This window comes from Choloepus didactylus, chromosome 4, assembly GCF_015220235.1.
Source record: "Choloepus didactylus isolate mChoDid1 chromosome 4, mChoDid1.pri, whole genome shotgun sequence".
NCBI lineage: Eukaryota > Metazoa > Chordata > Mammalia > Pilosa > Megalonychidae > Choloepus > Choloepus didactylus.
Genome location: NC_051310.1, coordinates 169,942,895 through 170,070,046, shown reverse-complemented (window position 1 = coordinate 170,070,046; position 127,152 = coordinate 169,942,895). Strand labels below are relative to the sequence as shown.

The following is a 127,152-nucleotide window of genomic DNA, read 5'->3' as shown; positions in this document are numbered from 1 at the left end:
TGACTTTAAATATAAATGGATTAAACTCTCCAGTCAAAAGGCAAAGATTATCAGAAAGGATAAAAAACATGACCCAACTCATATATTGTTTACAAGAGACTCACCTTAAATTCAAAGTCACAATTAGGTTGAAAGTGAAAGGTTGGAAAAAACATACCATGGAAATAGTAACGAAAAGAGAGCTGGGGTAGCTATTCTCATAGATAAAATAGACTAACTCAACAACTGTTACAAGGGACAAAGAAGGTCACTATATACTGATAAATGGATCAATTCAACAAAACTTAATAATAAACATATGCACCTAGTGGCAGAGCCCCAAAATATATGAAGCAATTATTGATGGATTTGAAGGGAAAAATACATGATTCTACATTAATTGTAGGAACTTCAATATATTACTTTCAATAACAGAACATCTAGACAGAAATATGTAAGGAATAAAAGACTTAAATGATGCTGTAAATTAACTAGACCCAACAGCCATATGTAGAACACTTCACCTAACATCAGCAGAATACACATTCTTCTCTAGTGCATATGGGTCATGCTCCAGGATGGGCTATATTTTAGGTCAGGAAAAAAGTCTCAATAAATTTTTAAAAGACACAAATCATAAAATGTTATCTTCTCAGTCCACAGTGGAACGAAGCAAGAAAGGCAGAGGGAGAACTGAAAAATTCACAAATATATAGGAATTAACACACTCTTAAAACACCCAATGGATTAAAGAAGAAACCACAATGCAAATTAAGAAATACTAGAGGCAAATGAAAAAGAAAAACACAGCATAACAAAATGTACAGGATGCAGCAGTGGCAGTGCTGAGAGAGAATGCTTTCATATCAGAGATCTCAAATCTAATTCCATGAATGGGGAACTGGAAAAAAAAATGCAAACTAAACCCAAAGGGAGCAGAAGGAAGTATATAGCAAAGATTACAGATAAATGAAGTAGAGAAAAAAAAATGATAGAATCAATGAAGCTAAAAGTTGGCTCTTTGAAAAAATCAACTAAATTGACAAAACTTTTAGCAAGACAGATAAAGAAAAAAAAAGGCACAAATAACTAAAATCAGGAAGGAAAGGCAGGACATATTATTATTGACACCATAGAAATAAAAAGAACTGTAGGAGGATACTATGAACAACTATACCCCAACAAAGTAGAAAACCTAGATGAAATAGACAAATTCCTAGAAACACATAAACTACCTACACTGACTCAAAAAGAAATAAAAGATTTCAACAGATCAATAACAAGTAAAGAAATTGAATCAGTAATCAAGAACCTCCCCAAAAAGAAAAGCCCAGGACCAGATGGTTTCATGGGGAATTTTACGAAACATTCCAAGAAGACAACTCCAATTCTGCTCAAACTCTTCCAAAAAGACTGAAGAGAAAGGAACACTCCCTAACTTAGTCTCTGAGGCCCACATCACCCTCAAGAAAAGAAAACTACAGACTAATATCTCTTAAGAATACAGATGCAAAAATCCTCAACAAAGTACTAGCAAACCAAATCCAACAGCGTATTAAAAGAATTATGCACCATGATGAAGTAGGATTTATCCCTGGAATGTAAGGTTGGTTCAACACAAGACAATCAATTAATGTAATACACCACAATAAAACAATAAAGGGGAAAAACACATGATCATCTCAATTGATGTAGAAAAGGCATTTGACAAAATACACATTTTTTTGATAAAAACACTTAGAATGCTAGGAAAAGAAGGAAACTTCCTCAACAAGATAAAAGGCATATATGAAAAGCCCACAACTAACAGTCTCCATAATTTTGAAAGACTGATTCCATAATCCTACTTCTCAGTATAATAAACCCAAAGGAATTGAAAGCAAGAACTCGAACAGATATTGGCACACTGATGTTCATAGCAGCATTATTCACAACTGCCAAAAGAAGTAAACAACCAAGTTGTTTACCCAGATGAATGGATAAAAAAATTTGCTATACACATATAATGGACAATTATTCACTTGTAAAAAGGAATGAAGTGCTGATACATGTGGCAACATGGTTGAACCCTGAAGACATAATGTTGAGTGAAATAAGACAGACACAAAGGACAAATATTGTATGATCTCACTGATATAAAATATCAGAATAAAAAAATTCACAAAGTCAGAAACTGGAATACAGCTTACCGGGGGCTGGGGTGGGGATGGGGAACTGAGAGTTAATGCTTAATTGGTACAAAGTTTCTGTTTGGGATGATAGAAGAGTTTTGGTAATGGATGGTGATGATAGCACAACATTGTGAATGTAATTAACACCAGTGAGTTATGTATTAGAAAGTGGCTACAAGGGGAAATTTGTATATATGTTACTAAAATAAAAATTTAAAAACGAACATAGGACTGTACAAGACTGAATCCTAATGTCAACTATAGACTATAGTTAATAGTATAATTATAATGATATAGTTTCATCACTTGTAACAAAAGCACCACACTGATGCAATGATGATTTCAAATGGAGAGAGAAAAGTAATGAGAGAATTACAAAGAGAATATGCATGCCAAACTCAAAAGAACTTGTGTGGCAGTCAGCACCACATTTTATCAAAGTAAATTTATCATAAACACCAGCTTTCAAGAAGTATTTCACTTTTAAAAAGTATCCCCAAATCACCTGTACTCAATGTGCCCATATTACAGATGAAAGAAAGATTGATACAAGTTGGGTAGTGCATAGGGTCTTTGGGTAAGCAACTACTAAACTCGTAGCACAAATAGTTACCTAACCTCTAGTGACAAAGAGTGGGGAGAATTATAGCAAAATTTCACATCCTATCAATAACTACTTCACACAAGTAACAATCTACAAGCTACACAACTGATCTAGAGGCAAAGTTTAAATTAATCCCCTAACATTTTTGTAGTGTAAATTCATTGTTTATGGCTCAAAAGCAAAGAAGACATTAGTCTCATGCTTAATGCAGTAGTTTAATATTCAGAACATGGTATTTGGAATTTGAAGCAGAATTTTGAAGATGACAACTGTTTCTAATTCAGGGACTATTTTCTGATGAAGAGAATCATCTAGATTCAAACTGTGATGAGATTTCAGACTTTGGATATGATAATTTACCAGGATTTATTAATAATTATTGCTAGGTTTTGAGGAAATCAATACATATTTACATTTAGTTGTTATTTAACCATGTTTCTGACCAGTGATTTTTATTAGAACACATTCAAATTCTTTGGTTGCCCTACTGTATTAAAATAGTGAAATATTTTCTTTCATGGCATATAAAAGTATGAAGTTGAAATTCCTTCACACTCATTATTTTACATTAAAAGAACTGTAAAATTTTTTACTGAAACATCTCTTTATATACACTAGAGCTAACTGTAAAAAAAAATTCATCCAAATTCATACTATGATTTACTTTTTAAACCCCAAATTCACTGAAATAAGGTAATGGTATTATATTCATTTTCCCTTTATATTACTATACATAATATGGGGCATTGGTTCCAGTAAATTTACAGTTTGGTTGCCTCTTGTGCAAGAGAATACACTGATACATATTTCTTTTAGCTATGTGACACTATACTTCAAAGTTAGTATAGTATCACTGAATATCAGAACCTAGGACTTCCTCTCATACTGCAACATACCGTATTTGAAAAAAAAAATAATGGTTTATGTAAAATACTTTGAACTTACTTTTACCACATGATGTAAAGGACTTTTTTTCTAAAAATTCCTCCATAAAATCGTAAAGCATCGTGTATATATATATATCTTTATATCTTACATGTCAGCAAATGTGATACTTTCAGGAAAATATTGCCATTCATCACATCAAACTGTTTATTAGCCTTTTACTTGGTTGCATAGTATGTTAATATTTAATTTCTAAGTTTGTTTTTGCTTTCTAGTTGCATAAGCACTATAAGAGTAAGGAAGTTATAGTGAGTTTTATATTTGTACATATTTAGGTGACATTATAATAAAAATCAGGAAGAATTCAATGTTATACACTATCAGATATAGCTCATGGTCCAAATTGGGAATTTATCAGATATCAAGAAACTAAGGTATCAATTTTAATAATAGTGAAACATAAAAGGAAATTTGTTAAACTTACTAAAGGATTTAATTTTGGCACATAGTACTTATGTTATCAAACATCAAGGCCTACATAAAAACTGGGGGAACAAAAGGCTAGCTTTTATAACTAAAGATGGCATGTTGAGGAAATAATAGAACCACGATGTTAGAGAGCATCTCCAGTTCTTCGTTTTAATAAAAGAGAACTGGAACCTGAAATAGGTAACCTGAATCTTTTCATGTTGTCTTCTGCCACTGTTATTTTTGCTTCTGAAAAATACAGTTTGCTTCAGACACAAAAACGTCAAAAAGTTATGCCTAAAGCCATAAAAGTTATTATGGCCAAGGGTTTCATTTCTTTCCTGGTCAAAATTGAAAAAAGGTCCCCTGCAGACAGAAATTGCAAAAATGCATACCCAGAAAAGGTGGCATGAATCAGTTTAATTAGAAAGCAATTCAGAGAAAAATGTTTTCACTACTGTCAAATTTCTACCTGGACCTTGCCATGGCATTTCTGCAGAACACAACATTTACAGGGTATACAATGTTCAATAGTCTTTGGTTCATTTAAAAAAAAAAAAAATTAAGTGGGATATAAAATGATTGCTCCAGTAAACAAGAAAATCAGTTGCTTTCTTGTGTAATTATTTTTTAAAGATACTTTGGTTTATAAGACCTTCTTAAAACATTTGGGTCAAGAAATTAATACCATAAAAATTATCTATTTCTTTTGCTCTCTCCTACCAAAAATCAATTCTTCAGTGAAAATTAGTTCATCCTAGTTTGATGAACTGATCTTCATGATCTCAATGAGTAGGAATAAGAGTTTTTCTAGTATTTTCAATTTGTTCATGATTTATTTAAAATCCACAGTTCTAAATGAACTGTACAGCAATCCAAGGTAACCAATAACCAGATCACGGTCTCATTACTTTTAATATGTAAGATGACAGCCTAATATTTGCAATTATTTCCCCACTAACAGGTCTTTATATTAGTAATTACTATCAAAGTGTACCCATTTCATCAAGTGTATATTTTTGGGATGTAAGAAACACAACAAAATTGGCTTTAAATAAATAAAAATATTGTCATGAAGGCTTTAAAAATATGAGTTAAGAATGCAAGTTATAAACAAAATACATATTGTGAACTGTAACCAAATTTTCAATTTTAATTTAAGTGGCAGAGCTAAGATTTCCTATGGCAAAATTATCTCAACTATTCTAAGTCAAGCAAAAATTCCTAACACTCATGGTTAAGTTACTCTACCATATTTCTATTTAAGTTATACCTCCAGGCGTAGTTTTAAATAACATGTATCTATTGGCTTTACAGTCTACCATTTTATGTACTACAGTTATAATTTGAAAACATAAAGTAAGTATGCAACCCATTAACTTAAAACCACTTTAAAGTTTATTTTACAGCACTTTTATTGAGACATCATGTAACTACTGACCAGGACTGTTTACAAATGTGATGCTTGGCCTTTGAGACAATTAAAAATCTTTTAAGTACTAAAATTTTACATCATGATTTGTTTAACTTAAGAAGTGTTATGATGCTGAAAACTAATAGGAGAAGGAAATCTAGAGCAAAAATATAATGATTTCCCCCCCAAAAATATATTACTCCCTTACATCAAAGGGAAGGAGGGAAGAAGTAAAGAAGAGAAGAAGAAAGAGAAAAGGGACAAGAAGAAAAAGAAAAAGGTAAGAAAGGCAAGAAAAATACTTTTTTTCCCATTTAAAAAGGAGGGAAACTCTGAGGTCTCAGCAAATAATGCAATCAACTGAGTCAGTTTATAGTAAGGCATCTTCTTTACATATTATTGAATCCCATCATGCCTTTCATATTGCCAGCAGCACCCTGTTGAAACTGCCTCATCATTGACTGTAGTCCTGCCATACCACCTAGAATGAGCAGAGCAAAAACAGAAAAGTATTAAGCAGAACTTATGTATTACTTTTGCATAATAAGCATATTAACTTCTAAAAAATACTGGGTTCTGAGTGCAATCTAGTCATTAACCTTAAAGAACATACCAATTAAAAATCTATATTATCACCAGTATCCTCATCTGTAAAAGGGAATGAATAACCTACACCATGGAGTTGGTGTGACAAATAAATAAGAATAAAAAGATCTTAAAACTATCTGTCACACAGTAGGAAAGAAAGAAATCTAAAAAAAAAATTTTCTGGGAAGGGCAAGAGTCTTGTAAATTGTATTAAATTAGGTAAAAAGTAATCAATGGGGATATTTCAGAGGACTTACAGGAAGAAAAGAATTCACCATTTATTGGAGGTCTACTATATGCCCAGGACTGTACTGCACATTTACATATACATTAGCACATTTAATAGTCACTTTCCTGATGAGATAGTATCTGTAAACTTACAGAAAAAAAAGGTGAGGTTCAGAAAGGTTCAAGAACTCTTCATAGGTTACATTATAAAAGTGGAACTGGGATTCAAAATACTTATATAATTTCAAAATCCCATCATTGAAAATATCCAGATTTCAAAAAAAAAAAGTCACTAGACACCTAAAACTCAGAGCTAGAGCTCAGTAGCTATGAATGTCAGTATTACCTCACACAGCAACTGACAAAAAAGCTGAAAGAGAGTTTAGACTTCAATTAGAGATATGAATGAAGTGGATCTGGTTAGGACTAGGCAAATCAGGCCAAAGGTTAAAGGACGATATTGACTGTGTTTTAAAACTTCAACTTCTGTGTGAGATCAAGGGAAGAGATGTTTATTTCATGCAGGATCTATATTTTCTGCAGCACACTAACTGGTATAGTCAGTTTATTCAAACATCATAATTACATGGAACTTTGAATAGGAAGGGAGATCTGGAAGGTTTGTACAGGTTAGTGTGAAATCCAAGTACATCCCAAAGTAATTTAGGCAGAGAATAAAAATATATTTGCAGGACTCCCCTAAAGAACTGGGAAAAAATGCGGAAATGTTGGACTTCCCCACCTGGGTTATTACTGACAGTCTCACAAACACTGAGGACTAACAATTTAGTAGGATGAGCCCTTAATCTCGGGGCTTGCCCCTACATGAGGCTTGTTGCTGCAAAGGAGAGGCTAAGCCTACTTATAACTGTGCCTAAGAGAGTCTCCCCCAGAGAACCTCTTTGCTGCCAAGATGTGGCCCTCTCTCTCTCTCTAAGCCCATGTGGCAGGTGAACTCACTGCCCTCCCCACTACGTGGGACATGACTCCCAGGGGTGTAAATCTCCCTGGCAACGTGGGACATGATTCCCAGGGATGAACCTGAACCCAGCATCTGGGATTGAGAAAATCTTCTTGACCAAACGGAGGAAGCGAAATGAAACAAAGTTTCAGTGGCTGAAAAATTTCAAATGGAGTCAAGAGGTCACTCTGGAGGGCCTTCTTATGCGCTATACAGATATCCCTTTTTAGTTTTTAGTGTATTGGAATAGCTAGACGGAAATACCTGAAACTGTTGAACTGCAACCCAGTAGCCTTGATTCTTGAAGATGATGGCATAACGTAGCTTATATGGTGTGACTGTGTAATTATGCAAACCTCATGGCTCCACTCCCTTTATCTAGTGTATGGACAGATGAGTAGAAAAATGGGGACAAAAACTAAATGAAAAATAGGGTGGGATGGGGGGGATGGAATGTTTTAGGTGTTCTTTTTTACCTTTATTTTTTATTTTTATTTTTTGGAGTAAGGAAAATGTTCAAATATTGATTCTGGTGATGAACGTACAACTAATGATGGTATTGTGAATAACTGATTGTATACTGTGGATGACTGTTGGGTTTGTCAACATATCTCAATAAAATTATTTTTTTAAGAAAGAGTCACTAGAATAAGTATTAATAAAGAGGATTAAATAGCTTGCTCAAAAATCAAACAGCATAAAAATGAATAAAATCTAACCTTACACAGTGCTATTACAACCATTCAACTTAAGATTCAGATGGCCATTTCCCTCGAAATACACATCTTTGGAACAGATTTTCATAATATCACAATACAGGGTTTGTGATTTAAACTCAACCCTTATAAATCAAACTGTATATTAGCAGCTGGTAACCAATCTGTATTTACCCATGTGATGGAGAACTCGTGGATCCATCATTTTGGCCATTTGTTGATTCAATTTTGCCATCTGAGACTGGCTCACATTCTTAGACATGTCACCACCTGAAAAAGAAAAAAAATGTTTGAGTAATAAAGAATGTAAAACAATCAGGTTGTCATAGACAGTTTGACAATTGAGAAAATACAAAGAAAATCACAGTGACTAATACAATTATTTCTATTTCTACATTTTCTCTTCTAGTCTTTTTCTCAATTGAATAAATATTTTTGAGGAAGAACAAGATAAATTCTATCTTAGACAATTAAGGAACATTTAAGGGACTTTCTTAGGGGCTAAGAGTTTTGTTTTTACTTTTATTTATGCTTGTGAATAATCCACTATAAGCAAAACTGTATCCAGTGGTTATTAATTTGAAGAGAGAGTGGATTGCTAAGTGAATATGAATACCCAGGAACTTGAATATTTGTATATATCTAAGAAGCTATTAAAAGATAATGAAAAACTTCAGACAACAGAAAAACAATGCAAATCATTTCTCAGTTAATATTCACACATTTAGTCAAAAATCCACAGTGAAATGGACAGCCAATGAAAGAGAAGCATTCTGGGCAGAAACAGTTAAGAGCATCCTGTGAGATTAGCTGTGCTCTTAAGAGACAAGAAGCAAAAGCAATCATCAAGCAACAGTGTATGGGTAGAGCTTTCAGCAAAACTGCTTGATTTATTTCAAAGGAGAATTAACTATGCTACTTTCTCAGAAAAACATAATTAAAACGAAAATCAAAGCTACTGCTGGTTGTCTTTTCAAAGCTGGCTCATGTGAGTAAATTATGTGAATTAAGAACTATGAATGAAAGAGAAAATATATTTTTATAAGGCATTTGATAAAAACTGTGGAAAAAAATTCACAATTAGTAAAGCTGTTGAAGATGTGAATCCATGTTCATCAGTGATTTGTCCTAAAAGTTTGTTTCTGAGGATTTAAAACTTCTAACATATAATAAGAATCTGGTGGAAAGAATGTGTACCATATTCACTTTCCATTTCAAGTTGGTTGTGGGTTAATTAACAAACTGATGCAAAGATAAGATCTGACTGATGGATTTGCAGCGGTTTTACCAAGAATAGCCAGGGTCATTTGGGAAATCGATGTAATATATTTACTAATCACTACCTGAAATAGCATGTGATGTTGGAAGTTATAACTAATTTTAAACATGTTTCTCTAACTAACTTTTCTCCCCTGTTATGAAAGAAAAATAATTTATAGCAAACAAGGAAAAAAAGATGAGTCAAAGACAAAAGATGATATTTTAAAAATCTGTAAAAACTCATCCTTTTAAAAAACCTATTCAGTGATATTGTTCATATTTGGACATTCTTAATCAACCTTTTTTGAAATAATAAATTCACTTTAATACTCGTTGACATTATGGAAAATTTTTCACAATTTTTTAAAAAGGACTGGATAGTTGGCAATTGAATAGCTCTTTGGAAAAACGAAGTTATCTTCTTACCTCACACACAGTTCACATCAAAACAAATTCCAGATGTAAAAGAAATAAAACACAAAAATAAAGTTAAAAAAAAGAGTAGAAGAAAATATAGTCACTATTGTGGTATAAGAATGGGGACGGCTTTTATGTGCATAAAAGAACCCATAAAGGCAAAGATGGATAGACTTGGCGACTTTAAAAATGAAAACTTCTGTTCATTAAAAACTATAAACAAATATAAAAGGCAAATAAAAAACAGAGAAAACATAATTGTGGAAAGAAATCCAGGATTTTAAAGTTATTACAAAGAAATAAGGAGAAAAAGTGGAACAAATGGACAAGGAACATCAAGAGGTAATTCACAAAAGAAATTAAAACCACTAAATATATGAAGAAATGTTAAACTTAATAGTAATTTAAAAAAACTATTGAAAAAATATTTGACCGTTAAATTGGATATGACGATGAATTATTACAAAATTTATTCAGTATCTACTATGTTTCTGATCTAAACAGAAAAAAAATCCCTGGCCCCATGGAATACCATACAGAAAGTGAAACTCTCACCGCATTAATAACAAGAATAATTCTGGGTAACTCATCTGAAGGATAATCTAGAAGTATGTAGGAAATCCTTAAAAATGGTCATTCCTGGTAGGAACTTATCCTAATGGAATGACAGTAGTCATAAAAACAAATGCACATGAATGTTTCTCATCATATCAATTATAGTATCTCTAAACTAGAATCAAGACTAAATGTTTGACAAAAAGGCATGAAGCTAAACAAAGATACATTCATAACTTGAATACTGTTTAGTGGTTTAAAAAAGTATATTTTGAAGACTATTTGACAATACGGAAAAATAGTCATTACACATCAGACAAAAACAGAAGTCACATCAAACGTTATTTGCAATAGGACCCATGGTATTCTTTGGGAAGTAAAGGCAATAGGTAAAACTTTATTATACCTTCCTATACTCTCAAAATTTTAGGCATATATATGTTACATGTTCATAAAAATAAAGTCAGTAAGTTGGACTTTTCCCACAATACAAATGCCTAATAGCTTGAATCTCAAAACAGGTAACTCACAGACCATGTTATAAATTCTAAAAGTACTTGAATGTAACGAAATTTAGCAATGAATTTTCCAATGTTGGCAGTACTCTCTGGCTTTAATTTTCAGTTTCTCAACTTCCTTCTTTCCTTTCAGCATGATAACTAATGATTTCTTACCTTTGAAAAGTCCTTTGATACCACCCATCTTTTTTACCATCTGTGCAAATTTGGTATATTGTGTCAAAAGTTCTTGAACATCTCTCGTTGAAACACCTGATCCTCGTGCTACTCTTTGGATTCTTCCTGGTTGCTTACTAAAAACCTTGGCACCATCTGTACTGTCAAGTTCTGCAGGCAAGGATCAATTGTTTTCACTTACATACAATTAATATTCATCATCAAAGCAGTTAAATGCACCTAGGCAATATATAACTACACAGAGTCTAGCTGATATGTTTTTGTAAAAAATAACTTTTTTCTTTTTACATTTTGAAATATTCTAAACATACAGAAAAATAAACAATTAGATAATAGTCAAACCACCACACAGATTCAACAAATGTTATAATTTGCCACATTTGCTACTGATTTCTAAAACTTAAATATGGAATATAACAGATATAATATTCATAAGCTATAAAAACAATAAAACTAGCTACAAGTAGTTGCCCTAGAGTTTAACAGAATATCCTGAGAATCTTTGAAACTTCATGCATCCCTTCCAGAGCTCATATCCAATCACCACACACCCCCATCCCCACCCCCGCCACCAGAGATATATGGTGCTTTTCAAAAAACAGCAGAACTCACCTTACTTCTACCTTAAATGACTAGCCACCTTTTAAATAATAAATTAAGGATACATAAACAAAGAAAAGTAGGTAGGTTCTATCTAACATCTAAATGTTAAATTTCCTGTAATCAAGTAATTACTATTACAATTTTTATCCTTTCTGTAGCATACAAAGAATGAACTAATTCTCTCCAGTGTTTTGATAATTCTTAGATTATGAACTACATTTTTCCTGGCTTTAGCTGCATACAATCTCAGAGATGGAATGAACTTTAGTCAATACTTCCATTTTGTCAATATTCTCTCCTTAACATACTCCAATAAGTGGTCATCTAGCCTTGCTCTTAACATCCCCAGCAGAGATAAATCATTATCTACTAAGGCAGTCTATGCCACTGTGATACAGCTGTCATTGTGGTAAATATCTTCACAGAGAAAATTGAATCTATTTGCCTAGATCTCGCTTTGCAAGGTATGCAAAATAAGGCTTTCAAACTTTTGATAGCCAACATGTCTCCCATGAATTTTCTTTGGGTGACACATAACCAACTCCTTTGACTACTTCTCTTATGCAATGGCCTAGAACCCTATTTATCACCCTAATTTCCTAAATACACTTTCTAATTTGTCTGTATCCCCCTAAGGACATTGTACAGAATGATTACCAATACAGCGCAAACTAAAATCAAATTATCTCATAATAAAGTTATAGTCAATTAAAACCTCTTAAATCTGTTTCAAAAATGCTGCTTTCCATCTCTATTATAAAATATTTAGGAAAAATGGATCACATTCCCTCTAGGGACTCAAATCAAGTGAGAAAAAACAGATTAACAACAGCACATTATGCCAAGCAATACGGTAAGAGTTAAGCAAAAAGCAGGAGAGGACTGAAGAAAAAATGGAAGTCAGAAAAAGGCTTCATGCTGGTGGTTTCCCTCTAGCTGAGAAGTCCTGAAGGACAAGTATGAGTTAATAAAGAAGAGAAAGGGGCAAGGGACACTCTAGGAAGCAGAACATGTATTCCTAGAATAAATGAAAAAGGTTTTGTGTGGAAGAAACAGACCATGGGTGGAAGCTCAGAGGTTTAAGAAGTTGCAAAGGAAGGTAAGGACAAGATTATAATAAGACTTGTATGCCATGCCTAGTGCTTGGAATTCATCATGAAGACGATAAAGAGCCATTAAGCCACAATTTTGACCCCCGAATTTGTACGTTTAGAAAGACCATTCTGACGGTACTGAGGAAGAAAGACTGAAAAAAAGAGTGACAAAAACAAAAAGGATAAATGGGCTACTGTAGCAATCCAGCTAAGAAATGATGAGAGTCTGAACTAATATAGGGAATCAGGGAATGCAGAGACAAAGAGAAGAGGACAGATGTGAGAAATAATTAGAAAGTAGAACTCAGTAAATTTAGGGTGGCACTAAGGTTTCTGCATTCTACTTGAAATGATAAAGTATTGATACTAATAGACTGTGATAAGTATGCAGGTATATTGTAATCCCTAGAGCAACCACTGAGAAACTATTCAAAGAGATATACTCCAAAATACTATAGGTAAATTAAAATGGAATACTAAATAGTGTTCAGGTAACCATAGCAAAGCAGAAAAGGGAAACAGGGAACAAACAGAAAACAAATAATAAATGGAAGAACTAAATCCTAACCTATCAATAACATACCAATCAAAAAAGGGAGACTGTCAGAGTGGATTTAAAGAAAAAAACACAACAAAACATGATCCAACTATTCGTTATCAACAAGAAATGTACTTCAAACATAATGACATACGTAGGTTAAAAATAGGAAAGAAAAAAATATACCATGCCAACACTATTTAAAGGAAAGTTGGAATGGCTCTATTAATAGTGGACAAAGTGGACCAGAGGCAAAAAGGGACATTACAAAATCAAAAAAGAGTCAATTCAAAAAGACCTAATATTCCTAAATGTGTATGCACCCAACAAAACAGCTTCAAAGTATATGAAGAAGGAGAGAACTGTGAGAAGACGGTGGAGTAGGAAACTCTAGGAATCAGTCTGTCTACCAGAACTGGCAGTAACTGTCTGAATCAACTATTTTGAAACTCTAGAGTCTAGTGAATCACTGTGCAGCATCCAAGGAAGAGCTGAAGAAGCCAGTAAATGGTGAATTTCACCACCATCTGTTCAGTGGCTACCATCCTCTATCCCCCAACTGTATGGCATGCAGCAGTGGGGACTGCCTCTGGGCTCCTGGCACACCTTGCTGGTGAACTATAAGGACCTAGTCTTCCAAAATACCAAGAAGTGTCGTCTGATGCTGATCACAGCTTTTGATCAGCTGCTACTGCAGATCAGATCACATCACTGGGCCTACCCTAAGGTGGCTATTCTTCCAACCGTCCTCAGGGAATAGCAGGGAAAGAGTCAGTCAGTATCCTTTTTTTTTTTTTTTCCTTTTTTCTTTTCATTTTCTGTTTGGGAAAAGAATCAGTTTGGAAAAGTAACAAATTGATGGCTCCGGCACTCAACAACAACAAAAATCCTAGCAATCACAGAAGAGCAATCTATAACTAGATTTCCAGAGTTAGAACAAGATATTACTCAGAATGTCCAAATTCTCAACAAAAAGTTACAAAAGACACAAAGAAACAGTAAAGCATGGTCTGTTTACAGGAGAAAAAGAATTTTCCAGAAATCATCTGTGAGGAAGCTCATACATTAGAAACTCATACATTAGTCAAAAACTGTTTCATGAGCTCCAGGCCTTCATAGTAACCTTAGTTTCCTAATCTCCAAAAGGCACTGTCCATTAAGAGATGTGAGGACTAAATGGATTAATATATGTAAAATGCTTAAGATGGTGCCTGGCACAGATTAAATACTGTAGACATGTCCACAATTATACATGCAAAAAGTCTGCAGTGGTGAAGATAAAGAAATGAGAAAGGCACAATCTTCTGGGGGTTACTATCAAGGTATGGAGCTCATAAAACATGGAGAGACTACAAAAAATAAGCAACTATCAGTCAGGTAGTAGATAAAGCACAAAAGTGGATGAATCATTCAAGGAAGATGAGGAGAATGACAAGAAAAACTGGCTGAGAATAGAATCCTGGAGCATACAGTCATTTAAGGGGTGGGCAGGAAGCAAATGAGACTGAGGAGGAGTAACAGGAAAGTTAAGGGTAAAACCAAGGAGACTGGTATAATGGAAACCGGGGAAAAAGGTGATTAACAACATCTAATGTTATAGAAGTCAAGGGAAATAAAAAGTAGCCACTAGAGTAGACCACTAGGAGTTTATGATCTATTTCAGAGTAATAGTGGCTCTTACCTCTTAAAGGTAAGTTAGCCAAAAGCGGAGGGAATCAATGCCAAAAGCCTGTCTTTTCTTTGTAAATGAGGTCCAAGAGGTCAATTTGGGCAAGTGGTAGAGGCCTAAAAAGGGTAATAAAGGTTTGGCATATGTACTGGGTAGACTAGTAAGAGTGCTTAAAAACTGGGAAAAAAATAAGAGAGTCATAGGATTAAAACACTAATGGGCTGAAAACCAGGTAGAAGACCTGGAAGTACAAGAGGTAGTGATAATACAGGATTACAGAGATAGAAAGACTGAATCTTTAGGGTTTCACAGCAAAAGAGATTTATAAATATTACTTACACTGTCCTTTGATTACAGACGTCCAGAGCAAATTAAAGCTCTGAGGAGACTCAAAATAAATAAACTTATTTTAAACAAACCCAGGCGTTCTCCCAAATTGAGTTGACCACAGAATCTCCCTTTTAAGTTATTTCCATCAAAACCACGGAGAAATGGTGTTTTTTCCATGGAACTCACTGAAAATATATTAGACATTTCTCTCAACCAATAATTATAACTCTTTGAGTAAGAGCTTTCAAGCCACAACAAATCTACCTAACAAAAATCTTTCAGCCATAATTTTTCTCCATCTTGTCCATAAGAACAGTACGAAACCCTCAGTTTCCTGATAGTCAGAACATTGTTCTCCTGAGTAATCCAACATCTTACCTTGATCATTCATACTATCCATTATCGTCATTAATTTCTTTAGCCTTGCCATCGACTCCTGTTCATTTCCTTTGCTCATAAAATCTGTTCCAAAACCAGGGATCATCCCCTAAAACAGGCATATATAAAGAAAACAAATAACAATTTAAGATTAATTGTTCAAAATATCCACATTTAACACTAGCTTTAATCTTGACATTATCTTAAAATATCAATTTTTACACAAATATCAAAAACAATTGAAGCAAGTACATCTATTCTTAGAAATTTTAATGAAAAACAAGAACAAAAAAGTAGAAATAAACAGTTTAAGGTAACTAACCAAGATCTGACTGAAGGGGCCCATTTTCATGATGTTTTGAAATTGTTCATACATGTCTCGTAACGTAAACTGACCTGTAATACAATTCAGATGATTCAGATATATTAGAGAATTTACATTTCCATTCAATAAAACTAATCTTTTCCTTATCATGGGTTCACGATGAAGCAAATTTCTAAGATATCCAATTAATACATGTTCACTGGCAGTAACTATGTGCAAGATCTTAGAACGAATGCTGTGGAGAATAATGAATACATAGACAGATCTTACCAAGGGAAGAGAAGATGGACACATACAAATATACAAGAAATCTGAAAACAAGGCAGATGAACTAGAATGACTAGAATGACTAAAATTTAAAAGTTGACAATACCAACTAAAATAGGATGTGGACCAACTAAAACGCTTATATACTGCCTGTGAGAATGTAAAATGGCAAACCTTCTTTAGAAGTAAATAAACAGATTAGAAGAGTGTGTTCTAATTTACTTTAACCTGTTTTCTTTCAAGGATCTCAATGAAGGCCTCAGTTTTAGCCTTAAGGCAATTTGATTTCAAGAAAGAAAATAAAAATACTTAATTCTATAACTGCTCAGATGTCTAAGATTTAAAATGATTTGTACATAAATCATATGAAATCATAAATATTTGAAGAACTGACTTTAACAATACATATTACCATTTCAAACAAATTAATAGTAGCTTCATCCAAAAGAAATCAAGAGAAGACACCTGAGATACATGCTTTTTTTTGCCACTCACATACCGTGTTTCAACTTCTCTATAAGGGCTTCATTGTCATCCAACTTCAACTCGTTGACTTTATCTATCAGTCCTTCAATGTCACCCATGCCTATGAGACCCACAGAAGAATTAACAACTAATAGTAAATTCTGCTTTTTGTTACAAAAAACACATTCACATACATAATAACCCTACGAGGTAGACAGGGCATGTATTCTTTACACTTTACAGAGGAGAAAAGTGAAGTTAGAGAGGTGTTGTAGCACCAAATAAGTGACAAAGCATCGACTCCAGCACAGGTCTTAATTCCAAATCCCATGCTCTCTAACTATACAATCCTAACACATTTCAAATATTTTTCTAGCATTAATACTGCTACTACTACCACCACATATTTCCGTATTATGCTCTAAAATTCTTTCCAACGAACTCTTCATTTGCTATTTCATTTTACCACTCTAACCATAGGAAGCAGACAACTATCATCCCTATTCACAGATGAGGAAGATAAATCATAGAAGGAAATGATTTTCCCAAACTAGTTGGTGAATAGGCAGGATTAAAATCCTAATCTGACATAAAGATCCATCTTGGATCTTGCCTATTTCTTGGCAGGTTTTTTTTTTTAACTATGTCTTCTAAATTTATTGAAAAATGATTTTTATGACTCAGCTTTCAAAATTTATCCAGTTGATAAGTGAGAATTGGAAACATATGCACTTCACACTTATGGGACCACTGAGATGGAGCCCTCCATTCCATCATCCTGAGCTTCTCTGGGTAATAATGTCTCTGCCATACAGGCTCCAGGGATTTAGTTTTGGCAGTTTTGCTGTATCCCCACCACTGTACATACCAAGAAGTTTGCTGATGAAAGGCTGTGTTTTGAAAGGTTCAAAGTCATCAATATGTTCCCCTGTACCAATAAAAATGATTGGACTTTTTGTGGCAGCAACTCTACACAGAAAAGAAAACATAACCTCAAAAAAGAAAATTTCCAGCAGATTTTCAGCACTAATTATACAAAGGTACATAGCTCAAGTTTCTTTTCACCAGTTAAAATAGAAGTAAATCAGAGAGACTCTCAAATTCTGTTCCTATATAAACTTCTTTCATAGATCATATTAGGTTCATTATTATCATATATTTTAAATTATCAATAAGAAAGCCATAAATACAGCGTATAACACCAAGATATAAAATGACAGCATCAATGACACTTACGCACTGAGAGCACCACCTCCTTTTGCATGGCCATCAAGTTTTGTCACTATTACTGAAGCTACGTCTACTTTATCTTTAAAAGCCTTAGCTTGGGCTTCACAAGCCTGACCAATGGAGGCATCCATCACATAAACAATGTTATCAGGTTGCTAGAAGGTTTAAATAAAAAAGATACATATTTTTACTGATCTTAAACAGATTTCATCATTTGACATTATAGAACAATATTTACTATAAATAATTATTCTTTCAATCAATAAATATTTGTTCAAGGAATCCTATGTATAAAGTACTGTATAGGTACTAGAGAAGAAGAGGTAATTAAGAAAATTCCTGCCCTCATGGAACCCAGATTCTAGTCAGAAGAGACAATAAACAGGCAAATAAACATTTCAAATGTATAGCTATTAAAATGGGATAGAGAAGATCAGATTTTTAAGTGTGGGAGGCTTCATTAGGTAGAGTAATCAGGGAAGGCATCTCTAGAGGTAATATTTAAGCTAAGGCCTGAGTAAAGAAGAAACAGCTGTTGAAAGACCTGCAGGTAGGGCACTGTTAGCAAAGGGAATAGCAAAAGCAAATCAGAGAAAGAAGGTAAAAGAGCATGCACTGAAACCAAAAGGAATAAAATGAATAAGGCTACTGCCCTTAGATCTGGTCAACCAGGTACAGCTAAAAAGAAACTGATCATTAATCAGTAACCAAAGAATAACTGCCAATACCCCAATGGCAGAACATGGCTTCCTAATATATACTACAGAAACTTATAAAATGTTTCTTCTCCCCAAGATATTTCCATCACAATTTTAAACAAGAGACACTAAATAATGATTAAAATTTTTTAGACGCTTCATTTGGAAAAACTTTCAAATTCCATCTAAAGTAAATGTTTCCAATTTCATTTAAATAATTTACACAGGGGAAACTAAAGAAACATTAAAGGTTAATCCATAATTTTTGGTTATACTAATTTTTCTTATAAATACAAATAAGATAATTAAGTCAGAAAGGAAATTTTTTTTGGTACTTACTCATGAAAATTTCATATGTAATGAAAACCAAAAATGATCAAAAGATTAAGCTCCTATCACACATATACAGGTGCCCAAAACGAAAATAAACTACTTGAAATCTGCCCTATAGGCATGGAATAATTTATATTGATCATAAACTCAACTAGGGTTTATAATTAAATTAATTAAAGTATAACCGTGTTACACTGAAAGCCACTTACTATAGCATTGGCAACTTGAAGCATTTCTTCAAACAAAGAGTCTTCTTGTTTATGGCGGCCACTTGTATCAACAATAATTATTTCAAAATTTTCATTTTTGAACTTTTCTACTCCTTCAGAGGCAATGATAACTGGATCCATTTCTGTATAGCTATTTAACATGGACAAATGAGTTAACAACAATTAAAAGAGCAAAACTTCCAAATAATATGAATTTGGAAATCTTCAGCCTACCTTTAATCTACTCTGAAAAAGCCAAATGATCACAATTTCAACTTAGAAGAATAAAATCTCCTAAACGATAAAAATAATCTACTTCTAAAGCAGCATGAATCAGTATCCAATTTTTCAATTAAAAACACTGCACAATTTTGCTGCATGTCTTTTGTAAATGAGTTTTGTTTCCATCCATTTTTTTTACATCTTTAATAAAAGAACTGATATTACTTGGTATTTTAGAATGCTTTTCTGCTTAATATCTGTGCTGCTTTGTATATATTATGTTCCTCAGAAAAAGCCATATTCTTTATTGCAATCTTGTGGGGGCAGATTGATTAATCTTTTTATTAGAGTGTGACCTCTTGTTTCAATATTTCCATGGAGATTTGACCCCACCCATTCAGGGTAGGCCTTGATTAGTTTACTGGAGTCCTTTAAAGAGAGCTCTCGCAGAGAGAGGAAAATACCCTGGGATATGCTAAGCCAAGGCCCAGATGCTACTGACACTTCCAGATGCATGGAAACATTTAGACATGCTAGCCCAGAGTTTTTTCCAGAGAAGCTAAGAGAGAAAAGCCCAGAGACATTTTGGAGAAAGTTATTCTGAACCCAGAACCCTGGAGCAAAGGATCAAGCAGACGCCGGCCACCTGACTTCCCAGCTGACACAAGTGTTCCGGACGCCAACGGCCTTTCTTCAGTGAAGGCACCCTCCTGATGCCTTTGTTTGGATACTTTTATGGCCTTAGAACTGTAAATTTGTGACCTAATAAATCCCCTTTATAAAAGCCAATCCATTTCTGGTATTTTGCATAACAGCAGCATTAGCAAACTGGAACAACACCCTTTTATAAACATTTTATAACACCCTTAGATATTCTTGTAAAACATAACTTTTAGACTAAACACTATTCCATCAAATGGCGATACTATCACTTCTTGAACAAATGCCCTCTTAGTGGACATTTAAGGGTTTTCCAATTTGGGGGGCATTAAAATATAGTCAATATAATAATATATAATCATTATATGTTTCTTTCAAATTGTGTTATGCTATACTCCTTCAAGTTGACAATGGTATGATTATTAAGGCTTTTTCCTTTTAAAAGCAAAATGTCCTCCCTAGAAGTTTAATCTCATTCCTATTTCACTGATTTTCACAATCCCTGACAAAAACCTGTCAACCCGAGAATCAAGAAAAGAGACCATATTTTAATAGGCATTGTTTTTAAGTATTAACTACTTTTTATACACAGCAGCACTGTCAAATGAAAAGACATGTTAAAAAATGTTGTTACCCCAAATTAACAACAAAAAATCAGGTAGGAATATACTTAATAAGAATATGTATGAGACTTAAATGACAAAAATTACTTAAGCATGAATTTTTTAAACAAAGAGACAAAGGTTCCAAAATGGACAGACGGAAGTATAACAAGCAGCCCTGTATCTACCATGCAAAAGGATTAAAACATATTCCAGATTCGTAAATTGAACATTAGAAATATACCTCAAATCCTTCCCCAGTCCCATTCTCTTCCTCCCTTCCAGAGGTAACCATGATCATTAATACTGTATGCCACATATACAGTATTTTTCTAAAGTTTACATGAGCAAAAGAAAGATTATTCAATAAATGGTATCGACAACACTTGTTAAAAATTAATATTCTGATATTTAACAGCAATACCTTACTAGTACCACACCAATACTAGGGGGTAAATAATTGGGGAGGATAGGGGATATGAGGTGTTTTGGGTCTTCTTTTATGTGTCACTGTGTATATCTGTTATTCTTCTGTAATGGTGAAGCTAAGCCTACTTATAAAAACACATAAGAGTCAACCCTAGAGAATCTCTTTTGTTGCCCAGATGTGGTCTCTGTCTCTAAGTCAAATTCTGCAAATAAACTCATTACCCTCCCCCCCTACACAGGACATGACTTTCAGGGATACAAGTCACCCTGGCGATGTGGGACATGGATTCTGGGAATAAGCTTGGCCCTGCCATCATGGGATTGATAATGCCTTCTGGACCAAAAAGGGAAGAAAAATGTAACAAAATAAGGTTTCAGTGGCTAAGAAATTTCAAATAGAGTCAAGAGGTCATTCTGGAGGTTACTCTTATGCAAGCTTCAGCCAGATATTACAAATTCCCATAGTATGTCAAGCCCCAACCAACAGCATTCCTGAAAACCCTAAAGAAAACCCACGGCTTTATCTGAAGACTCTATAAAACTTTTACTTATTAAGTCTATTTTCTAGAAACTTAAAACCTCCAGATTGTTCCTATGCCAGGTAAACCCTGAAAAGTAGAGGTTCTCTCGCAGAACATCAACCAGTGGCATTCCCCTACCCCATGTCGACACTGCTTCTCAACATAAAGAAGTTAGAATGTTCATTCCCCAAATATCCCTGAAGACTGAGAAAATGATCAAATGAGAGAGACGAGTTGGAACAGAGAAGTTAGGATTTAACAAATGATTATGACTACTGAATCATTATATAGATATTTCTTTTTAGTTTCCAGGGCATTAGAACAGCCAGAAGGAAATACCCAAAATTGTGGAACTGTAATCCATACTATACTTTGAAATTTGCTCTATAACTACCTATTAAACTGTATTTTGAAATTATCACTTTTCTTTATGTATACTTCCCAATAAAAAATACTTAACAACTAAAAAAAAATTAATGCTATGGCTTCGGCCAATACTGTAATATCAACTAAATTACAAATTATATCATTTGCAAATTGTGAGACCTCTAGTATCATAATATGTTTATTATCCCCTGATTTTTACAAGTTGTCCTTAACCTAAGAAAAATTTCCTTCCATTTTTCTTTAATCTATCTGCTAGAAATTATCACAAAAATTACTGAAAGGAAAAAAGAAAAGGTAAAAAATAACGAACATGTTATAAATAAAGTTCATTACCTTTTTTGCTGATTCAAAAACTAGAAGGTAACTAACAAATCATATTCATTTTACTACCTCAAAAAAATTTTTTTGGTCAATTGATTAATTTTTTTAAACTATTTTTTTAAAACGCAATTTTATTGAGATATATATTTACACAACATAGAATCGATCCAAAGTATAGAATTAACAGCTCACAATATCATCACAGAGTTGTGCATTCCTTGCCACAATCAATTTTAGAACATTTTCATTAATCCAAAATAAAGAAAAAAAATAAAAAGTAAACAGAATACCCAAAACATCCCATAACCCTTATCTCCCCCATTATTTATATATATACATATATAAATATATATATACATATAAATTTTTTTTTTTATTAGTCATCTGTCCATACACTGGATAAAGGGACTGTCAGTCACAAGGTTTTCCTACGATAAAAGCTATACAGTTACACAACTATCATCAAGAATCAAGTCTACTGGATTACAGCTCAACAGATTCAGGTATTATCTTCTAGCTATTCTAATACACTAGAAACCAAAATGGAACATCTATATTATGCATAAGAATTACCTCCAGAATGACCTCTCGACTCCACTTGAAATATCTTAGACACTGAAACTTTGTTTCATTTCCTTTTCCCCATTTGGTCAAGGAGGCATTCTCAATCCCATGCTGCCAGGTCCAGGCTCATCCCTGGGAGTCATATCCCACATTGCCAGGGAGACTTACACTCCTGGGAATGAAGTCCCATGATTTTTTTTTTTTTTTTTTTTTTTTACTATTTTTTTAACAGTAGTTACATTTGTTACAATTGATAAAAGATTTTTAAAATAGCATTATAACTACTGTCTATAGTTTACATAGGGGTATTTTTTCCCCTTTTTGACCTATTATTTTTTTTTTCATGCTTGTCTTGATTTTATTAGTCATCTACCCATACACTGGTAAAGGGGGTGTCAATCCCAAGGTTCTTAAAATCACAGAGTCATAAGATGAAAGCTATGTAGTTTTACAATAATCATGAAAGATCAAGGCTACTGGATTACAGTTCAACAACTGCAGGTATTTCCTTATAGCTATTCCAATATAGTAGCAACTAAAAAGAAATATCCATATAATGATTCAGTAGTCATAATCATTTGCTAAATCCTAATTACTCAGTTATATCTCCTCCCTCTCATTTGATCTTTCTTTCAATCTTCAGGGATATCTGGGCAATGACTATTTTAACTTCTTTGTGCTGGAAACGGGTGTCAATCTTATGGGGTAGATACTACCTCAAATTTTATCTTCTCTAAACTTTCCTCCAGAGGGCACAATAAACTATTTACATAAACAATGTTAAGAAAAATGCTATTCTTTCAAATAAATCATTCTAGATTCAATCTAGACTCAATTCTTTTGATTAACTATGACTACCTAACAGGCTAGCAATGTCCTAAATGAAGGACAGAAATGATCAGAATTTCTACCTGAGATAACACCAGATTATAAATCATTTAAGAATGAACAAACACAAACTTTTTAAATGTACTAAAGAAATATTATGTAATTCACCAGTGTGTGTTTTATCGAGGAATACTTCAGCTAGGTCTCAAAAGAAGCAACAGGAATTCTGCCAGGCAGGATGAGAAGTACAGGCAGACATATGTACCAAACAACGTCCACTATGATCTACAGGCTAGATCAGAAGGGTCACATTATATTTTATTAATTATTTCCCCACTTTGCTCCAAAAAAGATTTAAGCTTTTAAGTATTTATTAAAATGTGACCAGATAGCATGAAATTAAAAGTTGAACAGAAAAGGTAAAACATACGTGTATTAAAATTAAAAACAGAAACCTACCTTCCATAGAATGGAATTCTTGCTTTGGTAGCATTCTGTTTTAGTTGGTCAAAAGCCCCTATGAGATAAAGAGTTAATGAATCCTCAATCTTGAAAATAAAAATGACAGAAAGCAATTTTTAAATTTCAACACATTACCTGCTCTGAATGTGTCTGCACATATCAAACAGGTCTTCCAACCTTTCCTCTGATAATAATACGCTAGCTAGGAAAGGAAGATTAAAATAAAATTATATCAATAAGTATAAACGATTATAATTTATTCTATTTATCCTTTTCATTCACATAAGGAGTAAAGTAAAACTGCTCATAATTCTCCTGAAAGTAATATTTTTAAAGATTTTTGAATATAGCAAATTTCCTAAAGAATTTAAATTCTAATTATCATACAGTCACATTCAAAGGATGTAAAATGATCAAACAGCAAATGACCAAAACAAAAAACATTAACTACTGTTAATTGAGTAAAGACAAACAATAACAATCCTCTAAGAAATCATTCTGTATTTTTCATGTTTTTAACTATAACATATTTGAGGTTTGTGAAAAAAATCTGCTGACAAAATTGAAGCACTTAGGCAATGGGGTAGTTTAATGAATTTTAAATAGGCATAAAAATTTGCAAAATGATCTGTACTATGACTCTTTTAAAAGAAATAGCATAGAAGAATAAGTATAAGGGGGAGAACCTAAGATGGTGGCTAGGTGAGAAAGGGCAAAAAAACACCTCCATGAAAAATACTAGATAAAAACCAGAAAGTGACCCAGAACACCACTGCCAGCGATGCACCAGCCAGACAAGGTCTGCTAAATCCACAGGGAATGTGCATTTGGTGAAACCAGGAGCTTGCATTCTGAAATGAGTGAGTGAATCGGCTGAAAGTTCCGCAGCCACGCTGCGGTGTGGGGAAATGGTAGGCTGGCGTTTGGAGATGGAGTAGTTCTTTAAAAAAGCCCAGGAGTGGCTGCAGATACAACGGGGAGAGCCGCGCAGTGAAGCACGGTGGGAGTGGGCTGGGCTAATGCCTCAGTGTCTGGCGTGGAGGATACCCCTTTCCACACCCGCTGCTGATTGTCTCGAGACCAGAGGAGCAGAGGGAAGTCAAAAGGAGAAAAAAAACCACATTCCTTGCAGTTTTCTCCCCAGCAGGCGGGGGACGCTCCTGTCCAGGGCTAGACCCACAGCCCAGAGCCGTGCCAAGAAACCCAGCATGACGCGGAATCTTTCCCACAGCACTACACGCAAGCCACAATACCAGCCGTGGACAGTGGCCTTTAATACACCCATGGCTGATTGTCCCGGAGCTGGGAGGGAGGAGCTGTTAATGCATCCCATTCAACCATCTTTGAAGCAGGCTGGGAGTGCCCCTGCACAGCCCAGTGACCCAGGGCTTCCCTGGTGGGCCGGCGCGCACCAGTGACATGGCGCGGCCCTCCCTCAGCAGAGGTCCTGGAAGAACACAGCTGGGAAGGGGGAACAGCTGGGAAATCCCAGGGACGCTAGGCGAATACCAAGGACTTGTGGGTCAGTGGCAGAGACAATCGGTGGAAAGACTGAAATGAAGGCTTAGGCTCCTGCAACAGCCTTAAATCTCCGGGAACACTTGGGAGGCTTTGATTATTAAAGCTGCCCTGCCTCCCTAACCACCCAGACACACGCCCCACATTCAGGGTGGACAGCACCAGCAACACACCCAAACTTGGTGCACCAATTGGACCCCACAAGAATCAGACCCCCACACACCACAAACACAAAGTGGGGGAGAACTGACTTGAGGGGAATAGGTGACACACAGATGCCATCTGCTGGTTAGTTAGAGAAAGTGTATGCCACCAAGCTGCAGTTCCGTCAAATTAGGAATCAAGTAAAGCAAATGCCAAGAGGCCAAAGACAACAGAAAATCTTAAAGCACATGATAGAACCAGACAATACGGAGAACCCAAACCAAAAGATCAGAAGACACACAGTACTTGGCACAATTAATCAAAGAATTACAGACAGGCAACAAGAGCATGGCTCAGGATATAAAGGACATGAAGAAGAGCATGGCACAGGATATAAAGGACATAAAGAAGACCCTAGAAGAACATAAAGAAGAAATTGCAAGAGTAAATTAAAAAAATAGAAGATCTTATGCAAATAAAAGAAACTGTTGGCCAAATTAAAAAGACTCTGGACACTCATACTCATAATGCAAGATTAGAGGAAGTTGAACAACAACTCAGCCTCCTTGAGGACCACAGAACAGAAAATGAAAGAACAAAAGAAAAAACGGGAAAAAAACAAAAAAATCGAAATGGATCTCAGGGATATGACAGATAAAATAAAACATCCAAATTTAAGACTCATTGGTGTCCCAGAAGGGGAAGAGAAGGGTAAAGGTCTAGAAAGAGTATTCAAAGAAATTGTTGGGGAAAACTTCCCAAACCTTCTACACAATATAAATACACAAAGCATAAATGCCCAGTGAACTCCAAATAGAATAAATCCAAATAAACCCACTCAAAGACATATTCTGATCAGACTCTCAAATACTGAAAAAAAAGGAGCAAGTTCTGAAAGCAGCAAGAGAAAAGCAATTCACCAAATACAAAGGAAACAACATAAGACTAAGTAGTGACTACTCAGTGGCCACCATGGCGGCGAGAAGGCAGTGGCATGACATATTTAAAACTGTGAGAGAGAAAAATTTCCAACCAAGAATACTTTATCCAGCAAAACTCTCCTTCAAATTTGAGGGAGAGCTTAAATTTTTCACAGACAAACAAATGCTGAGAAATTTTGCTAATAAAAGACCTGCCCTACTTCAGATACTAAAGGGAGCCCTACCGACAGAAAAAAAAGGCTGAGGGACTTCACCACCAGTAGAACAGTCCTATAAGAAATACTAAAGGGAGTTGAGCAGGCTGAAAGGAAGGGACACTAAACAATTGACTGAAACTACGTGAAGAAATAAAGGGTACCACTGAAGATCACATGGTAAATACAAATACCAATACTACTGTATTGTTGATTTGTAACTCCACTATTTACTTCCTACAGGATCTAAAATACATAAACTGTAATGATAAATCAGTGGTTTTGGACTCAATGTAAAATATGTAATTTTTGACAAGAACTACATAAAGGTGGGGGAATGGAGGAGTAAAGGAACATAGTTTATGTGTCCCATTGAAGTTAAGTTGGTATCAAGGAAAAGCAAGATTGTTATAGACTTAAGAGGTTAAATTTAAGCCCCACGGTAAACACAAAGAAAGTATCAGAGAATATGACCATAGAGATTAAAAGTAGAGTATGGGTTACGAGAAGTGGGGGAAGGCGCAATGGGGAGTTAAGAAATGAGTGTAGGGTTTCTGTTTGGGGTGAAGGGAAATTTCCAGTAATGGATGGTGGGAAGGTGATAGCATTGCAACATTCTAAATGTGATTAATCCCACTAATGGAATGGTAGGGAGGAGTTGGAATGGGAAGATTTAGGCTGTACATATGTTTCCACAAGTGGAAAAAAAAAAAAAGTCTAAACAGATAATGACAATTAAATGCCAAGGATGATCCTGGATGGGATCTGAGGATGGAGGAGAGGAGGTTCAAAGGGACACAGTTGGGACATAAGAAAAAAAAAAGGAAATATAGAATGTAAGTTTTGTATCAAGGTTGAATTTCTTGAACTTCTTAGCTGCGTTTAATGGGATTGCATAAAAGAATGTTCTTGTTCATGGGAAATGTATATGTGAATTATATTGTTTTTTCAAGGATGTGTGCAGCTTGCTCTCATATGTTCAGAAGACAGAGCAACAGATAATGGATGATAGCGAGGGAGGAAAAGAAAGAAAGAAATGGTGGTGTGACAGGATGTTCAAGGTGGTGGACTGGGGGAGGGGGGAGGGGTACGCTGGAGTTCTTTGTATGGGGTTTGTATTGTTTTTGCAACTGTTCCCGTGAGTTTGAATTTATCTCAAAATAAAATATATTAAAAAAAAAAAAAGAAAAGAAATAGCATAGCTATATACTAGTCTACCATCCCTACAAAAAGGAATCACAAGAGACTTCATGAGACTCATAATAAAAAAATTTTAAAAAAGCTATCAAAAACATTGTAGATATACCAAGCAATGCAAAATTGTAAAGCATCAGCACCATAAAACCTGGCTTTGACATAAAAAATTCATACAAATATATTTTCTATGTGACTTTTTTTTAAAATTAAGCATAACTTACCTTTGAACATGTTGTTGTTTTACCACTTCCTTGCAATCCAACAAACATGATTACATTCTGTTTTCCTTTAGTGGGTGTCCATGCTTTAACTCCAGGATCTACAAGCTACATACCCAAAAATAAAATACAAAAATAAAACTAGGTTGACAATACTTACATTCAAAACCTCTTCCCCCACAACTTTTAAATCATAAAAATAATTTAAGGATATTTTTATATAAAAACCACCCCTAGTCCTACTTTTTAAATACAGTTCTACTATTCCCAGTTGTCCACACACAATGAAATTTAAGAATTTAAAACAATGCATTGTGACATCATAATCAAACCTATGCATATTTTAAGAGATAAGGATCTTAAAATATTTTTAGAACAAGTGTGAAATAAAATATGCAAAAATTTATGTGCAAGCCACACATGTAATTTAAAATTTTCTAGTAGCTACATTAGAAAAGTAAAAGCAGATGAAATTAATTTTAATATATTTTATTTAACCCAATATATCCAAAATACTATCATTTCAACAGTAAACAATATAAAAAATTTGTGAGATATTTTACATTCTTTGTCTCATACTAAATCTTCAAATCTGACATTTCATATTTACAGCACATCTCAATTTGCGCTAGCCACATATCAAGCGCCCAAACCACAAGTGGGTAGTGAATACTAATTGGACAGTCAAAAATATTTATCACATGTTCAAAGTGACAAATATTTATTCATTAGCAAAATTACAAATTATATTTAAAAGAATTTCTGGGTCAGTCAAAACTCCAAATGCTAAATTCTCGAATGCCAAAAAATTACTATTCTATAAAATTATTATATTTTAAAGGCTAATAAAAATAATCACCAATTTTATAACAGTTAGTGGAAAATTAAGATTCATAAATGGACAGTCCCCAAACAAACATGCATGAGGCATTCTTAAAGTTCATTAAAAATAAAATTCATTTATGAGTCGGTTGGTTGGAACTTGGAACACATAATTTCCATGCAATCATGAAGCCATAAAATAGTTAATGTCCCAGGCCAGGGTTGGTAAACTATGCGTAAATAAAGTTTTATTGAAACACAGCCATGCCCACTCATTTACTGCTTTCATACTACAATAGCAGAGGTGAGCAACTGGACAGAGACTACAAGGCCCACAATCCCAAAAATATTTACTAATGAATAAGTTTGCAGAGCCCATACCACACTATACCATAAAGGTCACAATCCTATTCTACCATAAAGGCCACAATCCATATTTTACCATATTGTACCTGAATTAAAGTCATTTGGTAGAAAGGGAAGAAAAAGAAGCATATTTCTCAGGTAAAGGATTTGCCTTAGGCAAATTCTGAAAGAGGCAAAATCAATCTTAAACATAAATTCACTCCCCTTCCCCCTAGATCCTTTCAAACACAAGATGCTGCCCTATATTCACCTCCATCTCTACATCTCACAGTGGAATCAGTCATTCAGCTATTTGGTATATGTTCCCACTATTTGGAACATATATATTTTACTGAATAATTATTTCATAAATCTACCGTTTCTTCCTCCTACCTCCTAGAGCAGCAGCTCTTAGGTTTTTGGTTTCATGACCCCTTCATATTCATAGTAGCTTGCACAGGTTAGTCACAATGTAGAATCTAAAATCACATAAACTTTCATACTCTGTTAAATTAAAATCCATTAGTCTATCTTGCACTTGAAGGAATCTTATACTCTTGCATGATTTTGTAACATTACATTAGTCATGTAAAAGATATTGATGCATGGAGTTACACAAATCTCCCATTGCTGACACATTTTACCAAACAACATCAAAAAATTCTATTTGTTAATATCACTCTGATCTCATCAGAAAAGTGTTTAGGTATTGGGACACTGTCAAACTCAGGGTGGAGATACAAGTTTCTAGCGTTCATTTGAAAGCTTCAATTTTACCACTGGCCACTGATATTGTCAGTTATTTTCCTTAAAGTTACAAGCTCACTTCACTGACTTTGGAGAAAATGTCTGCCAGATGTCCAAGACTGAATACCCACAGATTATCTGCCTGTTATTCTTTCAAGTAAAAATGATGTTTATGATGTTTTATGAAAAAATCAACTACCTCAGCTAGCCAATGATTGACGCTGGCCAATTTAATTCAATGATTTTACCACCATTGCTTATACATTAATGGTGCAAATATCAATAGACTGAAAAAGAGAAATAGCATCTTAATATTATTACAAAAACATTCTGACCATGCTTTATAAACCACTGCTCTAGACTATAAACTTCTATAAGGACTATTCTCTGTTTCAGCCCCATTTAGTATACTTACTGCTTGGAATAAAGTAGGTACTAGTACTAATAAAGCATTTGATGTTCCCAAAATGCCTATGGATGTTAACTCCTAAGAATAAAAACTTCCATTCATCTTGTGCTCACCTTACATTCTAGACGGAATGCAATCTGGAAATATGAGGAGTTCGGACATCAGACCTTGGAATGCCACTAACTAGCCAACTCACTTTTATCAATTACAAACAACTCAGAAGTGTGAACTGGATAAATTCTCTGAACTCTTTCAGGTCTGGATTTCTTTTTTTTTTTTATTAATTAGGCAAGTGAACTAAACTGAAATGACATAACCAACTGAGTTACTCATCTTTTTCAAAGGAAATAATCTGTTGGCACCAAGGGAATAAAAATATTCATAATATGTGGGGGGAAATTCTAAGGGACAACTAGTGGACATCTGTTACTCCAAGACATTTTTTTGTTAAGTTCCTTCCTTTTTTTCTACCTTTGGACCCATTTATATTTTTTAAACCTCTAAGATTTGCACCAGAATTTTCATGACAGCAGCAGCAATGTCAGTGCCAAGGTGAGGCAGGACAATGGGCTATATTTACTACTTGCAAAATAAGCTTTACAAATTCAAAATTGCTCATAATGTAAGCAAGAGCTAGGATATTTGATTTGTTCAAAGGGAACTTGTTACACAATGAACAATATAGAAAAGAATACTTGCCAAGTGTGTCTTTCTACATAAAAGTAGGACCCTCACTAGGCAATATTCGATAAACTCACAGAGAAGATAAACTCACAGAGGCCCTTACATCAAATAATCTGAGTTACTGAGGTTTTATTCTTTGCGACTCAACTTTGGCATTCTTTGCAGGAAAAGTACTGGCCTTCAAATCTGTATTCAGAATTCTGTATTAAAAAAATTCTATGATAAAAATAGGCCACTTTAGATAACAGTTAACAGTCTTTTTTTTTTCAACTTTAAAAAACGCATTTTATATATGAATGCACTTAAAAATTGCGTGCATACAAATAAGTGACATAGTCATTATTTTAATAATACCTATAAAGTATTATATCTTAGATTAACTAAGTCTAGGTAAATTAATTCTCAATATTAAAATGGCAAATCCTTTCATCTACTGTATAAATCTAGAAATTTCTCCTGTTCTCCCATTTATCTTTTTTTAATTCAATTTTATTAAGATATATTCACATACCATGCAGTCATACAAAGCATACATTCAATTGTTCACAGTACCATTATACAGTTGTGCGTTCATCAAAATTAATTTTTGAACATTTTCATTACCAAACACACAAAATAATAAGAATAAAAATTAAAGTGAAAAAGAACAATTAAAGTAAAAAAGAACACTTGGTGCCTTTCTTTTTTTTTTTTTTTTTTTTGCCCCCATTTTTCTACTCATCCATTCATACACTGGACAAAGGGGAGTGTGGTCCATATGGCTTTCCCATTCACACTGTCACCCCTCATAAGCTACACTGTTATACAATCGTCTTCAAGATTCAAGGGTTCTGGGTTGTAGTTTGATAGCTTCAGGTATTTACTGCTAGCTATTCCAATTCATTAGAAACTAAAAAGGGTTGGCTATATTGTACGTAAGGGTGCCCACCCGAGGGACCTCTCGGCTCCTTTTGGAATCTCTCTGCCACTGAAGCTTATTTCATTTCCTTTCACATCCCCCTTCTGGTCAAGAAGATGTTCTCCATCCCACGATGCCAGGTCTAGATTCCTCCCTGGGAGTCATATTCCATGTTGCCAGGGAGATTTACTCCCCTGGGAGTCAGATCCCACATGGGGGGAGGGCAGTGATTTCACTTGCCATGTTGGCTTAGCTAGAGAGAGAGGGCCACATCTGAGCAACAAAGAGGCATTCGGGAGGAGGCTCTTAGGCACAATTATAGGGAGGCCTAGCCTCTCCTTTGCACCCACAGTCTTCCCAAGGGCAAGTCCCGTGGTAGAGGGCTCAGCACATCAAACCACCAGTCCCCTATGTCTACAGTTAACAGTCTTTTAATTAATATTTCAATATAGATGTACTCCATACAAACATATAAAGAAGATTCTGAAATAGTTTTCCTGTTTATAGTGTTAGTATATGTCACTCACTGAGTCTATAGGGAATCACAGAACAAGCTTAATATGCCATTACCTTCACAAGTTCTTTAAATACAGCATGCTGAATCATTTTTCTTTTATTAAGACCAGATGCCATCTCTTCAAGATCAATAGCAGACCTTCATGATGGTAGCAGTTGGGGATGGGGGAAGAAAAGTCATTTAAGGCAGTCTTAAAAAAATAAGCTTTACGGCACTAAACAGCAGAACATTCAGTCATTTGTATCAATAATCTTTCAATATGCATACAAGTACTACAAGTTCAGTAACTACACCATAAAGAATTTTAATATGAAATAACAGATACAAGATTTTAATTAGTTTTTCATGGCTTTTATTTGAAAGTCCAAATATGAAATCATCCTTCTATCACTGTAAACTACTAATTTTATTTATTTCTCTTGAAATCTTCTCCAGTGCTATAAAGTAAAAATGTTTCATGATACAGCAAACTTTTCTAGTTAGCTCCTCACTCTCAATACACTACACTTAGTTTTCCCTGTTTATACATGATTAATTTAACTTACTTAACATTCTCTCTTAATTGCTTCACCAGTTTAATATTAACATCAGCTTCCAATAATGCGGTGCATACTTCTTTTAGCATAGCATTTAATACCTGTAAATAAATAAAAATAAAAACACCCAGTTTTACATTCACGCACATAAAAGTAACAGTTGATGAATCATCATGTACTATCATGGTTTAATAAAGTTAAAGCAATTCTACACTGTTGGATAAACAAATACAGACTTTCAGTTACCTTTAGGGAGATAATTTTTATTGTGTCCAGTCATTTTGGCAAATAAGTCATCCGTTTAGTTTTATTCAGCCATGTATTAATTACCATAACTGTATTCGCATAATAAAAAAATAATAATAAAGACACTTTCAGAGCCAGAGTGTTACTTCACAATAGGCATTACCGCTGAAAGTTTTCATGTCATTGAACAGCTCCTGTTGCTGATACTTAGGAGTATATACTCACAAAACCTGCTTTTAATTGTATCACTATGCAGCAAAATGTGACAGAAGAAAGTGCCACAGCCTCACCTATTTACATTATCTATTTACACAGCCTTACCATTTATACCTAGAGCAGGGAAACAAAGTTGAGAAGAAAATCAACCTCCACTAATAACTCATTTATTGAATTGCAAGGCATGTTTAAAAGGTATAAACCATAAAGTCTTAAGAAAAGATGAGGTTTTAGCTAATAAATTTAATTGTTAAATTAAATTTAACAACTAAATAAACAATTAAATAAATCCCCATTGTTTAAGCCAACCCTTTGTGTGGTATTTGTTTTAACAGTGGGGTCCTCAAATAATTCTTGAATAAATTCTCTTCCTCAATGTACTTAATACACCCTACAGAGGCTTACTTATCTGGTTTCCTTACCCCTCATTACAGGAGTCTGATAGAAATGTAACTGACCTCTCCTTAGAGGGATTTCTCCTGATTAATTCCCTGTCAGCACAGTACCAAGAACAGAGAAGCAGCCAATCTAAGCAACAGCTATTATTCTAATTCCCACCAAGCTCTTCTGTCTGGTTTCTTTTTTCTCTACTATAATCACAAAAAGTATAAGGGATACACAATAAAGAAAAAGTATTTGGAAATCTGTTTTATTTTCCTGAATTCAAAGACTAATCAATGATTTAGTTTGTGGTTTATTATTTAATGATAAGAATTATTAGAAAAAAGCCCTGGACAAGAAATTAGAAAAAAGAAATTCTATTACAGTTCTTCTAATAAATAAAAATGTGAAACTGACTTTCTGTTCCTGTTAAATGAGACGCTAGACTAGGTGATCTCTAAAATGGTACCAAAATAATTTAATTCCGTTACCTTATTTTAAAAAGTGTTAATATCAAATTCTATATCAGAATTTTTTCAAAGCTTCAAATGAGAGAACACTTTTAACCTATACTGTATTTCATTTGATCCTTAAAACAGTCTTGTAAGGTAAATGCAATTTTCCCATTTTATATATTAAGGAATCAGTTTGACTTGCCAGCATTTATATCACACAGCTAGTAAATGGCTAAAGTGGAACTCTAACCAAGGTCTTCCAACACCAGATTCAGTGCTTTTCTCATTAGTACCACAAACATAAAGTATACTTATGGCCTATAATCAGCATTTTTAAATTAACAAAACATTAAGGTACAATCGGTGGGGGAAGGGGAAGAGTTGTGGGGAAAAAATATCCTAAGCTTAAAACAATCAAGCCAGGAAGAAGAATATTTCAGATACCATATAAGAAGTCAGCTTACAAAATCTCCAAAAGATGAATGGGGATTTCAGAGAAAGTGAATCAGAGCAGCCAAGATGAAAATGCTAGCCTTTGCAAGAAGAATGCTAAATAAAAGTCAAGAATGGGTCAGATAAATAGGGAAGCAAATGCCTAAACAAGAAGAAGGGAACAAAATACTGAAGTTTTACGTCTATGTCAAGAGAAAAAGTAGAGATTTCCAATTACCGCTCTGATACATAAAAAGCATGGCAATCTTCATTCCTGCCTAACAACAAGAAAAATAGCTGAACAAGCAAAAAACAACTCTTCTTCAATCAGTGAATTGAGGTCAGAGGGCAAGCCGCTGACATGAAAAAAAGGAAGGTGGATACAGGGAATCACAACTTATCTAAACCAGAAGCCTGCCTGCTGCAGCCAATTCAGTAAAAGACTTGCACTGCAATTGACAAATCACTGGAGGCTCCAGTGTGAACTAGCTTGAGAGTTAAAAGCTATGGGGACACTCTGTCTTAGGGGAATCCCCATGGTTTTTAAGTTTTGCCTATAGGAGCTCCACCAAATTCCAAATGGGGAGACTGGAAAAAAAATCTCATACTTCCAACAGCAGCAGGGGAAAAGTAACCATTTGAAATATGCCCAGAGCAAGCAAGAGGTTCTATTTTCCTTAATAAAGGACTGCCCGCAAAAGAAAAAGAAACTATTTTACCAGAGCCTAACCAACAGGAAAGAAGGGAAATACCCAATTCCAGCCCAGTCAAGCCTTCCTGTGTCACTAACCAGGAGAAAAAATGCTGAGAAGCAGTTGTGAAGGTCACAGGCCAGGGAACAGGCTATTAAAAGGCTGAGATCAAATCATAGGATTATAGAATGTTTCACCTCCTCCCCACACCACACCACATAATCAGTAGGGCTCCTGTATAATAACAGGGGTCATAAATGGAAAGAACTGCAAGGCTCAGACTTTATCTAAGATGAAGTCTCTAGGGAAACCCAAAAACAACAGGGAAGACAAAAACAAGGACCAACTAGAATACAGGTTACCAGAGGCTATTAAAGGAGGTAGGGAATAGGGGGTTGAGCTTAATTTGGGGTGATGGGAAGTTTTGGTAATGGACAGTGGTGATAGTAGCACAACACTGTGAATGTAGTTAGCACCACTGAATTATATACATATGAATGTGGTTAAAGAGGGAAATTTTAGGCTGTATGTATGTTACTAAAATAAAAATTTAAAAAAAAGGAGCAAAGGAAATTTTAGCCTCTGATACCTACAACTACTGCAAACAGTAAACACAGTTTAACTCCTTAAGAGAAACAGACAAATACAAAACCTCACATTAAAGGCTTTTTAAGCTTAGCTCCTTTTAACCAAAAACACCATGTCCAGCTTTCAACAAAAAATTATAAGGCATACTAAAAGGAAACAAACAAACAAACAAACAAACAAACAAACAAAAAACAGTCTGAAGAGAGAGCAAGCACCAGAAACAGACTCAGATACACTGGAGATGTTGGACTTCTCAGATTGAAAATTTAAAATAACTATGCATCATATGCTAAGGGCTCTAATGGAAAAAGTGAACAGAATACAGGAACAGATGAGTAATGTAAACAGAGAGACAGAAATTCTAAAAAAGAATCAAAAGCAAATGTGAGAAATCAAAAACATTGTAGATATGAAGAATGTCTTTAATGGGCTCATCAGTAAACCAAGACATAGCCAAGGAAAGAATCCATGATCTTGACAATAGGTCAAAAGAAACTTCCCAAACTGAAATGCAAAGAGAAAAATCAACAAAAAAGACAGAACAGAATATCCAAGAACTGTGAGACAATTATAAAAGGTTTAACATACACATAATAGAACTACCAGAAAGAGAAGAAAGAAAGGAATAGAATAAATATTTGAGGTAATAATGGTTGAGAATTTTAAAAATTAATGACAATCAGCAAACCACAGATCCAGGAAGCTCAGAGGACAACAAGTAGGATAAATACCCAAAAATCTATACCAAAGCATATCACATTCAAACTGCAGAAAATCCAAGAAGACAAAGAGAGAATCTTAAAAGAAACCAGATGGGGAAATTACCTTAGCTATAGAGGAATAAGGATAAGAAGTACATTGGTTTTCTCTTCAGAAACCATGCAAGCAAGAAGAGAGTGGAGTGAAATACTTAAAGAGTTGATAGAAAAAAAAAAAAAAAAAACACCAACATAGAATTCAGTATACAATGAAATTACCCTTTAAAAGTATAGTGGTGTGACCATGTGATTGTGAAAACCTTGTGGCTCACACTCCCTTTATCCAGTGTATGGACAGATGAGTAGAAAAATGGGGACAAAAAGTAAATGAATAATAGGGAAGATTAGAGTAATGGGATGTTTTGGGTGTTCTTTTTTACTTTATTTTTTATTCTTATTTTTATTTGAGGGGGAAAAGTAATGAAAATGTTCAAAAATTGACTGTGGTGATGAAGCACAACTATACGATGGTACTGTGAACAAATGACTGTACGCTGGGGATGATTGTATGGTATGTGAATATATCTCAATAAAATTAAATTTAAAAAAAGCAAAGAATGCAGAAAACGTGGAAGACAAGGAAGGAAGAAAGGAAGGAAGGAAAAAGAAAGAAAAAGAATAAGGGAAACAAATAGAAAAGTTACAAATATGGTAAATATTATTCCAATTACATCAATAACTACTGTAAATATGAATGGTCTAAATACACCAATTAAAAGACAGAGTCTATATGAGGGGATAAAAAAACAAGACCCAACTATATGTGGTCTACTAGAAACCCAGTTTAAATATAAAGACACAGATAGATTAAAAATATTGGGATACAGAAAGATATAACATGCTAACACTAATCAACAGAAAGCTGGAAAAACTATATTAATTTCTGACAAAGAGAAAGCAAAGTATATTTCCAGATCTAAGTCATTACCAAAAGATAAAAATGTATGTTCTTTTCACTTGTAAATTAAGGTTTTTTTTTTTAACTTTTTTCGTAATTTTTTATATAGTGAGTTGAAATTAATAGAAAGCAAACTTTCAATAAAGAACACTAGCTACTGTATCTGGTTTTAGGTTTTTATTTATAGGCATCAAATCTATACCAAAATAAATATAAACATAGGGATTACCAATGATCCATCTCCCCAACGCTAGTGATAATAATACACAACCATATATATTTCACATACTTTACATACCTCTTCATTGATAATGGTGGCATTGCTCAATGAGCGTAATGCTGATGTTATTTTTCTTCCAAGATCTGCTAGTACCATCTTGAAGGCTTAAGACACACTTAAGAGGAAAACTAAGAAGAAAAAAAGAATTAAATCAAAGTAATTGAAAACAATCAATTTTTCAATCCAATTTCTAGAGAAGAGTATTTAAGTTCAAATTACCCTAGTATTTAGTTACCATAATTTCAGCTTCTATAGCCTCAACCTGAACCTTCAATACAATCATGTCCAAAAGATAAAGCTGACATTTGGTTATGATGCCTTATATTTGAATACCAAATTAGAATCTTCTATGTGAAATGATATTCTTTAGGAAATAATGACATGATCTCAAATTAAATTAGTTTGCATTTTGGCACAATACTTGTGAATACGAATGATGGACTGATGTATCACATACATCATTTAATGAAAAGAGAAAGAGTGAGAAAGAGAAAGGTAAACTCACTATCCAGGAATATTGCCAACTTTACCACATTAAAGGACTTTGCAAACTACTGGATTCTTGCTCATAAGCCTTTCACCCTCCAAAATTTATAAATCATTTATTTTTTCTTGCACAAGGAAAAGCAACTATTACGCAATAACTCTACGAAAGGCACTGTGCTACATGAATCCACATCCATTACAACCATTATGTTGTATTATTAACAACCAAAGGAATAGATATATTATTACTCTTCCCATTTTACAGTGGTTCTTATTCTCCAACTCTAAAACGAGATAACCTCTAAGGTCCTTTACAGTTGTAAACGTCTATGGTTTTATAAAGTATATAGATGCACCTACTACACACAGAATGGAGGTACAGAAACATATGATTTGTAGTTACTGCCCTCAAGATGCTTATCAACTGCCAATAATTACCTCTGTAAAACTTCAAAGGAGGAAAAAACAATTTAGATGGAGGTGGACAGAGTAGGCTTTATTGAAAAAGTTGAATATGAAGTTGGTTCTGAAATATGGGTAGACTTTGGGTAAGTCAAGAAGAGGTAGGATGGGAAACTGAGGATGGTGAAATGGCATAAACAGAGATGGAGACAGGGAAAAGCCTAGGACATACTTATGCCTTATATAGAGAGAGAGAGATTTACAGGTTACTGAACATTCTTTGGGGGACAATAAATAAAACACTCTGTCCGAAACTGAGGGCTATATCATTAAAAGAAAACATATAGTAAAGGGCTCTGAAGCAAAAACCAGTTTAAGGTGTATCAACTGCTCATTTTGAGCAATAGTGGCAGAAAAGTTAGTTGCTCAAAACACCTGTTTTGGTAACCCTTCCAAGCTGATCTAGTCTAATTAAGTCAAGCAAGATTATCCAGACTAAATTCCATGCATAGAGTTTCTAGGAGATCATAAAAGGAGAAACAGAAGGACAAAACCAAGCAGCAAAACAGCTGACTCACTCACCATGGGGAGTGGAGAAGGAGAGGAGTCAAAAAGAAGCAGGAAGGGAAAAAGTACTCTAGTACCTATGACTGGCAAAGAAATATTCCTGATTGAGTTACAAATTAAACACTACACTTATATGCAAGTAAACTTTTATAATTTAGAATTTTAAAAAATTACTAATAACACTTGATGGAATTGAAAAAAGTTGCTTACCATAAATTTTTTACAATTACATGATCACTTAATTTGAAAGAGGAAACATTTCATGGAAAATACCCAGGACTTTTAATTTCTTATCGAATATCCATTATACTAAATTAGTATTGCCTAAGTAAATATTCTTCATGTAAGAAATAAGATTCAGCTGTTTGACTTCATATCCTTTACTACATTACCAGAAGTTATACAATCCTATTTATGACACCACAATCAATTTTTTTAGAGATCATGTCATAAACAGATCATCCTCCATTTTAAAAAGCTATCGTAGTTAACTCTTAAAACTAAATTTAACTTCCTACATTGACTGGTTCTTTTAAGTTTAAAAAAAAAAAACTTCCACGAAGTTTTCCAATACACTTTTCTTTGCAGAAGCACTTATTCTTTTTTTCTCTTTTTTTTTAAATTCAATTTTATTGAGATACAGTCACACACCATGCAGTCATACAAAGCGTACAATCAACTGTTCACAGCACCACCACATAGTTGTACATTCATCACCAAAATTAATCTTTGAACATTTTCATTACCATACACACAAAAGTAATAAGAATAAAAATTAAAGTGAAAAAGAACAATTAAAGTAAAAAAGAACACTTGGTGCCTTTTTTTCTTTGCCCCCATTTTTCTACTCTTCCATCCATACTCTGGACAAAGGGGAGTGTGATCCACATGGCTTTCCCAATCACACTGCCACCCCTCATAAGCCATATTGTTATACAATCGTCTTCAAGATTCAAGGGTTCTGGGTTGTAGTCTGATAGCTTCAGGTATTTACTGCTAGCTATTCCAATTCATTAGAACCTAAAAAGGGTTGTCTACATTGTGTGTAAGAGTGCCTGTTACAGAGTGACCTCTTGGCTCCTTTTGGAATCTCTCAGCCACTGAAACTTATTTCATTTCATTTCACATCCCCCTTTCAGTCAAGATGTTCTCCATCCTGTGATGCTGGGTCTAGATTCCTCCCGGGAGTAATATTCCACGTTGCCAGGGAGATTTTACACCCCTGGGTGTCAGATCCCACATGGGGGGAGGGCAGTGATTTCACCTGCCAAGTTGGCTTAGCTAGAGAGAGAGGGCCACATCTGAGCAACAAAGAGGCATTTGGGAGGAGACACTTAGGCACAATTATAAGCAGGCCTAACCTCTCCTTCGCAGTAACAGTCTTCCCAAGGGCAAGTCCAGTGAGAGAGGGCTCAGCCCACCAAACCATCAGTCCCCAATGTCCGTGAGCACATCAGCAACCATCGAGGTGGGGAAGCCCAACACCCCTGCATTCTCCCCCAGCTCCTCAGGGGGGCCTGTAGAAGCACTTATTAACAGCAGTTTTTAAAGGGACTTCCTACTTCATGCAGAGGGTAAGTCTTCAGAACAGATTATAAGGGATCCCCAAAATACACACACACACACACACTCACTCAATTTTAATCATACTGACATACTTGCTGTTGCACATTCCCATCATGAAGCCTTAATACTAGTCAGCATGCTCTTGCCCTGGCTGACAATACAACTCCCTCCATCATCTCCTTCAAACCCTTTTCCATATGCCACTTTTCAATGAGGCCTTCCCTGAGCACTTATTTAAAATTGCTCCCCCCTTCCCTTTAATTTCTCCCACTGTTCTATTACCAACTGCAATATGAAAACTTGTGTGTGGTCTATATTTCCTCACTGAAATGTAAGCTGCACAAAAGCAGGGATTTTTCCGTTTTGCTCTGTCCTGTGAGTTCACTGGTCTATCTATTCTCAGCCTTAGACAGCCTGCTTCAATAAGGCCTTAATAAAAATATATTTTATGAATCAATGAAAAATCAAGATCAGGAACCAAAGGCATAAAAAGCCTTACAAATACCTCTTAAAGAATGTCAAAATAAACAAAGATAGCATGATAAAAACAAGAGAGAAATCAATGACCTAGGTAATTAATACAGTCCAATTAATATTCATTTGCCATTACCTATTATATTTTTTTTAGAATTTTCCTACCATGCATTTCCAACAAGATATTTAAAAGTTAACCTTGCCTTATTCTAATGGGCACACTAAAATGCAAAACACCTTTTATTAAAAATGTATATAGCTAACTCTAAATCTTAAATTGGAGTAATTTATCAATCAAGCAAACTCACTCAAAATTCTCCTGACTACCAGAAAGATTTACAGAAATAAATCTGTGTGTGCTAGAATTTCATAAAAAAGGAATCTCTAGTTACATGGGGCTGTTAGAAAGGTAAAGGATGACTATATAGCACTTTGTAGAGTTTAGCATCTATTATTTCACTCCTCTCTCACAATAATTCTATGATATAAAGCAGGTTAGGGAGTAGAACAGCCACTCCCTACAAAAAGGCACAATTACTTGCCACAGTCTCTTAGCCACACCATCTTATATCATAGAGTATGAATGATGCTTTAAATAATAGAGCTGAATACCTCTGCTGGCCCACTCCAGGGACTAACTTTTGCTGCTAAAAAATAATAGAGAAAATCATATTTTGAAAGCAAAGATGAACATTCTTCTTTGTAGAAGAGTAATTGCAATATCCAGAAATAGCTGATAAGTACCACTGCAATCAGGATGTACAAGGACTGATCTTGGCCCCAGTTTCATGTTATTCTAACAGGAGTCTGACTAGGAGCTGGATAGTGAAGTGATGGAAACAGGCTCACAATTTGTGGTGCCTAAATAAGGCAAGAATGGGGCCAAGTATACTTACCTGCTGCAGGGTGAAGTACTGGAAAGAGCATGGGCTTTGGAGTCTGACAGACTTGGATTCAAATCCCAGCTCTGTTACATACTGGCTGTGTTACTTTGGGCAAGTTACTTAATCTCTCTGAGCCTCAATTTCCTCACCTGCAAAATGGAAATAATACCATTATCAAAGTAGTTACCCCAAAGGGCCACTGTGAGGATTAAATGAGACAGTATGTGTAAAACTTCCTGCAAGTGCCTAGCATATTAACTATTAACTGTTTCCTTTCTTGAATGATACTAAGGCAGGTTAGAAGTAGGAAAAATGTCTTGCAGACTCTGAGGCACCTTTGGACTCATTGCAAGGCAGTGGAGGAGGTGTCTAGAGAGGCTCCTGAAGAGACTGGCAAAACAGGATACCCTAATCAACTACATGGCATGGACCAATCACAATAACCTGTTTATTCAGCCTATTGCAAAAAAAGCTAACTTACAAATCTTAATTTACGTGTTTACTAACCAATCACAAGAATGTATAGACAGCAATAGCAAAAGCCTACTTACAAGACTTAATCTGAATGCTTACTCACCAATCACAATGTATCAGCACCTCAAATGCCACCTCCCTTTTGTTTGATCTGTTAAAAACCCTTGTGCCAAACAACCTGAGTGAGCATGCCTGTGCTCCTCCTGAGCGTGTACTGTCTTTCTCTTCAGTAAACTTTTCTCACTTGCTTATATCCATTTGTCTTATCCTTGAATTCTTTCTTGCAATGGGATGGCGAGCCTGGAACGGAGCTCCAGTAACATCTTCCTCAATGAGATCAGAGCTCTGGTAACTATACCAACTGGCTCCCCCTTTAATATTATCTGGAGTGTAATTAGACTGGAAATTTTCTGAATGATTCTACTGAAGTGCCTATTCCATTACCCAGAAACCACCCCTGGAATCTTTAACATTTAGTGCAAATTACAAGTACCTGGTTATTATTCAATACAAGCTGCAGTGTTCAAAGAGCCACCTTTCTCTACATAAACAATTACAAACTATTCCTGCCAGAACCTTGCCTGATCCAAATTCAAACATGCTTGCATGCAAAAGTCAGGCTCTAATGCTTAGCAATTTCAAATGCTATTACCAACAAAAATTCCTACAAAAAAGTTCTTCTAAGCTCTAGTCAATGACTGTTATTGGCTCAATAATAAGACTCAAAAACTAAATATATAAATTTTAGTAAATGTCCTTAAAAAATCACTTCTACATAACATATCTTCCTACAAACTAGTCAACAGTCCATTATCAATACTTGCTTTACTGACTACAATACTAAATATATATTTTTAAAATTCTACATGGCATGTGTGTTATAAGTCTAGGATCATAGAAAAGCAAATTTATTTAACAAAATTCCCTACAGATATTTTATTTGGTAAAATTATTATATCTGAATAGCCAGCCTTACAATATAAATTATAACTTTTAATTTTAGGATTTTTTTCCAAGCTGAAGCTTATTCCCCCAAAGAAATAATTCACCATTATGTTTTGTGATTACAAAAGGACATATGTTTATTGTCAAAACTGAAACATCACAGAAACATTTAAGGTGGAAAACAGAATTCCCCTAATCCTACCCCCTCCTATTCCCTGGGAACCAGCAATAATAGTTTGATATATATTCCTCCAGATTTTATTTTCTATGCATATAATTTATTATGGTTTTGGGGGGAGTGTGGAAATGAGAGAAATTCTTTGGAAAAATATGCTTCCATGCAAAAGGCAGAATAAAAAACTGTAAAAACAAATATCAAAAAAGATAAAATAATAGCCATCAGGAAAATGCTAATCAAAACCACAATGAGATATCATTTCACACCTACTAGGAGAGCTATAATAAAAAAAAACAGTATGTGGAAAAAACTGGAACCCTCACACTCTCTCGGTGGGAATGTAAAATGGTGTAGCCACTTTGGAAGACAGTCTGGCAGTTTCTCAAAATGTCAAGAAGAATTGCCACATGACCCAATAATTCCACTCCTGGGTCATACCCAAGAAAAATGTAAACATATGTCCACATAAAAACATGAACATGAGTGTTCAGAGAAGCATTATTTGTAATAGCCAAAAAGTGGGAAAATAACCCAAATGAGCATAAACTGATGAATGGATAAACAAAATGTGGTATATCCACACAAGGGAATATTATTCAGCAGTAAAAATAAATGAAGTTCTGATATATTCTACCATATGGATGAACACTGAAAACATGCTAAATCAAAGTTAGTCTCAAAAGACATCTTGTACGATTCCTTTTATACAAAATGCTGAGAATAGGCAAATCTACAAAGAGAGAAAATGGGGAGTGACTGCTAATGCGTACAGGGTTTCCTCATGGGGTGATGAAAATGTACTAAAATTGATTGTGGCAATGGTTGTACAACTCTATGATACACTAAAAACCAATGAATTGTACAGTTTAAACAGGAGAATTATATAGTATGTGAATTATATTTCAATAAAGCTGTTAAAAAATAACATTTGTCATCTCTGAATGGTGAACAGTAATTTCTTAATTAGATCTTTTGTAATTTCCAAATTTTTAGTAAGGATTAAGAATATTATTTTTTAAATGAAGGGGAAAAATTATTTTTCAAAGTGCTGCTCGTGAGAATAGAATTAAAGCACTATTAGTTAACAGACTAGGGGGTTGACATAGAGTTGTCTCCTTCTATTCACTTAGTCATTAATTCATTAAATACCTATTATGTGCTCCAGGAATTATCCCAGCATGAGAAAAGTTGTAATTCCAAATCAATAATTACATCAGAACAAACACAAGATTCCCCTGCTAACTTGAGAAGACAGATTACTCATCATAGCACCACTGACTCCTCTACCTTAATTTTGCACCAAAGGAGATATTCAACTATGACAAGAAGTGTCAGAAAATTCTCACTTCATTAAAATAACTCTATTTTTGATTTTTAAACTTACTGTAATATTAAAAATAAAAGAACATTTCATAGTTATAACAGAAAGGTATACCAAAAATTCAATTAGCAACAAAGGATATAATTCAAAAACACCGAATTATTTCTTAAGTTAGTTTTTGACTGTCTGGTGAATAATAAAGAGAATCTTTACATAAAATGTTACCAGATGAAAATTAAAACAAAAGAATTCCTTGGAAATAGTCAACCTTGGAGTTGAAGAGAGGATGGAATAAAAAAATGAGAAGGATGAGAAGCATATATTCAAGCAATGGGTTATTTCAATGATGTTTCAATAATGACTATCAGAAAAAAAAAAAAAAACTGAAGGAAGAATGGGGGGACAATTTGGGCGTTCGGTTTTTGCTCTTGTTTTTTTATTCTTGTTTTCACTTTTTCTGGTACAAGGAAAATGTTAAAAAAAATAGATCAGGGTGATGAATGAACAATTAAATGATGGTAATGTGATTGATAGATTATATACTTTGGATGATTGTATGTTATGTGAATAAATCTTAATTAAAAAAATTTTAAAAAATAAGATGCCAAAAAATAAAAATAATAATAATGCCTATCAGCTAAAATTTAAATGCTCAAGCAGAATCCCCAAAATCTCTAGGGCTGGAACACATAAAACAGGTTTCAGAAAAATAGCGTCATCTAAATTATTGATCAAGAGAACAAAATGAGGAATCCAAATTTTGAAAAACTTCACTAGCTATTCTGATGTATAGCCAGGGTTTATAAAAAATCACTGTATTAAGCAATGACTCCTGAAAGAAAACAAGGGAATGAAACAAGGGAATGAAAAATCTGTTCTATATTTTAAAAATATCTTTAGAGAAAATGTAGAAAAGCTTAAGAACAAAGCCACTACATACACATATTATTCTCCAAAAAGTCCTGTTGAGAAGATGCAGGCTTGAACTAGAGAAGGAGGACGCAAAATGGAGAGAAGGGAGAGTCAAGCACTTCTTCACGAAGCAGAATCTACAGAATTTAATGACCAAATGATTGTGGAGAGCGAAAGAGAAACAGAAAATAAAAATGATTCCAAGGTCTCTAGCTTTAATAACAAGATGGCCAGTGATGCTGTTATCCAATGAATGGAAGGCAAAAGGGAAGCTGGTTTGAAAGACAGGAAAATTAATAGAGAAAACGTTCAAGGGGCCTTAAAGGTATGTTCTACTACTTAAGTTGGTTAATGAGTACATAGGTGTTCATTTTCACTTTATCTTTAAAGTCAAACATTCATATATATCACAAAACAACTAGCAACAAGGTGTCAAAACTCAAAAACACACTGCTTTTAAAGACTTTTGTATGTATGACACATGTCAATGAAAAAAGGAAGGGAAAAAAGGGAGGGTGGGGACAGTGAATTTGCTTGGGACCTACTGAGTTTAAGAAAACCACAAGAGTATCACTCAAGAGACGGAAGTCAGAGAAAAAGATTTGGAAATGGTTGGCATACAAGGATAATGCCATGGAAACCATGGATGTAGATAAGAACTCTTGAGGAGAGTCTGTAGAAGACCATTTGGGTTTCAGCAATGCCTAAGGGTCAAGTGAAAGAAAAGAATCAACAAAGATTGTTGAGTACCAAATGAATAGAAGTTTTGCTAATTCTCTTCCTTTCAGCAAACGCACATGCAGAAGAATTAACTTAGAAAAAAAAAAGGTACGAATTATGGTTCACCTTACTATATTCTAGAGTGGCAGTTCCAGAATTTCTAGGTAGGTGGGGTTAGAAGGAGTAATCTGTTTGGCAGGAGATGCTTTTGCATAATGTCAACTTAGAAAATATTAACCATATGAAAAAAACAGAGGGAAAGAGGCTAGAAGGAAACATTTTTCCTCATTTTCAGCACCACCACTGCCATGTTCCAGGCACAGTACCAAGCAAGTTACCTAATCTCCTTTCGTGCTCTTAATAAGCCTATTAGGTAGATGGGGAAACTGAGGCTAGATTGGAAAAGCAACTTGCTCAGCCACAAATCTCATAATGAACACACTCTCATCTATATTCCCATAGCTCTTTATACCCAACTATAGTTTCTCATTACTCATCTTGATATAGTGGATATTTATATGCCTCTCTCTCACTGTAGTGTTAGCTCTTCAATGACAGTGCTTGTGTCATTCATTTCTTTACACTTACAGTTAACAAGGAGTAAATATTTTGTTGAATTAAACATATAAAAGAACCAGGTGGGAAGATTTAAAAGGCCCAGAGGGAAACAGTTTCAAGAACTGGAGGGTCAGTAGTGTCAAATGCTAAAATAAGAGCCATCAATATGATATATCTTAATCATCACTGGCATAGAGTTAATATCCCTTATTCATTTATTGAACGTCGACTGTACGCAAGACAATGTGGTAAGCTCTACGAACATATAGAATAAAGCCTGATAGACGTCAAAAAGGCTTAGGGGCCGTAGCTTGGTCAAAATTCTTTATCAGGAGAGTAAAACAGAGTCATGCCGGTAACTGCCTACAGCTTATCTGACTAGGGTAATTTTGAAGACCACCTAACAAGAACACAGCGTATCCTTTAATAAAATTTCTGATGGGAAACACGTTATCAAGAAGGGCCAGAGAACCTCGGTCTCAGTGACGACAGCCGGTGGCCAGGGAAGCAGACGCCTTCCAGAGTCTCTCGCCCCTTAAGCAGAGTTGGGGCTGTCCTTAGATACCCCTTCGTAGTCTGGGGCGGGAAAAAGCAGACACTTACCGCAAAAGGCACCGCTAATGCCGTGGCCCAAAGGGGCCGGGGATTCCTTCGCGAGGCCCCACGCTGTAGGAGGAAACCCAGGAAAAGGTGGAGAGCAGACAGACTGATGCGATCCCACAACCCGACTTCTCGATCTTTACAAACTAGGGTCCCAGAGCCCAGCACCGCGTCGCCAACTCCCACCAGCTGGAAGACCGACGACTGCCACCGAACCTTCCGCCCAGTGAGGAAACGTCACCACTTGTCTTAGTCCAGCCTTTCATGAAGAGAGTGCACTTCCGCTTCCGGGCCAAGACTCTGCAGTTCGTCAATCCGCTTTATGATAAGCGTTTTCTGAAGTCGTTCTTCGCTTTAACTGGCTTTTGGCTTTAGTTTTCTACCGCTCAAAAAAGTTAGAAGAAAAATAAGGTTTCAAGGGCCTCTCTAGGGATGTAGTCCAGAAAAAAAGTCCAGCCTCGAGGAATCACTTTAAGAAAAGGACTAGGGTGAGCACTCTCAGCTAAGATTGTAGTGACGAGCTGTAGGGGTGGAGTTGAGAGTAAGGATTTCTGGGCGCACCGGAGGACTCAAAAAGGAGGCGGGACGTAGACCTTCTGCAGCTAAAGGAGGCAGCCCCACCTACTTCGGGTCAGAAGTCCTGGCCAGGTCTCTGCCCGCGCGTGCGCAGTGTGAACCTTCCTCGCGCGCCTTTCTGCTCCAAAATGGAATTTCGCTCAGCGCGGCTGGCGGTACTGCAGCTGCTCCGTACCGTGGCTCCGACAGACCGTCCAGCGCTGCTCGAGTGGATGCGAACGACCCGTAAGCGATCAGAGCTAGAAGCGGGAGGTTGGGACAAGGATTTCCTGTGGGTGCTGACCTTGGGGACTTAGCGGGACGAGGCCAAAAGCCTTCCATGGGTCGCTGTGCTAGTCTTTGCTCTACTAGTGGGCAGGTTGATGGGGACACACCTGAGACCTTGGACCTCGCAGAGTCCTGCTTGGGGTTGGTTGCAGGAAAACCTTGCTCTGGGTGATTTGTGATTTTGCTGCAGATTCGGACAAGTCTCTAGAGCCTCCTTGTGCCTATCCTCTTTTCCGGAAATTTAAAAAAAAAAAGGGTTAAGCCCTCCTCCCCATTATTTCTCCCACCAACTTGTGAGGATCAGTAAGTTACTACTCAAAAAAGCACTTTACAACAGAAGTTTTAGGCTGTAGAGACAAAGGCTTTTACTCTCCAGGTAAAATCACCTGTAGCTAGTGATTTTCTCGTTTGTAAAATGAATCATCAATTTAATAGCATGTTTCTTCTGGGGAAAAAAGGAAAGAAAAGAAAAAAAGCCTTTGATTCTCAACAGTTAATAAAATTTTAAATAATAAAAAGCACAAGTGGGAATCGACGAAATGTGGTAATTAGGTGTAGTATTGAAAGTTGAGATAGATCTATCCTGGCAAAATGAAGCCTGGTAAAAACACAAGAAAGTACGATATTCTTGTTTGATACCTCTGCCAGACCATACTATGCATCTGTACCGCTAAACATTGATTGCCATGGTTATCTTCATCCTATCTTGTGGCTTGAAATATCTCTTCTGATGACTTACAATATTAGATTTCCAACCCTGACTTCTTCCTAGAACTCTCTCTCTCTTTGAGATGTTAGTCAATCAGTGGGTTTAGATATTATTATTATTGTTACAAATTTGGGGGGGATTCATTTTAGATAAGATGTCAAACTAAAATTAACTTGGACATCCTGTGTTGAGATTTATTATGGAATAAGTATAGAAAACCAAAGACATACCTGAATATTTATAGATCCATACAAGATTCCTTCAAGATAGGAATTTCCAAAATATGCTGAGTCTCCTGTCACTTCATTTAAATCCTGAATTGCCAATAACTGTCATATCTCAATTTTTTATATAATAGTGCCTATTCTGTATGCTTTTTCCTACTATCCTAAGCTCAAGGTCATTCATTCCAAAAGCACTGTGTGTCTACAAAAATGCTTCATACTGCCTGGCTATGGCTATTGCAAAATTACTAAAACATCCTTGCCCCCAGGAATCTTTCAGTTTTGTAGATCCATTTGTAAACTAAACCTACAATTTTGGAGATATCAATTGAAACTCCACTTTTCAAAATCAGAAAGGCTTGAAAACATATTTTAAATGATAATTTTAGCTAGTATCATTGGCTAAAGAATACATTTTTACTTTTTTTTTTTTCCTTTGAGATTCTTCCTGTGCATGTCTCCAGGAGACCCTGTAGTCAAGTAACCCAAGCAAGGTATTAAACAATTTAGAAAACATGATTATTTTAAGAAAAGAGAGTGTCAGTGGATTAAAATGAAGGAATGTGTTTTTTTTATAAACCTAAAAAAAGTAGATGATTTATTAGTATACCCTTTTATGAAGTGGTTTTAAATACAAGAAACCATTTTTCATTTTCCTAGATTTCCTTCTTCCAGAAAAAAATTTTTATCTCTTTAATAATTATAACTCTTTGAATTTTTAAACTGCTTAATGGAATAGTAAGAGAAAATAATGGGAATTGAGTATGATTCTGATTTTAAGTTTATAGAGTTTATTAAAACTACAAAACATCTGTGAATTACTAATCACAGTAAAAGAGGAAGAATAAAATTCGTAGTCTGATGGCATAGTAGGATTATCACACCAAGTCCTAGGGTCATTTGGATCAGGCTGGTGAAACTAGAAGCATTGACAGAAGCACATGTCAACATCTAATATAAACTGAAGATCTAGAAGAAATAATGGTAGGAGCCTACATTTTATTTTGATTCAACTCAGACCAAAAGTCTAGGAGACAAGTGTACAACAATATAGGAAGGGCAAACCAAGTCCAAGGGTAAAGCAGGCAAAAGTAAGCCCTCTCTTCCAACAGAAATAAAAATGGTAAGAAATACAGCAATACCTCAGCTCACTGATTATGATCCTGTGGTAGAGCATCTGTTCTGTTTCTTGTATGTTATAAAGTGGGCTCTTGATTAGATTTCAAAATGTAGAAGAATGACAGTAATTCAGTAAGTAAAGGGAGCTGAAAGCCAGAACTACATGTGGGGTCTCCAAAAGGCATATAAAAAATATATATATAGGGGCAGCTGTCACAGGTTTGTCTTGTTAGACCTCAAACCTATGATCTATGTTAGAAAAGGCCTGAGCCTAATCAGGTCATGATTCAATCGGTTTGGGCTTCATCAAGTAACCTCCCCCTCAATTAAAAATATAGGGACAGACAATAGTTTAAAAGTAAAGAGCACTCAAGACAAGAATTCACCTTTAACACAGTTTTACTAAAGGAGCACTTAAGGTAAAAGTTTACAGTGTAAAAATTAACTGATACATTACCAAGGAGCCCCCACTCCTCCAGACGCAGCTGGACATGAGATCAGAGAGTTCCTTCTTGTTTGAGTTACAGAGAATTTATAGCATCTTGATTTAGAGTAACTTTGTCATATTCTATTTTTACTTTAAATGATGCTTCATGAACACAAATGTCTGACAAGACAAAGCATCTCAATCCACGAGTGGTTCAAGATCAAAGGAAGGTATCCATGTTATCAGAGACTTAGCCTTGAATGCCTGTAAAACTCTACTGATAATATTTTTTACTAATTAAGCTATGATTTCTGTAAGAGCAATGTAACATTTTACTTGTATAAAAATTAGAAAACAGATTGCTATTACTTGTCTTTATCTTGTTAATAGTTTTTTTCATTTTATTTTATTGGTTTAGCCATTACATCATATTGATAAACATACGTTTGATCAGGACTGTATTCAACCTTGCTACATTATTTACGACTTTATGTTAAAGTAACAGCTGCAGCCCATCCTGCTTTCACAGAAGAGGAGGTGATAACATGTAATCTGTAGCTAAGAAGAATGAGCGGGCCTTTCTGCTTTCTTGAAAATATTGACAGTTCTTTTAACTGTTTAGCTTCTACTTCAGTATAATTTTCTGACATGGGACTCGAAGGATATGAAACATCTGTCCTAGTTATTATAGTAAGGCCTTTCCACTTTTTAACATTTGGAAATTGTACTTGAGTGTTTTTAGGTAAAAGTTCTGTTAAATGTCCTTCTGTATCAGAAGGAGTAACAGGTTCTTCCTTATCAGAACAGAAAACGTCAGGTGGTATATGAGAGCAGCATGGAGAGAAGAAATCAGCGTTTTCATTATCAGATTCCTCAGTAGAGGTTTTATCTTGTGATACAGCATTCCATTAACAGTGTTCACAAGCATCTGAATCTTTCCTGGATATGCAAATACAAATGAGAAAATCAAATTGATACCCTATAACAGTTTCTATTAAGGATAAATTTACAAAGATAGAAAATTACGGTTTGCTATAAAGAAATTAACAAGATTATTGTGCCAGTTTGAATGTATTATGTCCCGAAAAAGCCATATTCTTTGATGCAATCTTGTGGGGCAGACATATTAGTGGGGATTAAGTTGGAATATTTGGATTAAGTTGTTTACATGGAAATGCGCCCCACCCAACTGTGGGTGATGACTCTGATTGGATAATTTCCATGGAGGTGTTACCCCACCCATTTAGGGTGGGTCTAAATTAAATCACTGGAGCCATATAAATTAGCTGACAAACAGAAGGAACTCAGTGCAGCTGAGAGTGACATTTTGAAGAGGAGCTACAGCCAAGAGGGACACTTTGAAGAATGCACAGGAACTGAGAGAGGAGCTTCAGTGTACAGAAACATTTTGGAGCCAGCCTTTGAAAGCAGACTTTTGCTTTGGACAAGCTAAGAGAGGACAAACATCCCAAGAGCAACTAAGAGTGGCATTTTTGAGGAGCTGAAGCCTAGAGAGGAACGTCCTGGGAGACTTCCCAGCTAACAGAGACTTTCCAGATACCACTGGCCATCCTCCAGTGAAGGTACCCTTTGTTGATGGACACTTTATGGCCTTAAGACTGTAACTGTGTAATCAAATAAACCCCCTTTTCTAAAAGCCAATCCATTTCTGGTATTTTGCATTCCAGCAGTATTAGCAAACTAGAACAATCATCAAAAGATTTTAAATGCTAAAGAAGATAATAGATGACTAGAAGTTTCACTGTATCTTGTATTTTAAATTTATCTTCACTGAGCAGAATTAGACATGAGGCTGAGCAGCACCTACAGAGCCATTAGAGGTTCCTTGTAATTCCCACAAAGCTAAAACTCAAAGCCTGGAACCTAGTTATATTTGTCAGGCAGCCTACTGCTCCAGTGCTATATTGTATAAGCATTGAGGAAGTAACTATAATTTAAAGATTTTCTGATCATTATTGAGACCATATGAATTTGGAAAAGTTACCAAGGATGTAATATAATAATAATAAATAGATTTTCTTTAACAAAAAAGGTATGCTGAGCAAATGGCTATCTCTTAAAATTTTTCTATCAAGTGAATAAAAATAACTATCTATTAATCACATTTGTATTAAAAATGGCCATGATATATAAAAAGAATAATATATCTTGAGCAAGTGGGTTTATCCCAGGAGTGCAGTGTTGGTTTAACATTAGAAAAATATCAATGTAATTCTCCATATTAACAAACTAAAAAAGAAAAACTATGTGATCCAACTCAGTAGACAAAAAAGGCATTTGATAATATCCAAGATCTATTCCTGATAAAAACTCACATCAAATTCTAAAAAATAGAGCTGTAGCCAGTAAAACATGTCCAAAAGGCAGGGGGTGGGGGAGGGAAGGCATCCCAATTTGAAAGGAAGATGTAAAACTGTCGTGCATAGACAACGTGATAGTCTGTGTATAAAATCCTGCAGAATCAACAAAAAAAAGTACTAGAATTAAGTGAGTTGCAGAATACAAGCTCAATATTCAAAAATCAAATGTATTTGTATGTATTTGCAACAATCAAATACTGAAAATTTTAAAGACACCATTTATAATAGCATTAAAAATATGAAATACTTAGGGATAAATCTGACAAAGTATGTGAAAGACATATATGTTGAAAACTACAAAATATTGCTGAGAGAAATAAAAGAAGATCTAACTAAATGGAGAGATGTATCTTATTCATGGATCACAAGAATCAATATTGTTATCCCCAGATCTATAAATTCAATGCAATCCAAATCAAATTTCCAGCAGGCTTTTTTGTGAAAACTCACAAGCTGATTCTAAATTCATATGGAAATGCAAAGGACTTAGAAAGCTTTGGAGGAAAAAAAAAAGGAGGGATAATACGACCTGATTTTAAGAATTAATTTAAAGCTACAATAATTAAAACAACATGGTATTGGTGTGGTATAAAAATAGAAAATTAGATCAATGGAGCATAGAGGTCCCAAAAATAAACCCACATATGTAGGGAATTTTGACAAAGGAGCAAAGGCAATACAGTTGAAAAACAATAGCTTTTCAACAAACAGTATTGGAACAATTGGGTATCCATATGCAAAAAAAAACCTGAACTCTGATCCATACTCCACACCTTTTGCAAAAATTAACTGAAAATATAAAATCCAAAATTATATAACATTTAGAAGAAAGCATAACAGAAAATCTTTGTGACCTAGAGTTAGGCAAAGATTTTTTTTTAATGCAATTTTATTGAGATATATTCATGAAACATACAATCCTTCAAATGTAAAATCAGTTGATAGTTGTGCATTGATCACCCCAATCAATCTTTGAACATTTTCTTACTCCAAAAAAATGAAATAAAATTAGAATAAAAAAGAGCACACATCCAAAACATTCCATTCCCCTCCTCCCCTGATTGTTCATTTACTTTTTTCCATACTCATTCATGGGTTTTTTTAACTTTATCAAAAAATTTAAAAAACAAACAGTAAAAAACATTTCAAACAAAACTAAAACAAAGGAATAAGAAAAACAAATAACCTAAAATAACTACATTTCTGCAAACTTGTTCCTACCATACCCCCCAGAAATTAACAAACCATAGTAGTTCCTGAGCATTCCGAGAACATTAAGTTTACCCTCCATAACTTATCTGTTCTTATTAGATTATCATTCCCCCTTCACTCTTTGCTCTCCATCGCTAGGTCCCCTACATTCTACAATATAAACCATTTATTTTACATATTTCACAGATTTCACATTAGTGGTAACATAAAATATCTCTCTTTTTGTGCATGGCTTATTTCGCTCAGCATTATGTCTTCAAGGTTCATACATGTTGTCTTATGTTTCACAACATCATTCCTTCTTACTGTCATGTATTCCATCATGTGTATATACCACATTTTGTTTATCCACTCATCTGTTGAAGGACATTTGGGTTGTTTCCATCTCTTGGCAATTGTGAATATTGCTGCTATGAACACTGGTGTGCAGATAATCTGTTCGTGTCACTGCTTTCAGATCTCCCGGGTATATACCAAGACGTGCAATTGCTGGATCGAAGGGTTACTCTATATCTAGTTTTCTAAGGAACTGCCAGACTGTCATCCAGAGTGGCTGTACCATTGTACAGTCCCACAAACAATGAGTAAGAGTTCCAATTTCTCCATATTTTCTCCAGCATTTGTAGTTTCCTGTTTATTTAATGGCAGCCAATCTAATTGCTGTGAGATGATTTTTCATTGTGGTCTTAATTTGCATCTCCCTAATAGCTGGTGAAGCTGAACATTTTTTCATGTGTGGTTTTTTTTTTTTTTTTTTTTTTTTTGGCCATTTGTATTTCCTCTTCAGAGAACTGTCTTTTGCCCATTTTATAATTGGGCTGCCTATACTATTGTTGAGTTGTAGGATTTCTTTATATATGCAAGATATCGGTCTTTTGTCAGATGCATGGTCTCCAAATATTTTTTCCCATTGATTTCACTGCCTCTTCAACTTTCTGACAAATTCCTTTGAGGTACAGAAGATTTTAAGTTTGAGGAGTTCCCATTTATCTATTTTTTCTTTTGTTGCTTATGCTTTGGGTGTAAGATCTAGGAAAGGGCCTCCTAATACAAGGTCCTGAAGATGTTTCCCTACATTATCTTCTAGGAGTTTTATGGTACTGTGTCTTTTTTTTTTTTTAATATTCATTTTATTGAGATATATTCACATACCACATAGTCATACAAAACAAATTGTACATTCGATTGTTCACAGTACCATTACATAGTTGTACATTCATCACCAAAATCAATCCCTGACACCTTCATTACCACACACACAAAAATAACAAGAATAATAATTAAAGTGAAAAAGAGCAATTAAAGTAAAAAAGAACACTGGGTGCCTTTGTCTGGCTGTTTGTTTGTTTGTTTCCTTCCCCTATTTTTCTACTCATCCATCCATAAACTAGACAAAGTGGAGTGTGGTCCTTATGGCTTTCCCAATCCCATTGTCACCCCTCATAAGCTACATTTTTATACAATTGTCTTCAAGATTCATGGGTTCTGGGCTGTAGTTTGATAGTTTCAGGTATCTACCACCAGCTACCCCAATTCATTAGAACCTAAAAAGGGTTGTCTATATTGTGCGTAAGAGTGCCCACCAGAGTGGGCCACTCTCAGCTCCTTTTGGAATCTCTCTGCCACTGAAGGTTATTTCATTTCCTTTCACATCCCCCTTTTTGTCAAGAAGATATTCTCCATCCTACAATGCCGAGTCTAGATTCCTCTCCGGGAGTCATATTCCACGTTGCCAGGGAGATTCAGGTACTGTTTCTTTTATTGAGGTCTTTGTAATCCATTTTGAGTTAATTTTTGTGTAGGATGTGAGGTAGGAGTCCTCTTTCATTCTTTTGGCTATGGCTATCCAGCTCTCCCAGCCCCATTTGTTGAATAGATTGTAATGTCCAAGTTCAGTGATTTTGGGGGCCTTATCAAAGATCAGTTGACCATAGATTTGGGGGTCTATCTCTGAATTCTCAATTCAATTCCATTGATCAATATGTCTATCTTTGTGCCAGTACCATGCTGTTTTGACTACTGTGGCTATATAATCAGCTTCAAAGTCAGGGAGTGTAAGTCCTCTGTTCCAGTTTGCTAATGCTACCAGAATGCAAAACATCAGAGATGGATTGGCTTTTATAAAGGGGGGTTTATTTGGTTACACAGTTAGTCTTGAGGCCATAAAGTGTCCAGGGTAACATCAGCAATCGGGTACCTTCACTGAAGGATGGCCAATAGTGTCCGGAAAACCTCTATTAGCTGGGAAGGCATGTTGCTGGCGTCTGCTTCTAAGTTCTGGTTTCAAAATGGCTTTCTCCCAGGATGTTACTCTCTAGGCTGCAGTTCCTCAAAAATGTCACTCTTAGTTGCTCTTCGGGTGTTTGTCCTCTCTTAGCTTCTCCGGAGCAAGAGTCTGCTTTCAACAGCCATCTTCAAACTGTCTCTCATCTGCAGCTACTCTCTCAGCTTCTGTGCATTCTTCAAAGTGTCCCTCTTGGCTGTAGCAAGCTCTCCCCTTCTTTCTGAGCTTATAGAGTGCTCCAGTAAACTAATCAAGGCCCATGCTGAATGGGTGGGGCCACATCTCCATGGAAATTATCCAGTGAAAGATCTTGCCCATAGTTGAGTGGTCACATCTCCAAGGAAACATTCAATTGAAAGTCTCCAACCCAATCAACACCAATATGTTTCCTGCCCACACAAGACTGCATCAAAGATAGTGGCATTTTGGGGGACATAACACATCCAAACCAGCACATCCTGCCACTTTGTTTTTCTTTTTTAGAATATTTTTAGAAATTAGAGGCCTCTTCCCCTTCCAAATTTTATAACTAACTTTTCCAAGTCTGCAAGGTAGGTTGTTGAAATTTTGATAGAAATTGCATTGAATCTCTAGATGAGTTTGGGTACAATTGACATCTTAATGACATTTAGCCTTCCTATCCATGAACAAGGAATATTTTCCCATCTTTTTAGGTCCACTTCTATTTTTTTTTTAGTAAAGTTATGTACTTCTCTATGTATAGGTCTTTTGCATCCTTGGTCAAGTTAATCCCTAGGTTCTTAATTTTTTAGTTGCTATTGAGAATGGTATCTTTTTTTTTTTTTTTTTTTTTTTTAGTGTCTCTCCAGTTAGGTCATTTCTAGTGTATAGGAACATTACTGACTTATGTGCATTAATTTTGTATTCCACTACTGTCCTAAATTTGTTTATTAGCTCAAGTAGCTGTTGTCAATTTCTCAGTGTTTTCCAGGTATAAGATCATATCATCTGCAAATAATGGCAGTTTTACTTCTTCCTTTCCAATTTGGATGCCTTTTATTTCTTTGTCTTGCCAGAATGTTCTGGCTAGCACTTCTAGCACAATGTTGAATAACAGTGGTGACAGCGGGGATCCTTGTCTCATTCCTCATCTTAGGGAGAAGGCTTTCAGTCTCTCACCATTGAGTACTATGATGGCTCTGGGGTTTTCATATATGCCCATTATCATATTGAGGAAGTTTCCTTAAATTCCTACCTTTTGAAGTGTCTTTATCAAAAAAGGATGCTGGATTTTGTCTAATGGTTTTTCAGCATCTATTGTGATGATCATTTGATTTTTCTCTTCTGATTTGTTAATGTGTTGTATTACATTGATTTTCTTATGTTGAACCATCCTTGCATGCCTGGAATGAACCCCACTTGGTCATGGTGTATGATTTTTTTAATATGTCTTTGGATTTGATTTGCAAGTATTTTGTTGAGAATTTTTGCATCTATATTCATGAGAGAGATTGGCCTATAATTTTCCTTTCTTGTAGCATCCTTACCTGGTTGTGGTATTAGAGTGATGTTAGGTCCATAAAATGAGTTAAGTGTTATTCCATTTTCTTCAATGTTTAGAAAGAGTTTAAGTAAGATTTGTATTAGTTCTTTTTGGGAAGTTTGGTAGAATTCCCCTGTGAAGCCATCTGGCCCTGGGCATTTATTTGTGGGAAGCTTTTTGATGACTGATTGGATCTCTTTGCTTGTGATTGGTTGGTTGAGGTCTTCTGTTTCTTCTCTGATCAGTCTGAGTTGTTCGTGTGTTTCCAGGAAATTGTCCATTTCCTCTACATTATCTAATTTGTTGGCATATAGTTGTTCATAGTATCCTCATATTTTTTTAAATTTCTTTGGGATCCACAGTAATGTCGCCTTTCTCATTTATTATTTTGTTTATTTGGGTCTTCTTTGTTTTTTATTTTGTCAGTCTAGCTAGGAGCTTGTCAATCTTGTTGATCTTTTCAAACAACCAACTTTTGGTGTTATTCTCTATTGTTTTTTGTTTTTGTTGTTCTCTACGTCATTTATTTCTGCTTTAATCCTTGTTATTTCTTTCTTCTACTTGGTTTAGGATTAGTGTGCTGTTCATTTTCTAGCTTCTTCAGTTGTTCCATTCATTTTTTGATTTTAGCTCTTTCTTCCTTTTTAATGTATGCCTTTAGAGCTATAAATTTCCCACTTAATACTGCCTTTGCTGCATCCCATAAGTTTTGATATGTTGTGTTCTCATTTTCATTTATCTCTATATATTTAGCAATTTCTCTTGCTATTTCTTCTTTAACCCACTGGTTGTTTAGGAGTGTGTTGTTTAATCTCCAGATATTTGTGAATTTTCTTAGTCTCTGATGGTTATTGGCTTCTAATTGTATTCCATTGTGATCAGAGAATGTGCTTTGAATAATTTCAGTCTTTTAAAATTTATTGTGCCTTGTTTTATGGCCCAGCATATGAGATATTCTGGAGAAAGTTCCGTGAGCACTAGAGAAGAATGTGTATCCTGGTGATTTGGGATGTAATGTTCTATATATGTCTGTTAATTCAAATTCATTTATCAGATTGTTTAGGTTTTCATTTTCCTTATTGGTCCTCTACCTGGTTGATCTATCTATAGGAGAGAGTGATGTATTGAAGTCTCCCACAGTTATTGTGGAAACATCTATTGCTTCCTTCAGTTTTGCCAATGTTTGTCTCATGTATTTTGGGTCACCTTGATTGGGTGCATAGACATTTATGATTGTTATTTCTTCCTGTTGAATTGTCCCTTTTATTAGTATATAGTGACCTTCTCTGTCTCTTATAACATCCTTGCATTTAAAGTCTATTTTATCTGAGATTAATATTGCTATGCCTACTTTCTTTTGGCTGTAGCTTGCTTGGAATATTTTTTTCCACCCTTTGACTTTCAATTTCTTTGTGTCCCTATGTCTAAGATGAGTCTCTGTAAGCAACATATTTTTGGTTAATATTTTTTAATCCATTCTGCCAATCTATATCTTTTAACTGGGGATTTTAATCCATTCACATTCAGTGTTATTACTGTGAAGGCATTTCTTGAATCAGACATCCTATCCTTTGGTTTATGTTTGTCAGATATATTTTTGCCTTCTCTCTATTTCCTTTAATGTAACCTTTCTTTGTCCTTTTCTTTTCTCTCTCTTCTTTCTTTGTTTCTCTGCTGGTAGGTCTCCCTTTAGTATCTCTTGTAGGGCAGGTCTCTTGTTAGCAAATTCTCTCAGCATTTGTTTGTGAAGATTTTAAGCTCTTCCTCAAATATGAAGGAGAGCTTTGCTGTATGAAGAATTCTTGGTTGGCAATTTTTCTGTTTCAGAATTTTAAATACATCACAACACTGCCTTCTCATCTCCCTGGTGGCCTGAGTATTCACTGCTTAATCTCTATGTTGTTTCCCCTGTATGTGATGAATTGCTTCTCGCTGCTTTCAGAACTTGCTACTTCTCTTCCACATTTGATAATCTGATCAGAATATGTCTTGGAGTGGGTTTATTTGGATTTTTTTCTGTTTGGAGTTTGTTGAGTGTCTATGATTTGCGTATTTATGTTGTTTAGAAGGGTTGGGAACTTTTCCCCAACAATTTCTTTGAATACTCTTCCCAGACCTTTACCCTTCTCTTCTGCCTCTGTAATACCGATGATTCTTATATTTGCACGTTTTATGTTTTCTATCATATCCCTGAGATCCATTTTTTTTTTGTCCATTCTTTCTTTTGTACTTCCACTTTTCATTCTGCACTCTTCCAGTTCACTTATTCTTTCCTCAGCTTTCTCTAATCTAGTACTGTGTGTATCCAGAATCTTTTAAATTTGATCAACAGTTTCTTTTATTTCCATAAGATCGTCTATTTTTTTTAATTTACTCTTGCAAATTCTTCTTTGTGCTCTTCTAGGGTCTTCTTCATGTCCTTTATATCTTGTGCCATGATGTTGTTATTTGTGATTACTTCTTTGATTAATTGCTCCAAGTACTGTGTCTCCTCTGATTTTTTGATTTGGGTGTTTGGGTTTTGGTTATCCATCTCTTCTGGTTTCTTCATATGCTTTAAAATTTTCTGTTGTTTTTACGTCTTGGCATTTGCTTATCTTGATAGGGTTCTTTTAGGATATGCAGGCTTATTTGAACAATTATCTATAATTTGTCAGAGCTACAGCTTGGTGGAGTGCACTTTGTTGGATTTACCAGCTGATGGTGCCCCCAAGCCACCTATTACCCTCAAGCCAGTTCTCCCCAACTTCATCTGTGCGGTGAGTGAGGATTTGAATCTTGTGGGGGTCCAATCAATGCACCAAATTTCCATTTATAATTGGTGCAGCCAGCCCTGAAGATGGGGGCTATGCCGTGTGCAGTTAGGGAGGGAAGGCAGCTTTAAGACTCAAATCTCCTAGCCTTTCATGGAGACTTAAAGCTATCACACAAGTCCAACCCTTCAGCTCAGACTCTGCACTGTCTCTCTGTGCTGCGGGCCCACAAGTCCCTGGGATTGGTGTAGGGCCCTTGGGACCTCCATGTGGGACCCCACTTCCAAGCTGTGCCCTCCATGGGCCTCCGCAGAGAGAAGACTGCAAATGTTATAGGCAAGCAAAATCCCCTAGGGAAGCTCTCAGCTGCGGCGCCACACAGGAGTGTTCCCAGCCCTCTGAGAAGATGGCTGTAGGGGGCATAGTAATTTGCCCCTTTCCACAGGCATCCACCTTCCTAGCTCTGGGACAATTAGAGGTGGGTGTGCAAAAGGCTCTTGTCCATGCCAGATACTGAGGTGAGTGCCCAGGGTGTGGAAGGCACTCCCCACTGTGCTTGACTGCATGGCTCTCGCTGCCAGATCCGCAGCTGCTTTTGGGGTTTTTAAACTAATCTGGACTCCAAATGCCGACCCCCTGTTTCTCCTGACTACAGCATGGCTGCTGTTTCCCTGGCAGTCTCACTCATTTCAAACGCAGACTCTCAGTTTCACCAAGTGCACAGTCCCTGTGGATTTAGCGGACCTTGTCCAGCTGGGGCAACACTGGAACTAGTCTTCTGGAGCACTTTCTGTCTTTTATCAAGTGTTTTTCATGGAGAAGTATTTTGCTGTCTCTCCTAATCTGCCATCTTGGATCCTCCCCCAGCAAAGATTTCTTAAATGTAACACCAAATGTACAATCCAGACCAAGATGGTAAAGGTGCTCTAGGGTTCCATCCCCCACAAGATTTTTAAACACTAAGCAAAACCTGGCAGAAACATCTTTCTCAGAGCTCTGAAAACAAAGGATTACAGTAATGGGGTGAGTGCCAAATCAAGAAAAAGGCAACTTTAAAATGTAGGAAAGAATCAACGACACTTTTGATGGCCCTTCACTCTCCCCCTCCCCAGCTCAGTGTGGAGTTAGCCCACACTCCCAGTGTAAGAGTCTGGTCCCAATTCTTTAGAGAGCAGAATAACCCTTATGCACATACTAGCATGCATGTATGTACAGCTCTGTCTGGTAGCAGCCTTAAGGGCTGAACCCGGACACTGGTCACAGTCTCATCATCCTAGAACTTCCCAACCAAGTACTCTATATCCAACAAAATTCTCAGAAAGGAGGTAGAAATTAAGACATTCTCAGATAAACAAAAGCCAAATTTGTCACCACTAGAGATGGCTTACAAGAAATGCTGAAATGAATCCTTCAGAAATGAAAGGACACTAGACAATAGATCAAAGCGGCATGAAGAATAAAGGTCTCTGGTAAAGGTAACTACATGGGTAAATATAAATACCAGTATTATCATATTTTGGTTTTAACTCTATTTTTCACTTCTCACAGGATCTAAAATGCAAATACATAAAAATAATGATAAATCTTTTGTTTTGCACACAGTGTATAACAGTGTAATTTGTGTCAAGAAAATAAGGTGGAGGGAGGAAGAAATATAGGAACATAATTTGTGTGTGCTTTTGAAGTTCAGTTGGTATCAGATCAAACATGATTATTACAGATTTAGGATGCTAAATTTAAGCTCCTTGGTAAGCAAAAAGAAAATGTCTGAAAAATATGCACAGAAAGAAATGAGAAGGGATTTTAAAGGGTTCACTACAAAAGATAACTAAATGCAAAAGTAGACAGTAATGGAAGAATTGAGGGTCAAAAAGGTATGAGATTTTCAAAAACCTAAAACAAAAGTGGCAGAAGTATCTTGCAGTATCATAGTTACTTTAAATGTAAACAGGTTAAACTCTGTTAAAATAACAAAGATTGGCAGAGTAGATAAAAAAGCATGACCCAATTTTATGCTGTTTGCAAGAGACTCACTTTAAATTCAAAGACACAAGTAGATTGAAAGGGAACAGATAGAAAAAATTCATGCAAATAATAACCAAAAGAGAGTAGAAGTGGCCATACTAATATTAGACAAAATAGACTTTAAGTAAAAAACTTAAAAGGGACAAAGAAGGACACTATGTATTGATAAAAGGTTCAATTCATCATAACAATTATAAACATCTGCACTTAACAGAGCTCCAAAACATATGAAGCAGACATTGAAAAATTTGAAGGGAGAAATAAATGGCTCTATGTTAATACTTGGAGACTTCAATCCACCACTTTCAATAATGGATAGAACATCTATACAGAAGGTCAAAAAGGAAAAAGAGGACAATAACAAAACTAAAATCAACTAGACCCTTCAACAGGCAACAGCACAATACACATCTCAAGAATGCATGGATCATTAGAATAGACAATATGTTAGGTCACAAAACAAGTCTCAGTAAATTTTAAAAGATTGAAACCATACACTGTATCTTCAACAACAGTGGAAAGAACTTAGAAATCAATAACAGGGAGAACTAAAAATTTCATCATTATCTGGAAATTTAAAATTACACTCAACTAGCCAGTGGGTCAAAGAAGAAATCACAAGGGAAATTATGTATCTTGAGAGGAGTGAAATGAAAACACAACATTCTAAAACTTATGGGAGACAAGACAGTAAAGAAGCCCTCATTTAGAAAATGCTTCTAAGAAATTAGGACATAGATTGTAGGCTCATACAGCAGTCACATTTATTCCTGAGTTTTAAATGTTATTGCTAAGTTCTGAGATGCTGTGCTCTTTGTGTATAACTTGGTGGTTCCCTCAGTCTGTGGGTACCTATGTGACACCTAAGACTCAAGAGTTAGAATTCTGCAGTTCTGAAAGTCAGCATTACTCCATACAGCAACTATTAAAGAAGAAAAAAAAAAAGAGATCAGACTTCAATTAGAGATATGAATGAAGCTGATCTGGTTGGGACTAAGGTAAATCAGAATACAGGGTAAAGGACGATATTGTCTGTATTTTAAAAGTTCAACTTCTGTGTGAGACCAAAGGAAGAGATGTTTATTTTGTCCAAAATTTAATTTTTCTGTAGCACGCTATCTAACTTAACCTGTTTGGCCAGTTTAGGTAAACAACCTAAATACATGGAACGTAGAATAGGTAATGAGATCTGGTGATTCTGTATAGCTTAATGTAATGCCCTGATACATTCCAGAGTATTTTGGGCAGATAATAAAAAAGTGATGTTCTCTTAAGCATTGAGGGCTCCCAATTTAATAAGCCAAGCCCTCAATTTTGAGGCTCGCCTTTATGAAACTTATTTCTGTAACAGTGAAGCTAAGCCTACTTATAAACATGCCTAAGAATCACCCTCAGAGAACCTCTTCTGCTGCTCAGATATGGACTCTCTCTCTCTAAGCCATACTCTGCAAATAAACTCATTACCCTCCCCCCTTTGTGGGACATGACTTTCAGGGGTGTGACTACCCCTGGCTATGAGGGACATGACTCCCAGGGATGAGCCTGGCCCTGGCATCCTGGGATTGACGATACCTTCTTGACCAAAAGGGGAAAGGAAATGTTTCAGTGGCTAAGAGATTTCAAATAGAGTCAGAAGGTCATTCTGGAGGTTACTCTTATGCAAGCTTCAGCCAGATACTGCAGATTGCCATGGTATGCCAAGCCCCAGCCAACAGTATTCCTGAAAACCCTAAAGAAAACCCAGGGCTCTATCTAAGACTGTATAAAAGTTTTACTTATTAAGTTTATTTTTCAGAAACTTTAAACCTCCAGGTTGTTCCTATGTCAGAAAAGCCCGGGAACTTAGAGATACCAGAACAACAACTAGTTGCATTCCCTTACCCCATAATGTTGATGCCCCTTCTCAACATGAAGAAGTTAGAATGGTCATTGCCAAAATATCCCTGAAGAATGAGAGAATGATCAATTGAAAGGGAAGAGTTTTAACAGAGAAGTTAGGATTTAACAAATGATATGACAACCGAATCATTATACAGATATTTCTTTTTAGTTTCTAGTGTATTGGAACAGTCAGAAGGAAATACCTGAAATTATGGAAATGTAATCCATACTATACTTAGAAATTTGCTCTGTAACTAATTGTTAAACTCTGCTTTGAAATCTGTCACTTTTCTGCATGTTATATTTCACAATATATTAAAAAAAAGAAGAAAACCCAAATCAGTAACGTAGTCTTATACCTGAAAGAACTAGAAAAAGAAGAGCAAACCAATCCCAAGTAAGCAGAATGAAGGAAATTATAAAGATCAGAGTGGAAATAAATGAAATGGAGTTGGCTCTTTGAAAAGATCAATAAAATTGACAATTTTAGCTTCCTGAGAGAGGACACAAGTAACAAAAATCCAAAACAAAAGGGAGGGCATTACTACTGACTTGACAGAAATAAAAAGATCTATAAGAAGATACTATGAGCATTAAATGCCAACAAATTAGATAACCTAGGTGAAATGGACAAATCCCTAGAAACAGAAATTACCTCAACAGACCCAAGAAAAAATAGAAGATCTGAACAGACCAAAGACAAGCAAAGAGATTGAATCAGTAACCAAAAACCACCCAAGAAGGAAAAGTCCAGGACAAGACGGTTTCACTAGTGAATTTTACCAAACATTCCAAGAAGAACGGTACAAACTCTTCCAAAAAGTAGAAGAGTAAGGAACACTTCCTAAATCGTTCTATGAGGCCAGTATCCCCTAATAATAAAAGCAGATACAGATATTTCAAGAAAAGAAAATTACAGACCATTATATCCTATGAATATAGAATGCAGAATTCCTCAGCAAAATACTAGCAGCCTAATCCAACAGCACATTAAAAGGATTATACACCATGACCAATTGGATTTCTCTGGTATTGCAAGGGTGGTTCAACATGAGAAAAGCTATCAAGATAAAATACCACATTAATGGAATGAAGGAAAAAAAACACACAATCATCTCAGTTGATGCAGAAAGGCATTTGAGAAAATCCAGCCACTTTTCTTAATAAAAGCACTCAGAAAATTGGGAAATAGGAAAATTAGGAATAGAAGGGAAATTCCTCTACATGATAAAGGGCATAGATGCAAACCCACAGTTAATATCATACTCTGGTAAGACTGAAAGCTTACCCCCTAATATCAGGAACAAGACAAGGATACTCTCTGTCACTGGTATTTAACATTATACAGGAAATTCTAACCAAAGCAATTTACCCAAGAAAAAAAGAAATATATATCTATAAAAAGATTTACACGTAAGTGTTTATAGCAGCTTTATTTGTAATAGGCAAAAACCGGAAACAATGCAAATATCCATCAAATATCCAGAAATAAATCCACACAACTCTGGCTAAGTGATTTTTGACAAGGGTACCAAGCCCACTCAATGGGATAAGATTAGTTTCTTGAGCAAATGGTGTTGGGAAAACTGAGTATCTGCATGCAAAAGAATGAAAGCAGACCAAAATACAAAAATTAACCCCAAATGGATCAACAACCTAAAGATAAGACTAAAACCATAAAATTCTCAGAAGAAAACATGGGAAAATCTTCAAAATTTTGGATTAGCAATGGATTCTTAGACTACACGAAAAGCACAAGTAATAAAAGAAAAAAATAAGTAAATTAGACTTCAAAAATTTTTTTTCCATTTTTTTTTATTGTGAACTTTAACGTATATACATAACAGTGGTAACTTTCAATGTATGATTTCACAAGTAGTGAGCAAATCTCAAAGAATGTCATGGGTCACAGTTCCATAACTTCAGGCATTTCCATTATTGTAAAATATACATACAGAAAGGTGTCATCTTTCTGTATGTATACAAGCAGTCATATAGGTAATTTCAAAAATTGTAATGGGTTACAGTTTCCAATGTCAGTTCTTTCTTTATTAAGCAATACAAGGTATATACAGAAAGTTGAAGACCTTCAAGGCACAATTCAACAAGCAGCTATAGAGCAAATCCCAAGGGGTGCTATAGGCTGCAGTTCCACCATGTCATTTACCTCCTTCCAGCCATTCCAACACCCCAGCATCCAAAAAAAAAAAAAATATATATATATATATAAGGTTTCAGAGTTCATAGACCTTTGTTCAATCTTATCTCATTTGTTGCTATCCCTTCCTCTCAATATCTTCGGGGATGTCTAGGCAATGAGCACCCTAACTTGTTCATATTAAAAGGGGGTGTCGACAGTATGGGGAAGGGGGCCACATCTGATAGTTGATCTTAAAGAGGCTGTTGCCTCCGGGGTTTAGGACTTGTCTGGTATAGGAATACTCTGATGGATTTAAGTTTCTGAAAGATAAAACTTAGTGAACGCATCTTTTATAGAATATCAGGTAGGGACCTAGGTATTTGGGAATTACTTTTGGTAAGGGCATGGCATACTGTGGCCAATTGGGATGTCTAACTGGAGCTTGCATAAGAGAAACCTCCAGAATAGCCTCTCAACACTATTTGGGATCTCTCAGCCTCTGTGACCTCAGCTTGTTACCTTTCTTTTTCCCCACTTTGGTCAAGTAGGCATTTTCAATCCCTCGCTGCCAGGACCAGGCTCATTCCTGGGAATCATGTCCCATGTCGCCAGGGAGATTTATTCCCCTGGGAGTCATGTCCCTTGTTTGGGGGGGGTGGTTAATGAATTTATTTGCCAAGTTGCTGGCCACTTTTTAAATATATTTGTCTTATGTATTTCCAATACATATGTTGAGCTCTATTATCAGGTGCTGTTATAAATTTTTTATGCAAAATATTCATTTTTTTATTTTTATGGATAACTGTCATTAGTATGAGAGGAACTGATCTGATTATAAAAGATACAAAAAAATCAGAAGAACTTTCACATTTGAAAGAAATTAAAACCTGAGCTTCTAGCTGATCAGAATGTCCAAAATATCGCACTGTTCTGATGCAAGAAACCAGATTTGCTAGACTTAATTCCTATAATGCCAGAAAAGTTAACTTAGATTTTAAAGGAGCTACAATGCATTGACACTTGAATTAAATGATTTTTGCTGACAACAAACATTTGTTTAAGATAACCAGGTTATCTAAAGCTCTCAATGGGAAAGGCAGGGATGTTTAAATTGTAGGTTTTTAGTTAGCAAGAAGCAAGCTGAGATTGTGCTTGTAAAATACAGTGTAATTATTTATCCTTGTAAATCTAAAAGATTGGCTCAGTTTACCAGAGCACAAGATAATACCAAAAGAGGTCACGGGCATGGGGATGGCTCAACATCAATCCATTCCAGTTTCTGGAAAACAAGAGACAGCAGTAACACCTTCACAAAGAGCAGGATTAGGAGGAAAAGGAGACTTGGGGTCTAATTCAGTTCTCACTTTGGCTTCTGTGCCAGTCTGGATGTATTATGTCCCCCAAAACACCATGTTCTTTGATGCAGTCTTGTGGGGTCAGATGTATTAGTGTTGATTAGATTGGAATCCTTTGATTGTTTCCATGGAGATGTGACTCAGTCAGCTATGAGTGAAATGTTTGATTGGATAATTTCCATGGAGGTGTTACCCTGCCCATTCAGGGTAGGTATTAATTGGATCACTGGAGTCCTATAAAGGAGTTCACAGACAGAAGGATCAAAGCAGCTGTGAGTGACATCTTGAAGAGCAACTGAGAGTGACATTTTGAAGAGTAGCTGCAGCTGAGAGACACATTTTGAAGACGGCCTTTGGAAGCTGACACTGACACTTCGAAGAACACCATTTTGAAACGTAACTTGGGAGCAGGCAGACACCAGCCATGTGCCTTCTCAGTAAACAGGTTTTCTGGATGCCAATGGCCTTTCTCCAGTGAAGGTATCCTTTGTTGATGCCTCACCTTAGACACTTTATGGCCTTAAGACTGTAACTTTGTAAACAAATAAACCCCCTTTATAAAAGCCAAGCAATTTCTGGTGTTTTGCAAAAGGGCAGCATTAGCAAACCAGAACAGCTTCTATAGTATTTCTTACAAAGAATTCAGTAAAAACAGGGAAATTCTACTCCTGTAATTTGTAATTGTCCATAAGCAGAAGGGAAAAACAAAGGAAAGCTAAGGTAGAGTGATGGGCCTTGTTGATTAAAAATCTTATGATCTTGAATACCTTTTTAAGAAGCTAAATTTCTAACTCATACTTACAAACCATTGGTTACTACACTGCAAAACTTCACAGACAGCCTAAGAACTCTCATCTTCAGCTGCAGAACTCCAAAACTAATGGAATTAATCTCTTCTCCTTTTTAATTCATTACTTCTTCCATTAAAAGTCTTAAATTTAAGGAATCATTGGCACATTCCTGCACTTTCATATACATGTCATCAAAACATGATGGTATTTGTCAAAATGAGGCAGGAAGCAACTTCAAATGAGGTCAGGGGATCTTGTATTCTCTCAAAACATATTTTCAGTTCTCTGTGCTCCAAGATACATTTAAAAAAAAAAATGAGTACAGCTGAACTAGTGTAGTTTCTTTCAGCCCAATAATGTCATTGAAATCCCAATGTCTCCATGTTAGAAAAAAAAAATGCAATATTTAAGTGTTGTACTTCAAAGTATCTCAAGTACTAAAAGATTAGCGCGCCCCCCCCCCCTTTTTTTAAGTTATGTAAGAGAGGGCTGAAGCAGTGCCTTTTGCTTAGTGGAGAACAACCACAGACTTCCTTCCTGTACCAGCTTTCCAAGATGATACCAAGTGAGCTTTTGCCCTGCTGTTTTTGCCCTGAGTCTTCCAAGGCTTCTCTTCCTTGTGCACCTTTGTGTGCTGCCTGAGTTGAGAGCCCTGGCTGAAACACTTGCCACATTCATCACACTGATAGGGCTTTTCTCCAGTATGAATTCTCTGGTGCTGAATGAGATTTGAGCTCTGTTTAAACCTTTCACCACATTCATCATACTTACAGGGCTTTTCCTCAGTCTGGATCCATCAATGCTGAATGAGATTAGAACTTTGAAAGAAACTTTTCCCACAATCAGCACATTGTGGGATTTCTTTCCAGTATGGATTTTTGGTGTTGAAAAGAGTTGAACTCGGACTGAAACTCTTTTCACACTCAGTACATTTGTAAGATTTCTCATCCAAGCTTCTTCTCAGCCTACTCAAGCTTGACTCAAATAGAACAACCATTCCCCATTTCTGCCACTGATGTGTTGTTTTGCCTTGGTCCTTGTAGGCTTTTCCTTTGCTCGAGTTTTGAGAAAAACCCCCTTTAGGTTTTCCTAACTTCACGGTAAACAGCCAAATTATTCTTGAGAGAGTTACCATCTTCCTTTGAACTAACATTTCACTTCCTTGGATTGCAGCTCAGAATTTTTGAGCTGAATGACCGCCACTCTCACGCACCCAGCACCCCTTGCACCACCAGAAGTCAGTGTTACGAATTTTGATTTAACCATCAAATACGGTTTAAGAAATTAATGAGAAGGGTAGCCTGTTATACTTGGCCTATTTTTACCCATTCTGTTATTCTTTTTCTTTTCTGAAGCTCCAAGACTTCTTAAAGTTTTCTTTTCTGTTTGGAGAACTCTTGTTAGCCATTCTTTAAAGGTAATTCAGCTGGCAACAAATTTTCTTAGTTTTCCTTCATCTAAGAATGTCCCCATTTTCCCTTCATTTCTTTTTTTTAAATTCAATTTTATTGAGATAAATTCACATACCATACAGTCATCCAAAGTGTACAGTCAATTGTTCAGAGTACCATTATATAGTTGTGTGTTCATTACCACAATTAATTTTTGAACATTTTCATTACCGCATGTGCCAGTTTGAATGTATTATGTCCCCCCAAATGCCATTATCTTTGATGTAATCTTGTGTGGACAGACCTATCAGTGTTAATTAGACTGTAATTCTTTGAGTGATTCCATGGAAATGCATCCCACGCAACTGTGTTAACTCTGATGAGATAATTTCCATGGAGATGTGGCCCCACCCATTCAGGGTGGGCCTTGATCAGTGGAGCCATATAAATGAACTGACAAACAGAAAGAACTCAGTGCAGCTGAGAGTGACATTTTGAAGAGGAGCTACAGCCAAGAGGGACACTTTGAAGAAAGCACAGGAGCCGCAGATGAGAGAGAGTTTGAAGATGGCTGCTGAAAGCAGACTCTTGCTTCAGAGAAGCTGAGAGAGGACAAATACCCCAAGTGCAAATAAGAGGGACATTTTTGAGGAACTGCAGCCTAGAGAGGAATGTCCTGGGAGAAAGTCATTTTGAAACCAGAACTTTGGAACAGACGCCAGCCACGTGCCTTCCCAGCTAACAGAGGTTTTCCAGACACCGCTGGCCATCCTCCAGTGAAGGTACCCTATTGCTGAAACTTTATGGCCTTTATGGCCTTAAGACTGTAACTGTGTAACCAAATAAACCCCCTTTTATAAAAGCCAATCCATCTCTGGTGTTTTGCATTCTGGCAGCATTAGCAAACTAGAACACCGCAAAATAAGAATAAGAATAAAAATTAAAGTAAAAAAGAAGACACAAAACATCCCATTCCCCCCATCACTCCCTATTCTTCATTTACTTTTTGTCCCCATTTTTCTACTCATCTGTCCATACACTGGATAAAGGGAGTGGTAGGCACAAGGTTTTCACAATCACATGGTCATACAGTGTAAGCTGTGAAGTTAACAATTGTCTTCAAGAATCAAGGCTACTAGGTTGCAGTTCAACAGTTTAAGGCATTTCCTTCTAGCTATTCTGATACACTAAAAACTAAAAAGAGATATCCGTAAATGCTTAACTCCGGATGACCTCTCGACTCTATTTGAAATCTCTCAGCCACTGAAACTTTTTTTTTTTTTTTCATTTCTCTTCCCCCTTTTTGTCGAGAATGCTTTCTCAATCCCTCAATGCTGGGTCCAGGTTCATCCCCGAGAATCATGTCCCATGTTGCCAGGGAGATTTACACCCCTGTGAGTCAGGTCCCATGTAGGGGGGAGGGCAGTGAGTTTACCTGCAGAGTTGGTTTAGAGAGAGAAGCCATGTCTGAGCAACAAAAGAAGTTCTCTGGGGGTGACTCTTAGGCACAATTATAAGTAGGCTTAGCCTTTCCTTTGCAGTAACAAACTTCATAAGGGTAAGCACCAAGATTGAGGGCTCAACCTTCTAAATTGGTAGTCTCCAATGCTTGTGAGAATATCAGGAATTCCCCAGGTGGGGAAGTTTAGTATTTCCACATTTTTCCTCAGTACCTCAAGGGGGCTTTGCAAAAGCATTTTTTATTCTGTGCCCAAATTACTCTGGGATGTGTCAGGGCTTCACACTAACCTGTACAAGCCAACCAGATCTCACTCCCTATTAAAAATTACATATAATTAATGGTGTTTAAGTAAACTGAACATACAAGTTCAATTATATAGTGTGCTACAGAAGATATTAATTTTGCACCAAATAATCATCTCTTCCTTTGGTCTCACACAGATGTTGAAGTTTTAAAACACCATTACCTGTATAATCAGATAGTTATGCATTCACCATCACAATCTATATAATGACATTTCCATTTCTTCTGCAAAGAAAGAAAGAGGAGAAAAAAGGAAAAAAAATGATCAGAAACAATGAAAGAAAAAATAAAAATAAAAAGTTCAGACAACACCACCAACACCAAGAGTCCCAAACTTCTCCTGTATATCCCCCTTTTATAGACATCCAGCTTTGGCATACTGCCTTTGTTACAATTAATGGTAGCATACCACAGAGTTGCTGTTAACTATTTACTCTGATCTGCATTGATTATATTTTTTTCCTCAATACCAACCCATTTTCAACACCTTGCAAAGTTGACATTCATTTTTTTCTCCCTCATGTAAAAACATTCTTATATTTGTACATTTAATCACAATCATTGACCACTCTAGGTTTCACTAAGCTACACAGTTCCAGTCTTTATCCACTATCTGTCCCTCTGGTGTCACACCTATACCTAACCTTCCCGCTCCAACCATACACCCAGTCTTCTTTGTTCAGTGTACCTACAACATTGTGCTACCATTACACAGTATCTTCCCATCCATCTCTGGATCTACACAATCAGTCCTCTTGAACATTCTATACTCTTTCAGCATCAAATGCCCAATCTCTACCCTCTTTCTATCTCCTAATATCTTCATTTCTACACTCTTCTTCAAACCTCTGTCTCCTGTCTTTTCCTATCTCTCTGTAGCACTCCCTTTAGTATTTCTGCTAGAGGTCTTCTTTTCTCGAACTCTCTCTGTGTCTGTTTCTCTGTAAATATTTTAAACTCTCCCTCATTTTTAAAGGGCTGTTTTGCTGGATATAGGATTCTTGGTTGGCAGTTTTTGTCCCTCAATATCTTGAATATATCATACCGCTGCCTTCTTGCCTCCATCATTTCTGCTGAGAGATCTGCACTTAAGCTTCCCTTGTATGTGATGGAATGCTTTTCTCTTGCTGCTTTCAGAATTTACTCTTTGTCTTTGACCTTTGACAATCTTATTAGTAAGTGTCTTGGAGTAGGTCTATTTGGATCAATTCTATTTGGGGTATGCTGAACTTCTTGGACTTATAATTTTATGTCTTTAATAAGAGTTGGGAAATTTTCATTGATTATTTCCTCTGTTATTCTTTCTGCCCCTTTTCCCCTCTCTTCTTCTGGGACACCTATAACACATATATTCATGCACCTAACATTGTCATTCAGTTCCCTGAGACCCCTTTCAGATTTTTCCATTCTTTTCTCCATCTGTTCTTTTGGGTGTAGGATTTCAGATGTCCTGTCTTCTAGTTCACTGATCCTTTCTTCTGCCTTTGCAAGTCCGCCACTGCACATCTCCACTGTGTCCTTCTTCTCTTCTATTGTGCCTTCATTCCCACAAGCTCTGTCATTTGTTTTTTCAAGTTTACAAATTCTTCCCTGTGGCCACCCAGTGTGTTTATATCCTTCATCTCTTTTGTCACATTTTCTTTCAACTTGTTGATTTGTCTTAGAAGATTTGTTTGAATATCTTTAGATGTTTCAACTCCTAAATCTCAGTTGAGGTGTTAGTTTGTTCCTTTGACTGGGCCATATCTTCATGTTCCCTGGTGTGGCTCATGATTTATTTATTTATTTATTTGTTTTGTTTTTTTTGTTTGTTTGTTTGTTTGTTTTGCTGTCTAGGCATCTGATTTTCTTGATTAGTTTATTCTGAAGGTTGTTTTCTCTCTTTTTCTAGGGTTTTCTTGTAGTTTTCTTTGATCATCTTTATCTTTTCTTTGTTTCTCTTCCTGTCCAATTATCAGTTTGGCTCTGTCTCCCAGTCTTCCCCCCAAAGTCAGGCATGCCCCCTGTGATCTACCACAGGGATGGGAGGTAGGTACTGGGCACCCCAGCAAGTTCAGTGTATGTGGTAATACAAATATTCTGGCCTCCAGTGGTGCTCTGCTTTCCACCAGCCAGAAAGACCTGGGTTTGCTTACAACCCTGCTTTAACAATTGGGTCTTCTGTATTTCTCAGCCAAAACAGGGCTGGGTTTCCATACAGGGCATGTAGACCAGCTCCTGTCATCTTAACAAAGGGTCTGGAGCACCTTTTTAAAAGTTTTTCAATTCCCTTGCACCTTCTGGACTGTCCAGCAGATGGCAATGTTTGGTAACTTAATTGACCTCAGAAACTGCTTCATCTCTGAGCACAGGCTGTGTCTACACAGGTGAGCTGAAACTGCAGGATTCCTATGCCCTCACTTTGCTGGCCAAATATGGTTTGATGTGAGGCTACACCTGTGGCAGAGTACTCCCTCATCTGACCCAATACTCCAGCTGTTCCCCAGGCAAGGAAATGGCCTCCAGCTACTGCTTCCCTCAAGGGTCGGTTTTCAGACCCAGAGCTAGAAACCTAGTGTCTATCCACATTTTTTTCAGTCTTTTTATCCCTCATGACCTGGGCCTTGAAATGTCCTCCCCTCTCCATTGGGTCTCTAACAGTGGGAGTATGTCTCACTGCTGTGAGAGATTTTGTAGTCTTTGTCTGTGGTAGGAGGTGTCCCATCTGCTAATTCTGTGCCTTTCCCACATGAGACCGAGTGAGGAGGAGGGAAGAGCACCAGCTGATCCAGGAACGAAGATTCCTACCTGATATTCTTCTCTTTATTAAATTTGACATTTGCAGGGTCCTTCTCCAGTCTATATCCTCTTCTAGAGTTTCAAACAATTCAATGTCCTTTTTTTCCATGGATCTCTGGAGAGAAGTTTTCAGTTGCTGTTTATGTTGCCATATTGATGATGTCACTCCTCCCCTTCATTTCTGAATGTTTATTTCATCAGATACAAAATTTACACTTGACAGTTATTTTCTTTTAGAATTTGGAAAATGTTTTCCACTTCCTTTAGGTCTCCATGGCTTCAGATGATAAATCCACAATCATTTGAATTAGTGAGTTGGTCAGTTCACTAATTCTGTCCTCTGTGATCTCCACATTACTATTGAGTCCATCTAGCAAATTATTTATGTGTTTATTTATTTCTCAAGTTTTGTGGTGGTAACATATATAAAACAAAATTTGCCATTTTCACTATTTTGAATGTATAATTCAGTGGTATTAATTACTTTAACAATGTTGTGCTACCATCACCACCATCCATTACCCAATGTTTCCATCCCCCCAAACAGAAAATCTGTGCCCATTAAAGCAGTAACTCCCCATTTCCCCTTCCTTCAGCCTTTGGTAACATCTAATCTACTTCCTGTCTCTATGAATTTGCCCTTTCTAGATATTTCATGTAAGTGCAATCAACAATATTTCTCCTTTTGTGTCTGACTTCTTTCACTCAGCATAATGTTTTCAGGGTTCATCCATGTTATAGCATGTATCACAACTTTATTCTTTTTTATAGCTGAATCCATTGTATGTATATACTACATGTTGTTTATGCATTGATCTGTTGATGGACACTGAGTTGTTTCTACCTGTTGACTATTGTGAATTATGCTGCTATGAACATGGGTGTATAAGTATCTGTTGAGTCCCTGATTTCAATTCTTTTGGTTATATACCTAGCAGTGGAATTGCTATGTTTAACTTTCTGAGGAACTGCCAAACTGTTTTCCTCAACAGCTCCACCATTTTATATCTCCACCAATAATGTACAAAGGTTTCAATTTCTCTGCATCTTTGCCAACATTTATTTTCTATTTTTTAAATTATAGTCTACTCAGTGGGTATGAAATGGAATCTCACTGTGGTTTTTCTTTCTTTATGAACTTTTAATATTAAAATAATTTCAAACTTATAGGACAGTTACAAAAATATTACAAAACGCATACAGAGAATTCTAATATACGCCCCCACCCAAATAGCTATATCCACCAACCATTAATATTTTGACACATTTGTCATGTCTGTCTCTCCATCTATCTATTCTGTAACATTTGAGAGTATTGTATAAATCATGCTCCTTTGAACACTTACTACTTCCATGTACTTTTCCTAAGAACAAGGATATTCACTAATGTAAACACCTTAAGTACAGTTATCAAGTTCAAGAAATTTAACATTGATATAATGCATACATTTTATATTCCAATTTTTTCGCATGTCCCCATAATGTCCTTTGGGGCCTTTTCGCCTCCATTATTAGATCCAGTACAGCCTCCATTATTAGATCCAGTACAGCATCATGTATTGCATTTAATTGTCATTGTTTCTTTAGTGTCCTGTTTATTTTAATTTTTTTATTAGAACAGTTGTAGATTTACAGAAAAATTGTGCAGAAAGAACAGAATTCCCATATACTGTCCCCCAACACACAGTTTTCCCTATTATTAACATTTTGCATTAGTGTGGTAACTTTGTTACCACTGATGATACAATATTATTATAATTATGTAATTACTAGACTTCATAGTTTACAATAGGGCTCACTCTTTGTGTTGTGCATTTCTATAGGTGGTTCTTTAAAATTTTTATTCTGGTAACATATAATTACAACCTAAAATGGCCCATTTTAACCATTTTCAAATATACCCAATTCAATGATGTTGTTTAATTTTGTTGAATGTTTTTTGGATTTTCTCCTTTAGTCTGTTAATAGGTGAATTACATTGATTTTCAAATATTGAATCAGTCTTACATTTCTATGATAAACTCTATCATTTGTATTCTTTTTATATATTTCTGAATTCAGTGTTTTTGACTGGAGATACTATGCTCTTTATGTACTATCATGCTTTTTTAAATGCAATTTTATTGGGATATACTCACACACCATATAATCCGTACAAAGCATACAATAAGTGGCTCACAATGTCATTGTATAGTTGTTCATTCATCGCCATTTTTAAAATTTAATCAATTTTAAAACATTTTCATTACTCCAAAATTAAAAAAAAAAGAAATGTAAAAGAACACTCAAACCATCCCATACCCCTTATCCCTCCCTATTATTTATACATTTTGTCATTATTTTATTACTCATCTGCCCATACACTAGTTAAAGGGAATGCCAGTCAACAGGTTTTCACTATCACATGGTCACATGATAAAAGCTATATAGTTATACAATTATCATCAGATTCAGGTATTTCCTTCTAGCTATTCTAACACAATAGAAACATAAAAGGAATATCTATATAATGCATAAGAAAAAATTCCAGATTGACCTTTTGACTCAAATATTTGAGATCTCTCAGCCACTGAAGCTTTATTTTGTTTCATTTCTTTCTCTATCCCACATTCTCTCTATCCCACAATGTCAGGGCCAGGCTCATCCCTAGTGTCTCTCTTTTTAATTGAGGAAACATGTATACAACATGAACTTTCCCACCTCATCCACTCTCAAGAATACAATTGACTGGCATTAATCACATTCACAATGTTGTGGTACCATCAACACCATCCATTACCAGATCTTTCCCCTCACCCCTAATAGAACTCCTGCATCCATTATGTATTATCCCCCTGTTGTCCCTGCACACTGCCCTGATGACCTGTTCTCTACTTTCTGTACTAATTTGCATACTTTAACTATGTCCCTTTGTGTCTGACTTATTTCAGAATGATGTCTTCAAGGTTCATCCACTTAGTAGCCTATATCAGAACTTCATTCCTTTTTAGGGCTGAATAATATTCCATTGTATGTATCCATTCATCTACTGATGGACATTAGAGTCACTTCCACCTTTCAGCTCTTGTGTATAATACCTCTGTGAACATTGGTGTACACATATCTGTTTGTGTGCCTGTTTTTAGTTCTTTGGGGTATATACCTAGCAGTGGAATTGCCAGGTTATATGGTAGCTCTTTGTTTAGCTTTTTGAGAAACTGCCATACTATTTTCCACAGAAGCTGCACCATTTTCCATTCCCATTAACAATATACTAAGGTTCCTATTTCTCTACATCCTCACCAGCACTTGTTGTTTTCCACTTTTTTAACAATAGCCATTCTAGTGGGTATGAAATGGTATCTCATTGTGATTTTGATTTGCATTTCCCTAATGGCTAATGATGTCAAACATCATTTCATGCCCTATTGGCCATTTGTGTATCTTCTTTGGAGAAACATCTATTCAAGTCCTTTGCCCATTTTTTATTTGGGTTGTTTGTCTTTTTGCTGTTGAGTTGAAGGAGTTCTTTTTATATTCTGGTATTAAACTCCTACCAGATATATGATTTCCAAATATTTTCTTCCAATCCATACATTGTCTTTTCACTTTTATGATACTGTCCTTTGGTACACAAAAGTTTTCAATTTTGATAAAGCCCAGTTTATCTATTTTTTCTTTTATTGTTTGTGCTTTTGCTGTAAAGTCTAAGAATCCATTGCCTAAACCAAGGTCCTGAAGATATTCCCCTATGTTTTCTTCTAGGAAGTTTATAGTTTTAGTTTATATATTTCGGTTGTTGATCCATTATGAGTTAATTATGTATATGGCATAAGGTAGGGGTCCACTTTCATTCTTTAGAATATGGGAATCCAGTTTTCCATGCACCACTTGTTGAAGAGACTATTTTTTTCCCCACTAAGTGGACTTGGAACTCTTGTCAAAATCATTTGGCCATATATGTGTGGGTTTATTTTTGAGCTCTCAGTTCTATTCCACTGGTCTATATGTCTGTCTTTATGCCAATGCCACACTGTTATGAGTAATGTAACTTTGTAATAAGTTTATAAATTTGGAAGTGTGAGTCTTCCACCTTTGTTCTTCTTTTGCAAGATGGTTTTGGCAATTTGGAGTCACTTGCCCTTTGACAAGAATTTGAGGACTGGCTGTTCTGGTTTGCTAGAACTGCTGTTATGCAAAATACCAGAAATTGATTGGCTTTTGTAAAGGGGATTTATTAGGTTACAAATTTATAGTTCTAAGGCCATAAGAGTGTCCAAACTAAGGCATCAACAAGAGGATACCTTCACTGAAGAAAGGCCCATGGCATCCGGAACACCTCTGTCAGTTGGGAAGGCATGTGACTGGTTTCTGCTGGTCTTTTGCTCCTAGGTTCTGGTTTCAAAATGGCTTTCTCCACAATGTCTCTGGCCTTCTGTCTCTCTTAGCTTCTTTCCGAGTTCCTGTACATTTTTGCTTGTTCTCCTAGGACATTTCTCTCAAAGCATCTGGGGGTCCTCTCTTAGCTTCTCCAGGGTAAACTATGGGCTTCATCTCTTAGCTTAGCATCTGCAAACATCCTTCTGTCTACATTTCCCAGTGTCTCCAAGCATCTGGATCTCCAAAAGTCTGGGTTTGTGTCGACTCTTAGGTTCTCCCGGGGGCATACTCTGGATACGTTTCTTAGCTTCTCTCCAAAGTGTCTCTCTCAGCTTTTCTGAGTTCCTTTTCTCCATGAGCTCTCTTTAAGTATTCCAGCAAACTAATCAAGGCCCACCCCAAATGAGCAGATTCATACCTCCATGGAAATAATTTGATCAGAAAGATCTCACCCACAGTTGGGTGGCTCATATTTCCATGGAAACATTCAATCAGAACGTCCTACCCACAAGATTGGATTAAAAGATCATGGCTCTAATTAAGGAAGGGGGAACAATAATCCAAGAAGAACAGATAAGCTATTTAACGTTCTGGGGATGCCCAGAAATGACTATGGTCTGTTAATTTCTGAGGGATGTAGTAGGAACAAGTTCACTGAAATGTTGCTATATTATGTAACTTTCTTGGGGTAAAGTAGGAACATGTTGGAAGGTAAGCAGTTATCTTAGGTTAGTTGTCTTTTTCTTACTCCCTTGTTATGGTCTCTTTGAAATGTTCTTTTATTGTATGTTTGTTTTCTTTTTAACTTTTTTTTTCATACAGTTGATTTAAAAAAGAAGGGAAAGTTAAAAAAAAAAAGAAAAAAGAAAAAAGACAAACAAGGAAAAAAAAAAAAAAAAAAAAGATGTAGTGCCCCCTTGAGGAGCCTGTGGAGAATGCAGGGGTATTTGCCTACCCCACCTTCATGGTTGCTAACATGACCACAGACATAGGGGACTGGTGGTTTGATGGGTTGAGCCCTCTACCATAAGTTTTACCCTTGGGAAGATGGTTGCTGCAAAGGAGAGGCTAGGCCTCCCTGTATTTGTGCCTAAGAGTCTCCTCCTGAATGCCTCTTTGTTGCTCAGATGTGGCCCTCTCTCTCTGGCTAAGCCAACTTGAAAGGTGAAATCACTGCCCTCCCCCCTACGTGGGATCAGACACCCAGGGAAGTGAATCTCCCTGGCAACGTGGAATATGACTCCCGGGGAGGAATGTAGACCCGGCATCGTGGGATGGAGAACATCTTCTTGACCAAAAGGGGGATGTGAAAGGAAATGAAATAAGCTTCAGTGGCAGAGAGATTCCAAAACGAGCCGGGAGATCACTCTGGTCGGCACTCTTACGCACACTTTAGACAACCTTTTTTAGGTTCTAAAGAATTGGGGTAGCTGGTGGTGGATACCTGAAACTATTAAACTACAACCCAGAACCCATGAATCTCAAAGACAGTTGTATAAAAATGTAGCTTATGAGGGGTGACAGTGGGATTGGGAATGCCATAAGGACCAAACTCCACTTTGTCTAGTTTATGGATGGATGTGTAGAAAAGCAGGGGAAGCAAACAAACAGACAAAGGTATCCAGTGTTCTTTTTTACTTCAATTGCTCTTTTTCACTCTAATTATTATTCTTGTTATTTTTGTGTGTGTGCTAATGAAGGTGTCAGGGATTGATTTAGGTGATGAATGTACAACTATGTAATGGTACTGTAAACAATCGAAAGTACAATTTGTTTTGTATGACTGCGTGGTATGTGAATATATCTCAATAAAATGATGATTAAAAAAAAAAAAAAAAAAAAAGATCATGGCTCTTCTGGGGTCCATAACAGCTTCCAACTTGCACACTGGCTTTTCCATTTCTGTGAAAAAACCTTTTGGATTTTGATTGGGATTGTATTAAATCTGTAAGTCACTTTGGGTAATATTGACATCTTAGCAATAATAAGACTTCCAATCCATGAGCATGAGCTATCTTTCCATTAATATTTAAGTCTTCTTTAATTTTTCTGAGTAATGGTTTGTGACTTTCCATGTACAAGTCCTCTACCTCCTTGTTTAAATTTAATCTTAGATCTTTGGCATTGTTGTGGCTCCTGCTCAACTGCTCCTGTTTAGCCGGGCTGCCTTCACACTGCTGGGTGCAGGGGACGAGGCAACACCAGGTTTTGTTCACTGTCTGCTGCTGGGTGGCAGGCCAAGAGTCACCAAGTCCAGGTCTTCTTATGCCACTGGGTAGATTGCCAGGAGATAGTAAACTCTGCTGATCCTACTGGATCAGCCTGCTGCTGCTCCAGTGTGAAATGGGGATTGAAGCTCCCCAAAAAGTCTCAGTTGTTCTCATCCCTTCCTGGTCTCTGACCAGGGAGAACAGGCTTTTCTTGTTTTCAGGGGTTTTTGTTGTTGTTGTTGTTGTTGTTGTTCTTTGTCTATGCCTTTTGGTGGTTCCTGGTTGCAAGCCTCTCTGGATCCAGTCCAAGATATGTGGGGGATAGAAGAAAACCCAGAAAACTGACTGCAGTGTCCTTCCTCAAGTTCTAAAGTCCCTAGCCACTTCACCTTCTTCTACCCAGTTTTCAGATTCCTTTTATGATTGCCTGTTGAATTATTTCCAGGGTGTTTAGTTGTGTTTAAAGGAAAGGAGTAGGGAAAAGTGAGGGAAGCTGCCATCTTGTTTGTGTCTGGAAGTCCCCTCTATAAACTTTCAATTTGAATACAGACCTTAAAGTGATATATGATATGACTGAATAATTGGCAGTATATAACCCAATGCTTAAGTATATAGTAAAAAGGAGCATATGGGTAAGTAAGGGCTAGAGGTCTAGAGTAGGACAACGGAGATGATATAATTTAGGCAGGGCCTTATTGCAGAAAGCAAGGTCATACAATTGAAAGGAACAGCATGAACAGAATGAATTATGGAAAACAACTGAAGAAATTTTCCTGGCTAGAGCAAAAATTGTATTAGGGAATAATGAGTATAGAAAATTTTAGACCTTCGTGATAGCATGGAAAGCCTTAAAAGTCTATAATGAATGTGAGATGTGGATGAATTATCGTGGACATAACATATGCTATGTGAACTTAGGAACTCCATACTTTATAAGTCAAGCCCTTGATTTTGAGGCTTGCTCAAGTGAAACTTATGGTTGTAAAGGGGAGGCTAAGCCCACCTATAATTATGCCTAGGACTCACCTCCAGAGAGCCTCTTCTGTTGCTCAAATGTGGACGTTCCCTCTCTCTAAGCCTAATTCTGCAAATAAATCCATCACCCTCACCCCTGATGTGGGACAGGACTCCCCAGATGAGTGAGTCGTCCTGGCAATGTGGGACACAGATTCCGGGAGTGGGCCTGACCCAGGCATCGGGGGATTGGGAATGCCTTTTTGACTTGGGGGGCAGGTAAGGCAACAAGATGAGGTTTCAGTGGCTAAGAGAATTCAAATGGAGTCGAGAGGCTGTTCTGGAGGCTACTCCTATGTAAGCTTCACCTAGATATGCCACATGACCACAATATGATAAGCCCAAGTCAACAGTAGTCCCAAAAACCTTAAATACCCGAACCCTATTTGAGACTCTATAAAAGTTTCAGTAAATTTATTCTTCAGAAACATAAATCCTTCAGACAACTCCTATGCCAGCTGAGTCCAAAACCCAGAGACAGTAGCCTCTTCAAGAACATCAACCAGATGTGTCCCCTTTTCTCATAAAGTCAACACCCCTTTTCAACATGAACAAGTTAGGGTGGTCACTGCCTAGACATCCCTGAAGATCGGTAAAGTGATTAAACTGGAGGAAGGGTAGCAACAGACAAGATGGAATTTAACAAAGGATTATGAATTCTGAATCTCTATATAATTTGCTTTTTCTTAGTTGCTAGGGTATTAGAATAGCTAGAAGGAAAGAATTGAAATGGTGGGACTCTAACCCATAGTATCCTTTGAAATTTGTTCTATAGCTACTTGTTAAATCATACTTTGAAAGATATTATCTTTTTGTTTATGTTATATTTCACAATAAGGAAATAACTGAAACTGTGGAACTGTAACCCATAATGTTCTTTGAAATTTGCTAACTATTTGTTAAATTACATTTGGAAAGTTATTATTTCTATGTATATATGTTATATTCTACAATAAAAAAAAAAGAGTCTGTAATGAGATTTGATACCGTGGAAAACAGAAAATCATCCAAAAATTGTAAGGAGGGAGAGTAATAAGAAAGTGACATTTAAGCTATATTAGTTTATAGTAGATGTGCAAGGTATTTTATAGAGGGGGAAACATCAAGGAGCTAGTTAAGAGTTTGTAATAGTGTGAGATTAAGTGCGAGGTGATGACTGTGACTAGGAGGTTGTTGAAGTGGGAATGAAGAGGAAATAGGATTCCAAAGAAAAAGTGGTGGGTCTTGGTTCCTGACTAGATATAAAAAGTGGGGTTTGATTTACAGGATGCCGGCTTTGGTGAGTTTTCTTTTCCCATATATTTAATTAATAGATAAAGGAAATTTTTAAAGAATTAATTTTGCCCTTTTGAAAACTACTTTTGCACTCCCTTCCCACATACATATGTAATTTGAGAAAAACTTTACTGTCCTTGGGCAGCTGATTAGCACTTTCCTTTAATCTTTTTCCAAGCAACATACTGTTACCACACATCTGAAATAGCTGTTGTACATGTTAAAAGATGTTGAGCCTCACTAGTAATTAAAGAAATGCAAATTAAAACAACAAAGATTGTTTTTATGATAATATTCAACATGGTGAGGGTTTGATGAGACACATATTTTTATTCATTTCTATGAGAGTAAATGGTACAATCTTTTAGGAAATAAATTTACAATATGCCTTTAAAAAGCCTTTAAACTGTTTAAGTAATTACACTTGTAAGAGTTTGTAGTAAGGAAATAATCAGAAATACAAAGAGACAGTGTATACCAAAATGTTAGCTGCTTGTGTTCTCAATTTTCCACAAATATAACTATATCTAACTGTCCAACAGGAGTGAATGAATAAAGAATATGCTTTGATGGAATATTACACAGCCCTTAAAATAATGTTTTAAGGGAATTTGATGATATAAGTAAATACTTATGATATACTATAAAGTGAATTCTAGTTTTACATACTTCAGTAATATCCTGTCATGTCATGCCTTTCTAATCTGTTTTTACAGTCATTATTAGGGCACAAAAAAAATCTTGCTATTATTTTCAGACATTACTTGCCAACCACTTCATATTAATAAAACTAATTTTAGCCTCTTGAACTAAAAATTTCCCCCTGAAATTTGAAAGTATCCATTAACAATTATGAATCAAAAACATTTGAATAAGACACTTGAAATAGAATAAAAACATTTAGTAACATGTAGGTGAATTTCTAGTTTTATATTTTACTAAAATAATTAAATTGAGCATATTTTAATTTTGACTTATGAAATTGTCAACATTTTTTAAAAGCAGTTTTGGAAAATGAGTTTACCAAACTTAACCTCATTGATCCTCAAATGGTAATTAACAGTTAACAATGCTTACCACAACTAATTACTGTTTAAAGGCAATGTGCTGGTTTGAATGTATTATGTTCCCCAGAAAAAGCCATATTCTTTGATGCACTCTTGTGGGGCAGACATTTTAGTGCTGATTAGACTGGAATTCTTTGAGTGTTTCCATGGAGATGTGCCCCACTTAAGTGTAGGTGATAACTCTGATGAGATAATTATCATGGAGGTGTGGCTCCGCACATTCAGCGTGGGCCTTGATTACTGGAGCAGTATATAAGCTGAGACAGCAGGAGCAAGTTGACACAGCCAAGAGGGACACTTTGAAGAAAGCCCAGGAGCTGCAGATGAGAGACAGTTTGAAGACGGCCGTTGAAAGCAGACTCTTGCTCCGGAGAAGCTGAGAGAGGACAAATATCCCAAGTGCAACTAAGAGTGACATTTTTGAGGAACTGAAGCCTAGAGAGGAATGTCCTGGGAGAAAGCCATTTTGAAACCAGAACTTTGGTGCAGATACCAGCCACATGCCTTCCCAGCTAACAGAGGTTTTCCAGACACCATTGGCCATCCTCCAGTGAAGGTACCCAATTGCTGATGTGTTACCTTGGACACTTTATGGCCTTAAGACTGTAACTGTGTAACCAAGTAAACCCCGTTTTATAAAAGCCAATCTATCTCTGGTGTTTTGTATTCCGGCAGCATTAGCAAACTAGAACAGACAATGTTCTAAATAAATATGCATTTTTTCATTTAATTCTCAAAATAATCCTTTGAGATGAGTATTGTTATCATTCCACTTTATAGATGAGGCATCTGAGGCTCCAAAAGTTATGTAACTCACCTACATAATAAGTGGTGTACCCAGGATTCAAATTCACGTAGTCTGGCTCCAAAGTTCACTCTTTTAACCACTATTTGGAGTTTATTCCAGAGATAGAATTCCAAAGAACAAGGACAAAGCCAGCCAAATAAGTCAGAGTGACTTCAACCAAGAGTCAAAAATTAGAACTAGAGCCCAAACAAGAGAAATGGTCTTAGATGACTGATTCTTAACCTTCATCTTATCAATCTTAAGTAGTATTTGATAACATGGACTTTGGAGTCAGAAATGGGGAAAAAAATAGTACTACTTCATAAAGATGTTGTGAGGATATCTTACATTCCTAGGTTTACCATAACAAAGTACCACAAATTGGGTGGCTTAAAACAACAGAAATTTATTCCCTCATGGTTCTGGGTGCCAGAAGTCCGAAATCAAGGTGTCATCCGGGTCATGCTCCCTCACAGAATCCTTCCTCGCCTCTTCCTAGCTTCTAGTGGCCTGAGGCATTCCTTGGTTGTGGCAGCATAAATCCATTCTCCGCCACAATCTTTGCATGGCCATCTTGATGTGTGTCTCCATCTTCATACTGTGTTCTCCTCTCTGTATCAGTTATCTGTGTCTCTTCTCTTCTTGTGACATCATAAATCATATTGGATGAGGACCCACCCTCATTCAGTATTACCTCATCTTAACTTTTTTATGTCTGCGAAGGCCCTGTTTCCAAATCAGGTCACATTCACAGGTACTGGGGGTTAGGACTTCAACATATCTTTTTGGGGAACACAAAGTCAACCCGTACCAGAGGAGTAAAAGTAAACATATGTAGATCTGGTAGGACAGTGCCTTGCATATGGTACTCAATATATACCAACTATTATTATTAAAGATTTCTTAAGAACCTTCTTCCTAGAAAAATATGCATATTTTTGTAGCATACAACTTTAGACCCTTTGTGGACCACATAATTCCCAAGTGTGGATCGTTTTAACGTGGCGGAGAACTCCTGCTGTAATTAAAGAAATACTCTTTTTACCGTCGAATGTGGTTGAATTAGAGTTTGTTGTTCAGAGTAAGGGTTGCCAATTCTCATTTCCACCTGGTATCCTTGGTATTGAGGTAAAATAAATGCAGTCTTCATTTAATCCTGCCTTTTTTTAAATTACAGAGTAATTTAATACACAATATCATAGTATCTCTCTTGCCAGGAGATACATTAGTTGGGGGATTGACTCCCAAATAAACATTTTTAAGTAGGGAGGCAGCTGTAAATCCATTGTAGTGGTTCAGAATTTGCAGGCATTCCCATCCTGCATTTCTCCAGCTCCCTGAAACATCACATATGATCACTCAAGACATTTGGGCCTCCACTACCACCACCATCCCCTCTAACTCTATCAGTAACTCAATAGCAGTAGTGATGAGGGCCCCAGAACTCTACATATTCATAGCAGAAGGAAATAAGCTAAGTTAGTCATGGATTAAAGAACTAAATAGCCAAACTGTGTCTCAGGATGGCAAAGGGTATGGCTACCACATCATAGGAATAATGGTGGTCAAAGCTTGAGAGCAGAGAAGACTAAGGTAGGGATAGGAGAACTGTTATTAGCCTTCTGTCACTTTAGAGAGACTGATGGTGTGGTGGTTAAAAGTTCAGAGTTAGACCTGCATTCATAGCCCAACCCTATCTACCATTTCCTGGCTAATATAACCTGAGGCAAGTAACTTGACCTCTCTGACCTCATATTCTTTTCTTTTGTAAAATAGGAATGATAATCTGTAAGTTTTTTAGGATTAAATGACACTGTTTGAAAAGCACTGCACATTGTCTAGCCTGCCTTAAGTACCTTAAGTTCATTCCACAAACAAAAGATGATGATTCCTCTTAGGTCAGAATTGGGGAAAAAAAGAGTTAATATTATTACAGGACAAAAAAAGAGTTAATATTCTTACTCAGTAAGAAGAAGAAATATCATCCCTGAGTATGTTCAAGCAAAGACCAAACAATTATATATCATATTTCAGAGATTCATGGATGGATTCAGCCATTCAGTGAGAGATCATAGTCTAATTTCCCTTTCCACTCTAAGACCCTTTGACTTTATAAAACAGACCCACATGAAAACTAAGTTTTATTAACATGGTTGTGTTAACAGAATTAAATCTGAAGAAGTTGGGTCATGAAATATTTTAGTTTAACATAATGAGATTTTTATTGGCTTCTTTGGTTATACCTTTTACAAATTGAGAAAACTTGCCAAGGATCACTGGTGTAAGTAAGTGATGTAATTAGAATTAAATTTTAGTCACAGAGGCTTCCAGACAGTGTTCTATCTATGGAGGGAAGCTAAGCAGATGTTAGGTATTAATTAGCACCTTGGAAAAATTTAATTAGATTTTAAGAATACAATGAAAAAAGCCAGTTTAAAAAAAAAATGCATCAAAGATTCTATTTAAATTTCACCTAAAACAATTTGGAATGCATCTTAGGTTTTTTTTGTTGTTTTTTTTTTTAATCTGTAATTTATATTCTGCCCCCTAGAAATAATTTGAAGGAACAGCTTAGAACATTATACTGGAAATGAGAAGAAGAAGAAGAAAAAGAAAAGCTAAAAGGACTTCCCACATCAGTTCAGAGAGCCAAATTAAATGTCTCGGAATTAACTACTATAACTCAAAGGGAAATTATGTAGAGAAAGAAACTTTTTATGTAGGGACAGAATGGCATAGTGAAAAAGAGTACAATTTTTAGAGGCAGAAAACCTAGGCTTATGCCCTTTTGCCATCGTTGGTCTGCTTTGTAACTTTGGCAATTCATTTAACCTTAGAAGATTCAGTTTCCTCATCCATAAATCAAGGAATATAATCTTGCTTTTCTTTCTTTTGGTGTTATAACAGTTAAATGACTTGGTTTCTATATGAAAGAATTTATAAACTATAAAACATATCCAAATGTTAATTGTTATTTATGACATGAAAATAGCATTATGATCCAACACAATTATTTTGTGTTTAAAAAGATCGTGAGCTTTACAAGGTTTTGGGGGGTAGGGGATGTTGAAATAGATGACATTTACTTCAGTATCTCTTTGTTTTCCTCCAACAGCTCCTTCAAAACATTAAGGCACAATTCCCTTAGGGTCCTTTTACCCTAACAAGAATTCAGTATAGAGGCGGGGCAAGATGGCAGACTGGTGAGCTGTATGTTTTAGTTACTCCTCCAGGAAAGTAGGTAAAAAGCCAGGAACTGCGTGGACTGGACACCACAGAGCAATCTGTCTTTGGGCATACTTCATACAACACTCATGAAAACGTGGAACTGCTGAGATCAGCGAAATCTGTAAGTTTTTGCGGCCAGGGGACCCGCGCCCCTCCCTGCCAGGCTCAGTCCCGGGGGAGGAGGGGCTGTCAGCTCCAGGAAGGAGAAGGGAGAATTGCAGTGGCTGCTCTCATCGGAAACTCATTCTACTGATTCAAACTCCAACCATAGATAGACTGAGGCCAGACACCAGAGACTCTGAGAGCAGCCAGCCCAGCAGAGAGGAGACGGGCATAGAAGGAAAACAACACGAGAAGCTCCAAAGTAAAAGCAGAGGATTTTTGGAGTTCTGGTGAACAGAGAAAGGGGAAGGGCGGAGATCAGGCCTTGAGGCGCATATGCAAATCCCGAAGCAAGGCTGATCTCTCTGCCCAGGGCACCTTTCCTTAATGGCCCTGGTTGCTTTGTCTATTAGCATTTCAATAACCCATTAGATCTCTGAGGAGGGCCGTTTTTTTTTTTTTTTTTTTTAAATCCTTTTTGCTTTTTCTAAAACAATTACTCTAAGAAGCTCAATACAGAAAGCTTCAAAGAATTGAAATTTGGGCACGTCAAGTCAAGAGCAGAACTAAGAGAGCTCTGAGACAAAAGGCAATAATCCAGTGGCTGAGAAAATTCACTAAACAACACAACTTCCCAAGAAAAGGGGGGTGTCCGCTCACAGCCACCATCCTGGTGGACAGGAAACACTCCTGCCCATCGCCAGCCCCATAGCCCAGAGCTGCCCCAGACAACCCAGTGTGACGGAAGTGCTTCAAATAACAGGCACACACCACAAAACTGGGCGTGGACATTAGCCTTCCCTGCAACCTCAGCTGAATGTCCCAGAGCTGGGAAGGGGGAGCAGTGTGAATTAACAGAGCCCCATTCAGCCATCATTTGAGCAGACTGGGAGCCTCCCAACACAGCCCAGCAGCCCAGAACTGCCCTGGGGGGACGGCACTCACCTGTGACATAGCACAGTCATCCCTCAACAGAGGACCCGGGGTGCACAGCCTGGAAGAGGGGCCCACTTGCAAGTCTCAGGAGCCATACGCCAATACCAAAGACTTGTGGGTCAGTGGCAGAGACAAACTGTGGCAGGACTGAACTGAAGGATTAGACTATTGCAGTAGCTTTAAAACTCTAGGATCATCAGGGAGATTTGATTGTTAGGGCCACCCCCCCTCCCCGACTGCCCAGAAACACGCCCCACATACAGGGCAGGCAACACCAACTACACACGCAAGCTTGGGACACCAATTGGGCCCCACAAGACTCACTCCCCCACTCACCAAAAAGGCTAAGCAGGGGAGATCTGGCTTGTGGAGAACAGGTGGCTCGTGGACGCCACCTGCTGGTTAGTTAGAGAAAGTGTACTCCACGAAGCTGTAGATCTGATAAATTAGAGATAAGGACTTCAACTGGTCTACAAACCCTAAAAGAACCCTATCAAGGACAGCAAATGCCACGAGGCCAAAAACAACAGAAAATTATAAAGCATATGAAAAAACCAGACGATATGGATAACCCAAGCCCAAGCACCCAAATCAAAAGACCAGAAGAGACACACCTAGAGCAGCTACTCAAAGAACTAAAGATGAACAATGAGACCCTAGTACGGGATATGAAGGAAATCAAGAAGACCCTAGAAGAGCATAAAGAAGACATTGCAAGACTAAATAAAAAAATGGATGATCTTATGGAAATTAAAGAAACTGTTGACCAAATTAAAAAGATTCTGGACACTCATAGTACAAGACTAGAGGAAGTTGAACAACGAATCAGTGACCTGGAAGATGACAGAATGGAAAATGAAAGCATAAAAGAAAGAATGGGGAAAAAAATTGAAAAACTCGAAATGGACCTCAGGGATATGATAGATAATATGAAGCGTCCGAATATAAGACTCATTGGTGTCCCAGAAGGGGAAGAAAAGGGTAAAGGTCTAGGAAGAGTATTCAAAGAAATTGTTGGGGAAAACTTCCCAAATCTTCTAAACAACATAAATACACAAATCATAAATGCTCAGCGAACTCCAAATAGAATAAATCCAAAAAAACCCACTCCGAGACATATACTGATCACACTGTCAAACATAGAAGAGAAGGAACAAGTTCTGAAAGCAGCAAGAGAAAAGCAATTCACCACATACAAAGGAAACAGCATAAGACTAAGTAGTGACTACTCAGCAGCCACCATGGAGGCGAGAAGGCAATGGCACGATATATTTAAAATTCTGAGAGAAAGGAATTTCCAGCCAAGAATACTTTATCCAGCAAAGCTCTCCTTCAAATTTGAGGGAGAGCTTAAATTTTTCACAGACAAAGAAATGCTGAGAGAATTTGCTAACAAGAGACCTGCCCTACTGGAGATACTAAAGGGAGCCCTACAGACAGAGAAACAAAGACAGGACAGAGAGACTTGGAGAAAGGTTCAGTACTAAAGAGATTCGGTATGGGTACAATAAAGGATATTAATAGAGAGAGGGAAAAATATGGCAAACATAATCCAAAGGATAAGATGGCCGATTCAAGAAATGCCTTCACGGTTTTAACGTTGAATGTAAATGGATTAAACTCCCCAATTAAAAGATATAGATTCGCAGAATGGATCAAAAAAAATGAACCATCAATATGTTGCATACAAGAGACTCATCTTAGACACAGGGACACAAAGAAATTGAAAGTGAAAGGATGGAAAAAAATATTTCATGCAAGCTACAGCCAAAAGAAAGCAGGTGTAGCAATATTAATCTCAGATAAAATAGACTTCAAATGCAGGGATGTTTTGAGAGACAAAGAAGGCCACTACATACTAATAAAAGGGGCAATTCAGCAAGAAGAAATAACAATCGTAAATGTCTATGCACCCAATCAAGGTGCCACAAAATACATGAGAGAAACATTGGCAAAACTAAAGGAAGCAATTGATGTTTCCACAATAATTGTGGGAGACTTCAACACATCACTCTCTCCTATAGATAGATCAACCAGACAGAAGACCAATAAGGAAATTGAAAACCTAAACAATCTGATAAATGAATTAGATTTAACAGACATCTACAGGACATTACATCCCAAATCACCAGGATACACATACTTTTCTAGTGCTCACAGAACTTTCTCCAGAATAGATCATATGCTGGGACATAAAACAAGCCTCAATAAATTTAAAAAGATTGAAATTATTCAAAGCACATTCTCTGACCACAATGGAATACAATTAGAAGTCAATAACCATCAGAGACTTAGAAAATTCACAAATACCTGGAGGTTAAACAACACACTCCTAAACAATCAGTGGGTTAAAGAAGAAATAGCAAGAGAAATTGCTAAATATATAGAGACGAATGACAATGAGAACACAACATACCAAAACCTATGGGATGCAGCAAAAGCAGTGCTAAGGGGGAAATTTATAGCACTAAACGCATATATTAAAAAGGAAGAAAGAGCCAAAATCAAAGAACTAATGGATCAACTGAAGAAGCTAGAAAATGAACAGCAAACCAATCCTAAACCAAGTAGAAGAAAAGAAATAACAAGGATTAAAGCAGAAATAAATGACATAGAGAACAAAAAAACAATAGAAAGGATAAATATCACCAAAAGTTGGTTCTTTGAGAAGATCAACAAGATTGACAAGCCCCTAGCTAGACTGACAAAATCAAAAAGAGAGAAGACCCATATAAACAAAATAATGAATGAAAAAGGTGACATAACTGCAGATCCTGAAGAAATTAAAAAAATTATAAGAGGATATTATGAACAACTGTATGGCAACAAACTGGATAATGTAGAAGAAATGGACAATTTCCTGGAAACATATGAACAACCTAGACTGACCAGAGAAGAAATAGAAGACCTCAACCAACCCATCACAAGCAAAGAGATCCAATCAGTCATCAAAAATCTTCCCACAAATAAATGCCCAGGGCCAGATGGCTTCACAGGGGAATTCTACCAAACTTTCCAGAAAGAACTGACACCAATCTTACTCAAACTCTTTCAAAACATTGAAGAAAATGGAACACTACCTAACTCATTTTATGAAGCTAACATCAATCTAATACCAAAACCAGGCAAAGATGCTACAAAAAAGGAAAACTACCGGCCAATCTCCCTAATGAATATAGATGCAAAAATCCTCAACAAAATACTTGCAAATCGAATCCAAAGACACATTAAAAAAATCATACACCATGACCAAGTGGGGTTCATTCCAGGCATGCAAGGATGGTTCAACATCAGAAAAACAATCAATGTATTACAACACATTAAAAACTCGAAAGGGAAAAATCAATTGATCATCTCAATAGATGCTGAAAAAGCATTTGACAAAATCCAACATCCCTTTTTGATAAAAACACTTCAAAAGGTAGGAATTGAAGGAAACTTCCTCAACATGATAAAGAGCATATATGAAAAACCCACAGCCAGCATAGTACTCAATGGTGAGAGACTGAAAGCCTTCCCTCTAAGATCAGGAACAAGACAAGGATGCCCGCTGTCACCACTGTTATTCAACATTGTGCTGGAAGTGCTAGCCAGGGCAATCCGGCAAGACAAAGAAATAAAAGGCATCCAAATTGGAAAAGAAGAAGTAAAACTGTCATTGTTTGCAGATGATATGATCTTATACCTAGAAAACCCTGAGAAATCAACGATACACCTACTAGAGCTAATAAACAAATTTAGCAAAGTAGCGGGATACAAGATTAATGCACATAAGTCAGTAATGTTTCTATATGCTAGAAATGAACAAACTGAAGAGACACTCAAGAAAAAGATACCATTTTCAATAGCAACTAAAAAAATCAAGTACCTAGGAATCAACTTAACCAAAGATGTAAAAGACCTATACAAAGAAAACTACATAACTCTACTAAAAGAAATAGAAGGGGACCTTAAAAGATGGAAAAATATTCCATGTTCATGGATAGGAAGGCTAAATGTCATTAAGATGTCAATTCTACCCAAACTCATCTACAGATTCAATGCAATCCCAATCAAAATTCCAACAACCTACTTTGCAGACTTGGAAAAGCTAGTTATCAAATTTATTTGGAAAGGGAAGATGCCTCGAATTGCTAAAGACACTCTAAAAAAGAAAAACGAAGTGGGAGGACTTACACTCCCTGACTTTGAAGCTTATTATAAAGCCACAGTTGCCAAGACAGCATGGTACTGGCACAAAGATAGACATATAGATCAATGGAATCGAATTGAGAATTCAGAGATAGACCCTCAGATCTATGGCCGACTGATCTTTGATAAGGCCCCCAAAGTCACCGAACTGAGCCATAATGGTCTTTTCAACAAATGGGGCTGGGAGAGTTGGATATCCATATCCAAAAGAATGAAAGAGGACCCCTACCTCACCCCCTACACAAAAATTAACTCAAAATGGACCAAAGATCTCAATATAAAAGAAAGTACCATAAAACTCCTAGAAGATAATGTAGGAAAACATCTTCAAGACCTTGTATTAGGAGGCCACTTCCTAGACTTTACACCCAAAGCACAAGCAACAAAAGAGAAAATAGATAAATGGGAACTCCTCAAGCTTAGAAGTTTCTGCACCTCAAAGGAATTTCTCAAAAAGGTAAAGAGGCAGCCAACTCAATGGGAAAAAATTTTTGGAAACCATGTATCTGACAAAAGACTGATATCTTGCATATACAAAGAAATCCTACAACTCAATGACAGTAGTACAGACAGCCCAATTATAAAATGGGCAAAAGATATGAAAAGACAGTTCTCTGAAGAGGAAATACAAATGACCAAGAAACACATGAAAAAATGTTCAGCTTCACTAGCTATTAGAGAGATGCAAATTAAGACCACAATGAGATACCATCTAACACCGGTTAGAATGGCTGCCATTAAACAAACAGGAAACTACAAATGCTGGAGGGGATGTGGAGAAATTGGAACTCTTATTCATTGTTGGTGGGACTGTATAATGGTTCAGCCACTCTGGAAGTCAGTCTGGCAGTTCCTTAGAAAACTAGATATAGAGCTACCATTCGATCCAGCGATTGCACTCCTCGGTATATACCCGGAAGATCGGAAAGCAGTGACACGAACAGATATCTGCACGCCAATGTTCATAGCAGCATTATTCACAATTGCCAAGAGATGGAAACAACCCAAATGTCCTTCAACAGATGAGTGGATAAATAAAATGTGGTATATACACACGATGGAATACTACGCGGCAGTAAGAAGGAACGATCTGGTGAAACATATGACAACATGGATGAACCTTGAAGACATAATGCTGAGCGAAATAAGCCAGGCACAAAAAGAGAAATATTATATGCTACCACTAATGTGAACTTTGAAAAATGTAAAACAAATGGTTTATAATGTAGAATGTAGGGGAACTAGCAGTAGAGAGCAATTAAGGAAGGGGGAACAATAATCCAAGAAGAACAGATAAGCTATTTAACGTTCTGGGGATGCCCAGAAATGACTATGGTCTGTTAATTTCTGATGGATGTAGTAGGAACAAGTTCACTGAAATGTTGCTATATTATGTAACTTTCTTGGGGTAAAGTAGGAACATGTTGGAAGTTAAGCAGTTATCTTAGGTTAGTTGTCTTTTTCTTACTCCCTTGCTATGGTCTCTTTGAAATGCTCTTTTATTGTATGTTTGTTTTCTTTTTAACTTTTTTTTTCATACAGGTGATTTGAAAAAAGAAGGGAAAGTTAAAAAAAAAAAAAAAAAAAAAAAAAGAAAAAAGACAAACAAGGGGAAAAAAAAAAAAAAAAAGATGTAGTGCCCCCTTGAGGAGCCTGTGGAGAATGCAGGGGTATTCGCCTACCCCACCTCCATGGTTGCTAACATGACCACAGACATAGGGGACTGGTGGTTTGATGGGTTGAGCCCTCTACCATAAGTTTTACCCTTGGGAAGACGGTTGCTGCAAAGGAGAGGCTAGGCCTCCCTGTATTTGTGCCTAAGAGTCTCCTCCTGAATGCCTCTTTGTTGCTCAGATGTGGCCCTCTCTCTCTGGCTAAGCCAACTTGAAAGGTGAAATCACTGCCCTCCCCCCTACGTGGGATCAGACACCCAGGGAAGTGAATCTCCCTGGCAACGTGGAATATGACTCCCAGGGAGGAATGTAGACCTGGCACCGTGGGACGGAGAACATCTTCTTGACCAAAAGGGGGATGTGAAAGGAAATGAAATAAGCTTCAGTGGCAGAGAGATTCCAAAAGGAGCCGAGAGGTCACTCTGGTGGGCACTCTTATGCACACTTTAGACAACCCTTTTTAGGTTCTAAAGAATTGGGGTAGCTGGTGGTGGATACCTGAAACTATCAAACTACAACCCAGAACCCATGAATCTCGAAGACAGTTGTATAAAAATGTAGCTTATGAGGGGTGACAATGGGATTGGGAAAGCCATAAGGACCAAACACCACTTTGTCTAGTTTATGGATGGATGTGTAGAAAAGTAGGGGAAGGAAACAAACAGACAAAGGTACCCAGTGTTCTTTTTTACTTCAATTGCTCTTTTTCACTCTAATTATTATTCTTGTTATTTTTGTGTGTGTGCTAATGAAGGTGTCAGGGATTGATTTAGGTGATGAATGTACAACTATGTAATGGTACTGTAAACAATCGAAAGTACAATTTGTTTTGTATGACTGCGTGGTATGTGAATATATCTCAATAAAATGATGATTTAAAAAAAAAAAAAAAAAAAAGAATTCAGTATAATAAAGTCTTAAAGAGAAATGTAAAATATTTTTTTCCCCACCCCACCGTCCTTTCCAGTCTACATTTGGCATCCGAGCCAGTAGCAGACTTCAAGAGTATTTTACTTCCAGAGATGTCATATTCTATTTAAAATTTATGAACTGCTTAGAAATTATACTTTTTTGGGTCAATTTTTAAAAATTTGAAAAACTGCAGAAAAGTTGAGACAGGAGAACCATAAGCACTACTTTTCTACCCTTACCTAGTTTCACCAGCTGTCAATCTCTTACTATACCTGCTCCATCTTTGTTGTTATTCACACACATGCACACACATACACACTCACTTCCCTTTTGTCAGAACATCCAAAAGCAGACCACAGAAATTAGAAATATGCTATTTTAATTATCATTGTAACTGCTGCTCTAATGCAGCAAAAGCAACATGATTATTGTAAAGTTTATTATTGGTGCCAGGTATTAGTGCTTGTTATATGAAGTGATGTGTACTTTTTTTTGTTTAGATTAGGGCGATTTTCTTAGTAATCCTTTGTTTAATGTCTCCTGAAGTTCTAAGATCTGTGGGTTCAAAGAGTGAATATTACTGAGTTTAACACCCTTAAAAATAAATGATATTGCTATTCTTTAGTAAAAAAAAAGTGATTAAAATTTTATTTATTTTCAAAAATGCCTTTGTATGTGATGGACTGACAGGTTTTATATTTTTAAGCAGTTTGAAAAGAGGAAAAATTCAACATTTAAAATAAAACTTTTATTAGGACTTGAACTGGCATTAGTTAGAAGGGTTGTTCTTTGTTATAACTTGATGTTATCTGAGGGAAGTATATCCATTGTAATTGCTTAATCTGGTATGAGTACAACCATAAAAGCTATTTTCTTTTTTTTTTTTTTTTCCAGGAGATTTTGATGAATTCACTCAAGATAATAATGACATTCTGTTGAAAAACATAGCAGAAGACCTTCGGAATTGTTTACCTCTAGAAACCATGCTTTCCTCAGAACATTTGGCCCTTCAAAAAGTAAACACATTAAAGTAATTTGTTCTTATGCTACTTAAGAGTTCCATTTAAATTAAGGTGGTGGTGTTTATACCCTTATAGCCTTATACTTAAAAATAAAGTTCAGACTCAACTCTGTCTTACCTATTTTTCAATTAGATATTTGAGTGCTTGTTAAGGATTTGACTTGTGGTAAGTGCTTATGGAAAACACAAAAGAAGTATAAGGCATGATTTCTGCCCTCTAGGAGTTCATTCTAGTTGTAAAGTTCAAACTCATTGTTTATAAGACAATTGCCAAAAAACAAATGGAAGTTTAGAATAAATGTCTAAATTGTATTAATATAGTTAATGATTATTGGGTTCAGAGTTTCTATTTGGGATGATGAAAAGGTTTTGGTAATGGATGGTGGTAATGGTGACATGTCAGTGAGAGTGTAATTAACACCAATAAGTTGTATACTTGAAAGTGATTAAATGAGAAATGTATGTATATATGTTACCACAATAAATTGTTAAAAATAAATAAATTCTATTAATATTGATTATAAAGGTAGAAGGAGTTCAGAGAAGGAAGATAAACAGTGAGGACTTAAGTAATTGGGAAAGTATCATGGAAAAGGTGGATTTGAGCTTGGTTTTGAAGAATCATTAGTAAGGCACAAGGGTATCAGGCCAGAAGATGTACTAAATGTAATGTGGTATTGGGCAGGTGACTGTTGGATAGTAATGGGAAATAGGTTGGTTTATTCATTTATAAATTAGGTCATAGCAAAAACAACCAGACAACTCACCACAACCCAACTCTGGAGCAGCAAACTCTACAAAACCCAGCTCTAGAGAAGTAGAATGAACTTAACCATGTCTGAAGAGAAAGACCTAACTTTTCTTTGAAAGGATGATCAGTCATCCTATCAAAGACCCTTTTGTGTGTGTATGGTTTTTCATTTATCCTCTTTCTATCTTTAGCCTGTAACCATGCAGTATATTTAAAAGATCAAGGTTTCTTGTATAGATGTTTCATATGAGGAAGAAAAGTTTCTTACAAGAAGAAATTCTTCAATTTTTTCTAAGCTCTTTCAACAAAACAGCTGTTTACTGTTTTCCATTTTTTTGTCATTTTTTTTTTGCCCTACCAGCGTAAGGTCAATTTTACCATCTCCTTTAAAACAGAAGCGGGTACCTTCTAGGAACCTGCATTTATTTTTTGTCTTTCACCCTTACTTTTTCATTCTCTTTGTCTATCATTCTTTGATTATTTTATATCTATTTAGCTTCTCTTTATTCTCTTTTATTGTTTCATGAAAAATGGGGAAAAATGGGGATTGACTGTATATGACAGAAGGGAACTTATTGGGGTGATGGAAATGCTTTAAAACTGGGTGATGGTGGTTATACAACTATAAAAATTTACTAAAAATAATTGAGTTACTTCAGTGGATGAATTATATGATATTATATATTATACCTTGGTAATACTGTTTAAAAAAAAATAAGATTCTGAGGCCACACTGCCTGGCTTGAATCCTTGCTCTACCGTTTACTAGCTGTGTGACTCTAGGCAAGTTACTTAACTTTCTCTGCTTCAGCTGCCTCATCTGTAAAAGGGGATAATAATAGTTACTATTTAATGGTATTATTAAAAGATTTAAATGAATTAATATATGTAAAGCTCATATAACAGTGCCTGGCACATACTAAGCACTTCATAAATGTTCACTTTAGCGCTACTAATACTATTACACCACGACCTACTGCTACTACTATTACTATTATTGCTTTATACCCTATTGCTCCATCTGTAGTAAGAGAGGATGGTCAAGTTTGAGTTATTCACCAACTTAATTGAAATGATCTCACAGATTGATTTTGACTATGTTGCTTATCATCCTATGTTCTCTTGCCCGGAGTATAATTTCTCTTGGTTGTCTTCCTACCTCCCTCCATTTCTGATTTATATGATCGTTTTTATACCTCCATATCAGTGACCTTTTACTTGAAAACTGTACTAGGTCTTAGCTCTTTTCCTGTTTGTTTCTAAGATTTATTTATTTTCAGTTCAACACACTTTTATTCAGTGCCTGCTAGGTGGCTTTGGACTATATTGGGCAGTATAAGAGAAATATTAAGGACATGATTCTGGCTCTTGTGGTGTTTACAACATGATGGTTTAGGCACTACCTTATTTTATAATATCTATCAAACCCTCATAATGATCCTCATTTCTTCCTTTCTTTCTGATTTTATTTAGCTGTTGAATAGCTTACCCTGAGTATAGTGAAAAGGTAACTTTTCATCTTCATGCTGAAGCCTTTGCTATTCCCATTGATCCTGGCCCTTGTTTCTCATCTCCTAAAACTAAAATCTTCTCCTTGACACCTTGCTTTCTTCAGTTTTCCATCTTAGATCTGTTAATGTGTAAGTCTTTTCTTCTACTCTAGCTCTTTAAAAATTTCACTTCTTTTCTAACTCTCTAGCCTCTCCAGTCTAATTAGTCCTAAACTCTGCTTCAAAAGTTTTTTTCATTTATTGCCTCAACCATGTCACAAATTCTTCAGAGTCCTTAAGCCTTTGACTTTCCAGTACCATTCAATCAACAGATTATTTTTTGAGTTCCTCTTGTTTGTCAGATACACAAAAATAAAAAATGATCAAAGCCCAACAGTAATCTGGCCCTACCTACAATATTGTCCTGTTTTTTTCTTTTCTGTCCCATTTCCCTCACTCTTATCAAGGGTGAAGTTCACCTTTTTGTTTCCTTCTTCTACTTTTGCATTGCACTTTTTTTTTTTTTACTTATTCTTCTATTCCTTTATTCCTAGAATTGCTTTTTATGGTTCTTCTCCAGAAAACTCCCTTCAAATTTTAACACTTACGGGAGACATATGCTATGAATATTGTTTCCTAAAGCAAAACTATTAATGACAGTCTCTTTTTTTGTCTATTGATCTGAAAACAGCAATCTTCCTTGTGGTCTTACAGCCTGTAAACTCCTGAACCAAGGAATTAAACCCTGTACATTCTTAATATTTGCCTAAATGCACATTGTGAACACTTAAGAAATCTTAGTAAACAGTCATTCAAAGTGGATTCTCAAAGGGTAAAAACAGTGGATAGTATAAAACTTCAGAGGAAATTTATAATGCAGTTTGGATGTCATTTATAAAACAATCTTATCAGTATCATGATATACCACTATATATAAAATAAACAAAATGGTATTCATGTTAATAGTTGACCCACAATCCCCTATCCCAACAAATTAAACTGTTTTTATCTTCCTCAATTTCCTTCTGATCCTTGTATATATTCATACTTGATTTTTACATACATATAATAAAGATGTTTTTGATAAGATGTAGATATAATTATATGCAGGCAGACAGTTTGATTCCTTATTATAGTTAAGGTAGAAGGAATCAGACAATTCCTTCTTTGTAGCCACTTGGCTATTATATCATGTACCAACAGTATTAATAAAGGGCTACTATTTATAAACATAAAATTTTAATAACATTTTTATTGTTTGAAAACTTTGTCTCCTGGGCAAAGATTATTAGCTAAGTATTTTGATGGGTACGTCACTGACATGTTGGACCCAGGAGATGTGGTATTAGTTTCAACTTTTCCCTTCTTAATAATTAGTATAAATTTTTTGGCAATGATTCTCTGGATATCAATTTTCTATCTGTAAAATATACTACTTAGGTTAGACAAGATGATCTCCAAAGCTCCTTTCAACTAAAATTTTATGTATTTCTCCCAGCTATGTTTTGCATCATTCCAGGTCAAATATAAAAGTTGGCAGTGTCTCAGAAAGAAAACAAAAGAGGCGCAGAGTTGCTAACTTGAATAAGCAAAACTTTTCTTTCTGTGCCTTGTTATTGCTTTCAGAATTTTAGAATATGAACCATTGATGTTTGCCTTATTTTGCAGTAAAAGAGACTTCTTTGTACTTTGTTTTCTTTAATGTCTTTCTTCTTTCCACCAGATACAGCAGCAGCCAGAACCCACAGTTCACGTTGATGCATTCCTTTATGATGAAGACTTTATTGATTCATTATGTGAGGAAGGAAAACTGAGCAGAAACTACTGTATGGTTTGTGGCTCACACCAGACGGCACCTTTAGGTAGGCACTCAGATATGCAAACCTTCTAACTGTATATGTCATGAGTAGGCAAATTCTTGATGAAGTCACTCTGTTTTTTGAACGCAAAAGGCCAACCTATGGCATAGCTATTACCGAATATTGCAGTTAGTTAGACTAAGTAGAAATGTTATCTAGGGAGGCTAAGCTACTTAATGTCTCCCAAGGGAGCATCCCTGCTTTTCATATCCAGAAACTGTTTAGTCAGAGGTGACTTTTCAGATTCAGAAACTAATTAGAGGTGATTGAATATAGGGGAGCCAACTCATACTCTCCAAACTCAAAAGAAATTGATATGTAAAGCACAGTGCTGATTTATTTACGAGACACATAATTACTAAGGGTGCAGAAAGTTTCTCCCTAAAAAAACATTTATATGGGAAGTCAAATGATAATCAGATTTTGTTGGGTGGGCACAGATTCAGAGGATAGAGATAGATAATCTTGAGAAAGAGTCTATCCAGGCTATGATTTGACCTAGTGAAGCCCCTCTAGTCCAAAACAGAGAACAACTCTAGTGACAAAATCTCCTGCTTCTCTTGCTGCTCAAATGCAGCACAGAGAAGACTGTCTGCATGCTACTAATATGTTAACTCTTCTGTTAACACATTCTTTGTTCTTTGTTCAAACTAGATATGATTCTCTAAGCTACTGCTTTATACACTATTCAACCTCTCTGCTCACTTCGATTTATAGTTATTGCTTGGAGTGGGCTACCTCTCCAATTAAGTAATTTTGCCCTTACATTTCTGATCTTAGATAATATCATTCTCAATTGTTAACTACTACTAAATTTTGGAATATGTTGCTAATATGCCATGAATTGATTGTACCTAAATTATAATTTGAGATTAAATTTCTCTTATTTACTAGTTTAAGATTCTGTTTTTAGATAATACTTATGATTTCCATTTGAGGCTTTAAAATTCACAGACTAGAAAAAGACTTAGACAAGAATAGAGGCAAAATTAAAAAGTGAATTGTAATCAATATACCATGTCAAATGGATCTGAATTTATAGAAAAGCTATGTTTAACAAATAAAAATTTGAAGAATAGGATGTATCTTCCTATTAAAATCAGGTTGTAAATAGTGAACAGGAAGCCGGGGCAGCTCATTAGATTCAACAATGAATCTGAAAGGCTGTCACTCTGTGGCATTTTCCCTCCATGTATGACAAGGAGCTTGAATAGCTTCAAGACGCTAATGGTGACTCTGTGGCACAGGGCAGAAGCACTAGTGTGGCAAAGGGAGTAGAGAGGATGAGGATTCTAGGAAGATAAGGACTATGAAGGCCAAAGCCCACCTGCCTCTCCCCCCCCACCTTCCCCCAAGAGTTACCTCCAAGGCCTGGTCACACCCCTTATTCTCTTCCAGAGGATTGGCCTCTCTGCTTCCATTTTCTTTGCCCCAATCTCTTAGTTATGCTAAGACTTCTTCCTTTCTTGACCATATATTATATAACATATTAATGTAGTGAGTCTTTGGTTACTTCTCTATCAGAAGAAAACCTGACTCAAGCAGTCCCAGATAGTTCATCACAGAAACTGGGGTAAGAAGATTGACCAGGAAGCTCAAAATGGTGGCAATTAAACCAAGGGAAGTAAGAACAATTTATGGGGTATCCTAATATCCTTCCATTCCATCCCTCTCCTGTACTCCAAAACATTCTAGGTTGGTCAGGGCTGCCACACTGCATAACTCCAGAGATGGTCATTCATTTAGTAGTTTACAGTCTATGCAGCAATATATGGCAATTCTGGGGCTGGCTGTAGGATAAGGTGAGAAAGCCAGATGGTGTGGGAGTTAGGAAATAGTTCTAGGAAGCAGATGGTCAGAAGGAGAAGAGACAGGAAAAAAACAAGACATCCCAAGCTGCAGCAAGAAGGAAATGAGGGGCACAGGGATAGGCACAGGCATCTGGGTAGCTGTTCCCTAGAGACCTTTTTTTTAAAAAAAATTCATTTTATTGAGATATATTCACATACCATGCAGTCATACAAAACAAAGCATACATTCAGTTGTTCACAGTACCATTATATAGTTGTGCATTCATCACCAAAATTAATTTTTGAACATTTTGATTACCACACACACAAAAATAATAAGAATAAAAATTAAAGTGAAAAAGAACAATTAAAGTAAAAAAAGAACACTAGGTGCCTTTTTTTCCCCCCCATTTTTCTACTCATCCATCCATAAACTAGACAAAGGGAAGTGTGGTCCTTATGGCTTTCCCAATCACCTTGTCACCCCTCTTAAGCTACATTTTTATACAATCGTCTTCAAGATTCATGGGTTCTGGGTTGTAGTCTGATAGCTTCAGGTATTTATTCATTGGACCCTAAAAAGGGTTTGTCTATATTGTGTGTAAGAGTGCCCACCAGAGTGACCTCTCAGCTCCTTTTGGAATCTCTCTGCCACTGAAGCTTATTTCATTTCCTTTCACATCCCCCTTTTGGTCAAGATGTTCTCCATCCCACGATGCCAGGTCTAGATTCCTCCCCAGGAGTCATATTCCACATTGCCAGGGAGATTTACTCCCTTGGGTGTCAGATCCCACATAGCAGGGAGGGCAGTGATCTCAATATAAAAGACAGTACCATAAAACTCCAAGAAGATAATGTAGGGAAACATCTTCAAGATCTTGTATTAGGTGGCCACTTCCTAGACCTTACACCCAAAGCACAAGCAACAAAAGAAAAAATAGATAAATGGGAACTCCTCAAGCTTAGAAGTTTCTGTACCTCAAAGGAATTTGTCAAAAAGGTGAAGAGGCAGCCAACTCAAAGGGAAAAAATTTTTGGAAACCATGTATCTGACAAAAGACTGATATCTTGCATATATAAAGAAGTCCTACAACTCAACGACAATAGTACAGACAGCCCAATTATAAAATGGGCAAAAGATATGAAAAGACTGTTCTCTGAAGAGGAAACACAAATGGCCAAGAAACACATGAAAAAATGTTCAGCTTCACTAGCTATTAGAGAGATGGAACTTAAGACCACAATGAGATACCTAGAGACCTTTTAAATTCAGGAACTTAATGTTGGTTCTTCTCTAATACAGCCCAGAGTGGATGAGTAGGATATCATCACATTAATTTTTTCTAAACAACCTGTGGATTGCTCTCATTGATTAAGGAAAAAATGAACTATGCTTCATAAACGTAAGTGAAAGAAGTACAGAATGGAATTTTTAATACCCAAGTAAAATTTTAAATGCACTCTTCTAATTTTCCAGGATTTATTTCTCACTCCTTCTCCCTCATGGAATTGAAGTTCATTTTTCATCATGTACTCCCTGATCTGTCGGGAAAGCTCTTGGTTGACGTTGGCTCCAGGCTTGGCACAGTCCTTTACGGGGTAAAGTCCAGCTTGTGAACATACTCAACATTTGGAAAATACTTTATTCTGCTAGCAACAGCTTTGCCTGCCACCATCCAAGGTGACAGATTGGCTTTATTTATTAGAGTAACAGAATAATAAGTTTAAAATAATTTTGCATAGGCAAGCTCTTAAGTTCTATTTGATGGTAATAATTGAATATGGTTTTTCAAAACCAGCTATCTGATTTCCTTTACTGGTTTCTCTCTACAGTACAAATGAAGGAATATTAACAAAAGAGAAGCATGTGACCCTTATAACATTTTGTTTGTTATTTTGTTAATCACAGCTTCCCTTAAAACCCCTTCTTTTTCTTTGTACTTTACCAAAATAGTAAACAGAACTTTGTAAGAACTCTTATAAAACTGACAAAATTTACTTGATCTAGGAAATTGCTGTATGGCCATTGGTAGTCATTTAACATCTCTGCGCCTCGAGTTCCTCTCCTGTAAATGAACAAACTAAATGACAACCAAGGATACACCTTGTCCAGTTTTCTGTGATCTCAAGGTTGAATGTAGGCATTTGTTTCTGAAATATCAATTTGATGTGGCCTTTTAAAAAATTCATATCATCAGCATTTCTAATGTTCTAAAATGGTTTTATTAGAAAACGGAAATGTGATTTCTGGTTGTCATTATGCAGGCTTGTTAAAACACGTGGCCAACAGCAGTAGGGATTCATGCCAAAAAAAGGCACTATCAGTTCCTGACATCAGTGCTTGTTACAAACAGAAACAGTTGACTCTTTAATGCTTAATTTATTTTTCAGCATTAAATCTTTTATTGTCTAATTATGAAATGTTGCCATAATAGAAAATACAGTTTATCAAATGGCTCTGTTTGGAGAACATTATAGATTATGATTGTTTGCCATATTTTGTCCAGTCTTGTCTATTTTCTGATTTCAGTTAGAAAAATATAAAGCTGAAATAATTACAGCTCTGCAGATATAGTGACTCCATTGATAAACTTGAATATATTATCATTTTTCTCCATACTAGGTCACTGACATAGCCAAGCAAAATTTTTTAAATACTTCTGTAGACACTGTTGAATATATTCCAAAAATCCATGATGAGCTACAAATAAAAATTTGGTTTTCACTAAGTATACATTGTTGTAAAATGTTCTTCAAAAAATTATTTGACCTTTTCTTTTATTTCTAATTTATTTTGTTATTGCAACCAAAAATAGACGAATAACAATATATAGTCAATTCTTGATTATCCTTATTAACTAATTGGTTGAATGTCTTTGGCAGATTTCCAGACACTAGGCTGACTTCCCTAAGCCAACAATACGCACCTAAGGGTACCTCCCTCTGTGTTGAACTGTGCATGATTTTCCAGGATATTCCCCACAGGTTAACTCCTAACGTAACTCCTGATGTAACTTCCCAAGAGATTACCAGATTAGGTAATATATAATACAGAAATGGGGAATTATACAGAGCATCTATACATGATTTTCTCATTTTGGACTTTGTTGAATGCACAATTTTTCCAGGAAAAATAAAAAATCAATCTTTGAGAATATAACTGCTTTAAATGATGAAAATTAATACATTGCAATCAAGGACTTGATCAGTAAGAGTGGTCTTTAAATCCTTGATGTTGTAGGTTTTATATAAACTATAAGATGTTATTTAGCTTTCATTTTGTTTTTACTTCTTTGAATTATATTTTTTAAAGTTTGACTTTTTAAATTTCAAACAAACACACAATGAAAAGTTAACTTTTTCACATTGTAATGTATTTTCATATTGTAGGGTTATCTTTATAGTTCAGCATTGCAACTATATGGAGTAGAATTGAATGGAGACTTTTGCCAGTTGCAAGAAATGATCATAAAAAAATATCAGTTCACTGACAGAATAAAGGTACACTTTTAAATATATATTCTGTTATTGGCTGTATAGTATAACTTAACCACAACTCTTCTGCATTGGAGTTGAAAAATCTTTTCTAATCTGTTCTTAGTTTCTGTTGTAGAGAAACAGATTGAATTGACTTAATATTTTAAAACCAATAAAGGTGAATTGTTGTAGTTACATGCCATTCACAAATTTCTCTTCCTCCTCAATTTTATTAGATAGTAGACATTTTTTTCTTCATTTTTTTCACATAAGCTATAGTTTTGGTGGCAGCATCTTTGAATCTGTAGATGCTGGTAAGAAATGTATTTAATTAAACTGTATTTTGAAACTAAGCAAAACAGTTAAGTAATGCTCCCAGTACTTTATCTTATTTTTCTAACCTTTCAAGAGGAATTATGGATGCCACAGAATAATAGTTTATGGGGGAATATGTTGCCCTGGGTTAGGCTACCACAGAGGTTTTCTCTTTCCTTGTATATAAGAGGAAAAATAGCAAAAAAAGAAAGGGAAGGAAATTTTTTTTGGCTAATGCAGTAATCCTTATCATTTCACTAATAATCTTGACGCCTTTAATGGCAATGTGGAGAAATAGTGAGTATCTAAGGATCTCTGGTGTTAAGGGCAATATTTGAAAGACATATCTCAGTAAGATTAAGGATCTAGCTTTCCTCCTTTTATAGAAGTAAACTATTTCATTTATCTCTCCCTCTCTCTCAGTTTTTCTTTGTGTCTTTCTCTCTTTCTCTCTACAGATAGAGATAGAGAGGCAAATGACTAAGGTAAATTCATTGTCCAGTAATAAATTCAAGTTTTTTCTCAATATCCCATATTTAGTTAACAAGAACACACTTCTCTTGCCTAATAAGAATCACACATAACTGACAGGAATGTCAACTTAATTGAAAAATTTTAATTAAATTTAAATTTAGAAATTAGCTCATGTTAAGAATCGTCTATAAATAATCAAGTACTTTTTTAGTTTTTTAAAAGAAGATTATAAGGGTGTAGAAAATATCTATTTATTTACATTTTTTAAGAATTTTTACCCCTTGATTTTTCAAAGGAAAATATGTGAATATACTACTCAGTATATACTTCCCTATTTTGTGGCTTCTGTGGCCTAAGCAACCCTGTGTTAAAGGCTTTTTTTACCCCACCCTAGACTATTGGCAACCTTTCCTTCCTTGATGCTGCAGACAAACATTGGATTTAGGGAGCCCTGAGATCACTAGATAGGGATTCCAGGATTACTTTTGATAGTACCTGTTGAAATCCAACTAGCCTTCAAGGCTCAGTCTTTGCTTTTTTCTTTTGTTTTTGTTGTTATTGTTTGGTCTTTTTTTGTTAACAGGACTTTCCTTTGAAGTCTAGAAATCCTTGGTTATGTGCTCATACTTAAGAAAGGGAAACAAACAAGCTGATTAAAGTTCTGAGTGGGGATTGTTGACTGAGTCATTGTTGAGTGATCTTGTTTGGATAATTAATTAGTTGGGGAATATCCAGATAAGTATCTTCAGATCTTTTCTCTTGAGCTCTTCTGATTGCTCTGCGAAAACTTTTCCAATCTCCTAACCAGAGGGTAAGGCCTGATAGCAACCCTAGGAATCCAGTAGAGGAGGAAAGAATTGAGGAAATGGGAGTTCTCAGCAGCCAATATGTATATATGTTTCCTTAATTCCCTTGTTTTCAGTACATTCCCCTTGCCTTTACTGTGTGTTATACCCTGGTCCAGAGACTCTGTTTTAATCTCTCCAAAGAATAAACCTCTATTCTTTTCTTGATGTAAGAAAAATCTATATAGGGATCTGGCTGCTTCTTAAACTGAATTTTAACCAAATCCCTTTATTTTTAGCACTCTCCCTCCCTCTTTCCCAGAGATATCTGATACCGCTTGTTATGAGCCTTTTGGAGATTCTGTAGAATAAATCAGGTTTGGGTATCAGCTTTCCATATTTCTAGCTTAGAAACCAGTTTTCTCAGGTCACCTAAATTTCCTATTTCCTTCTTTTTTTCTAATTTACAAATTTTTATGCCTGTTGTTTCCTGTCCCATTCTCCCCATCCTTGTGAGTTTATACCTTCTTTTTAAAAATCCCTACATACATTATATTGGGGCTTCAAGAAAGAACAAAGGTAAATGCATGTGTCTTATTCACTGTCTTTACATGGAAAGCCCAATAATTTAAATTCTTTTTTCTTTCCTTTTCCCAAGCTAGAGGTAAACTTTCCTTCATTCATATCCATGGTGTTTATTCCTCTGATCACAGTTATATAGAGTTATTGGCATAGCTGTCTCATCCCATTACCAGATTATGACATATTTGAGAGCAGATATTGTGCCGCATTCACCATGGTATGTCTCCCTGCACAGTATCTTAGACATGGGACGTGCCCATTAAATATCAGTTAAAATTGATTTTGGTTACCTTGTGGCCTCTGCATTGTAAGCATTCTAGTGTTTTCCCAGAGCCATTCCTTGGTTTTTTTTTTTTTTTCCTGGGACCTCCAGAGCTCCTCTGTTGTCTGCTACAATTAATTGATTCATCTGATTTTTTTTTTTTTTTTTTTTTTTTGCCCAATCTGTATGGTGCTGGGGAGAAAGAAGTAAATAGAGATGGGAAAGAAAAAAGGGGGAACTGTGTTAGAGCTAGGATATATCATTATGTTAATTTGCATACCTATTTCTTATCTAAGTTAGATGCTTAGGAAGTTAAAAATAATTAACTTTTTTCTGTGTTTGGGGAATATGTCAAAGCCCCTTGTTTCAGAGACTCAAGGGCAACAATAAAAATTATTTCTGTATCTTTATTACTTAAAAAAAACAAGAAAATTTTAAAACTTAGACCATACAATATTTTGCATAATATGTATTTGTAAGACCAAGGGCTTATTTCAAAGGAAATTATATGATACAAAGTAGTTTGATTTTTTTCCTCTTCTTCTTTTTAAAATAAAATCGTTTGCCTTGTTCTTGAATAAATAAGGATTTCTTTTTATTGCTTCTGGTCTGCAAGACTTATTGAAGGTAATCTAAGTTAATTTTTTGAGGTATTTGTTTTTTAAATAAATTGTTTTGTTTACTTTTGTGGACAGTTAATATATTCAGGTTAGTTTCAGATGAGTTTGACTAGGCCAGTTAGCATATTGTAATTTATAAATTACTTTTATGATTTTTATATGGTTTCATTTAACTCAGTGAGTCAGGATGGATATTATCCCATTTTATTTATGAGGAAACTGGGACTTAAATGACTGTCCAAGGGTACAAAGCTAATTGGTAGTGGAGCCAGAATCAAATCTAGCTCCTTGACTCTTAGAATTGTGAGACATAGTGGGAAAAGCCCTGAACTAGAAGTCAAAAGATTGTAATTATGACCAAATAAATATTTTCATCTAAAACCATGATTGCCAGAAGTTTATTTTTTATTAGCTATTTAAGTATCTCCAATACGCAGTAGTATTAACTATATTATTCTTTCTTCCATTTTAAGAAGTGGTTAACCTCTCATAATGCCTCATGACATCAATGAATCAATGCTTTTTTAAATGTAGTTATATAATACAGTACCCTTGTTCTCTTATATGACATTCTTCTTTAGGTTTTTCATGCAGACATCTGTACCCAGGGTTCCCTTCTGCAAAATGCTGATGTTGTTATAATGAATAATGTCTTCGAATATTTTCTTAATGAGGCAGAACAGGCCAGGTATGTTATTTGTTTAAGCAAGAAGTCTATTATCAAAATACATTCATAAAACAATGATTGGTAAGGTAGAAATGTTTTCATATTAAACTGTTTAAAAAGCAACCTCAACTATGAGATTATATTAATAAATATGTATTATATAAAACATATACGAAAACAACTTTTAATTGTCCAATTTTATAAAATGTTACATCTAATTTGGAGCAAAGATAAAATGATTTCATGACTCGAACATTTGCTTACCAGTCAGGGACTCTTAAGATACCAATTCCCACTGGGCCTTTATACTTACTCTTTTCTGCCTCAGTTTTCTTTTCTGTAAAATAACATGTCATATTGCTATCGTATCACAAAATGCTGGGGAACAACTAATACATGTAAGTGAATGTAGAACAGAATGTAAGAATTTAACCTGGAAAACAGTGATTGTTTATTAAACTTTAAAAAATGTTCTTGAAGTAGTAACAGTAGTTCCCTGGAATTGACTCCAAATGTTCTATTCAAGTAGTAGAAAAACTAGCAAAGCTGTATTCATTTTTCTATTTTCCTGCTACAATTTAATGCTTTATTGGCCCATCAGGACCTATAGGTTCCCCTAATTAGGAAATTCCTATAGTCTGAGATGCTAATTTTCTGGCCAGATTGCTGATTTCTTACTTATCATAATGGCATATAAATGCAGTGCTGTAATGCAGGAAAGTTCATTTCCATATGTATAAAAGAGAATTAATCTAATATGTTTGGGTTAGTGTATCAGTAAATCTTCCACTGCAGAGAAGTAAAAATGCACATAATTATAGCCCATAAACAGTCAGTACACTGAATGGAATCCTCAATGGCTAAACTTCTTCATCCTGCCACCCCTTCACCTTCTACATTCTTTCTCCTCCCCACACACACAACCAAATGCCAAAGCTATTATTACTAGGTATGAAATTAACTATTGTCACTATGAAATCAACAATTTAAATAGCTTCAAAAGAAACTATTTCAACAGAAAGATAAAGATATAATCAAAGCCCATCAAGAATGGGTCAAAAATATCAAAGACCAGGAATACAACATGAGCTAAGTTCTTCTAATCATAGTGCCCTCTTTAAGCATAATTTCCAGTGGTGAAAGTATGACTAGCCATTTGCCTTTTTAAGTTAATGACAAGTAATTAAACGTTACATAATTGTTAGATTGTGAAATAGTACCAGGTTTGTGTTGTATACAAAGTTGAAAGGGAAAAGCATCTTAAACTATTTGAAGAATCATTATAGAAAAATTTTGAATGCTGAAGAAGGATGAAAGCTATTTGTGAATTTGATAGTGGAAATACTGCATGTTTGGGTTGTTTTAAAAACTTTCTTGGTACATTCTTTCATGAACTCCTGAATAAGTGTTAGGATAGTCAATATAGACCACATTGTTAATTCAGTCAATTTTCTTAAATTAGTCTAGTCCAATTAATTCTAAATAGAGATGAGTTATAGTCTCTCTTGGTTAATTATCTTATCTTCATCATGAATGATGAAATACAGGAGTAATTTTAGAAGTGATAGGAAGACATTCTGGTATTGGAATTATTCTGACAAAACTGATCATTTATCTACATTATTTCCATATTTCAGTAAGTTAGAGAATAGATGGCACAATATTTAACCTCCAAAGAAATTTTTTTTTAAATGCATTTTTATTGAGATTTATTCACACACCATATACTCCATCCAAAGTATACAATCAGTAGCTCATGGTATCATCATACACAGTATCATCATATAGTTGTAAATTCATCGCCACAATCAATTTTAGAACATTTTCATTAGTCTAAAATAAAGGAAAAAATAAAACTAAAAAAGAACAATCCCAACATCCATACTCCTTATCCCCCCATTATTTATATATATTTTTTGTCTTTATTTTATTACTCATCTGCCTATACACTAGATAAAGTGTCAGTCACAAGGTTTTTACAATCACACAGTCACACAATAAAAGCTCTACATAGTTATTACAATCATCATCAAAAATCAAGTCTACTGGATTACAGTTCAACAGATTCAGGTATTTCCTTCTAGCTATTCTAATACATTAGAAACTGAAAAGGGATATCTATATAACACATAAGAATAACCTCCAGAATGACCTCTCGGCTCTATTTGAAATATCTAGCCACTGAAACTTTATTTTGTTTCATTTCTTTTCCCCCTTTTGGTCAAGAAGGCATTCTCAATCCCATGATGCCAGGAACAGGCTCATCCCTGGGAGTCATGTCCCACATTGCCAGGGAAACTTACACCCCTGGAAGTCATGTCCCACAAAGCAGGGAGGGTAGTGAGTTAATTTGCAGAGTTGGCTTAGAGAGAGAAGCCACATCTGAGCAACAAAAGAGGTTTTCTGAGGGTGACTCTTAAGCATAATTATAAGTAGGCTTAATTTCACCATTGGAGAGATAAGTTTCAGAAGGGCAAGCCTCCAGGTTGAGGACTTGGCCTGCCAAATTGGGAGACCCCATTGCTTAAGAGAATAGCATGAATTCCCCAAGTGGGGAAGTTCAACAGTTCCACATTTCTCCCTGGTCCCTCAAGGGGACTTTGCAAATACTTTTTAATTTTCTGCCCGAAATATTCTGAGAAGTTTTTAACCTCCAAAGACTTTTAATCCAAATCAGAATCTGAGGACAAGTGGAATAATATTGGCTGTAGGAGTTAGCATGTAAGAGAAAACCACTATAAATCTATAATAATAGGAAGAGTGTACTCAGGAAAGGCCCAGCCTTCAGAATAAGATGGATATCATTATAGGGTAACATCCATATTTGTAGAATAATTTTTAGTTTAAAAGGTGTCTTCATATACTTTTTCAGTAGGTGAAACAGATACAACTACTACAGTGACAGCTTACCAGAAACAGCAAGTGCTATATTGCGAGCCATGCCAGATCATGGTGATATACTCAGCTTCTGCATTCTTTTGAAATAAACTTTTAAAATATGTTATTTTAAAGAACTATGTCAAGACAACAAACAATTCTATCCCAAACACAGTGATATTTTAGAACACAACTACATGATTTTAGTACAAGCCTGAGAAAAAGAATATTTGTATCAATTCACCTAATAAACTCCAAAATTTACTAAACCTAATAGCCATTGCTATAAGTAAAATAAGTGTAAATGATATTACTGCCCACCTGCCCCACTGCAAGGTATACACATCCCTGCTTTGCTTGACCATTTCTCCCCAGTAGTGGGGTGTACCATCAAGATTCATGCACAAAATAGAAATCCAGTTCATATCTATACCAAAGGTCAGTTGGTCAAATGCTGCCTTTTGACACACAAATGCACATGGTATTCCATCTTGCTTTGAGCTGGCTTATCCCATTTACCTTCTTAAGTGCCATGTTGTACCGGAAGTCCTTGAATATTACTGGCAGCCAAATTAAGTATGATTTTGCTCTTGATGTTATTTTTAAAAGATCAGATCTACATATTATACCCTTATATTTAGCCCTTGCTTAGTTTCCAGTTTCTATGACCTTTCCTTCTCCATGACTTTTCCCTCCTCCAACCCCAGCAATCACAGCCCTATCCTAGTCTGTAGAACCAATTTTGACAGAATTTATAAGGTATTTAAGGGGCTTTAATTGCTGAACCATCTTTGACCTGGTACATCCAGTTATGAAAACTGAGTTTTGGTCTTATTTGCCTTACCTTATAATAATCTGAATCCCTCTCATTAACGTCTTCTTAGTATTGTAACCTCACGATTTTGCTAACACCCCTTCAGGAACTGGAGAATTTACCAATTTCTAGTATACCACTGCAGTCCTATTTCCTGCTGACAAACTTTTTTGACCATGTGGATTTATAGATATTACCCTGTATGCATTTTTTTTTTTTACATCCTCATTTTTAAAAGTTTTTCCAGCATCTGGTATCCTAACATCAGTTTTTAATGTGTTGTAGAGCCTGGGAATATATCAGTCATAATGTAAGGAAACAAGGTTCTTTATTAGTAACAGTACCAAGTCTTGAAGATTCTCTCTCAGGTCTTCAGGTATGTGAGCCTCCTTTCGGCATTTTTCTCATCAAAACATGTTTTCTGATACCTCTTCAACATTCTATAAATGTTCTATATGAAATAGTGAAAAATGATTAAGAGAACAGCAAGATCTTACAGATTAAGCACTGGTTTATGGTTTGTTCACTGGCCTCAAGAGCCCAGAAATTGTAATTTTTATCTTGATATGGATTCCTTTGCTTCTCCATCCATTTTTTTCAATTGTGGAGGTATAGTTTTAGTTTAAAAAAATCACTGAATGTTTGTAATGGGCTTAGAATACCCACATAATAATTTTGTTCCTTAGAACAAAAGGAACAAAGTTGTTCAAGGCTTCTAGAGTCAAGTAAGTAGTCTAGAGGCTCAGATACTATCCACAGTTTGGGTTTCTATGTCAGTTTGGAAGCTTGCACAAGCTACTTCTTTGTTCTCTAGATTCTCTGTATAAATTAAGGGCTTATATTTAATAATAAGATTCAACCCAATAATTAACACTTATGTGAAAGTTAATTAGCATTTGTAAAGCTCTTTCAGATCCCTAGATGAAAGGTACTACTGTATTTTTTAATGCAGAGTATTATTAGTTTCTTTGGTGGTTCTTTCCCTGCAGGTGAACACTGTTAAATTTAAGTACCCATTTCTTCCTTAAAAAAAAACTAAAAAAGTTATCAATAATACCTTTTTAAAGTTTCTACATCAGCCATCTAAATTACATAAGTAATTCATACTTGTTACTGAATAAAGAAAAGATGTTAATCTCAATTTCCCCCTACTTCTTTCCCTTCACATTAGATTACTATCCTGTAAGTGGTGTGATCCAACCATACTCTTCCATTCTCATAAAAACATACCTTTTAAAAATATGATCTCCAATTTATATTATAATTTCCATTCCTTTGAAGTAATTTAGTGATTTTTCACCTACCAAAATAATAGCTTTCATACCAAATACATAAATCTGTCCAGAACAATTAAAAATTAGTATTTTTGAGTTCTTGTAAATAAACTCTTGAATAACTTTATTGGTTTCCTATTTAAGGAGTCTTCTTCAAACAGATATATCCAGTAGTGGCTCCACAATTTCTGTGTTGTGGAGGCTTAAGTTTGCAATATGACGGGAAGGCCCCGATGAAGGTTATGGAAGGAGATAAGCCCCCTCCAGTGACATGTTAGCACCATCACTGTGTATATATGAACAGTTTCTCTGTGTTCTCTATTTATTCCTATTGTTTTAGTCTTTTTGTGTTTAAGCCCAATGATAATTATTAAACTATTTACATTAAAATAATTACTCTATTTTATATTTTCTTTATTCTTTCAAGTCCCAAAAGCAAAATTAATTAAGTCCTTAAATCCACAAACCTGTCATTTAGAGACACAACAAATTGTTCATGTGGCACTATACAGAATTTAGTTCTGCCCATTTAATAAAAATCTGAATTCATTTATTTGTTTGTAATGATTTCTTGAAATTCTGGAGAATAGGATCATTCTGAAATTTTTAACATTTGTTTATAAATCTTTTTGTTTTCCAGACTAATATACAATTATCTCCCTGGGTTGAAGAGGTACCACTGGACTATGATATATACCCAGAAATGGATATTGACAGAGAAGCTCTTAAACAAATTCATTTATATAAGATTCTCTAGCACTGTAATAGTCCTATTTCAATAATGTTTTCTTGACATCTTGAGTAATTTTACAAAATAATGAAAAAGAAGCATAACCTCAATACCCTAACATATTTTTCTGTATATTTCTTTCTAGCCTTCATTCGTATGCTTACATATTTGTAAATAGATGCATATATACATACACAACTTTGTTCTGCTTGTGTGATAATGTAATTAAAATATTTATATGGAAGTTTTTGTTTATCCCAGGTTTCTTTTGTTGTTAGAAATATAAATGTGTTTCTTTAGTCACGTACCCTATAGGCCAATTCCAGATACGACCAAAAAAAAAAAAAAAAAAAAAAAAACCAGAAATAGCTTCTATCATAAGGGAGGGGTAGAGAGGGAAGGTAGTTAAATTGTATCCCATTTACTACATCTCTACTCTATAAGATTCCTTGTACAGCGCTTTATCAGTAGAGGCTAGCTCAAGGACTAAAATAAAAAATACAGTGGCTAGGAGAATACAAAGCTAGAAAGATAGCCTCCAAAATGTAAATAGAGATTAATTGTAGGTGGAGCAACTGGTGATTTTTTTCTTTTCTGTGCTTTTCTGTATTTTCCAATAATGACTTTCTTTTGAAATCAGGGAAGGCAAAACTTTTTTTTAAAGAATGCCATAGAAGAACAAAACATGAATACTTTACTAGTTACAAATTATTATTTTTTTAAACTAAAGCTAAACAAAACCACATTTTGGAATTACAGAAACTTTGGAGCTCTATCTTTTGAAAGGATTTATCTAATATACTTTTCATCCTCACCTGCTTATGAAAAAGAATTTTACAGATGGCAGTCTATTCTAAATTTGGAAAGGAAGTTAAGTTATTGGAGAGGATCCAAGATGGTGGATTAGGAGAGACAGAGCAAAATTCTCCGCTGTGAAAAACACTAGATAAAAGACAGAAAGTGCTCCAAAATTGCAGTTCTAGGGTCCTACCGGCTGGACAAGGTCTGCTACATCCACCGTGACTGTGCACTTGGTGAAACTGAGAAACTGCATTCAGAATCAAGTGAGTGTTTGAGCTTCTGGGGAAACAGTGCTTGGTGGCCGCTGTGGGGAGAAACCTGGGGCCAGTGTTTGGAGGCGGGTTAGTTTAAAAACCCAGAAAATGGCTGCAGATCCAACCGTGAGAGCCATGCAGTCGAGCGTGGTGGGGAGTGCCTTCCACGCCCTGGGCACTCACCTCAGTATCTGGCAAGGGTGATAGCCTTTCACACACCTGCAGCTAATTGTCCCAGAGCCAGGAACGGGACACTGCAGCAGGCGGAGGTCTGTGGAAGTGGGAAGTTACCATGCCCCGTACAGCTATCTTTTCAGTGGACTGGGAGTCACCCCTTCACAGCACCGCAGCTAAGAGCACTCCTTGGAGATTCTGCTCACCTGTGACATTGCACAGTCTTCCTCCTTGGAGGCCTACGGAGTGCACAGCTGAGAGGCGGGATCCTGCACGGAAGTGCAAAGAGCCCTACAACAATCCCAGGGACTTGTGAGCCCACAGCAGAGAGGGACTGTGGGGAATCTGAGCTGAAGGCTTGGACTAGTGCAACAGCCCTAGGGTATTACAGTCACAGCCTCAGGAATGGCTGGGAATTCTGGGTTTTAAAGCCATCTTTCCTGACTAACTGCACATCACCCACCCTCAGGTCCGGCAGTCCCAACAGCACATGGAAAATTGGTGCACTGACTGGACCTCCACAAGGTTTGGGCCCCTACTGGCTGCAAAGATGAAGTTGGGGAGAACTGGCTTGAGGGTAATAGGTGGCCGGGGGTGCCATCTGCTGGTAGGTCAGGGAAAGTGAACTCCACCAAGCTGTAGCTCTGTCAAATTATAGACAATTGTTCAAATAAGCCTGCATATCCTAAAAGAACCCTATCAAGATAAGCAAATGTCAAGAGGCCAAAAACAACAGAAAATTTTAAAGCATATGAAGAAATCAGATGACATGGATAACCCAAACACCCAAACCAAAAAACCGGAGGAGACACAGAATTTGGAGCAATTAATCAAGAAGTTATCACAAACAACAAGATCATGGCTCAGGATATAAAGGACTGAAGAACACCTAGAAAAACATAAAGAAGAATTTAGCACAGAGTAAATAAAAAATAAATGAGCTTATGGAAATAAAAGGAACTGTTGATCAAATTTAAAAGATCCTGGAAACACATAGCAGCAGATCAGATGAATTCAAAGAATGAGTAAACAAAATGGAAGAAAATGTTTTGGAGAGTGAAAGTACAAAACAATGAATGTAGAAAAAAATCGGAAAATTTGAAATGAATCTCAGGGATATGATGGACAACATGAATCACACAATATAAGAAACCTCGATGTTCCAGAAGGGGAAGAAGAGACGGGTAAAGGTCTAGGAAGAGTATTCAAAGACCTGTTGGGAAAGTTCTCCCAACCCTTCTAAATGACAATAATATGCAAATCATAGACACCCAACAAATTCCAAACAGATAAATGCAATAGACCCACTCTGACACATATTCTGAATCAATTGTCAAATGCTGAAGAGAAGGAGCAAGTTCTGAAAGCAAGAGAGAAGCAATTCACCACATACAAGGGAAACAACATAAGACTATGTAGTGACTACTCAGCAGCCACCATGAAGGTGAGAAGGCAGAGGTATGACATATTTAAAATTTGGAAAGAAAAATTGCCAATCAAGAATTCTTTATCCAGCAAAGCTCTCCTTCAAATTTGAGGGAGAGCTTAAAATCTTCACAGACAAACAAATGCTGAGAGAATTTGCTAACAAGAGACTTGCCCTACAAGAGATACTAAAGGGAGCCCTACCACCAGAGAAAAAAAGGAGAAAGAGGTATGCAGAAGGGCTCAGAACTAAAGAGTTCCAGTAAGGGTACATTAAAGGAAATAAAGAGAGAGAAGGAAAAAATACATCTGATGAATAAAAACCAAAGGATTGGATGGCTGATTCAGGAAATGCCTTCATAGTAATAACATTGTGAATGGATTAAACTCCCCAATTAAAAAATATATATATATTGGCAGAATGGATTTAAAAATATGAACCATCAATATGTTGCTTACAAGAGACTCATCTTAGACCTAGAGACACAAAGAAATTAAAAGTGAAGGGATGGAAAAAATATTCCATGCAAGCTACAGCCAAAAGAAAGCAGGAATAGCAATATTAATCTCAGATAAAATAGACTTTAAATGCAAGGATGTTATAAGAGACAAAGAAGGTCACTATATACTAATAAAAGGGACAATTCAAGAAGAAGAAATAATCATAAATGTCTATACACCCAATCAAGATGCACCAAAGTACATGAGACAAACATTGGCAAAACTGAAGGAAGCAATAGGTGTTTCCAAAATACATCACTCTCTCCTATAGACAGATCTACCAGACAGAGGATCAATAAGGAAATTGAAAACCTAAACAATGTGAGAAATGAATTTGCCTTAACAGACATATATAGAGCATTACATCCCAAATCACCAGGATACACATTCTTCTCTAGTGCTCACAGAACTTTCTCCAGAATAGATCATATGCTGGGCCAAAAAAACTAGCCTCAATAAATTTAAAAAGATTGAACTTATTCAAAGCACATTCTCTGATCACAGTGGAATACAACTAGAAGTCAGTAACAATCAAAGATTTAGAACATTCATAAATATCTGGGGTTAAAGAACACACTCCTAAACATCAGTGGGTTAAAGAAGAAATAGCAAGAGAAATTGCTAAATAAATAGAGATGAATGAAACTAAAAGCACAACATATCAAAACTTATGGGATGCAGTGAAGGCAGTATTCAGGGGGGAATTTACAGCTCTAAATCCAAACATTAAACAGGAAGAAAGAGCTAAAATCAAAGAACTAATGGAACAACTGGAAGCTAGAAAATAAACGGCAAAATAATCTCAAACGAAGTAAAAGAAAAGAAATAAGGATTAAAGCAAAATTAAATGACATAGAGAATAAAAAACACAATAGAGAGAATAAATAACACCAAAAGTTGGTTCTTTGAGAAAATCAACAAGATTGACAGGCCCCTAGCTAGACTGACAAAATCAAAAAGAGAGAAGACCCAAATAAACAAATAATAAATGAGAAAGGCAACATCACTGCGGATCCCAAAGAACTTTAAAAACTTATAAGAGGATACTATGAACAACTGTATACCAACAAACTAGATAATCTAGAGGAAGTAGACAATTTCCTAGAAATACATTAAAAACCTAGACTGACAAAAGAAGAACTAGAAGACCTCAGCAAACCAATCACAAGCAAAGAGATCCAATCAGTCATCAAAAAGCTCCCCACAAATAAATGCCCAGGGCCAGATGGCTTCACAGGGGAATTATACCAAACTTTTCAAAAAGAACTGACACCAATCTTACTTAAACTCTTTCAAAACATTGAAGAAAATGGAACACTGCCTAACTCATTTTAAGAAGCTAACATCACTCTAATACCAACACCAGGTAAAGATGTTACAAAAAAGGAAATCTACAGGCCAATCTCCTTCATGAATATAGATGCAAAAATTCTCAACAAAATACCTGCAGATTGAATCCAAAGACATATTTAAAAAATCATACACCATGACCAAGTGGGGTTCATTCTAGGCATGCAAGGATGGTTTGACATAAGAAAATCAATCAATGTAATACAACACATTAACAAATCAAAAGGGAAAAATCAAATGATCATCTCAATAGATGCTGAAAAAGCATTTGACAAAATCCAGTATTCTTTTTTGATAAAAACACTTCAAAAGGTAGGAATTGAAGGAAACTTCCTCAATATGATAAAGAGCATGTATGAAAAACCCACAGCAGTGTAGTACTCAATGGTGAGAGACTGAAAGCCTTCCCTATGAGATCAGGAATGAGACAAGGATGCCTGCTCTCACCACTGTTATTCAACATTGTGCTAGACATGCTAGCCAGAGCAATACAGCAAGACAAAGAAATAAAAGGCATCCAAATTGGAAAGGAAGAAGTAAAACTGTCATTATTTGCAGATAATATGATCTCATATGTGGAAAACCCTGATAAATGACAACATAGCTACTTGAGCTAATAAGAAAATTTAGCAAAGTAGTGGGATACAAGATTAATGCACATAAGTCAGTAATGTTCCTATACACTGGAAATGACCTAACTGAAGAGACACTCAAAAAAAAAAGATTTCATCTCAATAGTAACTAAAGAAATCAAGTACCTTGGAACACACTTAACCAAGGATGTAAAAGACCTATACATAAAAAACTACATAACTTTACTAAAAGAAATAGAAGTGGGCCTAAAAAGATGGAAAAATATTCTGTGTTCATGGATAGGGAGGCTAAATGTCATTAAGATGTCAGTTCTGCCCAAACTCATCTATAGATTCAATGCAATTCCAATAAAAATTCCAACAACCTATTTGCAGACCTGGAAAAGCTAGTTATCAAATTTATTTGGAAGGGAAAGATGCCTTGAATTCCTGAAAACATTCTAAAAAAGAAAAACGAAGGGGAGGACTTATACTCCCTGACTTTGACATTTATTATAAAGCCACAATAGTCAAAACAGCATGGTACTGGCACAAGGATCGCCATATTGATCAATGGAATCGATTTGAGAATTCAGAGATAGACCCCCAGATCTATAGTCAACTGATCTTTGATAAGGCCCCCAAAACCACTGGACTGGGACATTACAGTCGTCCCACAGATGGGGCTGGAAGAGCTAGACAGCCATATCCAAAAGAATGAAAGAGGACCATACCTCATACCCTACACTAAAATTAACCCAAAGTGAATTATAAAGACCTCAATAAAAGAGACAGTACCATAAAACTCCTAGAAGATAATGAGGGAAACATCTTCAAAACCTAGTATTTAGGAGGTCACTTCCTGGACCTTACACCCAAAGCACAACAAAAGAAAAAACAGATAAATGGGAACTCCTCAAACTTAAAAGCTTCTGTACCTCAAAGGAATTTGTCAGAAAGGTGAAGAGGCAGCCAACTCAATGGGAAAAATATCTGGAAACCATGTATCTGACAAAAGACTGATATCTTGCATATATAAAGAAATCCTACAACTCAACGATAATAGTACAGACAGCCCAATTATAAAATGGGCAAAAGACATGAAAAGACATTTCTCTGAAGACAAAATACAGATGGCCAAAAAACACAAAAAAATGTTCAGCTTCACTAGCTATTAGGGAGATGCAAATTAAGACCACAATGACATATCACCTCACACCAATTAGACTGGCTGCCATTAAACAAGCAGGAAACTACAAATGCTGGAGAGGATGTGGAAAAATTGGAACTCTTATTCATTGCTGGTGAGACTGTATAATGGTACAGCCACTCTGGAAGACAGTCTGGCGGTTCCTTAGAAAACTAGGTATAGGGTTATCCTTTTATCCAGCAGTTGCACTTCTCAGTATATATCCAGAAGATCTGAAAGCAGTGACACAAACAGATATCTGCACGCCAATGTTCACAGAAGTATTCTTCACAATTGCCAAGAGATGGAAACAATCCAAATGTCCTTCAACAGACGAGTGGATAAACAAAATATGGTATATACACACAATGGAATACTACGTGGCAGTAAGAAGGAATGATGTCATGATACATATGACAACATGGATGAACCTTGAAGACATAATGCTGAGTGAAATAAGCCAGGCACAAAAAGAGAAATATTGTATGTTACCACTAATGTGAACTCTGTGAAAAATGTAAAATAAGTGGTTTATATTGTAGAATGTAGGAGACCTAGAGATCAACAGCAAATAGTGAAGGGGGAATGATAATCTAATAAGAACACATAACTTACAGAGGGTAAACTTAATGTTATGGGAATGCTCAGGAACAACTATGAACTGTTAATTTTTGGGTGGTATGGTAGGACAAGTTGGCAGCAATGTAGTTATTATACGTCATTTGTGTTTCTTATTCCTTTGTTCCATACTTTTAGTGAAGGTTGATAGTGCCAGAGGAATCAGTACAGAACTTATTCTCAAAGAAGTGTGGTTGTGGGTCTTGAACTGTCTGGCAGCTAAGTCAGGACTGGGTCTAAGGCTTCCCTTTGCTTCACCTGACTTAGGGAGATCCAGGGTTGGAGAGCTTTATACCACAAGCATATACACAAATGCTTGTACACAAATTTTCATAGCCACACTATTTACAAATAGCCAAAAGGTAGAAACAACCCAAATGTCCATCAACTAATGAAGGGGTAAACAAAATGTGGGGTATCCATACAATGGAGTATTATTCAGTCATAAAAAGGAATGAAATACTGATACCTGTTACCACATGGATGAACCTTGGAAACATTACGCTAAGTGAAAGAAGCCAGACACACAATGTCACATGTTGTATGATTCTATTTAGATGAAATATCAAGAATAGGTAAATTCAGAGACAAAAAGCAGACTAGTGGTTGCCAAGGGCTGTGGGGAGATGGGAATGGGGAGTGACTGCTTAATGGATATAGGGTTTCCTTTTAGGGTAATAAAAATGTTTTGGAACTAAATAGAGGTGATGGTTGCACAACTGTGTGAATGTACTAATTGCTGCTGAATTGTACACTTTCAAATGCTTATTTTATGTTATGTGAATTTTACCTCAATTTTTTTTAAAAAAAGAGCAAGTTATTTGCTAGTGACCAAACAAAATTCTAAAAATAAAAAGAAATTTGGAACTCTATCTTTACAGTTGGTACTAATAAGTTTAATGTTTAGGATATGATATAATATTGAGAATATAAGAATAAATGTAGGCATTCCAATGTCCAATATTTCTCTACTTGTAGAAATATGCATTACTTATGCCTTCTTATCCATTAAACATTCTTACCATACTAGTTACCCAAAAAGAAGCTAAAGCAGAGTTAAGTCACTATCAACTGCAAGAATCTCTAGCTAACAATTGATTATTGTTTCCAGGAGGCTGTGCAGATGTTCTGAGATTTTGAGAAGAGGATTTATAGAAAAGGAAAAAATAAATAAATACTTAAAAATAGTTTATAGTCATTATTATGATTTCTATATAAATAGGTATATTTATTGGTTTATTATAATGTATATTTAGGCAATTAAATTTCAAACACAACAAACAATACTACTTATAGCATATACTGAGAGTATTATATAATATACAAGTAATAAGCATCCATGAAAAATGAGCTCATTAGCAATATTGCACATAATTACAAAACATATAGCACTCAACTTAAGTTCCCTTTATGGTATGCCTATTGTTAGGAAACAGTCTGTTTCTAAACTCTGACTCCCAATTACCCTAGTGTTTATTGGACTACCCTCAAAAGGATAAACCTCTAAAGCAAAGTTTGCTGCTATGGCGGTGGCTAAATGCCAGAACTCCCATTCTAGAGTGGTTGTGTGCCCTGGACAGGACAGGAGAGAATGCTAGCAGTACCCTGGACCATGAGGGGAGAGGTCAATTTGTAAACTAGCAACTCAGTCCCTCAGTTTTAACATCTGTAAAACAAAAAATAATTATTCAGCTATCCTTAGTGGAATGTACCCGAGAGTGCAGATTATAGATGATATCCATAGATGTGTGATTAAAGTAGCAGAAAAATGGATAATTGTTTAAAAATTGCTATCACTGCTATCATTTTAGACATAGTAAATCAAAATAAACTATCAATCTTCAGTTGATTGGAGAAAAGCAAACTTAGTCTGAAATATTAGAAAATACTCGGCATGACATGAATATGCTTAACACATATTTTTATAAATGCCTGACATGGTAGAACTATAAGATACCGAGGAAACATCCCTACACCAATGTTAAGATTCTGTATGTAGAATTATTCAACTTAATTTTAAAATATCTATATATTTGCCTAGATCTATTCCTGTTATTAAAAAGACTAGTTTCTTACTTAGGAGAAATTTTGGTGTTGGAAGTTTTATCTTTCTGGCAGTTTACCATCTATTGTCCATGTGATGTGTCTCAGAAGGTTCAGGGGGAAGGAGGATAGTAGAGTTAAGACATTTTCATATTTCAACAGCCAAACAGAAAATGATTAAAGTACAAAAAGAAAAACTTTTTTTTCTAGCATTACTGGTGCTCAAGAAACTAAAAACATTGAAATTACAATAAATGCCCAAATTATTTAGCTCTTTACCTCATAAAGTACACGATCGCTTTGAAACAAATGAAAGAGTTAAATTGAAATAACAGAAGGGAAAATAAAGTTGCTTATTAGAACTGTAGAGGAAAACAGATATTCTAAGCTTAAAAGTTATAGAAATAACAACCAAAAATAAATAAATAAATAAATAAATAGCCCTTACAGATCTGATTACTTAAAAATGAAAAACCATCCCAAATACCCTGTTACTTACGGCAAATAAACTGAAAAAAATGTTTGTGTGCTCTCTTTCTGTGTGTGTGTGTGTGTGTGTGTGTGTGTGTTATGATGGTTAATTTCGTGTGTCAGCTTGGCTAAGTTATAGTGTCCAGTTGTTCAGTCAGCAAGCACTGGCCTGATTGTCACTGTGAGGATTTTATGTCTATGGATTTGCATCTATGTATAAACAGTTGATTCCATCTATAAACAACAAAGGCAACTGATTGCCCTCAGCAATATCAGGAATCTCATCATCCAATCAGTTTGAGGTCTTAAAAGCCAGAACTGAGGTTTTCAGAGATGAGAAAGAAGAATTTC

General features: G+C 35.9%; 2 protein-coding genes across 4 annotated transcripts; one reads left to right on the top strand and one right to left on the bottom strand.

The window, feature by feature from the left end:
* Positions 1-5,482: 5,482 nt before the first annotated feature.
* LOC119532402 (signal recognition particle 54 kDa protein) lies at positions 5,483-48,860 on the bottom strand. Of its 3 annotated transcripts, XM_037834812.1 has the most exons (17): positions 48,283-48,860; positions 42,584-42,720; positions 38,211-38,320; positions 33,256-33,347; positions 32,764-32,848; positions 28,292-28,396; positions 24,212-24,278; positions 24,074-24,131; positions 19,081-19,231; positions 17,847-17,995; positions 17,479-17,579; positions 16,645-16,731; positions 15,876-15,949; positions 15,554-15,662; positions 10,921-11,091; positions 8,189-8,284; positions 5,911-6,002 (listed from the first exon to the last, which is right to left on the bottom strand). In XM_037834812.1, exons 3-17 carry the CDS (start codon positions 38,286-38,288, stop codon positions 5,911-5,913), a joined length of 1,515 nt encoding a protein of 504 aa, XP_037690740.1. In that variant the 5' UTR covers positions 38,289-38,320; positions 42,584-42,720; positions 48,283-48,860. The 3 variants fall into 3 exon arrangements, with proteins under 3 accessions (XP_037690738.1, XP_037690740.1, XP_037690739.1); XM_037834811.1 differs by lacking the exon at positions 42,584-42,720; XM_037834810.1 differs by lacking the exons at positions 42,584-42,720; positions 48,283-48,860 and having other exon boundaries at positions 5,483-6,002; positions 38,211-38,288.
* LOC119532403 lies at positions 48,553-117,638 on the top strand. The gene is made up of 8 exons (XM_037834813.1): positions 48,553-49,080; positions 98,510-98,631; positions 102,601-102,739; positions 106,004-106,125; positions 107,917-108,027; positions 111,623-111,729; positions 115,685-115,775; positions 117,314-117,638. Exons 1-8 carry the CDS (start codon positions 48,984-48,986, stop codon positions 117,428-117,430), a joined length of 906 nt encoding a protein of 301 aa, XP_037690741.1. The 5' UTR covers positions 48,553-48,983; the 3' UTR covers positions 117,431-117,638.
* The last annotated feature ends 9,514 nt before the right edge of the window (positions 117,639-127,152 follow it).

What these genes read in the sequence shown, in the direction of transcription:
- LOC119532403 (XM_037834813.1), top strand. Translation starts at nt 48,984, where the DNA reads ATGGAATTTCGCTCAGCGCGGCTGGCGGTACTGCAGCTGCTCCGTACC. An exon ending in CGAGTGGATGCGAACGACCC is followed by an intron (nt 49,081 to 98,509) that starts GTAAGCGATCAG and finishes TTTTTTTTCCAG; the next exon opens with GAGATTTTGATGAATTCACT. An exon ending in ATTCTCTCTCAGGTCTTCAG is followed by an intron (nt 115,776 to 117,313) that starts GTATGTGAGCCT and finishes TTTGTTTTCCAG; the next exon opens with ACTAATATACAATTATCTCC.
- LOC119532402 (XM_037834812.1), bottom strand. Translation starts at nt 38,288, where the DNA reads ATGGTACTAGCAGATCTTGGAAGAAAAATAACATCAGCATTACGCTCA. An exon ending in TTTCATCAGCAAACTTCTTG is followed by an intron (nt 16,732 to 17,478) that starts GTATGTACAGTG and finishes TGGGTCTCATAG; the next exon opens with GCATGGGTGACATTGAAGGA. An exon ending in ACGAGTTCTCCATCACATGG is followed by an intron (nt 6,003 to 8,188) that starts GTAAATACAGAT and finishes TGCTCATTCTAG; the next exon opens with GTGGTATGGCAGGACTACAG.